The sequence below is a fragment of the Populus trichocarpa genome, chromosome 1, assembly GCF_000002775.5.
Source record: "Populus trichocarpa isolate Nisqually-1 chromosome 1, P.trichocarpa_v4.1, whole genome shotgun sequence".
NCBI lineage: Eukaryota > Viridiplantae > Streptophyta > Magnoliopsida > Malpighiales > Salicaceae > Populus > Populus trichocarpa.
In genome coordinates, this window is record NC_037285.2 from 11478848 (window position 1) to 11603501 (window position 124654).

Sequence of the window (124654 nt, forward strand, 5' to 3'; positions counted from 1 at the left end):
GATATTGACTTGCAATTTGAAGTAAGGAAAAGCAAATCCCATCTTCCTTGGTTGAGTTGGTTTATCTTTTCAAGTTGAAAATCACCAAGGAAAACTCTCATTGGCCAAGGAACTGTCCGCCATTCTTGTCTCTATCCTCGACTCGGAAACAGGAGAATATAAAAAAGATGGGTTGATGAAGATGAAATAAAAGGATGGCCAGATGTGATAGCATAGTCTTAAAAGTTTTTTTATTTAAAAGTATTTTTTAAATATTTTGAAATCGGTGTTGATAAAAATGAAATAAAAGGATGGCAAGATGTGATAGCATAGTCTTTAAAGCTTTTTTAAAAAAATTAATTTTTTTATTTTAAATTATTTTTTAGATATTTTTAAATTATTTTAATACACTGATATAAAAAAATATTATTTTAATATATTTTTAAATAAAATCCTTCCATTTTTCTATATATTTTCCTTCGATTTTAAACGAATTCAGTCTACTCCATAGATGGTTGACATAGTGGATCTTTTGTGCGAGCTTGAAGCAATACATGAAGAGTGCTAAATAATTTATATAAAAAACCAAGATTGAAACTACGGATGGGATTAGAATTAGAGCTTCTTTCTTGTGAAAAAATAAATTAAAAAAAAAAAAAAAAAAAAGATAATGCTCGGGCATCCTATTCGGGACGCTAAAAAAGAATGCACCAAATAAATTATATTTGCTTCAGTTCTCATGCTTGGTTTAAGCCGTGAATCTCAAATCCTCAAGTTTACAAGTTGAGTTCATGAAAGCTATAAAATCCACCATTGATATTTGATAGTACTGGCATCAACACCTTGCTATCAAGCGAGACCTTAGGAATAGCTGCACCCGTGCTGACTCATTTCAATTTAGAAAAGAGGAGACCTCGCTTTATGTTAGTCTCCGTCTACCCTCTTCTTATCGACTTCTGTATTTACCATTCACAAATGTGTGAGTTTCACGTGCAATAAGAAGAAAATAGTGTGAGCTTATATCATTGTGTTTTGTTCCAGCTTGCATCTCCAGCAAAAGATGCGAGGGGTAAAAGGTTTCATCAAGCTGATGAATGAATGAGCTTAACTTAGGCGCATACTGTTTTTATTTCTTTTCAGGGAAATGCTAATCTATGATCTATGTTGGCAACTACACGAATTAGACGTGACACAAACAACACATTATACTATTTCTCATAGAGAAAGCGGTACATTGACATATTAACAGTTCAATGCGACGGATTCCTGTAATGAGAAAATTGAAAACATTTGCTGGCTAATTAATTAACAAGCTCATAGCACACTCAGCAAGAAAAAACATACACGAGCCTTCCCTGTAGATTCATTTAAAATGGAAATAACATTACTTGTAATAATCCGACTCGTATGAAAAGATTCAGGGAGCGACAAAACACAAATGTGACCATCCAGGGGATGGAGCGATGCTCTTTATTCTAGACACTGCCTGCTCATGGCCTTAGGGTATCAATACAACTGACCCGGTTGTTTTTCGACTCTCAATGTCTGCATGTGCCTGTGCTGCCTGAGATAAAGGGTACGTGTGATTTACACGGACCCTTAGGACACCCGATGCCAGGGCAGAAAATAACTCTCCAGCAGCTCCTAGCAGCTCATCGCGTGTTTGATTGTAATGCATCATTGAAGGTCTCGTCAAGAACAGTGATTTTGGTGCAAGTGCAGACAGAGGAACTGGATCTGGCGTACCTGATGACTGCCCAAAACTCACCATGTAACCACGAGTCTTTAAGCATGCCAATGATCCCTGAATATGACCACTTTCTCATAAGAAACTTTTAAAAATACCAATAGCCAAATTGCAGGTTGTCTATTCATGAATTAAGCTTGCAGACCAGACTTTTTGAAACATTGCTGAATCAAAAACCCAGTTCTGGGAGGTCAAAACTAGAAATGGAAAATACTCATTCGAACTTCGATGAAATTCCTAAATCAAAAAAGAAGTGTAGTCCTTCAGGTCGATATTTGTACTCTTTAACTTTTTATTTTTCCAGCACTAGTAGAATTTTTAACAAAGTGAGGGTTTGAATCTAACACAAGATTCCTCCTGCTAAAGGAGTGCTCCCATCAACTCTTGCAAGGGCTTCTGCTGACACTCAAAACCCGGTATTAGCACAAACTCATAAAAATTGAACCTCGCTAACTATGTCCAATTGATGCTTGAAAGTAGAGAGTTAAAATCAAATTACTGCCTTCACATAAAACCCTACCAGAGTAGTCATTACCTGAAAGGTATCTTTTCCCACAGAATCGTAGACAACATCAACCCCGTTGCATGATGTTATCTCATTGACACGTGCAACAAAATCCTCTTCTTGATAAAGTATAACGTGTTGACAACCATCTTCCTTGGCTTGTGCAGCCTTCTCCTTGGTCGAGACAGTTCCAATAACAGTGGCACCAAGGGCATTTGCCCATTGACATAATAGAGACCCAACACCACCAGCCGCTGCATGAACAAGGATTGTGTGCCCAGGTTCAACCTGTATCACAGATAGCACTGAATCTTATGCATCTCTGAATGCTTAGACGAAATGAACTGATCCACAAAATTCAGAACAGAATACATCTTCACAAAGTGGCAAGTTGAAATAGTTCTATGCAACCAAAAACTAAAAGTAGTTTGGAAAAAAAAAAGGGCACAAGGGAGAGATTTATGGAATAAGTTCATTAAACATATATTGGTATTGTTCATGCGTCAAAAGAATTAAAAGATTGTTAAGTACATAGGCCGGCAAGGCATATAACTCGTGTTGAAGCAACAGCATAGTAGAAAATGAGTGGTCATGCCCTTGAGCATGACGGATGCTGCAATAAAAAGACTAACGGATGGGCGAACAGAGAGATTTATGAATTAATTGTTTAAGTATGCATTCACACAGTTCACTCATTTAGAGGAGAACAAGGTGGATAGAAGTGTAATTTAGGAGATTGTTGAAATCCAAATGCCACCAGGTATATGACTCACCTTGAAGCAACGGCGTAGTAGAAACTGAGTGGTCATGCCCTTAAGCATGACAGATGCTGCAATAACAGGACTAATGGATTCAGGAACAGACACAACTTTGTTCGCAGGAAGGATCTGTTCTTCTGCATATGAACCCATAGGATCGCCAGCATAAGCTACAACATCTCCAACTTTCCTACCAGTAAGTCCAGGGCCCACAGCAATCACCTCTCCAACAGCCTCCCTACCTGGAATAAAGAATAAATTTGAACACTCTCATGAGCAAGGATCTTTCAATGGTCTAACATTCCAACACTGACAGGTAAACAGAAAAAAACAGATAAGGGTGCTTCTACACTAACAGATAAAGATATTTGTACATCTTAATGAGAAAAGGGGCACAATTCTACCAGAAACTCATAAAAAGTAGTGAACTAATATAATATATATTCTATTCTTCTAAATTTTGAATGTTGCTGTCTCACCTAATTCTGATGGATGCATTCTTCTCTTCTTAAAAACCCACTAAAGTTATCCTACCTTTTCATCTCATGTGTGAATTGAACATTAAGAGATAGAGCAAGAGGGAGAGTATTCTCAAGATTTGTAGTTCAAAAGTCAGTAACCACCTAAAAAGACAAAAGTTCCAGTTATTAATCTTTCAGACAAGTTGGTTTTCATTTTTCCACGATAGCAACCAAAGATGATTCATATGATGCTTTATTTCCAACTAATATCAGGTTCCACAATCATGTGAAGGGAAGAACAGGCTGGTTCAGAATGTGTTCCCATCACAGTTTCAAATCCCGAGCAGTTTAACATCAGTTTCAGAGTGATTTTCCATGGTCTAAAAAATCACATGACTTCAGGTTGGTCACCTATCTCACTAGCAGATCTAAAACTATGCCTAGGATGACAACGCTTCACTTCTCTGTGCATAGCTGATGGCTTTGATGGTTAATTCTACAAAAGGAAAAAATGTTGGAGTTGGACTTTTGCCTTTCTAAGGTAATTATTTGCCATGAAACAAAATTAGACCATAAAAACCTTCATTAGAGGAGAACAGGTTCATCTTATTATGTAATAGAGGATGAAAGAGGACATTTTGGCAAAAGATAGCCAACGGTACCCACACACGCATGCCTTGACTTACATTTTAAAGTAAACTTAACTCAAGAAATACATGAATAACAACATATCAGAATGGGCAAACAACTCAGTAATTGCACATGGTTTGCGTGTAGAATCCATTCTTGCAAGAAACATAATCAGTATTATAGTTGGACCAAGTGAGATAAGGCGAAAGTTGAAACATAACCTGGGATGAAGGGCATCGTTGAAGCCGTATAAACTCCTTTCCGGTAGTACACATCGATAAAGTTAAGCCCAATTGCCTTGTTTTTAACACGTATCTCACCCTCACCTGGCTCTCCTATCTCAACATCCTCCCATTTCAGGACCTATCATAATTAATACGCAAGCATTTAGTAAGCCTCAAATGAATAAAATAAACAGAGACAGAACAGCGAAGTTTCTCAAAACCAAGATTCCAAAATAAAAAGTATTTATATTTACAAGAACACTCTAATCATAACTCGGTGAAATCGAAAGCAAAATGACTTACAAAACTTACATTAAGGCAAACTTCAAAAAGAAAAATCTCTCTTTTAGTCAAAAACACACTGAACCAATTACCAACAAATGAGACAAATAAATTATTTTATTGATCCAAGACCAAGAAGATATATAGATGATCCAGATCATTAGAGCAAGAGCAAAAACTCAACAACAACCCTAATTCAATAACTGCAAGTGGGTTATCACAGTCTGATTAATAAAAAAAAACTAATCAATGATTAAGAAGGCAATATTGTAATCATTATCTCAAATAAAAATGAGAAAAGGAAAGACATATATACCTCTGGTCCACCTAGCTCATGAACCCTAATAGCCTTCACCATTTTTGTTGCAGTTGCAGTAGTTGCTGCAGCAGTTGCTCTCACGGGTGGATTTCTTGGGCTTGTGAGTGCAGGAAATGGATATAAGAAGTGGCGGGTTCGATAACTTCTCTTGTTAGTCCTCCAATTCTGATTCTGAAAGAATGCTAACCTTGGACTTGGATGATGACAACACTGTGGAAATAACTGTGTCTTTAAACTGTTAGCAACAACAAAAGTAAGCGCTGTCTCTGTTCTTGCTGGAAAATCGAGGGTTAATCATCTTTTCTCATCTCTCATCTCTCCTGTGTTTGTATTATAAAAAAGCACGTCTGAACTTTACCGAAATTCACAATCGAGGGCATCATCTTTAAACTCTTAACAATTTGCTTTCCAATTCTTTAAAGTTACACAACCAAGTGCAGAAATGGAGGTTTATTGGAAAAATAGACTTTGATGCATCATCTCATATGAGTCTCGAAGTTTTTATTTTATCAATTTTACCCTCTGAATATGATCATTTTAGACAATACTAGATAATTGTCGAATCAAAATTTTTTAATATAAAATAAGAATGCCCAGGCGCCGCTGAACCATTCTTGCAAGAAACATAATCAGTATTATAGTTGGACCAAGTGAGATAAGGCGAAAGTTGAAACATAACCTGGGATGAAGGGCATCGTTGAAGCCGTATAAACTCCTTTCCGGTAGTACAATCGATAAAGTTAAGCCAATTGCCTTGTTTTTAACACGTATCTCACCCTCACCTGGCTCTCCTATCTCAACATCCTCCCATTTCAGGACCTATCATAATTAATACGCAAGCATTTAGTAAGCCTCAAATGAATAAAATAAACAGAGACAGAACAGCGAAGTTTCTCAAAACCAAGATTCCAAAATAAAAAAGTATTTATATTACAAGAACACTCTAATCATAACTCGGTGAAATCGCAAGCAAAATGACTTACAAAACTTACATTAAGGCAAACTTCAAAAAGAAAAATCTCTCTTTTAGTCAAAAACACACTGAACCAATTACCAACAAATGAGACAAATAAATTATTTTATTGATCCAAGACCAAGAAGATATATAGATGATCCAGATCATTAGAGCAAGAGCAAAAACTCAACAACAACCCTAATTCAATAACTGCAAGTGGGTATCACAGTCTGATTAATAAAAAAAAAAGAAGGCAATATGTAATCATTATCTCAAATAAAATGAGAAAAGGAACATATATACCTCTGGTCCACCAGCTCATGAACCCTAATAGCCTTCACCATTTTTGTTGCAGTTGCAGTTGCTGCAGCAGTTGCTCTCACGGGGGATTTCTTGGGCTTGTGAGGAAATGGATAAGAAGTGGCGGGTTCGATAACTTCTCTTGTTAGTCCTCCAATTCTGATTCTGAAAGAATGCTAACCTTGGACTTGGATGATGACAACACTGTGGAAATAACTGGTCTTTAAACTGTTAGCAACAACAAAAGTAAGCGCTGTCTCTGTTCTTGCTGGAAAATCGAGGGTTAATATCATCTCTTTTTCTCATCTCTCATCTCTCCTGTGTTTGTATTATAAAAAGACAGCACGTCTGAACTTTACCGAAATTCACAATCGAGGGCATCATCTTTAAACTCTTAACAATTTGCTTTCCAATTCTTTAAAGTTACACAACCAAGTGCAGAAATGGAGGTTTATTGGAAAATATAGACTTTGATGCATCATCTCATATTGAGTCTCGAAGTTTTTTATTTTATCAATTTTACCCTCTGAATATGATCAATTTTAGACAATACTAGATAATTGTCGAATCAAAATTTTTTAATATAAAATAAGAATGCCCAGGCGCCGCTGAAGTGTTTTCCAACGAAAAAATCTTAATAATTAACTTAAAATTTGATACATATATACGTTAATAAAATAAATTAAGAATTATATAACTCAATAAATATTAAAAAGAGATATTGATATCAATTAAAAACTAAGATGTGAAGTTGAGAAACATGTATACATAAAAATATGTGATCATATGCTGTATGAAATCTTTTAATTTTTTTAACTTAATTATATGACACTAATATCTTTATAAGAAGAGTTATAATTTAAATTCTATCGAAAATAAATAATTGACTAGTAAAACTCTTTCTTTTATTATTAATATCTTCAATTTAAACAAAACAAATTTAATATTTTTTCTATGGCATTTGTTTAATAAAAACTAAAAATATTCAGAACACAAAAAAATCAAGATGATTTAAAATAAGAATTAAAAAATATTTTATAAACAAAACCCTTTTGTCTCGTTAACATGCTCATTTTTTATAAAAACAAAAATCACCATAATATTTGTTTCTTATACAACCTACTATCATCATTCCAAAAGCAAATTCTAATTCTAAACAAATAAAACCCTATTAATTTTAATGCGAGTATATTAAAAAACATAAAAATAATACAACACTTATGCATTATCGATATTAATTTTTTGGAAGTGTCATTAAACTCGGCTCAACTGGTCAATCTTGAAACCTTCTGATCTAAATACTTATTTAGCTTGAGTTTTAAATTAAATCACGCAGGGATTGACATGATATGACTCGATCGGCTTAGTGAGTTTAAAGATAATATGAAATATCGATAAAAACATAGTTTGACTGAAAAAATATATTTCAAGATGATATTATTTTTAATATTGAGGTGGTGACATAATAGACCGACTCTAATCAACCCGCTAGTGGAGTCGACTGTATTTTATAAATTTGTTTATTTAAAAATATTTTTTATTTAATGATATAATAAAAAAAATAGAAAATTTCAGTAAATTAATAAAATTATTTTTAAAAATTGATTATAATGGGATATACAAAAAGAACTCTTGCTAATATTATAAAAAAGATTTTTATAATTTTATTCAAGAACAAAGTAAAAATTAAATGGAATTTAATAAAATAATATATGGAATACATTATTAATTAATATATATATATATATATATATATATAAGAAATTAAATATAAATTGTTGAAAAAAAGGCCATACATGCCAAGCTAGAAAGGCCAACACGCCTATCAATTAAAAATAAGCCCAAGTGTGTTGGTTTACCAATCCAAACTCATGTTCTTGGGCATTTTTAATTTCTTCTTTAAAATGGATGAAAGATGCGTAGTCCAGCTAGCTTTTTTTAAAAAAAAACAGAAGCAGGTGGTGTGTCTTTTGCATTCTAGTAGTCGGTCATTGGAGGGTAGCTGAAAAATCAGGCTAAAAAGTTTTGACCCTAAAACCTAAAATTTAATATATTTTCACATAGAAATACTTACAAAAACACTCTTATAGTCTCAAACAACTAATTCCACAATTAAAAAAAAAAACCCTTTAAATTGATTAAAAGCACAAAATCAAACCAGAAAAAAACCTCTATTCTGATTTTTTTTTTCCAATATAAAAGCTCAAAAACATCACAATAGCATTTCTCTCATTAATAGAAACACTTTGACAATTTCTTTAAATTAAATCCAACTAACCAATCTTTTTCTCTTTTATTTGTTGTTTTTATGTAATTCTCTTTTCCTTTAAACTTAGAAACTGAAATATCAACAAAATAACATTTTAAACTAAAATATTTCATTGTAAAACTAAATTGTTGAAAAAAAAAATTGAAAAGGATATAAAGACAAAATTCTCCCAAAACACTGACACCACAATGCTTAAAAAAAAAAAAAAAAAGAGTTGTCGTGTTTTCTTTTGTTCAATTTTGATTTTCTCATTTCTAATATTTTACAAACAATAAAATTAATTTTTTTTTTTAAAGTTGAGCACCAATCTAATATAGTAATTTGTTTTTTGAGATTGTGATAATGATATAAAAAATAAATTAAAATAAATTATTTATTCAAAATCTTAATTAATATAATATTAAATAATGAAATTGAAAGAAAAAATTGATGATCGAAACAAAAAGAAACAAAAAAACCCATTAAAATCCAGTCTCGCGGTGGGGAGGAATAATGTTTTGCTTATCCCTTTTAGTTGTTTAATTTTAATTTTAATTTAATTAATAATTAATATCTCCATTTATCTATTCATAAATAGTATCAAATAAAAGATTTCATCCATTTTGAAAATGATTTATATCTGCCTTCCATCCTCAGCACTAAATTTGTCCTAAAAATTGATTATGATTTATCAGACAAGTTGGTTTTCATTTTCAAAATTTGTCAAATCAAATTAAATTTCGCTCAACCGTAAGCCTGTGTAGAAGGGAAAGTGAAAATAAATTTATTATGATTCCGTATTATAAGTGTCCATTTAAGTAAATTGGCTCAATTTCATACATTAAATACAAATACTTAATTGGCTGGAGAGGCTATGCAATCTGGTTCTTGAGAATTGAATGGTAGTTTTGGCAGCAATCAAACTACAAGAGGGGTTTTAATTGGATGGTTTTTATGGCCATTCTTTGATTTTTGAGCGGTGGCGATAGGATGTTGATCATCGGTAATGGTTGAGGAACAGGCTGTAATGGTGGAATTTGGCTTTTCACGTTTCCTTTAATGTATTTTTTTCATGTGTTGTTAACTATCTTTGTCTGGTACAGCTCCCCTCGATAACGTACATGGTTAATAAGTATATTTAAAGTTAAATTAAAAATAAAATTCATTTATTTTTTGAATTAAAATTTTATAAAAATTTAATTTTCAATATAAATTTTTTAACGTAGAATATTAGTATGATTTAAACAAATTATAAATGAATGAAAAATTGATCTTAAATAATTCTTAGTTGATATATATTTTGATAAAACTCAAAAACTTTCTAAAAGAATTATATTTCACATATAAAAGAAGTAAAACTTTCTTGGTGTTTATAAAATAAAAAGTTGAAAAGTTAAATTGAGCCCAAATAACACCTAAGCTTTTATAAAGGAAATGTCATAAGCAAAGTAAGCTTTGGGTTTAAACCCACATGCACTCGGGCCCAGCCTAGCTCGGGTTTGAGCTTTAAGTTTATTATAAAATAGTATTTTGGACAACAAAAGATTATTTTTGCCAACTGAAATTTAAACTCGGACATGGTCCATGAATAATTATTTCTTGTAGCTCATTGTTTTGTTCGGTCCAACCCATGAATGTTAATAGTCTTTTCTATAAGCATTTTTTGCTAATCTGAATAGTTTTTAAGCTCAAAAATTTAAATTTATGGTCACTATGTTCAGATTTAAATTTATTTTGGCTAATCAAAAATTGATAATGAAAGGAATTAGTTCTGATTATTACCAGAATTAAATTCTTTAACCTTTTAGCTTCTGAAATTCAATATAAAAAAATGATGTGAAGGAAGAGTTTAAAACAAGTTTTTTCCAGATTTGTAAACACTTTTCCACACCTTATTTTTAGTGATTTCTTTTTATGCTTTGATTTTCCTTTCAAATATAGAGTTTAGGTTCATCTTATTGAGAAATATTTGAGTAACATATTTTTTGGTTTAAATACCTTGTTTAAATATATATATAAATTAAGGTGGTGTTGTTGGAATTTTGAGAGACTTATTGCAAATATTATTTGCATCAAAAGAATAACAATAAAGTCTTAAGGACAAATAATTCATCATTGACAACAACAAAGCGTTATTAAATTTAAAGTGCTTCAACAAATAAGCACTCTTCTTTTATTTTGTTTATTTTTTTTTTGTGCCTATAGTTTCATCGTGAGTGAGTGAACTTTAGGCTTTTCTTAGAACATTCTTATGTTTAGCATGCTGTTTCTTGGTTAAACTAAATAATATTGCTTAACTTTTTGAATTAAAATCTTAAAACTCCATCTTTAACATTTTTTTTTGTTTAGTTTGTTTTTGTGCCTTTGCTATTATACAAGATTATTTTTTTCATTCTTGTTATTTGTTTTAACTAGTCTTGAAAAAACTTATCATATGCTTCAATACTTGTTAAAGTTCTTTTAGAACAAATATTTTAAAAATATTATATGTTTAAAAGATTTTTAACAATTTTAATTTTTAATTGTTTTAGTTTATTTTTTATCAAGTTGGCTATATTCAAGCAATTTAATTGAACCTCTTTGATTTGTTGCATGATTTATATTATGAACTAGGCTTTTATAAAACTTGTTCATATCTTTGTTTAGTTTATACAAGTTCTTGTAATCTTGTTGGTATGATCATGCAATTTGTCTATCTTGGTTTAACATATTGTTTGATATAATGCATGTTTAATTTGATATCTTTTTTTAACTAAAAAAATAAAAAATGTTTAATTTTTATCTTGCATAGTTTTTTTATTAAGTTACTTTATTACAAGTTTTATTTTATATTACTTGCTTATTGTGGAGATGAAATATTTATTTATAAATATTATTGACTATTGTTTTACATAATTTTTCTCATGACTTTAAATATAGAATTGGTTATTCCAACGACTATTGTTTCAGCAACTACTATTTTGATAACGAGGATTTCACCATCATTTTTTGTTGTGCATGGTAAGAAAACTAAAATGTTTAATGGATTGGACTTTAAGAAGTGGCAACATAAATTATTATTTTATATGACCACTTTGAATTTGGCTAAGTTCTTGTTGAAAAAAGTGTTAAAGTTATCAAATAATAAATTTGATTCCATTATTGTGGTAGCTTTAGATGTATGGAATCATGAATTAATTAACAATATTGAAGATTTAAGTAAATAAAATAGTACGTAAATTCAGATTTTTGGCATAAAATTATATACTATCCAATTTTATAATATCAAGCATAACTCTTGATCTGATCAGTGAATTAGGCTAAAATGTTACAAGAAGTATCTTAACTTATCTTTCTATCTTGAGTTAAAATTTTAGGTTAATCAGAGTTCAAGAAAACTTCACGAGAGTGTAAATGATAAGATAAAAATACAGAAAAGAACATTGAAGCAATTAATAATGACATTATCATAAATAAGTCAAAAACCCCTTCCATGGTTACTGTTGCAATACCATTGAAAAGGAAATGGAGCTTAAATTTTTTTTCATTTTTATTCCAAGTTAAGGGTTTTGAGAGTGATTTTTGCCAGGAGATACCATCTAAGAAAGCAGTTTTAGAGAGAAAAACGTGTTTGAAGAGTAAAGGAATTGAGAGAGAGTTTTGAAATGCAGTAAGGAAGAAAAGTTAGCGGAAACTTAATAGGAAGGCATTCAAAGTTCAAATAATCAACAGGTAAAGTGTTTTATATCCATCTATCCAAGCTTGAGTAAAATGTAGATGATTTTGATCAAAATCTCAAATCATTAAGTTAGGGTTCATTTTTGAAAATTAAGGGAACTACAAAATTGAGGTTGAAACAGTAAATTTATGAGAAATAGGTTATAATAAGTGTGAACTCTCAGAGAATTGAAGAATGAATCACAGTGGCAAATGATTCCTAAGGCCGACCAACTTGTGTAGTATTAGGGAATTTGGATAATTGGTCCAAATGCGTATTAATTGTATATGATTAATGTGTATTATTATAGAGATGATGCTTGGAAATGAATGGATTTATGCGTATTAATTGTATATGATTAATGTGTATTATTATAGAGATGATGCTTGGAAATGAATGGATTTATTTAATTTATTTTTATTTAAGATTTTAGAATACTTTGTGTTAGGAGTTCTTGAAATAATTGAAAGCAAGTGTATAATTATTTATGATATTGTTGGAACGCGTATAAGGAGATTGTTATAGCTTAAAATCATGGAAAGATTGAAGGAAAATCATGGAAGATTAAGGTCGGCCATATATATGGTTTTGGGGAAATTGGATAATTGATGATATATATATATATATATATATATATATATATATATATATATATATATAATTTGTGATTTAATCTTGTATGTATTAATAAGATGTTGATGGTTGGAAAAAGAATAAGTTGACTATATGCATTAAATTTGAATTTTATTATGTATATTTATTAGGAATTATATATGAAAGATTGACATATTGGAAATTAATATTGGAATTTATAAATGGGCATAAAACTTATATAAAACAAATGATGAAGGAAATAACTTGGAAATCTCATTGAAGTTAAGGTTTGATTTGAACTAAATATGAATATAAAAGAACATAGATAGTTAACTAGATAAATTTAAAATTATGTGTGAGAATGTATTTTGAATATTAGTGGCATTGGGTACGTGCATGGAATTAAGGAAATTACAAAATTAGTATTGAAATATGTTGAAGTAAAAGTGGTAAAATTCATTAATTAAGAAATTGTATAATTAATTTTAAATCGATACCATGAAATGTAAGTGAAAGAAATATTATCGGTGATATGAGAACTACCTCATAGGTATATGTTATGGAGATGTGGGTTCGATTAAGTAATCAAAGGGAATGGAAGAAAATTGTTGGTGTTGGATAAAATAAGTCAAATGGTACATTGATATGTGAGAAATATTTAGAAATGAATAAGAATTACTATATAATTTAATTAATAAGACATATTCTAATGTTAATGAAATGGATAAAAGAATAATAATGCATAGTACAAATAAGATAGTGTTGTTGGAATCTTAGAAAATTTATAACACAATGCTTCAAGAAATGAATAATAAAGTCTTAAGGATAAATAATTCATCATTAACAATAACAAATCTTCATCAATTTCAAAGTGTTTCAACAAGTAAAGTATTTTTATTTTATTTTGTTTAATCCTTTTTCTTTAGTATGCAAATTACATAAAATTTATGTATATTAGGTCAATACATAATTATTCATAAAAAATTTTCTAATATTAACAAAAAAAAGTTCTAATCTTCTTAAAAACTATTACAAATTGGATAATATTTTAAATATTATTTTAATAAATTTATTTAAAGAGAATCTTATTCTAAATTATTTAAAATATAAAGTACAGAAGGAAAAAATGTTAAAGGCTATTTAACAAAAAGACCAAGCAAGCTTGGGAATTAAAAGATGGGCCTACGTGCTTGGTCAAAGAGAAAAAGAGGCTACACTCGTGTGTTTGACTTAAAACACAAATTTAAATTTATTTTAAGCTAAGATCACCTCAAAAATGTCCTAGAAATCTATATAAAGTCATTTTCAAACTTAAAACACCGTTCAATGAAGTTACAAATTATAAATCAAACTAAATCAAAACAAAATTCATGGGTTTTATCAACTTTGTTTTGGCATGTTTGAAAAATAAAACCATTTTCATTGAACTTCTCTTTGTAAAATGAATTAATTGACACTAAGATTAGATTTTTAGGTGGCGAAATTGCGGTCGATTGAACACTTTCTATCTCATCTCTCTCTTTTAATGAATTTCTCTCTCCTCTCTAATGCAAGAGCTTTTTAAGAAAATAAATATTTTTTTAATTATTTTTTATTTTTATTTTAAAATTTTTATTCTTTATATTTTTATTTTCCTATTAATTATTATTAGGCTTATCTAATTCTCCTATTTGAAGGGAATATTTTTTCCTGTTTTTTTTATATTCAATATTAATAAGATATTTTAGTTTTTCCCACGTAAATAGTTGTAATAGCTTTTTGATAAGTAAGACTTGGATGAATATAAATTAAATATTTTGGGTGTCTTTCTATTGTTATGATATTTTTGATTTTTGATAATTTTGACTTGTAATAAATCTTGTGTGTATTTGAGAGTGGTTTTGATTTATAACAAACCTTGTTACTATGTCTCTCTATTGTTATGATATTTTTGTTGTGTATTGTGAAATTATTATGGTTAAGAGGTCATAAAATATGTGCATTAAAGCTTAATGATTTTTTATGGTTGGTTTAAATGTATTATTATTGGAAATCTTAATAAGATGATCGCAAATGTGTTAGATTAATGAGAACCAAAATTTACGAGAAGTGCCCTTGTCTTTTTATTAGACGATCATGGGCTTGGAGGCTAGAGTGCTGGAATGATATCATGAGATCAGCCTGTGCCTCAACTTACTGCTCCTTCTAGCTAGAATACTTCCAAATCGGCAGAAGGCAAAAGATGCCCTGCTCTGCTTTGCTCTCACATTCGTTGACCATCTTTCACGCAATCCTGTCTTAAAAATTAAAATAAATTGGTTTCATTAAATTGTCCAAACCGTCAAGTTGGGTTTCAAAAAAGCAGACTCTTATGGTCTTCTTTCTTCTTGTGACGGGTAGCTCTGCCTACGCACCTCTTGTGATTATTAGGGCGTGGAACCAGCCACACACGTTGCTCACCAAACTCCATTCGCTAAGTGTCACCCTCTCAAAAATATCGAGATTTGCTCTCTCTAATATACTAACAACCACCTGCCAACCATCTACTATAGCCATGCTCCTTGAATGCTAGTCACCCTTCTTCATATATATAAATATACCTACGTACCAGTCCAACTCCCTCTGCCCCAAGAGTTCAGACGATCAAAGAGAATCACCATTTCCAAACTCGGCTCCCTACAGCACAAAACACAGTACAAATCTCCAAAATTAATCAAAAAGGGTCACCTTTCTCTCTTCCATCTCAAATGGCACCAGCTTCTTTCAATCCTGTTTCAAACACAGTTTGTGTAATGGATGCTTCAGGCAACCTTGGCTTGAGCTTGGTTCAAAGGCTCCTCCAAAGAGGCTACATGGTTCATGCTGCAGTTCAAAACCATAATTGTAATGCTTACTTTCTTCTCGTTTTATCTTTTTTCTTACCTTTTAATTACTTGCCCCTGCGTCTTTGTTTCCTTCCTTCCTTCCTTTCATTTTTCCTTTTCCTTCTTGCATGCATGGACTAAATTCATAATTGTTTTGGATATTTTCAATAAGGTGAGTTGCAACTCAACGGTCTATCTTGTGAAAACAAGAAGCTGAAGATTTTCTATGCAGACCCTTTTGACTATAAGAGCATACTCGATGCATTAAGAAGTTGTTCTGGTTTGTTTTACACCTTTGAGCCTCCAGAAGACCAGCCCACTTATGATGTGAGTTCTTTTTTTTACTTTTCATGTGTTGAAGTAAATTTAATTGCACTTTAGCTTATACGCCATCTCCAGCCGCCAAGAAATATTGCACCTTAATTGGCATATATAGATCAACATGGCAGCTTGAACTAATAATAAACTAGAAAAAACAGCACAAGGCACTGCACGCTGCCCTGTGAAAAAAAGTACCGTGAGCTACACTTTTGGCATAGAATTCACATTTTTTTCAAGATATTATTGTTTTCGTATTAAAAAAATATACTTTACTTCGAGAATTAATGGCCAACAACCTATAATATTACGCTATTTTTTAACTAGTTAGGTAATATTCTATCAAATTAACTAAAAATAATTTGCAAATAAATAAACCATACAAAAAAATTTAATCCAAACAATTAACAACCCATGGTCATATGAATTTCATAAACGCTAAATTAATGAATATTACTCTAGTAACTAAAAAAATAATTAAAATGAAATAAATTTCCATATTAACTTGCACAATTTTTGTACCTTTTAAATTTATAATTATTGATTAATGTATCTGAAAGTCTGAAGATGAGAGATAAAACTTAATTTGTCTTGGTTTATCTCATATACGAAAATAACTTTAATATTTTAGAAGTATTTATCACTGTATTTTTTTATATGAAAGTTGATATATATGTTTTATATGATTTAGAGAAATAAAAAATAATATATAAAAATAGAAATAATAAGTGATTATAAATCATTATACACATAGCATCGCTATAGAATACAAAATGATGGATATTATTAGAATACTAAAGATATTATCCGTATATATGGATTGTCCTATACTCTCTTAAAAGAGAATTATTCGATCTATCCCGGGTTAATTATATTTATCTTTTTTTACAAACAAAAAATACCATTCATAAATAATTTTCACAATCATAAAATCTTATGTTTGTCTAGAAAGGAATACAATTTTGAATATTTTCAATAATTTCTCTTTTCCCACATGGCACAAGAAACTTTGCTACAAGTAATTTGACGACGAGAGAGAAGTGTTAGCAAGGTGCGAAGCACTCTTTTACAGTCGCAAATTATTAAGCTCTAAAATCATGGACTTTGAATGAAAACTGATGCTACTACACGCCTACAGTACCCTTCGTTTACGCAGAGTAATTAATAAAGCAGCTGCATAATTGCATGTAAATTTTCAACTTTAATTTCCTATCACACACTGGCTAGCTCATAAAATAGACGTCTAGATATTTATAATTGGAAGTTGAATAATAATCAGGCCACCGTTTTGTGATCTATTTACCTCTAGTAGTTTTGTCACAGGTAGCTTGAAAAAAATCGTATACAGCTTTCAGTACTAGTGTAGCAATAAAGTTGTAACATCGATCCCGGCCTCCCCAGCTTCTTTGAGAGTGACTAGCGACCTACTTTTAAATTTAAATAATTTAATGGGTATTGTTTAGTGGTAAAAGTTTATAATGATGATTGGGGGTTTATATAGTTGTTAATTTCAAAGCCCATAAGATTAGTTAAGGTGCACGCAAGCTGACCCGAACATCCACGTTAATAAATAAAAAATAAAAAATTTGTTTTAATATATATATTCAAAGTTTCCCTTGACTCGAGTCTAACAATTAATTTAAAAAATTAAAAAAATATCTTAATTTATTGAATATGATTTGAATTGTTTTTTTTTTTTTTTAAAGAAGAAAAGGAGGTGAGCGACGCAATATTTGAAGGATAGATTATCATAATAAAATATGCTATACTCACTTGAAATGAATTGTTCATACTTTTTAAAATACTTACGTCCCATCCCGATTTAAAAAGAAGAGCTTGACTCCTATACACTCATGGGGATTGATTACGTAATGGTCTTTCTTTTCTTTTATTTATTTTAGTTCAATAAAGAGTTGTCGAGTGGATTTAATTTCTTGTGAGTAAACATCTGGGCCTCCAATTAATGGCAATTACGCCCATTACGGTGGAGGGTCCCGTCTCATTATTAATTAGCAAAGGAAAAGTCTTTGGTTATTACAATTGAGTTGTGAGTTGTGAGTAGTGAGTAGTGATAATAAGACGCCATATCTGCTCTATGGTTTAAACCTTTGAGACAGGCCAGTTTCGACCAATTAAAGTATTCGGATACTTTCTTATCTCTCTCTCTCTCTCTTATAAAAAAATAAAAATTCATCGAAGTTGCTTTTCACAGTTTACGTCGAACTGTAGAAGCATAAACTTGTGCAAGAAGAAATTTTAGAGGAGTAAAGAAGTGGTTGTTTTTAAAATGTTTTTTTTATGTTTGAAATTGTTTTAAGATAATATTTTTATTTATTTTTAAAAATTTATTTTTAATATCAACGTATGAAAATAATCCTAAAAAATCTTAAAAAATTAATTTTAAATAAAAAAATAAAAAATATTTTTTTCAAAAACACTTTTAAAACAAATAATTAGTTGGGTTTGAAGGTATTTTAGAATTACAATATAAATAACATTTCTAAAAATTTTGATTTTTTTTTAAAAAAAAATTATACTTTTTATCGTTTTAATATATTAATATTAAAAATAATTTTTAAAAATTAAATTTTTTTAATATATTTCTAAATAAAAAATACTTTAAAATACAGCATCATTAAATTCTTAAAAATTCTTTAAAAATAATTACAGTGTTCTTTTCTGGCTATCAGTCTCTCTCTCTCTCTGTTTTTTTTTTCCTTCCAATTTTGGGGTTATCGGGAGAAAAGTAAGCGTTCAAATTTTGTCCCATTTGACAAAGTTGGGCCATTGGATGGGTGCAGGAATCCATGACAGAAGTGGAGGTGAGAGCAGCACACAATGTTCTAGAAGCATGTGCACACACTGAAACAATGGACAAGGTTGTGTTCACATCCTCGGCAACTGCTGTTATTTGGAGAGATGATCGCAAATCCGAGATAGCAGACTTTGATGAGAGACACTGGAGTGATATCAATTTCTGTCGTAAATTTAAGGTACAACCTTTTTTTTTTCCTGAATAAATATGCTTGATCAATTCCAGTGCTAATTAATTACGTGCAATTTTTTATATATATTATTATTAGGTAATAATACGTATTAAATTCGTTAAGACCTCCTCAATGAATTAACATAATGACTGGAATGAATTCTCGGACAGTTATGGCATGCCCTATCAAAAACACTAGCAGAGAAGACAACATGGGCGTTGGCAATGGACAGAGGAGTGAATATGGTATCTGTTAATGCAGGCTTGCTGGTGAGTCCTGATCTTTCCATCAAAAACCCATATTTGACAGGAGCAGCAGAATTGTATGAAGATGGGGTTTTTGTGACTGTTGACCTAAATTTCCTGGTGGATGCCCACATATGCATCTATGAAGATGTGTCATCGTATGGACGCTATCTATGCTTCAATCATGTTGTTAATCGGCACGAGGATGCTATCGAGCTTGCTTCCATGTTAACTCCTGCCGCACCTTCACTCCCTCAGAGGTTAGCTAGTGCCTAACACGTAGATTAATAAATCAAATGACTAATGTTCAACATCGTTGATTATTCAATACAACAATCTTAACCATACTATATAATAATTTAAAGTTTCCTCCTTAATTGCTTCGTTACAGCTTTGACCAGGACGTGAAGATCATTCAACAAAGGATAAGCAACAAGAAATTGAACGAATTGATGGTTGGTTTTGAGAGCGGTCCCCAGCTTGTGGATTGATGGGAACCTGGTCTGAAATTGCTGATCGGTGATGGAGGCACGCTAGCTCATCACACTTGCAAGTGTATTAAAACGTTGTTGTATTGACGTCGATTGGCTTCATGGGTCATGCAAATGTATATATATATAGTTCTTAATTTCACATCTTAATAAGCGGGAGAAATTAATATGATTACGTATTAAGAGTGTTTGTTTATGTGGTTATTTCTGCGTTACAGATAAATCACAATAAATATTTATTTGATATCAATAAAATCAAGTTTTGAAATGGTGAGATCCATGTACTTTTTATGTTTACATCACAGGTTGATAAGAAGCATCATCAACATGCTTTTCTAGACCATGCAGATCCAAAATGCTCCCCAATTCCAGTCCAAGCCTTGGACAGAAGCTTTACACACACACCATTTAACAAATCTTAGAACTATTTAGCTAAAGTTTCAAATTAACATTTTAAAATTTAAAGAACCGTAATACAACACATTCTATCTTACATTGCAAAATATATCTCAACCTTTGTAAATCAATCATATCCTATCTTTAATTTATGTTATGACAATGTATAGTTAAATACAATAAAAAATAAGTTTCATTCTTTTTAATTTATCTTATGTAAATGTACGTTTAAATACAATGCAAATTAATAAATAAATTATTTGTTTTTTTATGATAATTTAACATGCATCATCAACTTCAATTAAAGCTTTAAACAAACACTTATAATTTATTATTTTTTAAAAAATATTTTCAATCACAGTTTTAATCAAATATCTATTTAAATCAAACACACCACGATAAAAAGTAATTTTTAAAAATCAATTTGTTTTTTAAATTTTAACCATAAAAACAAACCTACTCTAAAAATGTTGAAGCCAGCCATCGTGATCGCTTGATCATATATAGCCAGGAGGAGGGGATAATATGGGATTGATTAAAATCAAATGTGATAAGATGTACATCATGCATCGAACTGTTATTGAAAGGCAATGATATTTGATTTCTGCAATCCATCTCACTGTGCTTTGCTCTGGAGTTCTTGATGCATCTCACGAGGGAAATTATCCTTTCTCCCCGGCATGTTTATTGTATTTAAAAGAAATTAAATAAAGCAAGGACTAAGGAGGAGAGCACTCGCACATTCACATTAATTATATTTATCCTCTTCTAAAGCAGTTCTAAACCCAAGAGGTGTCCAGTACTAGAATTAAACAAATAAATATAAACTCTTAAGAGAATTTTAATTTCCAAAGCTTATATCGTCTAGTTTGTCCTTTTTTTTTTATTTAATTACTAATTTTATCCCGAAGTAGTAGCCATATCTCCATCTCTCATTAATCCATACGAGAGAGAGAAAAAAGTAAAAATATGTTTATTTAAAAAAAATAATAGATGACCAATAAATTTTATGATATTTTTGTTAGACTAATAAGTTCACTTACTAAGTTTTTATTCCAAATAACTTTATAATTTATTATATTTTCCTATAAAATACTTGCAATTCAATTGAAAAATTATTATTTATTTCTTATTAAAATTAAGCAAATCAAATTAAAAACTTTATCGAGCTCTGATTTATTTTTTTTGGTATCATTAGAGTTAGAAATCATTTTCATTGAGTTTTTTTATGAAATAAAAATTCATAGATATAAAAATTATTGTTTTTGGTGGCTATAATTTTACCACCTAAAAGCTTTCTCTATCTTTTCATATTCTAACAACTTTTTCTCTATCTTTTCATATTCTAACAACTTTCTCTCTTTTATCTTAGCTTTTATAGACTAAAATATGAAAAAAAAATTATGATTGACACATAAAATTCAAAAACAAGAAGGACAAATTGGTAAGTGAAATGAAATTCAAGGATCATACTAAATTTTTTCATGTCAAATTGAAAAAGGCTTTGTTGTTTACTCAAGTACTTATTCTTTCAATTTTAAGCTTTGATTACATTTCAAAAAATTATTTTTTTTAATTCAGTTTTAGAAATTCCTAAAACTCTTGAAGACGCTATTGAATGTAAACAAAAGCAATTCCATTCATTTAAAATGATATTAATATAACATATAAGGATGAAATTGCATTAAAATAAAGTTTGATGATCAAAATAAAATATAAAAAACAATATTGCTCTTTTAACAGTGCCATCCACTTGAATTCACTCTAGCACGTGAATTTCAATTTTTTTTGGGTATTATTTTGGTAATAGATAGTACAAGATTGATTACTATGCTACATCATGGGTTGGGTCATATTTTTACTAACATAAAAAAGAATGTTCAGGAGATACGAATATTTTTAAAGAAATAAGAAATATTGGAGACATGAGTCATTAAATTAACCAAATCCAATAAAAAAATGTTAATTTAATAACATGGTAAAAAAAAAAGGCATGACAATAAATAAAGCGAATTTTTTTTGGCAATAATAACTATAAAAAAGGAGCTAGTAATATCATACTCAGAAGGAGAAGAAAAAAAAAATTGTTGGAGACTCTCAATCATTTCATCGTGGACATCGCCTCACCACCAGAAAATGCTCACCAAGATGGTTCTAATGCTATAATGAAAGGTTGCATGACAATATAAAAAAAGATGCAACGACCTAAAAACCATAAAATATCATAAAGTAAATATCTCATTCGTTTATCTAATCAATTAATTTAATTTAACTAAAAAACAAAAAAAAATTAAAAATGCTAAATCTAACAAATAACAACGGTAAAAAAGACCCAGGATAACCCGTGTCATTTTTAAAATTAGTAAAAAATAATCTTTTAAACTCACAACCCATGAAATCTTAATTCTGGATTCAATCAAGAAGTTCATTTTCCAACTAATTTAATTTTAAATGATGAAATAAAAAAAATAAATCTAAAAATATTTGCCAAAGTAATTCAAATGGCAATCAAAAGAATAAGAATGAAATTTGATGTAAAATTAAAATTAAACTACATTTAGAGGGATGAAATTAAAAAAATAAATTTAATTAAGAAAGGGAAGCAAAACAAAACAAATAGTAATCAAAAGAATGCAGATCAAATCTGACAGATGAAAAAATATATATAAAAAATCAATTTTATAAATCATCTCAAATAAAAATAAATATATAAAACATGGTCTAAATTTAAAGGAAAAGAAATTTGAAGGGCTGCTTTGAAAATATGAAGGTTCAGGTGGGAAAAAAAAAGAAAAAGAGAGAAACAATGATAAAAAAAAAAGGGTTGTTGATGCTAAAATAAAGGTTCGCACACAACATGCGCTATCTTGGAAGGGAAAGGTTGTCAAGACAATTCAAACGCCACTTTGAAAGCCATCATTTGATCATTGCGCCACTTTGCACGTGCTAGGTCGAACGGTGTAGCTTTAATCCATGCGTGTAATGTTGGCATTAATTTTTCTTTTAATAATATTTGTATTTATTCTTTATTTCAGCTTTTATAGCACTACACCAACCCACACTAGCTAGAAAACCAATAAAAAAATTTCTTTTATAATCTCTAATCAATCTCTCAGGTTTAATCTTCTAAACTCGCAATCCATGAAATTCTAAACTCGGGTTCAACTAAGAAACTCATTTTTTAACTAATTTAATGTAAAATGATGAAATAGAAAAATATTTAAATCTAAAAAAAATTCCGAAGTAATTCAAATAACAATCAAAAGAATAAAGATCAAATTTGATGTAAAATTAAAATTAAACTAAATGTCGAAGGGTAAAATTAAAAAGTAAATTTAATTACGAAAAGGAAGCAAAACAAAACAAATAATAAAAAAAAAACAAGAATCAAATCTGATAGATAATTTTTTTAAAAAAATCAATTTTATAAATCATCTTAAATTAAATTAAATTAATAATAATAATAATAATAAAAAAAAAAACATGATTTTAATTTGAAGGATTGCTTTGAAAATATGGAGGTTGAAAATAAAGGAGAAGAGAGAAAAGAATAATAAAAAGGTCGTTGATGCTAAAATAAAGGTTCGCACGCAACATGCACCGTCTTGGAAGGGCAAGGCTATCAAGATGATTTAAACGCTGCTCTGAAAACCACCATTTGAATATCATGTCACCTTGCATGTGCCAGGTCGAACGGTGTGGCTTCAATCCATGCGTGCAATGCTAGCATCAATTTGTTTTTAATAATATTTGTATTTATTCTTTGTTTCAGCTTTTATAGCACCACACCAACCCACACTAGTTGGAAAACCAATAAAAAAAAATTCTCTTATAATCTCTAATCAATTTCCAAAGTTTAATCTTCTAAACTCGTAACCCTTGAAATTCTAAACTTGGGTTCAATCAAGAAACTTATTTTTCAACTAATTTAATATTAAATAATAAAATAGAAAAATATTATAAATAATCTCAAATAAAATAAATAATAATAGTAATAATAATAAAAATAAAAACATGATCTAAATTTGAAAAAAGAAACAATTTAAAAGGCTGTTTTGAAAATAAAAAAGATTATGGTAAGAAAATCAAGGAGAAGAGTGGAAAGAATGATAAAAAAATTTTATTAATACTAAAATAAAGTTTGTAAATAACACATATCACCTTGAAGAGAAAAGCTACCAAGACGATCCAAACATCGCCTACCCAATTGAAAAGCCCAAATGGCCTGGGGATACAATTAATATAAATATTTTTGGAAACAAAATTGATTATATCCCAATAATTTGGGGGTATATTTGAGGTTTTTCCTTTGGGTTTTAACAAGGGTGGAAAAAGGAAAAAAAGAGTAATGTTAGTATAAATGTTTTTTAATTTTAATCAATCAAGTATGTGAATTTTAATTTTTATTACGATAAAAAGTGAGAAGCTGGTGTACTAAATAAAATTCTTTATCTGATATCATATCCAAACATTCTTGAGATCTTCTCAATGAAGATTGGAGCAGATCATTTATAAACGAAATGACACAAGAACAAAAGGAAGGAAGGAAGGAAGGAAGAAATTTGGACATGGAGTACATTTCAGATTTCTCTTCTCGATAACTTCATTGATTTCTTTTTTTATTATTATTGGAACAGAGTTTTTGTGTATTTTTGGAAAATCGAAATCTAATCTATCTATTTCCTGTCGCTCTCCTACAACCAAAATCCATCTCTATATTTCGAAGCTTTATCACCACCCTTCAAAAAGTCTACATGCTTTGTTTCCACTTTAGACACTCAAATTTTCTATTTTCACTCCCATTTTTCTCTTAATAGTTTCTAAATTCTCCTCCATATCCCAAGCCCCTGGATCCAAAACCCATTTATCCATGAATTTTCAGGTTTTACCTGCTGCTGCTGTACTTGTATTTCAATATTTATCTCATTTTCACTGCAAGTTTTATTGAAAACCCTTTTGAATCTTGTCTTAGAAGTGTTAACTAAAAACCCATTTCAAGAATTCAGGTAATTGAATGTCAAGTTTCCTCCTTTGATCAGGTAATTGAAAACCCTTTAATTTCAGTTCTTTCTGCATCGGATGTTGTTTTAGGTCAAGCTCTGTGTTACTCGGTCCTTGGTGTGTTAATTAAATTATCCGTTTCTCAAATTTTGCTAATTTCACATCCTTGCTTCATTTCTATCAATTTTAGTTCATGGGTTTCGTGTTTTATGTACTGTTTTTTTCATCTTCATCACCAGTTAGGGTTTCATCTTCAAAGTTTTCAACTTTAATATCATCTGGTTAGTTGGTTTTAAGTTATAAAATGGATTACAATAGGGATTTTTCTGGTGTAAATGTAATTCCAATTACTGGTCCAGATAGCTGGATTTCAAATTCCTCTGATTCCAATTCTGTTTGGGCCACAGAAGATGATTACCGTTTTTGGAATAATTCTGATGGCCTTAATGACAACACTCCTTCCAATTCTAATTACCAATCCTCAGAAACACTTTCTGGTAGCGAACCACCAAATAAGAAATCGAAAAACAATTCCCAGGAATTGAATTCAAAGAAATCGATTGGGAAAATGTTTTTCAAGACCAAACTTTGCTGTAAGTTCCGGGCAGGCACATGCCCTTACATCACAAATTGCAACTTTGCACACAGCATGGAGGAGCTTCGGCGTCCACCTCCAAACTGGCAGGAGATAGTGGCTGCGCATGAAGAAGAGAGAGGGAACACAGTGGATGCCAGAGAGGAATTTCAAATCCCATCAATAGTGGGATTTGGAGCGGAGACACAGCGGTCTTATAAAGGGAGGCATTGTAAGAAGTTTTATACAGAGGAAGGGTGTCCGTATGGAGATAATTGCACGTTTTTGCACGATGAGCAGTCAAAGAATCGGGAGAGTGTGGCAATAAGTTTGGGGCCTGGAGGGTATGGAGGTGGTGGTGGTGGAGGTGGAGGTGGAGGAGGTGGAGGTGGAGGTGGAGGTGGAGGAGGAGGAGGTGGAGGTGGAGGTGGAGGTGGAGGAGGAGGAGGAGGAGGAGGAAATGCAGGTAGCAATGCAGTTAATGTGAAGCCATCAAATTGGAAGACAAGAATTTGTAACAAGTGGGAACTTACTGGATATTGCCCATTTGGGAATAAGTGTCACTTTGCTCATGGAGTAGGAGGTATGCCTCATGAATTGTGAATTTTGTACCATTGATGATTTCAGTTTTCGGTAAGGACTAGGATTTATGAGCAGGAGAAATTTTCTATTGATTATTTGGTACTGAATAAATGTAAAAGGTCGTGACTTCTATAATTTTGAAAGAGTTGTTTGGTTGCATATGTTATTTAAGGGTGCCCCAGTATTAGAAAGTGGAACATGTTTGATTGATTTCGATGCCAGACAAATAGAAGACTTATGTTTTTCTTTTTTTCTTTTTTTGGTATGTCGTGTGTCATGGCTGTGCATATCTTTTATGGAAGTATTAGCTGGCATGTACTACCAGTTGAAGGACGTATATTTCTTAGTTTAATGGTTTAAGATGTTCACACATCTCAATTTCTGAATAAAATAGATATTTGTTTATGTTCCTGACCTGAAAACGCTTCGGTTTGGGGGCATTTTGATTCTTGTACTGCTAAGTAACTAGCTGCAATGCCTTCATAACAGAAGGTGAATGACAATTTTCCAGCTAACCTGGGACTTCATTTGAGTTTTGTTACATTAGTTGGTGCCATAAACTGCTGACATTTTATGAATGCTTAACATGAGCTATCTTGCTGTTGTTTACACCACATGACTATCCAAAGATCGCTTTGTTTTATTTCCCCTCTTATTTCCCAATTAAATTAAAGGAAAATTTAAATGTCTTTCCATAGTATTAGATAATTTGCAGTGAGATTTCATTTCCTTTACTTCTGGTCTGATATGCTGTTGCTTGATGCGTGTTTCTTTAACAATTTATAAGTTTGTTGTTTAATGCAAACTGTTGAAAGGTTCCACATATCAAATGAGAATTGAAATGCCATTCTTATCTTATTCAAAAGTACAAATGCCTAACATGTGGCATGTTTTCTGTCATTAGATTTCCTTGGTCATGTTTATGAACATCTGATAATTGCTGGTTTTATCCTTTTTCCCCTTTGCATGGATAAGAACATGAAACACAGTTTTTTTTTTCAAAGAGGAATACTAGTTGTTGTTCTCTATGTGTTGGATTAATGTCGGTTCAGAGTACTAGCATGATGATGGAGCTGCTCTTTTGTTTTCCCCTTTCTTTCTTTGGTTCTATTTTTTTCCCCTTTGATGTGATTGAAGCATGCTAGATGTTAACTTTGGAGTTGAATTGTCTGACTGCAGAGTTACACCGTTACGGTGGAGGGCTTGTGGAGATGGATGCAAAAGATTCTGCTTTTGTCCCTGTTGAGTCAAAGCAGGGAGGAGTGCCTTCAAAAACTCCACCAGAAACTGTGGTCGCATCAGTTACTTCTGTGCCTAATTCAGATGTTTATCACCTTGGAGTTCCGTCACAGAAATCATCTATTCTTATTCAGAGGCCTGGACAAAGAACTCATCAGAAATGGAAGGGTCCAGACAAAATCAGTAGGATATATGGTGACTGGATTGATGACATTGAATAGGGTCAGGTTTTTTTTTCCTGTGTAGCATTCTGATAGAATTTAAAATGTTCAAGGACACGTGCAAGAAGGTTTAAATGGCCAAGTGCAGAGTTTGTTTTCTTGAGACTTGAAGAGATTGGGAAGCTTCAGCCCTTAGATTGAAGAGGTCTATGTTTACTGGCTTGAAGTTTCAGGATGATCCCTTGCTCATTGGAATGTCAAACCCGTAGTGTTTATGCATGAATTTGAGTTTCCAGTGTGGAAATTTGAAGCTTGTACTGCATTTATAGTGTTGATCTTTGTAGTGAAGTATGATAACTGGATGTCTCGTATCCAAGGAGATCTGTTGTCTTTGTAGTTGTACCACTTTGGATTAATTTCCCAATTTAATATTTAGCTCCCACGGTCTCCCCCTCTCATTAATTGCAGTTTTAGCTGGGATGTGCAGGTCAGCAGGTGTCAAACAACTTTTGTCATGAAATTTGCACGTTCTGAGCTATAAGATGGACGACAAGGGAGACTGGTTATGTGAGGCCGTATCTGCTTAGGTAAACAGAAAGTCGAAATTGAGCTGGGCAAATTTTGAGATTATTTTTTGGATGAAAAAACCATGAATCCTACCTTTGTTCTAATATCATTATGAACCCTTGTTGTGCAAAATTTATGCACAGTTTGCCTTTTGGATATGATTGTCTTGCCATTTTTTTTCTTGTCTTTTTGAGAAGATCTGTTTGCCATTAGCATTTGTAAGAAGGGAATATGAAAATAGAAAATAAAAGGAGAGAGAAAAACCTATGAGGAGGTGTTGGAAAAGACCGGGGTAAATCACTGTGCTTTAGGATCTGGTATAATGATGTCCCGGCAGCATCTTATAACCTACTCAACGGTCGCTAGTTTATCAACCCTGCGTTATATTTTTATTCAAGGAGGGTTTTGATCAAATTTGATGCAGGTATATGTGGGCGACGACATTGTTTTTAGTCTCTCCACATAAAGACCTGTGGAATTTATCCAGAACTAGTGATACCGTGTGGTTGGAAAGGGGAAGCTTTTTTGCTGCCGCCTGTAGTGGTTGAATTGGAAAGCCTAAAAGATTCCTTATTTGCAGGACATTAATTTTGTTTTTCTCGATTCCCTTGATATACAGATTTTTGTCCCTGTAGCTGAGATGTGAAACCAAGACAGAAACTGATCTACTAGAAGCTATTCTAATTCCAAGGGTTCAAATGCTAGCAGAGTATATCGAGGAAACAATGAAACCAAAAAGTGCGCAATCAGTTATTACCATGTTAAGCTTTCCGCCATTATTACTGCCAAAGCTTGAAACATTGCATTTTAAGGTTACAAAAAGTAGTTGCACTAATTATGTACTGAGAGGTACCATGGCTTGAACCCTCGTCTAGTGGTTGGTTGGTAGGTTGGCTGGCTGGCATCATAACCCCGGACGGCCAAGGCAAGACCATATTAATCTCAGGTGTGACAGTAACATCACTCCAGATTCAATCTTGATTGTGATTTCGTGTGATTGGTACAAATGATCTGAATCTGGTTGGGTTGAGTGGGACATTTTGAGTTTGGTGATTATGTGAAAAGAGGACCAATGACCTAAAAAAGAAAAGTGTTACTATTTGTTTTGGCACAATAGGATGAGAGAAATTAGCTGAGCCAAAATTGCTGCTGTTCAGACAAAGCTCCTCACCCTTCTCACAAGGACTCGTTCAATGGCCATTATCTCTGTCAAGGGCAAGAAACCAATCATTCCACAGCCAAGGACAAGAAACTGATGTCTCTACATCACCGTTCCAAATTAAGCCACCTTCTTATATGATCCCAACCACATTGAAGTGCCTCTTTCTCTCTTCCTTATTAGGCCTCAAATTCAACCAACACAACAGAAATAGATTCATTTTCTCTTGGTTGAATTTCCCTTCATCCATGCAAAAACCTAAGGCCGGCGAAACTCCAAGCTCCGGCCAGCCGACTAGGCTACATCTCTGATCCTCGATGTCGTCTAATTCTTCATCATACCCAACAACTCTATCAATTGGCTCACCGGCAATAGCCCTACTTGTAACCGTAATTCTTCTTGTGCTCTTCTTTATAGGTTTCTTCTCTATATGCTTTTATAGATTTTTTATGGAAGGCATCGTCCACGGTTGGCATCTCAGGCAGAGTTCACTTGGCCTTGTAAATCCGGCTAGTTCAAAAGAGAATCCCGGACTTGATTCTTCACAAATACAACTTTTTCCAACATTTACATATTCAAGCGTCAAAGATTTTCGACGCGAACAACACGGACTTGAATGTGCAATTTGCTTGGCAGAGTTTTCCGATGAAGATCTAGTACGCCTTTTAACGGTTTGCTACCATGTTTTCCACCAAGAATGCATTGATCTTTGGCTTGAATCCCACAAAACATGTCCAGTTTGTCGTAGAGATCTTGACTTGCCTAAGGAAGCATTGGAAAAGGCTCGGATAGGAGATCACCGAGCGGACATTAATGTGCATGATACTAATGAAACAAATGTATTGCTAGAGCATGCCATTAGCATTCATGTTAGCGAAGATAGTGGCGAGGAAGGTAGAGAAGGACATGGTAGAGGAAGCTCGACTCAGGATGTGGACAGACAAAACGAAGGGCATGAAAAGATATTGGGAATGTCAAGGTCACACTCGACAGGGCACTCAATTCTAGCAACTAGAGAAGAAGAGGATAGATATACTTTGAGATTGATGGAACGTGTGAAGGTAAAAATTACAAGGGGGCATTGTGCAACAGGAAGTTGTATTACGTTTGGGGACTACTCAGGCCCTATGAATGATGGCCATGGAGGCTTCTCAGGGTGGTCGCATGGAGGCATCAAAAGAGAATAACGCTTCTATTATGCTCTCCTTTCTTCCTTTTCTAGCACAACATTTTGATTACATTATTTTGTACTTTTTGATCAGTCTAAAAAATTATACAGAATTTATTCAAAGTTGGCTTGCCGTCATTCTGCTGTTTGTAGGCCTCAGAAAAATGCTTAGATACGAGCTTATTGATTCCCTGTCAAAACCGGATTAAGGTATTTAGCTTGCTCTCTTGTTGCCGTTGCCTTATATATAGTCAAATCTTTCCTCTTATGAACAGGACATGGTTGCAACTTTTAAATGGATGACTGTAAGCTTTATAACTGAGATTTTATGAATGCTTTCTCCTGTATAAACACTTTCTTTGTTGCTGAAAGACTTTACAACAAAGTTTTAAATCCTTAGAACTGTCAAGAATATTACTGGACACAAATTTAAGTACCTGCAAAAACAAGCACTTGTGTGTAAATATTTAATTTTATCAAAATATATGAATAGGTCAAGTATTTATTTAAATTATTCATACAAAAAAATAAAATAATAATTTGATTATTTTCTTGAATTTGATTTGTAGTGACTTTATTTATTTATGAGATCAAGTTAAGATTTGTGCTTTACAAGAACATGAATATAGATGTGCACCGCAGAACAAGATTTGATGATTTGATATTTTATAAAATATCTTTGATTTGTCTTCAAAGTGTTGCTGAAGAAAGCTTGAGAGCTTTTGTAAGAGTTTCCTTACTTAAAAAGCTTATCTTGAAGAAAATTTTGTATTTTCTTTGAAAAAAAATGTTCTTTATATCTAGAGTGAGACCCTTTATATAGAGATTTGTAGAGGTATTCAAGTTTTTTGTCAATACCGCATGATATAATTTATTTATTGATTTTTATTTGTGGGATCTTGTATTAATGATAAATATCTTAAATATCTCCTCCCATGTGTCAGCTTTTCATTGACAAAAAAATAAAAAAATAAAGGCTCATTTATTTTCCATGTCATTTATCTCAAATTTATTTTATTTTTATGTAACAATGAAATAAAAATAACACAACAAATTTTGATTGGTTGAAAAATTTTATTTTTATAGATTCCTCCTCAAGATAAGCTCACTTGAACTTAAAAATAAATGGACATGTCTAAAAAAATAAATATAGTTAAGAGTGTTTTATATGTTGAATATATTTTTAGCTAAATTAGTACATTGTTGCTTGGAATTTCACACAAATTAGTACCATTTAACTAAAATTTATTTAATCATATTAAATTCTCACAATAAATTATTATAGATATTTTTTTATTGTGAAAATAAAACATAATTATCAAAATTGGAAGTTTATGTGTCAATTTTGATTAAAATTTATCAAATAAATGATAGAATCAAAGTTTAATGCTAGATTTGAAGCAATTATAGATTTTAGAAACTAAATTGAAAATTATAAAACCCACTCTAAGCATGTACTATAGCAATGAATGGTAACCAACAACTTTGACCGGCTCATGAGAATTCTTTCTTTGTCGAAAGTGGTTACTATAAAATCTTGTTTTTGTTGACCTTTAGGTCATACATTTATGTTTTTATATATTTTGATGATAACAATAATATAAAAATTAAATTAATTATATGCTTGGTTAAAAATAAACTTTAAATAGGTTTTATACGAAAAACACATCTACAAGCATGATGAAAGTAAAATGAAGACTTAGTTTAAGTAAATATTTTTGGTGTTAAATGTAAATTTTTATATCCTACTTGATAGTACAAATTAAAATGAATGTTCACATTTCATTTTGCATGCATTTTAAAATGATTGATAAAACAGTTCTAAGAATTTACCTAGGATTAAAACTAACAAATTTAGATTTTGCATGACCAAATGAACTAATCGACCGTTTGTTCATTTGTGATGAGCACATGAGAATTCTACAACAACCGATCGACCATTTCATTTGTTATTGGGACTGCAACGGCTATAAACAATTAGTTTATATATATATATATGGAATCAAAATATATATGTTATACAAGCTAATCATAAAAGCAAAAGAACTTCAAAATCATTGATCCTTAATCAATATTCATATTTGTGCAATCAAATCTTCATAGTCGTGCACAAGAACATACATTCTCATTCTCATAACACTTAAATACTTTTAAATCCCTTGAGTGCTATTTAATGAGATATAAAAATGATTAGATTTTTAGTTGTAAAATCTACTCTATTAAGAGAATAATTCTGTAACAACAAAATCACATTTATAAAACTAACAAATTTGGATTTTGCATGAACCGGTCAACTATTTGGGTATACCAAATGAACTAATCGACCGTTTGTTCATTCGTGATGAGCACATGAGAATTCTACAACAACCGATCGACCATTTCATCTGTTATTGGGACTGCAACGGCTATAAACAATTAGTTTATATATATATATATATATAAGGAATCAAAATATATATATTATACAAGCTAATCATAAAAGCAAAAGAACTTCAAAATCATTGATCCTTAATCAATACTCATATTTGTGCAATCAAATCTTCATAGTCGTGCACAAGAACATACATTCTCATTCTCATAACACTTAAATACTTTTAAATCCCTTGAGTGCTATTTAATGAGATATAAAAATGCTTAGATTTTCAGTTGTAAAATCTACTCTATTAAGAGAATAATTCTGTAACAACAAAATCACATTTATAAACCTTGTTGTATTTAGTAACCCAATCAAAGAACTCTTATATATCCATATTTCTATGAAAGTTAGAGAAATATATTGTTAGTCATAATTCATTCTCCTCAAGATAAATTTATCTCTTAGGTTATGACTTGTCATTACCTATAAAACCCTTATAACCTTTTACAACTTCAACCACCAAACTCCTCCATATAAACAAGTTTTGGTTATTCATATAGGATTGCAGAAATATGTACGGGGTTTGGTTCACCTTGAGGTGAGTTCTCATATAAGTCCATTTTCTCATCAAGATTCTTGTTTATGCCTTTTCTTGGCGACAATTAATCTAGTTATTTAGTTATGTCTGCTAATGAATGCTTTATTGGATTAAAGTTCTATAACATGGTTCTCTAAGCTACCTTTTAATTCTTTTGTGATGCCTCTTAAGCCCTCACTACATCCTCCTAGATGGCTTTCACTCTTATATTATAGAGTGGGATGATGTTGTCAACATCTTTTTACATCAAAAAGATCAACCTGCTATAATACCAATTGACGCAATATATAATGAAAAATTGATAATTAGGATTTTTCAAGCCCTATGTTATAACCTGAAACTATAGAGAAAATATTTGTTCAATAAATTCCAAATAATATGAAATCAATTCTAAAATAACTTATAAATCTTTTTAAATAGGATTTAGTCTGAATTAGTTTAAAAAGGGGGGGAAAATCCCAAAACTACTAGGAAATTAAAGAATCTCAAAACTACTAGTCATATATCTGATGATGAAATATATGTTATAATACTTAACCTTTCTTTCATGACCCAAACATAATAAATTCAAACTATCATTAACATTCCCTTCCAATTGATAAACCTGATACATAATTGCAATCATTAACAGTTAAAGAGAAATGTTTAATGAAATTAAGTATTATAAGACACAAGAATTAGTAAGTAGTGATTACATATGTTCTGAATCATGTTGCAAATTGCTCATCTTGTAATTGAAAATTTTGAGATTTAATAAGATGTGAATTTTGAGATAGTAAAAATTGATGATGTTGCCTACAATGAATTTTTCAATTTATCAGTTTATGAGAGCATAGAAGAAAAATTATTTAAAAATAACAACATATTAATATTGTACTTGCTAAATAAAAGGTCTCAATTCATCGCAGTTAAATAGCACATAATTATGTGCATGTTTGAATTTGATTTCTGTTAAGTATCTTTCTTTTATTATATTTTTTGGTATTGGTCTCCATAATGAGAAAATATTGATAAATTCTTACTTGAAGACAATTATTCATCATCATTGCATTTTAGAACGCAGTTTATTCTTGCTCTCAAGTAAAACTCAAAATGGTACGAGATAAACATTAAGATCTTTTTTATAATATAAACCTCGTATATCGAAGCTTTAATATACACTATGTTCTTAATATATTTTTTTTAGAAGTATCTAAATAAAATTAAATGAATTTCTTAAATTTAATTTAAAAAAAAAACAATATAAATTTAAAAAGGAGCGATCGCTCATCAACGATCAGCAGTTTTTGATGGCTGTCATAGAATAGGAGCAAGGGTTCTAGGCTCCTAGCAATTTACAGCTAGCAGCTCCTAATTGTCCGTCCTTTTGTTGACAAGCTCAACTCAACTTCCAAGATGTCGATATAACAAGTTCTTAAAGATATATATACTGAAAGGCCAATGGAAGAAATATTTAGAGAAAATAAAATGATAAAAATCAGCCGTCACTTAAGTAGTGGTTCAACTCGCAAGGGCAATAGTTTTAAACTATAGGGGTAGAGGTGGATGCTGATGAACCTGCAAGGGTAAAAATGAAGCTCACCCTTCGGTTAACCTTTAATTATAGGCATAGCCTCACGTTGAATGTCCTGCTGAAATATAGAATTTCAGGAGTACATTCAAGTAACAGCACAGCTTCATCCTCTTGTTCACGTGATTTAATATGGAATTTCATCCTCTTGTCATGTCATGCCGCGTTATCACTGTTATTACAAGCACGCAGTCGGATTAATATATTTATTTTCATGCAGGTTCATACAGGGGAACAAGGAGTGCACTGGGATTTCATTTTCACACTAGCGGCTGGCATCCATAATTAACATCCATATGGAATTTCATCCTCTTGTCATGTCATGCCGCGTTATCACTGTTATTACAAGCACGCAGTCGGATTAATATATTTATTTTCATGCAGGTTCATACAGGGGAACAAGGAGTGCACTGGGATTTCATTTTCACACTAGCGGCTGGCATCCATAATTAACATCCCGCCACAATATTCAGGAATTCTAGGTGTAGCAATTCTTATTGGTATAATTGCTTTTCCTGGAGATGTGTTATAATTGCTTTCACTGAAGATTGATGAGTCATGGATTAAATGAGTACCTCCTTTCTAACAAAAAGGGAACAGATATCTTGAGAAAAAATAAGGAGGGAATATATAGTGTACTTGGTAAGGATAATTTCATCTGAACTGATCATTTAACGCTTATGTTATTGAAATGCAACACTTGTAGCATAGAAATATTCTCTTAATTTGTATTTTTGCCTTCCATTTCTTCTCCTCTAATGCATGATTCCTCCAAGGACCTTTATGAAGTAGTGCGATATCTGTTCATTTTAGGAACGATAAGCTGCATTTACAACTCTGGTTATGCTACTTATTTGATCCATGATCTTTGATCTGCAAGTATCCAGATTTTGCCTTGTAATCACTCAAATCTTTTTTAATTTAAAACCATTAGAAAAGCCCCCTGTTTTTTTTTTTTTCTTTTGCCTATGTAGTTGCATCAAAAAGTCAATTCACGCCCCATATAATGATTTTGATCGATTGCATCCAAAACTGCCTATATTTGGATCAGTTCGCCCCCCCTAACTGATCAAATGCCTTGAATTCAACAATAAATCCACTGATAAAAGATGTTGAAAAGAGAGGAAAAGAGGTATTGTTAAATTGAATTCATATGTCTTGCATGTGATCTTAAATTTGGCAGCGCAATCTGGCTTATGTTACCCTGGTGTTGGCTGAAATCTTTCAGGTGATTCCCATGTTATTCTTTTTTAAAAAAAAACTATATTTAAAATTCAATTCCGCATTTATTTTATATAATTGTTAGTTTAGGTTTCATGATGCAATTTCAAGCATTGTTTGCAGAAAGGATGATGTGTTCTCTGGTTAAAGAATTACTCATTCATGTGCGTGTTTGTTGCTAATATTTGATGCGGCTCCTGTTTCCATACAAGACTTGAGTTGGCACTACAGTGGGTGCTGTTCGATTATGCTATCGCATACCAGTGGGCTCATTTCTTCTGGTAAACGAAAGATTCTGTACTGAATTTGATGTTCTGAAAAGCTTTCCTTTTAATCTTCCCACCCACCCACTCACTCCCAGGTGAGCTTGCATGAATGATTTGCTGAGTTTTCTTGTTCTTACATTGCCAGCAAACTTGCTTACTGGCTGGTGAACTTGTATGTGGATACTCTGTTTACCCCATCACTCTCAGCCCTACTTTCTTGCTTATGCTTATTGTGTATCTAATCATAACTGGTATTGCTGATTTTTATGGTGTTAAATTGAAAATTTTGGTAGAGCGGCTTTGGTTTCTGTATAGAAACGACATTTTGGTTTAAGGCCTTGGGTTGCGGCAAAGTATTTCGCAGCTAGAGCAAATTCTCATCTGTACACCAAAATTGCAATTCATACCATCTAATTTCCTTATTATTCCTCCTCTGTTATTACTCGTGTTTTTTATATGCAAAGGATGTTGATAGTTTATGCCATTGCCGACATCACATATTTGATCAAGGTAATAGAACTAATTGTCATGGTGGCAAATAAGAATAGGCACCGGCATTGACAAGCACTCACAATAGTTTGCTACATATTAATCATTTCCCTATTGCCATATGCTATTTATGATAGACAAAGCATACAACTTTTACTGTTGATGGCATGATCTTTTTACATTTCTTTTCTTTATGGAAATATAGATCCTTTCCTTGAATTGTGTAAATCTTGAACAGTATGAGACGAGAGGAAAAACTTCAAAAACAGTATAGCTAATAAGAATTAGGGGAAAAAAGGTAGATGAAAACGGAGCTGAAAGTTAAGTTTGGACGATTGCTAGGATATTGCACTTTGGAAGTTGATGGTCACATGGATTCCCTGCAGAGCCTGACATTTTGGACCATGGTCCAAGGTCAGACCATCCTAACATTGGTCCTCATCACAAGATAAGGCTACAGTTCCCACTGATCGTAATCTCTGGATCGCTTTCAGATATGCATTATCCCCTGTACGTATATTTCTACATGGATCGATATTTGAACATCTGTAAAAGAGACCAAACAAATTATGTGTTGGATGTAAAGATGCAAATAGATGGACTTGTCCAGTGGTCTTCGAAGTCTTGAATCTCCAGAAAGTAGCTCCTACACTTTACTAATAAAGCTAGTTATGAGTAGAGATTTTTTTTTTCTTTCCCTTTGATGGATAGGAAAGGTTGATTTGCAATGGATGCATTTGTGTCTATGCGATACAGGCATGTCGAGACTTGCGGCAGAATATAGATGACTGCTTAATATGCAAATCCAAGTTGTGGCTGTGGGACATGCTGACTGCAATCGTGGTTCCTAGAGAGGCAGTATAATAAGTAAACCTGGTTAGGGTAAAATAACTAGATTGGTGGGTTTGGATTTAGAAGACGAGGGATGTCTACTACCGCAGGGCTCAAAGCACAGGTAGCCTTGTTGAACTAACAATATTTGACTGAAAAAAGTGCATCTGTTAGTTGTGAATTGTGATTCCCATGGCCATTGAAGTGTTTATTATGGACAGTTCAGTGAGTTTCGCCAAAATGTGTTTGTATTTTCTAGTCTTGATCTCAATTATTGATGGGGGCAATCTTGGGTTGGAATAATTATTTGAGTTGCTGCGGTAGTACAGGTAGATATCAATTGTGTTATGGAAAGACTGCGATCCCTGCAATCTTTTCTGCTGGATATCTAAGGTTGCTGGGAGGGAGTAGACTGAATTTGAATGCGAAGAACCACCACCTAATGACCCTACGCAAGCTAGCACATGCTTTAACTCGTACATGAAGCTTTAACTCGAGATAAGGCCATAAAACGTACCAATGGAGATTTCTTAAGAAAAGAGGGAGAAATTACTGGCAATTGAGCCAATGATATTGGGATATAATATAAAAAAAGAGATCCTCTAAATTCAAATGTTGCATAACTGTACTCTTAAAGCTTTAGCAAGCAAATCCTTTACACGAGATGAGGGAACGAGCTAAAGGCTTTGGAGAATTTGAATGACAAGCTGTACATAGTGACCGAGTTTGCTCCAAGTATTGACCATTAACAAGCTGTTAATGACCCCTTGTCTGTGACTGCAGATCATGGTGCTTAGTGTTCTATCATCATCAAGGCACGTTATTTTCACATATAAATATGATAGTAGTCACTATCACATATACAGCCACCGGCCACTGGATTTGGCAAGCTGCATGATGAACGGCCCAGATAACAGATATTATCATTTTGCACACTAGAGACAAACCTTGAGTGGCATGTATGGTAAGCCATGGGTTGTGAAGCACACAGGTTATAAAATCCTTGTAATTCATGTATCTAAATAATCTCTCCATTTTCGTGAGAGAATCTACGGTACGCGAGCCAGTCATTTTCCGCAAAATCCAACACAGATTTGAATGTGAGGGGTAGCTTTTACACAGCTGCTTATGTTGTTTGTATGCATATTTCTACATAGATTTGGGTCCCCCCCCTCCCCCTCCCACCCCTTTCCTCTCTTCTCTCACCTGTGCAGAAACATTGCCAGCAGTGTTGATAGCACCTATGACTATCCGGAAGGTTACTGAAACACAAATGAAAGAGAGAGCTCCTCACTTTTTGCAAGCAGAAAGGCAAAACAACTTTTTTCTGCCCCTCTCACGGGCACCATATCTTTCTCTTTCTCTAGATTACCCTCCCAGCATAAATTTACCTCTTCACCAATTTACCCCTTCCCCAGTGTACAGAACACATGCTTCTGTATATAAAAGTTTGAAGAGTAAGGGGTGGTTGTCATTATAATGCAACATTGAGTTATTTAAGTTCCATTTAGAGAGGTGAAGATAGTTAAATTTAGCTGACAGTTCGAAGGGAAATGGCACTAGAAGCACTATCTTCTAGTGAGTTCCTGAACTTCATAATCTATGACACTATCCCTGCAACTCCATATAACTGCCATGACTCCCTAGAGACAGCAGGTTTCTTGTTAGAGAATTTGAAACCTCAAGACCATGGTGTTTCTGTAAATAGCTCTTCACTAATGACTCAACAAAGATGTTCTATGGGACGAGAAGCCACCAATAGGAGGCAGAATTTATTAGCTGTGCAAGGAAAAAAGAAAAGAAGAAGAAAGCCAAGAGTTTGTAAGAACAGAGAAGAAGCCGAGACACAAAGGATGACACACATTGCTGTTGAGAGGAATCGGAGGAAACTGATGAACGGGTATCTTGCCGTTTTGAGATCTCTCATGCCTGAATCTTATGTTCAAAGGGTTTGTTTCCACTTGTTTCTTATAACTAATATCTGTTCTCTTGCATGCTCTTTTCCTATAATCCCAGCTACATTTAAGTAATTGGGGATCATTAATCATGGAGAAGTTCTACTGATTGTTGTTTTTGCCAACTTTTTGTAGTAGAATTCGGTAAGTCTCCTAGTGGACAGTTGGCAAATGAACATTCAGACATTAAAAGAACTTATTGTGAAATAGGAGTAAGCAAATTAGTTCGTCATCTAAAGAGGCCTAGTTGAAAAGTTTTTGCAGCTTAGAGTCTCTACATATCTCATACTCAAGCATGTATACATTTCATAACCCAGTCACGTGAAGCTGAAAATCTTGGTTCCACCACTCTAATTTGCTCATTCTTTTGCATAATTCCTCTATTTTCACGTGAGAATAAGCAATATTAGAGTCTAGAGCAAGCGTTCAAGTGTGGTGCTGCTGGTGATTAATCTCAATTAATGTGATATTCAAGGTTAAACTTTGCGATTATCTCAGTCATCATGCGTGTTAATTATATATGACTTCCTACCTACCTGCATGTGCTAATTACGTTCGTTAAACCTTTCTTAAAGTGCAGGGTGACCAGGCTTCTATAGTGGGTGGTGCCATAGAGTTCGTGAAGGAGTTAGAGCACCTTCTGCAATCCCTTGAAGCCAGAAAGCTCAAACTACATCAAGGACTAACAGGACCTGATTATGACATTGAAGATGCTACTGAAACCTCAGAGTTTCCACCACCACCCTTCGCACAGTTTTTTGTGTATCCTCAATACACTTGGTCTCAAATCCCTAACAAGTTTACGTCAAAAACCAAAGCATCCATAGCCGATATTGAGGTCAATTTGATTGAAACCCATGCAAATCTGCGGATTCTCTCAAGAAGAAGCCCCAGACAACTTTCAAAGCTAGTTGCTGGATTTCAAACACTTTACCTCACTGTCCTTCACATCAATGTGACCACCATGGACCCCTTGGTTCTATACTCAATCAGTGCCAAGGTATGTACAATGAATATATGTTGTGCTATTGTTTGCATAAGGTTGCACACTTGTGTTTTTCTTCATTTTACTTTAATTTGGACCCCGACACAAAAGAAAAGTAAATTCCGAACCCTACTCTTACATTGTTTATGTAACTTTGGGTGCCATCTCTATCAATAATATTTTTATTGCAAGGATGTTTTCTCATATTTTAGAAAAATGCAGTCACTTTATTGATTAAATACTACGGGACATGTTACATGGGTCATGTATTTCGTTCAGAAAGCATGAATAGCACTATAATTATGCAACTAGTATATGCTCCTAACAAATGACCCCACAATAATGAGATCGATGGCGAGGAAATCTGTCGCCATTTTATAAGCAATGGCCTTCAATTATAGCCATACGGGCCAGGGGGGAATGGGCAGGGTGAGTAAAGACGACACTTTCTAGTATTTTTGGTGTTTTCTAAGTTCAGAAACTCATGTCCATTTGCCTAGAATTGCAGAAAAAGAAGCAGTTTTGGACTAAAATCTGAACATGCTTGATGCAGCTTGAAGAAGGATGCCAACTCACCTCGGTAGATGACATAGCAGGAGCAGTCCACCACATGCTTCGAATAATTGAGGAAGCAACTGCCCTGTGTTGATCAGTCAAGTCATTTATCTATCCAAAATGCCCATTGGTGGACGACAAAATCACCATAATGCCACCCACTTTTGTCTCTTGTGATGAAGTTCCACGTCTTCCTTCTTGGGCTTTTCAGTGCATCTTCAGTGTAGTTGGACACTTGTGCTTCGTAAGTTGTAATGTTTTTTTTTGTTTTTTTAACAGTTCATGAGGGCTAAAACTTTAAAAGTGTATTTTCAAACAGAAGGAAAATGGAAGGAGAGAGATAATGGGATTTGAGAGTCTAGCCATGTTTGCAACAATCTGGCATGTGAAGGTATCTGTTTCAAGGACTGAAAATGTGAAGCATATGACTCTTTTCTTTCTTTCTTTAACCACGATTTTAGGTTATTTTGTAAATTATTTTAATTAATTTTTTATTTTTGGTTCAAATAAACGTTGTTTTATTGGAAATGACTTTTGACTTAAGTTAAAATTTATATTTTTTAATTTGTGGATTGTAATTTATACTAAATTTCTTGTTAAAATTATTTATGAAAATTAAATTTTGAATTATGATTTTAAATAAAAAAAAATCATTATTTAAAAGTCATGTCAAGTAAACTCTTGTTTTGTAAATAAATGACTAGACCATCAAAGCAAATTTTTTTTTGTTTGTTTCTTGGATATTAGTTTTCCTTTTTCCTCATTAATCATGGAATTGAAATATATTTTAATAAAAATAATAAAATTGATTGTTATTCCAATTAATTCTAAGCCCCATTGTTCACACTCTAAATTGAAATTGCTACAATGCAAGTTAATCTAACGATTGAGTGCTCGTAGTTTTTGTTATTTATTATTATTATTGGAGCATATTCTAATTAGGGGTGATAATTTTCGATTTGGTTCGGTTTTTATCAAAAAAAAATAACCAAAACTAGTTTTTTTAAAAAAAATAAAACCGAAACCGGTTCAAACCGATTGATTTCGGTTCGATTCGGTTATTTTGGAAAAAAATCGGTTCAAACTGATTTGGCTCGATTTTTCCGGTTTGGGTTCGATTCGGTTTTTTTGGTTTTATGCTTATAAAACCGAAACCGAACCAGTTGGTTTTTTTAAAATTTTAATCAATTTAATTGAGTTTTTTTTACGGTTCAGTTTTTTCAGTTATTTTTTTTCATGTTTAATCGGTTTTTCGGTTGTTTTGCTCATCCCTAATTCTAGTATAGAAACTCTAATTTCATTTGTAATGTGTAGAAAAGCAAAAGGATTGCCTTATTAACTTATAGTTATAAAACCCTACTTGGTAATTGATCCGGTAAAATGATATGGTTATAGGTTTGGTGAGTCAACTCGAGTCAATTCGAATCAACCCGGATTTAATTGTGTTTCTAAATCACTAATACTTTGATTTTGATTTCTATCGTTGACAGCCTTTTAATACATAAGAGATCTTAAAACTAGTACTTTGCTTCATTCATGAATATTATTAATACATTATTAATGTTAATGATGAAATGCTTAACCTTTTTTTTGGTTGATTAATTGGTTCATCCGGGTCAATGGTTGACCCACCAGGTTGACCGGGTTTAATCATTTTTTTGTTCTTGTTGGTATTTAATCTTATCCAAATCGGTTCAGTCATCGGGTTAACTTTTCAGATCATATCAAGTTTAATAACTATGTATTACCCAGCATAAATTCTCCTATAAAAAAAGGGACAAGAAAATTGTGTGTGTGTGTGTTCTCTCCACGGCCACCTCGACTTAGAGAAGATAAAGGCATTGTATATATGCTCTAACTACTAATATAAGGCCCATTCCAGGCCCCATCTTTTCCAATGTTTCTTTTCAGTTACAGAAAGGGAAACCCATCGGCAGTGAAGCTATAGAGGCCGAGCTACATTACAGACCATACATAGGACCGAATGGAAAGCCCACTAGATCCAACGAAGGAAATCTTATCAAGAAGCTCCTTCCATGCCCCCTCCCCCGTCCCATCCGATTATAAGTACGGCACTTTAATTTGAAATTGATGGAAATTAATTTGATGCGACTTGGAAAGATAAGTGTTTTTTGTATTTTATGGACAATAGATAAATTGTAGATAATATTAAATTTAACTTGAAATTGATTGAGTCTAACCTAAAATATATATTTATATTATATAAATATTTTTGTAGAGTATTTAGATTATTTTTAATACAATATAATATATATATACCTTAATATTAATATAAAATAAATAAATATAAATAATATTAATTATTTTATTATTTATTATATACATACATACTTTTTATATATTAATTATTTTATTTATTATTAATTAATAAATAATAATAGATAATGACCAATACCTTTTGTCAGCCCTAGATTTACAGCAACCATACAAACCTCATCAGAACCCTAGCTCAGGCACTAAAAATATCGGCAAGGTTTCTGTTTTTTTTTTTTTTTTTAATGTTTTTCTTTCTCTTGTAATCTCACCCGAATTTTAAATTGATTTTAAGAGAATGTTTGAAAATGCATGTTAATTCATGTTTTAAAAAAAAATTAAAATATATTTATTTTTAAATTAATTTTTTAATGTTTTGAATCGTTTTGATGCGCTAATTTTAAAAATAAAAAAAATATTATTTTGATACATTTTAAAATAAAAAGTACTTTAACAAATAACAACAACCACAATTCTAAACTGGAAGTATTAAAAAAAACAGCAATAATTTTTTGTTTTGAAAATAAACATGAGCTATTAAATATTAAAATGATGACTCAATGGCTGATGATTTTTTAAGCCATTTTCAAGTTGTTTTATTCCAAAAAAAAAATGGGGAATCTCGCTTGTATTAGGTGCATGGAACCAAAAGCAGAGGGAAAAGAAAGTTAGCTTCAGACCAGAGAGTGGCTTTGCTACAGAGGACATCTTATTGTTACATACACCTTTGTCAAAATATTCCATTTTTCTCCCAAGCCAATACTATTTTATTAAATAAATCTTACATATATTGGCGATGCTGAGAGAATTTGGGAGGAGAAGAAAATTTTCTTGCAGCCCCTGCTACACGTGGCAGCCTTTCAAGCTGCCATGTATTGAGTTGCATTAAATATTATTAAAAAAATTAAGAGTCACAGTTCTGCTTGATGCAGAAGATTGCAAAAGGCAAGCAGGGGGGAATGGGAACTCTGTGTTACCAAATAGATGAAAACATCTGTATATCCCTCATGCAGAACAAACAAAATGCTGACAGAACAAAATTTGCAAGAAACATTGATATCCCTCATCAATTTTATATATAGAGGAACACAATTCTCACACTTACATAACTTTATCGTAACATTGATTAATGGAAAATATGACCGTCGATAATTCTTGTATTTCTTCATCATTCTACTAACAATTTCCTCTCTAAAAAAAATAATAATCGGAGTTTCTCCGTTTAAACAGGACTAGTGGCGTCACGTACTCTTCCATGGCCGGTGGGAAAGAATCTTCCGCTTGAAAATGATCTCTTCATGGTAACGGGATTAAGCACACAATGCAAGACTCTTCTTCTGTTGCTAGACGTGAATTTGCTGTCTTCTGCTGAATGTTTTGATGATCCAACATCTCCTGAACAGTCTTCTACTCGAACAACTCCATCCTGATTCATGCGTAAAATATCAGCGACAGAAGCGTGGCTTTGACATGGATGATCCATTGAAACTGATCTCCTAATGCGTTGATACCCATCAATATCTCGCATCTCAATTATGGTATCTCTCTCTTCCAAGTTTCCCAAATCACTAAATACGCGCCACGGAGTCTTTGGATCCCCAGCAGGATTCTGCATCACTTGCTCATCTCTAGCAACCCTTTCCGTGCCTTGTGTAGCAGCCACATTGTCGTTGGATCGTTGGCTATTTTGCCAAGATTCATTGCCTCGAGGAGTTTCAGCCACTGGAGGAGGCAATTGAGGCGGGGAAGCACTAAAGAAAACAATGTTGGCACGACACAGTGGGCAATTCGAGTGAGAGCGGAGCCATGTATCAATGCAAGGAACATGGAAAGCATGGCTGCACTTAGGCAAAAGCCTTATGCTCTCATCTTCTTGAAACTCGCTGAGACAAACTGAGCAATCTGTCCCGTCAATCAAACCATCTCCCTTTTTGTACTTGCATACTGTGATGGACCTTATAAGAGCCTCATCTAAGCCAGTTGTTGCAGCATGCCAAGGTTCATGGAGAGAGGGGTTGTGATCTCCCTCAAATTCCTCATTTTGGCCATGGTTTTGATCCCTTCTCCTTGCTGGATCATTGTTTCCACAGTATTTAGATATTATGGTGTAGTAAATTACTAAAAGGAAAGCACTGAGCAGTATGCCTATAATGGCAATGACAAGGGGAGAGATTTTTGGACTTGAATTGTCATCAAGGAATTCAAGGGGAGGTGGAGGAGGGAAAATGATGTAGCACCATTGTGGACAGTATAAGCTACAAAATCCTTGAGAACAGTCTTTATTGTTCACGTATGGAATCCAAGTTTTTGGGGTGCCGAGTGATGCCATCACAAGCCTTACAAACTTTAGGATTTTAAGCTATTAGCTGTTCTGACATGATGCACACATTCTAAAGTGAGAAGCAAATCATTTGGACCATTTGTACTAGTCCAAACAAAAAAACCTGAAAAACTCTTTTCACGACTGGGTGGAAGAAACAGTGAAACAATAAAATTATGGTAAGAATTGATTTGAAAATAATTTCATAAAACCAACGATATTGAGATGCTCTGAGAAAGAAAAGGAAAAGAAAAATTATACAGAGATTACCTTAGAAGTGTATTTGGACAGGATGGCTGGAGAGTTTCTTATTAGTAAATGATGAGATGCATATGAGCAAAATATCATGAACTGATGTTGCATTATCTATCTAGGTGAGGAGAAGACAGAACAACAAGAACAGAGAGAGTTCGAGTAATACGATTTTAAGAGACCACAGAGGAGAAGCCTGGAATTTGGAAGGGGAAGGGCTTACATGGAAAGCAAAGTAAAGAGTGTTGATTAGAATTCTTTCTTTTCTTTCTCTTCTTTTCCTTGTTCATCGCCTTTTCTTTTCTTTGCCATCTCTTTTTTTGTGGGGGAGATAATGGTTTGTTGACTAAGGAGGTGATGCTGGTTGGGGAATTCATTAAAGTAATCAATGCTTTTATTATTGTTCAAGACAGGTGCAGCAGGGATGAGCATGTAGCATGGAAACTCCTGTGTGAAATCTCATTTGCAATATTTAGTTTAAGTCAAAAATAAATTTAAATAAAATTTTAAGATATAATTTATATTATTTTAAATATTTATTTTAAATAAAAACATTTTAAACTTAAATCTTATATAATTACACTATTTTATGTTTAACTTTTATTAAATAAATAGGCTGTCATATCAGGGACACACGTCCAGTACCGCTTGTGAATTTTGCCAGTAAAGTTGAGTCCCATCGTTTCTCTTTCCCTCCTTGCAGTTGGCACACAACAAGGCCACAGAGAATTTCTCACAATGCAAGCTGATAGGATATTGCGATCACTATAATCCTTTTTCCGTTTCCTTTTTTTCCCCTTTCTTGTCCTATGGATTTAGAAAATTGAGTTTACTTGGAGAGGTGAAACGATTTGTAGTGTACTAGTGTGGGCAGGCTTTCCCTTGGCGAGATATGAAAGAGGGAAAGGGGCATAATTCAAGAGAATAGAATCTTTGTGGGGAGACCGAGACATGATTTTTCAATACACTGTAATGCTCCATTGTCTACTCTCAGAGCATCAAAGTGCTGCTTTGTGGACCCAAGCAAATGGTCTTTGAATTCCACTTGAGATGAGCATATATTCTCCCACCTGACTCGAGACCAACGTCTTTTTTCTTTTACAGTTCAACCGAGGTGACAAAGGCTTTCAGCAATAGCCAGGTCTAAGAAATCACAAGACAAGATTCAGCAACTAGTGCCTGTTGAGACTTGAGACACGGATTCATCGGCCATTTCTTCAAAAAGTACCAAGAGATCACTGTAAACTAACATGAAATTCAGTCCGTTCCTTGAGATAAAATCTCAGGGTAAAGATGCAGCAAATACTACTAGATATGCCATTGCATTAGCTCAGTTTCAAGTCAGTCGAACAAACTTTAATGAGTCATGTGTGAGAACCAAGAGCTCTCTTTCTCTCTAACCAAGCAACCACCCCATAACCTAGGTGGACCTTTTCTCTTCTTTTCAGTACTTTCACTTTCTCAGCGGTCTACGCAGTACCCTTCTCCAAAGTCACACCCTTAATGACCTATAATTTACCCTATATACTTGCATGCTAATATTAGATTCTTAATCATCACACCTAATTTTCAGTTTGATGTAAAGCTACACACATATATCTAACTTCTCATCATGATATCTATAAATATTGAAGAATAATATAAATTATATCATAAAATTTTATTTAATAATTTAATATTTTAGATTGAATTGATTTTTTAACATGATATTAGAATCTTAATGACCAAGCGGTCACGAGTTCGAATCTCACTATCCCTTTTATTTGATAAAAATTAAGTATAAGATAATATGAATCTGTGCAAAAAGCTAACAGCTTAAACTCTTAGGTTAAATTAGTTCTTTGACAATTAGCAAAAAAACAAGTAAGGTATCTCAACAAATGTGGCTTCAGTGTCCTGTTTTCACTTTTGTAATAACAAAATGCTATGGAAAATGAATCCATCTCCTCTTTCTCTCCTCAACGTGTTCTGGATCATCAAGTGATCAACACAAAAATAAATCATGATGCTGACTAGGATCAAGATGGCATTGAACATCTCTAACCGGTAACCAACGCAAACAAGGGATGATATTATTTAAATTGAAATTATTGAGCTTAGAAAAGATCATCATTGAAGTTGACTGAAAAGGTTTTTAAAGAGTCGTCTGTGAACCAAGCACTCTCCCTGACCTACCAGCAGCCAACCACCCTGAACTTAATGGACGGCTTTTCTCTTCTTTATCACATTCTTAATCTCTCCCTCTCCACAGCCGCTCCATCTCTTCAACTTTAGTGGCCCATAATAGTCTTTAATTAATGCTTCAGACTACTCAAATTAAGACTGGATTATCTTGATCAATGTAGTCGGACATGAAGTTCGTAACGGGCCTCAAGTAAATATCCCATGATGCCCACAAGCTAACAACTAGAAGATATATACCTCCACAGATGTTGATTTTATCTCTCAACCATTTATTATTATCATTTTTTTTTCTTTGATGTGCCCTGATCTTCAAGTAAACAACGAAAATTAGCTACCAACTGCATCAAGATAAGCTTGAACCTGTACTGCGTGAAGTCCATCTTGAGATGGAGCACAAGATTCCAAATCAACTTGACGAAAAAGAAAATGATTTTAAAATATTAATAATATTGAAATCATAGTGTAAATAGAATCAGAAGGATGTAAATGATCATAACAGATATGAAACCATAACAAGAACGATTCTTGCATATTATCATACCAAGAAAAGGTTCGATGGTCTTTTTGTTATATCATATAGCTTATAAAAATCAGATGAATAAAGCATAATCATGAAAGTCCGATGACTTTGCAGCCTGGAACCGAATAACAGAGAAGGCTGTGAAGCAATCAACTCCCATAGGAACACTGATTCAAATGCAAACAAATAATGACAGTAATCTCAAGCTCCGGTGCAGTCAGAATCCAATCACAGCAAGTTAGCAGCAAAGGACGACATGGTTAAAAGCAAATGCTTGACAACAGCAGGAAACCCATAACAACACTCCTAGTAGCCAGGAGTTATATGAATGCCCTACGGGCATACTTTATCAAGTATGAATTGTTGAAACAGCTTTTACCAGCCCATCATCAAATCTTTCTCCTTTTCCTTTTTCTTGTTAAAATTCTAAACTACGACCTAAGCTAATCACACCCGGCCTACCTCTTAAAACTATATATATATATATATAGGTTTTCTCTGTCGTGTTCTTTTTATTAATTAAGAGTATTATAAATAATAGTGTGTATATAAGAACCAAAAAATATATATTTGGAAGTAGGTTAAAGTTGTGGATTAAGACTTATAGTCATTGAAATAGATCACTTAATTTCTAGATTTACAAAAACAAAAAAAATATTAAGCCCACTCTTGATTAATTGAAGAGTACAATTCACCCCTAATATTTTATGATTTTAAATTTTATTGTTTTTATTTAATATGTTACCAAAGAGTTTAGTGTATTTTTTTTTTAATAATTCTTAAGAATTTTTACAAATTTATGAAAAATAGTTTTTAATTACTAAAATTTAGTAGTTAATAACTGAAATTTATTTTGGAGAGCGAAAAATTTGTATAGTTTGGTTCTAAATGTTTCAATACACTAATATTAATTGATTTTTATATAGAATTTGAATATGTATAAGGTGTTTCATAAAGAACTTGATTTCTATATGAAATTGACTAATTTACTTATCTACAAGTAGGTGCAGTTAATAATTTTTGACAACTTCATTGTAATTATGCTTAGAATAATACTTTACTCGAAATTTAAAAAAAAACAATTATTAGCCTTTTCATATTAAATTTCATAAAGTTATTATTTTAGACCATAATTATCATATGATGTACATAATTATTTTTGGTATTTAATTATTAAAAATAGATATTTTGTAAGAAAAACAGCAGGCTGAAATAACACGTTTATGGTGTTAGGTTATTCTCGAAGGGTGTTTTAAGGTCATTTAAGCCAGTGATATACTTAAGTTTTGATTACACTATAAATTAAAAACAAACTTATGTATTACATTGAGTATTAGTGAATATATAATTAATGGTGATTGTTATTGCTAGGTTGTCTCTAAGTTAATCTTGGATTTGTGCATCAAATAAGGAATTTGTTATTTATATGGTTAGTTATTTTGAGTTGGAAAATATATATTATGTGCTAAATGAGTTTTTTTATTAAAATATTTATTTTTTCATGAATTAAATAGACCATGCATGATAAATGATTTGTAAATAATGTAAGTGTTTTGCAAAAGTATGTATATGATTTTAAAAGTGTTTTAAATATGTTTTGTTTTTGCGAACCTATTTGTGGATTGAATATGAATTTGATTGACTATGCTTTCAACTCGATCTTTGAGGTTAAAACATTAGCACTTATAATTTATAAACATATTTATTTAGAATTTGATGCCTAGTCGTAAGATGGTTAGAGTAAATATAGTCCTTTGACTTTAAATATAAATATACAATCCATGTTTGGGTTTAAAATGATTGGTTTGAATTATTTAAGTTTATAAATGATTTTATAAGTTTGCTTTTGGTCTTTTAAAACCTTAGAAGTACTTAGGTTTTGGTATATTAAATGAATTGATTGTAAGCTATATGTATTAGTAAGTTTTGGCATGCTTGATCCTGCTAAAAAGATGAATTATTATTTATTAAGTGTGTGACCCTCACCTTTACTTCCTATTCATCTTCTCAATTTTTTTTCCAGATGGTTTGGAGAAAATTTAGAATATCAAGTTGATTGTTCAAAAGTTTATAGTTGATTTATAGACTTGAATATTTCAATAATATATCAATTTAGAATATCAAGTGGATTGTTCAAAAGTTTATAGTTGATTTATAGACTTGAATATTTCAATAATATATCAATTTATGATCTTAAACTTGTAGTATATTTGATTTTATTTGACTTTAAAGTTAGGTTATTTGATGTGAGAAGATATATATTGGGTTTAATTAATTAATTAATTAATCAAGATATTTTTTTTTTAATATGGTGTTATTTTTAGTATAATTTCTTAATTAGAGTTAAGATATACATAAATGCATGAAGAAGAGATCATTTGCGTGTTAGAGCCCATTTATTTTTGTGTTTCAAATGCACTTTAGAGAAAATTAAATTGTTTTAATTTTTTTCTTTGCTTCAATTTTTTTTTTTTTGTGTTTTCAAATGGTTTTGATATACTGATATCAATAATAAATTTTAAATATATATATTATTTAGATATATTATTAACTAAAAAATATTTTAAAAAACAATCGCTATCATAATACTAAATAGAGTTTTAATAATAATATGCTTCAAGACCTCAAAACAAAGCTCCAGCTTGCAAAGACAAGCATTCTTCCTCATTTACTCAACCATGGGTAGTTTTAACAGGCATTTTATCTCTAACATATAAGCATGTTTGATCAACTAATATAGATGTCACAAAATGAAAGAAATTAAAAAGGGAAAGTAGAAAAAAAGATGATAGATGTAGAGGTCATGTTCCACCCAAAACAAAAAATAGAGAAGTAGCCAGTGGTAAGAGCTTGGGACTAAAGGATTTGTTCCCTTGTGATTTCAAGTTCGAACCATATGGTTACTAATATGATGGCCACTGGAGGCTTACATGGTCGTTAACTTCATGACCCGTGTGATTAGTCGAGGCACGCGTAAACTGGATCGGACACCCACGTTAGTAAAAAAAAAAAATATAGAAGCAATACATATAAAAAAAGTGGTGGAAAAGAACTTTAAATTACTTTTTATTTAAAAAAACATTGAAATAATAATCTTTATTTGAATACTGGATTTGATTTAGCAATATAAAAAGTGGAAGGGACAATGTGTGATTCTTAGCGCTTAGATTTATTTGGTCTTCGGAGTTCGGATTTGCAATACACTAACCTGGGCCACAGGCCAGAGTTAAGGCGTCTGTGTGATTGAGAGATGGAAAACGACTCCCATGGTGGGCGGGCCCAGAGGACGTAAGCCAAAATATTCCCTGAGCCCACACGGTGAATCTATACATGTATCAGGCGTAGATATTTTTATTGTTTTTATAAACAAAACTTGAATATACAAGTTTTTTTAATGTATTTATGTAATTTAAAAATAAATAAATTTATATATATATAATAAAATAAATCAAAACTATGTGTAAATAAATAAATAAATAATCATTGACTATATCTAAAATTAAAACTTAAAAAATCAAGAGATATAAGTAAATTAAAATATTTAATCTAAAAAAAACATTTATCCTGTTATGTTTATTAAACTTATTAATTAAATTTTTTATTTAAGTAAACGATAATATAAATAGAGATACAAATTAAATTGATCAAATAAAATAAAAAGAAAAAAATATTATGTAAGACTAAACATATTAGAAATATTATGTAAAAATATTTTTTTATTTTCAAAAATAAAATTTATTCATATAAAAGATAAAAATAAATTATAAAAGAATCATAAAAACTTTTCATATTTAAATGAATAACTAGAAAAATAATTGTCAATTTAAAAAAAAAAACTTTCTAAACAAAATGAAAAAAAATAGATACTAATTTAAATATATAAAAAATTAGAGAAAAAACTATAAAAAAATTATTAATTAAAAATTAAAAATAAATATCCAAAGATCAAGCGTTGATGGGCTTAATCCCCCTAGTAACTCCTTAAAATAAATTTTGTTTACAAACAAATTTTTTAAAAGCAAAAATTAAACGATGCGTCATTTGATTTGTCCAGATTTAGTCACCGAAAAATCAAGGCTTAAATGTTTGAACCCAAAAACTCTTTTTTCAACCAATTTTTTACCCAAAACACCATAGAAACCATGATAAATTTATTCATGACCTCAAAAAACAACTCCAAAAACCAAAATCAAACCGAATTCAAAAATCAACTCGAGCTCAGATTTATTTATTCACGAACTTTAAAGGTTAAAAAAAAATCTAATATGAACTCCTTTTATCAAATAAAACCATTTCACACAAATATCATCTGTTTTTTATTGCCTGAATCGATGTCAATAATATTTTTCTCTTTCTATCACCGGAATCGAGCAACCTCTCTCTCCTCTCTCAACCAGGAACTAAAAAATAACAAAAATAAACTTTTTTACCAAAATTAAATAGGAAAAATATCGAGTTAATGAAATTGTATAATTTGCTTGATTTTTAAAATTCAAAGATCAAAATACATCTATTGCGAAACTTATGGCATGTCACCCATGTTTGATGTCTTTTTCATTTTTATGCTTTTTCTTTCAATCCCATCTTTTTATAAAAAATCAAAATCAATTGGTCTTTAATTATGACTAAATCATAAAAAAAAATATTAAATTTTGCATAGTCTATCCACGATAATATGTGAGTAGATAAACAGTCTAGCCTTGCACAGTGAAAAACCTATTCGCCTTTTAGATGAATACTTAACAAGTATAAAAAATAATGTCAGTCTTTTTAACAAGTTATAGAACGTTAAAGAATAAGAGAAGAAAACGCAAAACATTCAGCAGACTGAGAAGACCTTCATCACTTACATTCATGGACATGATTACGAGTCCTCTTCCTGCTATACTTGTACGTTAATCAGCAATCCAAATAACATCAGGATCTATTTCTCTTCAAGCTGTACCTCGGAAGTTTCTTCCTCTTTCTTTTCAGTTCCAGATTCATCAGCCTTGTCTTCACTGAACTTTAGACGAATGGGCCGACCCATTAGTTCCTACAAGACAAATATCGAAAAGATCATATATCTGTCCCTGATGATTAATCAGCCTTCTGATATGTAGCCAAAAAAGAAGAAGAAGAAGAAGAAAGCAAACATTTTGATGCACAAGCAAAAAATGCAAATGTAAATCTCAATAAGATACAAATTATGCTTAGATGGAAATAAAAACTTCACTTTCTACAACTTGGTAAATCGACCATGAGTAACACCAGACCAAGGAAAGTTCAGGACAATTTTTTTCTTTCTGTCCTAAGGTTAGAAATGTTAATTGATAAACTTACATTATTTTCATTGCCTTCATACTTGATTAAAAAAAAAAAGGAAAACTCCCAGAAGATGCACAGAAACACATGAATATGCTGGAACCAGTAATCTAAGAAGTCGAGAAAAGTAATAAAACCTGACAAATCTTTGCAAATAAATAAGAACAAGGAAACACGAGCAGAAAAAATTATGAATGAGTAGTACCCCCTCCCAGATTTCAAAGAATCCAAACCATATAAGATCTATAAACATCATACATGAAAGAAAGAACCATTCTTCAAAGCAACAACAGAAACAAGTACTACAGTAGCTCAAGCAAGTGATTGGCATCTAAAGTAGTCAAGCTAAAACTACATTAACTTAACACATCCAGCCAATTGATATGACTAACTAGTATTTTGACCCAAGAAAAAAGTTAAATGTAAAATGCTAACAGCATATTTACGTCCTACCTTTCCACTGAAAGCAGAAATAGCAGCCACTGCTTCCTCCCTTGTGGCAAATGACACAAACCCATACCCAGAAGATCTTCCTGCAGGGCCATCAAACACGACCCTACTTGAAACTGGGTTACAATTAGTGGAGAAAAATTCTCTCAAATGACTACCTCTCACTTTCCATGCAAGATTAGAAATATAAAGCTTATGGCGTGTCTCTCCTGCAGGGATATCTGCAGGAGTGCCTGGAAGGCGTGGAGAAGGAGGTCTCCTGAGTCGCTTTGCAAATTCCACCCTGATAATCCTCCCCGACACTTCCTGCAACAGAAAAAATCCTAAAAATAAAAAGCATGCATGTCTCTGGAAATATCCAATATAATATGGAAAATGGTAACTAAGTTGTACACTATTTATAATAATCTACGATGAGCAGTGTTGAATATTTTCCAAAGTCATCAAACTAGCATTTCAAGGATTGGGAAAGGCAAAAACAATGTACAATAGAGAGATGGTGAAAGAGAAGGAAATCGACACAAAAGCTACTCAAGAAACAAGACATTCATAGATAACCATAACTCCCCAAAGCTTCAGGACTTTAAGCTTTAAAACATTTTGACTATCAGCGAGAAAACAACTCTCTCCTAACCATGCAGGTGGGGGAGTTTGGCATTACTCCAAAGGATTAGTCAAGCCAAATGATCTGGATCCCTACTTCATTTTTTTCAAAAAAAAAAAAAAAACTCTCCGAATCCAATAAAGCTACTGGAACCTCAAAAATAAGCAGAGGACACTGGCCATAAAGAATTTAAGTAGCTCCATTAAACAATGAAGATAGAAGTTTCTCTTAAATTAGAGCACACCAACCGCAGTCCGATAGATTCTCATACTTTAGCATTCCTCCCAGCATCAAAATAACTCACCAGAAAACTTAATTGATAGAAATGAACAAGGAAAAAGTATCATCCTATTCCCTTAAAAGGGAAACTCATTTGAACCTGTCAACTAGAAAAAAAGTTATGTAATTTTGATTAAGAAACCGACTACCGGAAAAGTACACCAAAAATGCAACGCATACTATGATAACACTAAACAAAAGACAGTCTCTCAAGCTCCATCTGAAGTTAGGAAATCAAATCGCAAACAGAAAACAAATAGTAACAACTGAAAAAAAGAAAAGCAAATAAAAGAAAGACACACACAAAAGGAAAGCAAAGAAAAGGGGCATACAAGAGAATTGAACTTATCAATAGCAGCCTGAGCTTCCTCCCCAGTAGTCATTGTCACAAAAGCAAATCCCCTACTTCTCCCATTCTTTTGCTTTATAATCTGCATTTCAACACATAAAAACAAAAACCACATTGGAAAATCACTTAAATCAACAGTTAAAGACAGAAACTTTGGAAGGAAATTAAAGAACCTCAACATCTGATACAGTCCCACATTGGCCAAAAAGGTCCTTGATATCAACAACAGAGAAAGACCAGGGCAAATTAACCACAAAAAGCTTTCTTTTTAGGTTTGCTTCCTGTATTTCCTCTTCCTCTGGTGTGATCTCCACCGTTACTTCTTGTACAGTGGAGCATAGTTGAAAGCAGAGGCTTTTACTTCTTGGGTGGTTTTGGGTGAGGGAAGGCTGAGGGAAATTGTGGGAAATGAGAGGGGTAGGATTGGAAATGTGGAGGTTTAAAGAGAGTGGTGGTGATTTGGGAGATAGGAAGAATCTGGAGTAAGAAGGATGATGGGTTGAGAAGAAGGAGAGTGTTGCTGCTTCTAATATTGATGCCGCCATTGCGAAGGTTAAGATGATGATAATAAAAAAAATAAAAACATTTTAGATGGGCGAGGGAGAAGATAAGAGAAAAGGAAAATATTATTTGTTTTTTCTTTGTGGATAATGTGACGACGGTGACGTCTACTCTACTCTGTTTCTCGCTCGGGGTACTATTGCGTTCTTCCTTTGATCTGGACACGAATGTTCCAATATCAGTTCAACCTAAAGTATTGTTTATGGATCAAGTTTCAATACGTTTGGGAATTCCAAATTTTTTAAAAAAAAAATTTAGTTAAAATTTAATAAGTTTTGTATGTTTTAAATCGTTTTGATGTGCTGATATTAAAAATAATTTTTAAAAAATAAAAAAAACATCATTGACATGCATTTCGGTATGAAAAGTTATTTGAAAAGCAACCGCAACTATACTGGCTAGAGAGTAAATTATTGCTACAACTAGGGTGTGTTTAATTTGTTCTATCTTTTGTTATTAGATTTTCTTGTTTGTTTTTGTATTTAGAAGTGTTTTTTTTTTAAATAATTTTTTTTATTTTTTATTTACTTCAAATTAATATTTTTTTGGTGTTTTTAGATATTTTGATGTGTTTATATCAAAAATGATTTTTAAAAACTAAAAAAATATTATTTTTATATATTTATAAGTAAAAAATACTTTCAAAAGCAACCGCAACCACACTCCTAAACAAACTCGAAATGAATATCAATAATGGTGGTTGCAATTTTGGAATGAAAGACTGATTTTTTCATAATTGTGTTTTTGTGTTTTAATTTTTTTTTAAAATTTTGAAATTTATAATTTTTTATTTCAAATTAATTTTTTATGTATTTTCAAATCGTTTTAATGTGTTGATTTGAAAAATAATTTTTTTAAAAAAAATATTATATCAATTTATTTTTAAATAAAAAATATTTTAAAAAATAATTATTACTACATTATCAAAGAATCTCTATAAATTATAAGTTAAATTTCATTTTATAATGGTCTAGGTGGAGTATTCTAAAGGAAACAAGAAGAAGAATTTAAAAACATAATGATCCGATCGATAGACTTGAAAGCTTAAGAAAAAACAATCAAAGGGAGTGCTAATTTTTAGTTTTGTTTCCAAGTTTGTCTTTGAGCCAATTATACTTTTTATTATTATTATTATTAATGTAGGTGTTTGGATTAATTTGTGTATATCTCGACTAATTTTACGAATCTTGAAATTAACGATCATGTAAACTTTCAATAACGATCATATTAGTAATTATATGACTCGAACTTGAGACATTAAAACCCCTAAGTGTACTTTGATATACTTGAAGAGGCATTGATTATACTTGAGGCTCTCTGTATTACAAAAGATGGATGGGTAGGAAAATGAATAAGTGAATAAGGAAAAAAATAATAATAGTAATTTATCCATCTAGTTACTTACTTAGTTAACAAGTTGATAAGGATCTTTCTAATTCTCCTTTTAGATCGTTAAATGTTTTTATTTTAAAAATATATTAAAATATTTTTTTATTTTTGATATCAACACGTTAAAATTATTTAAAATTATTAAAAAAATAATTTAATTTTTTTAAAAAAATAACACACTTTAGGTAATATTTGACATTATGATTATAAAATATTTTTTATTTAAAAATACATTAAAATATTTTTTTATTTTTTAAAATTAATATATAATTTTTTTAAAAAAAACAATATAGCCATATAAATAAACAAAATATTAAAAAATTCTAAGAACCCGTTTGAGAGTGTAGTTGCAGTTGCTTTTCAAAGTGTTTTTCACTTGAAAATATATTAAAATGATATTTTTTATTTTTAAAAATTATTTTTAATATCAGCGCATCAAAATGATTTGAAAACACTAAAAAAATATTAATTTAAAATAAAAAAAATTAAATTAAATTGTTTTTAAAATTAATACTCGGTGACAGTTGACAAACAGCTGCAGTTCAACCCTCTGTCCATCTTTTTAGGCTTTGATAGTTAGATCTGGTGAAAAGCTTTTGATTGGATCGATCTTTGAGGCCCAGGTACGAAGACTGTCCATTCTCCTCGAGTGAGACCCATATAAAATCATTAACGATAACTTTTCTAATTACTTAAAATTCTAAATTGATTTGATTTTTTTAGTATTGTAGTATAGGGTTGATAACAGAAAAATTACGAGTTTAAATTTTATTATTTTTATTTATTTTAGTTAAAATTATAATTTTAATATAAGATATTATAGATACATGCAAATCTCAAATTTGAAAAACTTATATTCGAGGCATGTATTATAAAATTAATATTTCCTTTAAAGGGTATTTAAAATATTAATATAAAATTATTAATGAACTCTCAAGCCTCACCCCAGCTGTTTAAATTTTGAAATTAAAATGCTTCTTTTAATAGTTTTACATGTGTACTAAATAACTTGATAAAAATTGAGCGATATATAATATTTATATTACTTTATCCGATCAAATTCATCTATAATACTTGTATTAGTCAATTAATTGAGTTGATGTGATAAATATAAATTATGTTTTATATTTTATAATATGTTTTGAGCTAATTTAATGAGCCTAATCTTAGTTTAAAGTAAGTTCTACCCATAAAAAAATATAAGTATAATTTATAAATATTTATAAAAAAATTAACTAAGCATAATATATCCATAATTTATAAAATAAAAAAAACGCGGTTGGATATAATAATAGCCAATTATATTGAGAATACGTTGGTTCGTTTATAGTTGCATCCAACTAATTTAATTCTGTTTGCCTTTCTTCCCTCCCTATCTTACACACGGCATCCCTTTTCAAAAAGTTTTGCAAAGCTCAAAAAAATGTACATTTTGAAAATTAGCGGAGCTTGCTTTGTCGTCATGGATCCAAGGCAAGGAATCAGAGAAAGGTGGGCCACATGACTTAAAGCAGGCTCTGTAGTAGCTTATTTTCAACATCTATCGATTGTACTGCACTATTTCTTTTGTCCTGATCATTATTTGAAACCCAAGAAGAAACAAAATCACTACTGAGAATCCTCCCACCCTAAAATGGCACTGAGCAGTAATGTTATTGGTGCTATAAACTTTGTTGCCATGCTTCTCTCCATTCCGATTATCGGTGCTGGGATCTGGCTAGCAATGGAACCAGACAACTCTTGTGTCAAGATTCTACAATGGCCTGTCATTATTTTGGGAATACTAATCTTAATAGTAGCTCTTGCAGGCTTCGTGGGAGGTTTTTGGAGAATCCCATGGCTCCTTATTTCTTATCTCATTGCCATGCTCATCCTTATAATATTGCTTGCATGTCTAGTGGTTTTCATCTACATGGTCACTGTTAGGGGTTCGGGTCACCTTGAACCCAGCAGAGCCTACTTGGAGTATCGTCTTGATGACTTTTCAGGTTGGCTTCGCCGGAGGGTTCAGAGTTCATATAAGTGGGATCGGATAAGAGGCTGCCTTAGCTCAACCAATATGTGTGCTGAGTTGAACCAGAGTTATCGCATGGCTCAAGATTTCTTCAACGCTCATATTAGCCCCTTACAGGTTACTGGAGTTTTTTCTTGCTTTCATTCTTCGTCCCCCCCCCCCCCCCCCCCCCTTTTACTATATACCTTTGCAATTGATTTAGAAGAAAGATGCCTTTCAATGGCATTGTTCTTTCTATGTGGTGGATGCGAATTTCCGTTTTCTTAGAGAGATTAAAGCTGGAAAAACAAAATAAATTATTATAATTTAAGAAATGAAAACGATCCTCTTTTTTCCCCAAACTGTTTTTTTTTCTTTCTTTCTAGCATCTACCTAGAATTAATAGAATAATAGGCGATATCATCTTCTTCGAATAGATCCACAAAAATCAAAGCACGTCAAGCGTGAAGTAATGGAAATTTCTTTGGTCTTTTGTTCATCAATATAAAGAAACGGAGGGAATTGTTGAAGGGCTCGAGGACAGTTCCTGCTTCTTGTCCCCTCCCCAACACATATTTAATATCAATCATATAATTTTCTTTTTTTTTTCAAAATTGTAAATTTACTACTAAAATGTTAATATACTAAACTTAATTATGAAGTTCCTAAAGTTTATTTCGAAATAAACAGCGTTTGTTTCAGTGACTCTAAAGAAAGAATAACCTTTATCTACAGCTAGCGTGTGAAGCATAGAATAATAAAGTTGATTAGATCTCCTCTACCATGCGATATCTTCTTTATGCCTTATCTTTATTTTTATTTTTATTTTCTTTTGCTTTTTTATCGTTTACAGTCAGGATGCTGTAAGCCCCCAACCCAATGTGGGTATACATTTGTGAATCCAACGTATTGGATTAGTCCCATTAACAACGCTGCAGATATGGACTGCCTGCAATGGAACAATGACCAAAATCAACTTTGCTACAATTGCGATTCATGCAAGGCCGGGTTGCTGGCTAATTTGAAAGAGGAATGGAGAAGGGCAGATATCATATTGCTCATTACTCTTGTTGCCTTAATATGCGTATACTTGGTAGGCTGTTGTGCCTTTAGGAATGCCAAGACAGAAGATTTGTTCCGCAGATACAAGCAAGGTTATACATAGAACCTAAGTAATTGGAGACTGATGTTGTAATGTTTGCTGGTTCGTACGTTGTTTTTGCTAATTCTACGAGTTTCGTGTAAGAAGACTATATAATTTCCTGATTAAAGTGTGTGCTGTTTTGGGGTTTCGATGTGCTTCGGTCTTAGTGAAGAAATCCGAGTAAAGATGTTGATAGCAGTGCGCGATTAGCGGTGGGCACCGAAAGTTGATTGCTTTGTGCTCTGCCAACTACAATACAATAATGGGATTGAATTCCAGTAAGGTGACTTTTGAGGGAAGGTTTCAGGGTTTCAGCCCCTGCAGCCATGTCCCATTGTCAGCTGGAGTTTGACAAAAAATCACCATATGTTTCCTTTTTATCGACGAAGTTTGAAATGGGTCATAACTCATAACCCATTTGCATTGGTTCATGCCTCAGACCTCTCTGTGGCATCATGCTTCCGTCTTACGGTCGAAGATTACAAACTGATTTATTTTGGTTTCTGTTTCTTCTTCCCTCTTTCATTTCCAACGGCTTTATCATTGAATATCAGCAAACCGTTCTCTCTTGATTATAGCAAATGTTTTTGTGCTTATTGAAAATCACAGCACAAATGTTCATAAAATATCGTGTTTTGATTGTTTCTGATCTGTTTTAATACTATCATCCCTTCATCTATAGTCGAAAACTCAATGGCCTTTTAGATGCTGCTGATTGTTTCAGCAAAGAATTAGTCAAAATGAAGTCAAGACCCCGGTCAAGTAAAGCTAAATTTGGCCAATAGCCAACCCAACTTTTTTCGTTATATCCTTGAACGACTTCCATTACATAAGCACACCCACATTGGATTACTGTTATGGCAATCAAATTCTCAAATATAATTAATCTACTTACATGTAACCAGCAGGAACACAGTAAATCATACAAAACTAACAAACTGGAAGGCACATAAAACGAAGTGATCAGTTCAGTTTGGGAACAAATGACAGATTCATACATCCTAGTATCTTTGTTTCCGAATCAATATCAATTTTTTAAAAAGATATAAAGAAATAATAAGAGTATAAAGAAACGGGTTGTGTTTAGCAGTTATACCAGACCAAACGACTGAGATCTGACATCCAGATAATTTGGGTGTTACTTGTTTATCAGATCCAAGTAAATATGAATCCAGTGTAATTTTTTGAATTTAAAAATAATAAAACCAATGTCAGACTCAAGAGTCTGGGCATGGTTACCAGACCCAAATCACTTAGATCTGGCTTGGTTGCCAGACCCGGGCATTGAGTTAAAAAAATATATAGTTACTATAAAGAAAAAAAAGAGAGAGAAGATAGAATTTTTATTGAAGGAATAACAAATTTATAAACATAAAAAATAAACTATTTCAATGAAAAGATATGATTTGAATTTTTAGATCTAACATTAAATTAGATTTTTGTGAAGATTTATTGTTTATAAATAATTTCTGAACTTTGATTTTTGTTTAAGATACTTCAATGATAGTTTAAATATTTTTTTATAATAAATAAAAAAATTACAAGTCTCAACATTTTAATTATTACCTTCTCAGACCCAAGTCGCTTGGCTCTGCCATGATTGTCAGGCCTAGTCACTTGGGTCATGCCAAATCTGGGCAAGGAGTTAAAAAAAAAAAGAGAAGATATAATTTTTATTGAAGGAATATCAAGTTCACAAACATAAAAAATTAACTATTTCAATAGGAAGATATAATTCGAATTTGTAGATTCAAAACATTAAATTAGATTTTTTTTATGATTTGTTGTTTATAAATAATTTCTAAACTTGGGTTTTTGTTTATGATACTTAAAGGATAGTTTAAATATTTTTTTAAATAAAGAAATTATAAGTCTCAACATTTTAACTATCACATTCTCATATCAAAGTCGTTTGGGCTGGCATGGCCGTTAGACCCAAGTCATTTGGGTCTGACATTGCCACCAAACCTAAGTTTGCTTGAGTCTGGCATGACCGTTAGACCTAAGCATGCGGGTGTGGTAGACCTAGGAGTGGGTCTGGCAGACCTCGCCATGGGTCTAACATGAGTGTCAGACTTAGGCATGCTGGTTTGGCATGGACCCAAGCGTTGTGGGTCTGGCAGTCATGCCTCACCCAAGGTGCGTTGGTCTAGCCTTGGGTTTGACAGCCACGCTAGACGCAAGACGCTTGGATCTGACAGCCACGCCAGACTTAATATGCTTAGGTCTGACAGCCATGCCAGATCCCAAGGTGTTTGGGTATGACAAACATGACTAATTTGACAAACAACAAATAAAAATGACAATTGTGCATTTTAGTTGTTAGGAGAGAGAAAAAACACAAACAATTGATCATCAACGGCAATCCAACTATTATCTGTCTACATGCGCCACACCATATAAAAGGGGGCATGGCTGCGTATCCAGTGAGACAACGAATGGCTAGATTTGGTCACTAGGAATCGTCACACGTGCCTCTTTAATAGCGCGGACGCCACCCACTTACTGAGAAAGAAAAAGAAAGTCAAAGAAATGTCTCATGAAAAAATAAAAATTAAAAGTGAAACTGCTATTACAATTTACAGTAAAATATCTCTTGATCTAGAGTGATTCCTCACACCATTTAGCTTTTGTTATAATATATTCTAAGAAAAAGGTGTACAAAAAGGCTGCAAATGACAAGATACAGATAAACAAACATGACAGAGTAACGAGCATAAACAGCTTAGATCAGAACTATCTTTGATCCATTTTTCTCCTCCACATCTATGGAAAAATTTTGTTCTCCAAATTCAATATTCAAGATCTTTGAGGCCGGCTCAGTCTTATTTATGCCTTTGAACTCTACTTGTTATATCGGCTGGCATGCAAATAGGTTTTGTGTTTTGGTTGGTTTATCATGCCTACTTTTCCTTTATCTCTCTCTCTCTCTCTATCAACATTTCACCAAAATTAAACATAAAAAATCAAATATAACCTATAATATTCAGATCTTAAAATTTCATAAATTTTATATACAAATAATTGTCAAAGAAAATTCTTGTTATCCTCGTACTAACCCAATAATGTATACTAAATAGAAAATAAAAAATATCATAAACATCTACATAAATGAGTTTATAATATCAAATACATAATCAATATAAAAATCATGATATAATATCAATAATGATGTCCAATAATACCCATTCTTTCAACATAATCATTAAATATTTTGGATGATAATCATTCCATTAATAGATCAACAATAATAAAATTGATGCTAATATATTAAATTAAAACTCTTTGTTTCTAAACTTCTTCTTTAATGATAAAGTATTTCAATTTCATATATTTTGCATCTTTTTTATACTTGTTTTTTTAATAGAATAAAATAGCTATGAAATTATCGCGGTAAATTGTTTTAGTGGTTTGGCAATACAATTGTTCAATTTTATTTTTTTTGACATTGTATATGTGAAAACCCGCTAAATTATAATCTGAGTAAAATAAATAAAGTACCGAATAGATTAAATAAAAGGATTCCAAGTATTGTAATTGGATAAAATAAAATAAAATATAAGATGTTAAGGTGAGAATTAAGTAAAAAGAAGAGTTGAGTGGCAAAAATAGAAATGAGAAGAAATGAGGGCCAATGTATAAATAAGTAAAAGTTAGACTATAAATGCTCCATTTTTTTTCTCTTTTAGCCGTGAGCTTCAAACAAAGAGAGGGGGAAGAATTGTGTGATTTTTCTACTTAAATGCTCATTGATTTCACTAATTAAAGTGAGTAATTAGAGTGAGTAACTTAATTAAACATAAAGAGGGGGTTGATTTTAAGGTGGTGAATGCATTGAAGGAAGGATTTCAAGCTAGGGTTTGAAGAGGGAGAAGAAGAAAACTTGATTTTTCTTGCATTCTTTCCTTAAATCCTTATCAAAGTGAGGTAAATAACATGCTCCAAATGATTAATTCCTTTAATTTTATGTTTGATGAAGGATTATGCAAAATTATGATTATGTGAAATTGTGGATTTATGTTATAATTTATAGGAATGATGCAAATTATGTTTGAACCATGTTAGAAATCATGAATTATGATTGGGTAAGTGTTTAATTTTAAGTAAAAGAAACAAAAATTATTTTTCCTCATTTTAATTGAATATTTGGCCAAAAGAGAAATAATTTGGGGGAATTGAGGTTAAATACAATTGTTTGGAAAATATGGGAAGATGAAGGTTTATAAGTGTTGTTATATGAATGAAGTAAGAATTTTTCAAAGAGAAAAGAAAAATCTTCATTTCCTTCCCTAGGTTATTTTTGGCTAAATAGAGAAGAAAAATTAGAGAATGAAGTTTAAATGATATTATTGAGGAGATTTTGGCTAAATGAAGAAGAAAAATTAGAGAATGGAGTTTAAATAATATTATTGAGGAATCTTACCAAATTGAAGACAATTGATGTTGATAGATTAAATTGTATAGGGACTTTTGTGGAAAAAAAAATAAGTAAATGTTTCATAAAGGAGGGTTTTGTCCTCCTTGAATTAAAAGTCAATTAAACTTAATTAAGGGTGTTGGATTTAATCAAAGAATATGTAATAGGTATTAGAATTTTTACCGGTTCGAATGAATGAACAATGACAAAGAAATTTTTGTTGGTACAGAGGAGGCCGCAGGACCTAATCAGCAACAAGGAACATCTTCACGCGCAAAAACACCAGGTAGGTGTTCGACACCTTGGAGTAATTAATTAGTTTATATTTTATTATTATTATTATTGTAGAATGAATTTTTATAGATTGAAAAATTATTTCATGATTACTGGAAATAATACCCTGGTGAATGGGCAAGCCTTGAAAAATTATTTCCTGGTTACTGGAAATAATGTTCTGTTGAATGGACAAGCCTTGAAGATCATTTCCTGATTACTGGAATTTATGTCTGATTGCATGGCCATGTTAAGAAAATTAATTTACAAATTAATGGGATAGTCACTTGATGTAAAATAGATTAATTGTAAAACTTTGAAGTTAAATATGCTGGTTTGTGGGAGACACTCTTGATATTTTTATTTTAGTAGTTGTATCCCTATGTCTAGAAGAGAATTTATGAAATTAGAAACTTCTAAAGAAAATAAGACAATTTATTCTATGATATGAAAGTCACTTTAATGTATATGAATAATTTGTCCTTAATCAATTACTTATTGAAATGTGTAATTGTTTTAATCATGTTTTATGCGATAATGTTTTTAGGTACATCGCACCCTCGATCTGGAAAGTAGATGCTTGGATAAATAATTTTGTTCTGTGATTAATGTAATGTGAAGAACTAATATTTTGTTGTAATATACTTCCATATCTAAAAATATAATGTTTAACTTATTATCTTATGTATGATGTAATTTATAATGTTATTATTATTATTAAGTTGAATTATGGTTGGTTGTGTATATATTTGAGCACAAATACAAAAAAAAAAAAAAAGACGATACATGTTAAGAATTTATTAGTTTTATTATAGTGTTCTATAGAAAAATAGAATTGAGATATTGAAATATGCTTGAGTTTTTTTGAAGTCCAAATAATGGGACGAATATTGCGATTGATGTTACAGGTTGAGAAATGATTGAGTCGATAACTTGGTATCTAAAGAATACAAAGGAAACTCTGCCGAAATTTCAGGAAAATTATATATATATAAAAAAAAAATTGTAGCTACGAATATATATCATATATTTTGAGTTTACAATTTAAGATTGTTACAGTCTATGTATCTCTTTTCTGAATTGAAACAACATTTATTAAGCATTATTCAATTATAAATCTCTCTATAACTTTGTTGAATATATCTTCTATGACAGCCCTAGTAATCCTTGTTGTCCTCTAATGAGCCCTACTTCATTAAATTGCGTGGATCTTCGAGGCCTTTAATTGGCTTAGAAGGCCCATATGTTTTTGGGAGTACGTCTTACTTTCTTCTTTTTTTTTTGACAAGAGCCTCCAAACTCAGAACAAAGACCCCTACTCCCATAATAATATGGCCACAAGTATTTTAACAGCCCAGGAAGTGGGTTTGATAAGTCCAGTACCCCATAGCCCACTAGAGTGTAAACGGACCATTTACCTAAATAAATATTGAAAACACTAGCTATTATTGTAAAAAAATATATATTTTTTAAGAGGGTTTATTAATTAAAAATATATTAAAATATATTTTTTAATTTTTAACACTAGTACATCAAAACCATCAAAATATTAATTTTAAAAATATTAATTTAATATTTTTTTCAAATAAAAAACAATTTAAAAAGTCTTTTGAAAAACAAGTTTAATTCAAAAACAAATACTCAGAATCTGTTTAGTATTGTGATAGTGGTTGCTTTTCAAAAAAAAAATTTATTTGAAAATGCATTAAAATCATGTTTTTTTAAAATTTATTTTTAATATCAGCATATCAAAACGATTAAAAAATACCAAAAATATCTTAATTTAAAGCAAATAAAAAAATAAAAAAATTTCAATATTTTCCAAAAACATTTTCAATATCTCTTAGCCTGCGGTAAATATTCTCTTGGCTCGCCGGTTTACACCCAACGTAAACCAGGTAATATAATAGAAATGCTTTAATAATAATATAGTTAGAAATTTGGATCAATTTGAGTAAATTTGTGAAAGACATACAAGAACAATATCCACCTTCGGATCCCGCATGTTGGTGGTCAGGACTCAGGAGCAAATCGACATAGACACGGCGGTTAATGCTGTGAATCTAAATTACAGAATAAATGAACGAACCAAGTCCTTCCTTAAGAACACACTGTCCCATTGGAAACCAATCTGTCGCTTCTTGACAGATACGGTCTAACTATAAAGATTATAAACTCAATGGAAGAGAAAAAGATGAGAGCAGAGAGATTGAGAATTATTGCTACACAACCGTGTCTTCTATTAAGTTGTATGCAGTATAAATATTAGTACATCGGTAGACTTTTCTATTTACAGAAACTTAGCAATGTAAGGTAAGTCCAATCAATTACATGTATTACAAAGGGAATGTCAATTAATCATTCTAACTAAGGAATGCAGTTGCTTGGGATTAGGAGACTTCCAAGGCTGATGTAGTGGAATCAGCAGATTGCATGGGACTAACAGATTTTATATTATTTGCTGATGTAATTGTCTCTGCAGGTGTAATATTCTCTTTACCCCCCCTCAAGCGTAACGGAGCAACGCGAAGATTGAGCTTGGACTTAAGAAAAGAGAATTGATCACGACTCAGGCCTTTGGTGAATATGTCAGCAAGCTGATGAGAGGAGGGAACATAGAAGGTATGGAGAGATTTTCGAGCAACTAATTCGCGAACAAAGTGATAGTCAATCTCAATATGCCGAGTGCGAGCATGAAAAATTGGATTGGCAGCCATGTGGATAGCAGAGAGATTATCGACATAGATGCAAGGAGCAGTCTGAAGAGGGATACCAAGTTCGCGAAATAAGAATCCAAACCAGCAGATTTCAGCGGCTGTGTGGGCAAGGGCACGATATTCAGCTTCAGTGCTAGAACGAGAAACAGTAGATTGTTTCTTGGCAGTCCATGTGAGAAGATTAGGGCCGAAAAATATACAAGCACCAGTGGTAGATCGTCGATCATCAACAGAGCCAGCCCAATCAGCATCAGAGAAGCTGCGTAAAGTGAAGTCATCGGACTGGTGAAACACAAGGCCTTGCTCAACTGTACCCTTAATATACCGAAGAATGCGTTTGACAACCTGAAGATGGGAAGAACGAGGGTTGTGCATGAACTGACACACTTGATTGACAGCAAAGGAAATATCAGGTCGCGAGAGAGTGAGATATTGGAGGCCACCCACCATGCTGCGATAGGTAGAGGGATCAGGCAAGGGATCGCCATCCAAACAAGATAGTCGCGTGTCAGACGGTAACGGTGTAGGACATGGTTTACAATCAGTCATATTAAACCGTTTCAATAAATCAACTGCATATCTAGTTTGAGAGAGGAATAAATGATCAGTGAACCGTGTAATTTCCATGCCAAGGAAAAAGTTGAGCTCACCCAATCGGCGACTGTCAAAGGTGGAGCACAATTGATCAAGAAACCTGTGGATATGTTGGAGGTCAGACCCGGTGACAATGATATCATCCACATAAACAAGAACATAGATTGTGCTGGAAGAGGAACGATGAATGAAGAGCGATGCATCAGATTGACTATGGGCAAATCCCTGAGCAAGGAGAAATGCACTGAGACGTTGGAACCAAGCTCTAGGAGCCTGCTTAAGGCCATAAAGAGCCTTATGGAGCTGACATACATCCTGAGGACGTGAGGAATCATGAAAGCCAGGGGGCTGTTTCATGTAAACTGTTTCTTCCAAGTAGCCATTCAAGAACGCATTCCGAACATCAAGTTGTTGAAGAGACCAGTTACAGGACACAGCTAGAGACAAGATAGTGCGAATGGTGGCCGGTTTAACTACCGGGCTGAAGGTCTCTGCATAATCAAATCCTTCCTGTTGATTGAAGCCTTTGGCAACAAGGCGAGCCTTGTAGCGATCAACGGAGCCATCAGCTTTCCGTTTTACTTTGAATACCCATTTGCAGCCAACAATGTTCATGTGAGAGGAGGCAGGAACCAGAGACCATGTGTGATTCTGCATAAGGGCATCATATTCATCCTGCATGGCAGCTTGCCAGTGACTGTATTTGGAGGCCTGGGTGAAACTTGTGGGTTCAAGGGACATGGGATCAGAGCAAGCGGCAGAGAGAGCCTGGGGTAAAGGGTGCGGAGTGGTGTGAGAGTAGAGGGGTTTTGGTTCAGGACCAAATGGGATGATGGTCTTGAGACTCTTAAATTTTTGAGGAGGGTTTGGTGTAGCAGGAGAGTTAGGGAGGAGAGATGGGTCAATAGGGGAAGGAGGAGGCGTTGACATGGGTGAGGGGGTTGTGGTGTGGGTGACAGACGTGGGGTTTGTAGAGCTGGTTTGTAGAGGATGGCTGGATTGGGAGACAGGGGAAGGAACGACTACTATTGGACTAGGGGAGAGAGGTGGTGTGGGGGAAGGTTGTGGGCTGGCAGAAGTAGTGACCAATGGGGAGTCAAGGATAATGGGGGCAGAGTGGGTTGGATTTGTAGAATTGTTAGTTTCTTGAGAGTACAAATCGGGCCCAATATCAAGGTGAACCGTGGGTGTGGATTGGGCAACTGATGTAAATTAAAGTTGTGGGTAGGGGAAGCTTGCCTCATCAAAAATCACATGCCGAGATATATAAATCCGACTTGAAATAGGATCAAGACAGCGATAGCCTTTGTAATGATCATCATAGCCAATAAATACACATGGAACAGATTTGAAGGATAATTTATGCCTGTTGTATGGGACCATATGAGGAAAGCAAGCACATCCAAAACTTTTGAGAAATGCATAATCCGGTGTCCGTTGAAGTAATTTCTCATAAGGAGATATGTGATCAAGCTTAGGAGTTGGTAGGCGATTAATCAGAAAAACCGCAGTAGAGAAGGCTTCAACCCAAAAGCTGTGGGGCAAGCGGGACTGGGCCAATAAACAGAGTCCCATTGCAACAATATGTCGATGTTTCCTTTCCACCACTCCATTTTGTTGAGGAGTGTACGGACATGAGATCTGATGAGATATTCCATGATCACGTAAAAATGTCAGAAATAATTTGCTGGTAAATTCACCTCCACCATCAACCTGCAGTTGTTTAATGTGAGAGCTAAACCGATTTTCCACCAACTTTTTGAAGTGAACAAATGTAGTAAGAACATCTGATTTCTTAGCCAATGGATATAACCAAGTAAATCGAGTATTATCATCGACAATGGAAAAATAATAACGATAGCCAAAATTTGAGGAGATTGGTGCAGGACCCCATAAATCAAGATGTAAAAGTGCTAATGGAAATTGAGCATGAGATTGTCTGTCTTCAAAAGGTAAGCGACAAGATTTTCCCAACGGACAGATATGACAGTTTTTATTGGAGACAATTGCACCATCAAGTGGTAAGTTGTACTTATTCAACAATGTAGTAAAAACTGAATGAGATGGGTGTCCGAGTCTGGCATGCCATACATCTTGTGTTGTACGCTTTCCATAACAAGCAATTTGACGAGCAATAGAAGGGGATGTCTGGATGTGATAAAGGCCATCGAAACTACTGCCAGTAAGGAGTACCTTCTCCGTTTTGTTGTCCTTCACAGAAAACCCATTAGCATCCATCTTAAAGTAACAATCATTATCACAGCAAAAACGACGGATAGAGATCAAGTTTTTGCGAATAGCAGGCACATACAAAACTTCATTAAGATTTAATGATTTATGCAACCCGGTCAATTGTGTATTGCCAATATGAGTTATTGCTAATTGGTTGCCGTTTCCAACAACAATTGTATCTGTACCTGTATAAGGATGAACATCGGGGAGAGAGGTTGCGTTGGCTGTCATATGGTGAGTAGCACCTGAATCAAGACACCAATTGGTATTTGCCACATCAGCTGTAGGAGAAGAAGAGGTGGTAAAGTTTTCTGCCATGTATGCATGAGGCCGACGGTCAGGACAAAAACGAGCTATATGCCCCTGCTTATCACACCGAAAACAAATGACTTCACTGCGTTGGGTATTTGAGAATCTGCCTTGAGGTGTTGGAAGCAGAGGAGGGCGCCCATCAGAGAGAGTAGCAGGAGAAGAAGTGAGGACAGCAGATTGAGGGTCACGTGGCTGAGAGTTGCGGTCTGGAAACCAAGCCCCTTGAGCCGGCTCCCAATGCCCTGTTCGCCTTGGTCCACGCCCTTGATTCCAATTCCTGCCACGACCGCGTCCTCTTCCAAATCCATGATTATGACTGGGCATGTGTGAATTGAAGGGGCGTTCTTTGGGCATACGGTCAGCAGCCATAGCAACTCCTGAAGTCATGGTAAGAGACATGCGTTTCTGTAAATGCTCTTCTCTTAGAGCTAAATCATAGAATTGATCAAAGTCAATATCGGGATGCAGGTGAAGTGTTGTGGCTAGCTCTTTATATTCAAGACCAAGTCCATCCAAAACATAACTGATTAATTCATCATCGTCCATGGTTGCACCAGATTGTATGAGAGAATCAAAGAGTGATTTGGCATAGTTGAGATAATCAACCACTGTGGTGCTGCTGTCCTTCCGGAGAGTGCGAATTTGGTCTCGAAGGATCCGTACACGGGTGCTAGCAAGAGGTGAAAGACGCTTGGCCAGCATGGTCCAGGCTTGATGAGCAGTGGTGCATGGGATGAGAAGTGTTTTGATGGAAGAGGAGGAAGTTGCTTTGATCCAACTCAGGACCAATTTATCTTTTGCTAATTCTGGGTGCACAGAACCATCTTCTTGCACTTTGGGTGGTTCTGTGTTGTTTTTGATGACTGCTGTAAAGCCATGCATCTCCAGTATATCTTCAAATTGGGATTTCCAACTCAGGTAGTTGGTGCGATCCATGGGGACAGTGAACAAGGATGAAATATTGAAGGAGGTGGGCAAGGAATGGGATGAGAGTGGAGGAGAGGAAAGTTTTGACATTTCAGAAATCAGTTTTGACATATCAAGATTACTTGATTCTCCAGATTTGGGTGTGTTGGCCATTGGTTTGGGTAGGATCGATTTTTGAGGGTTAGCTCCAAAGAGCTCTGATACCATATAAAGATTATAAACTCAATGGAAGAGAAAAAGATGAGAGCAGAGAGATTGAGAATTATTGCTACACAACCGTGTCTTCTATTAAGTTGTATGCAGTATAAATATTAGTACATCGGTAGACTTTTCTATTTACAGAAACTTAGCAATGTAAGGTAAGTCCAATCAATTACATGTATTACAAAGGGAATGTCAATTAATCATTCTAACTAAGGAATGCAGTTGCTTGGGATTAGGAGACTTCCAAGGCTGATGTAGTGGAATCAGCAGATTGCATGGGACTAACAGATTTTATATTATTTGCTGATGTAATTGTCTCTGCAGGTGTAATATTCTCTTTACTAACACCATGCGCCAAGCAACGCACTAAACCTTTACTAGAACTGAAGTGTGAAGATAAAGAAGCAAAGCAGAGACAGATAAGGTCCAGCCCAGGTGAACATGATATGTCATAAGAACTGCAACATCACATTACTCTTGCTGATCCATCCATTTGAAGTGCGCGGCTAATCACAGAAAGAAACAGAGAAGGAAAAACCTGGGAAAAAAACCTTGACTGCCTTCCTGTAGCGAGTCAATTGATGCAGCTTTTTTAATCATGATGCAAAAGCTAGGAAATTCCCTTTGCAGCCTTCATGCATAAGCTTCTTTGAACTACTGGAAACTCTCACAGAGAGATTTTATTTGCCGAGCTTTCAATTAAGCTGGAAAATGATTGTTTTCTGCAAGTGTTGCCTCTCAGGGTCACTGGGCTGATAATGCTTAGAAATCAGACTTTTGTCAAGTTAAGCCCTAGTGAGTGGATTCTACACTTTCAATTTACCATTGACTGGGCACCGCCTCAATCACTGTGTGGGCATGTGGCGGCACTTGGTGGCCTTCTAAAGTCCATGAGTTGGGTGAAGGGGCAAATCAATCCCTTTAAAGAGTTAATCGGAGCCTCCTTGGTATTTACTTGGACCTCCATGAACTCAAAATGAGCCTTTAGTGAGCCTGGCCTATCTTAAGGAGGAGAATGTTCTTGGTTTATGGTTGTCCCTTCTTGTCAGCCTTGTTTGGTTAGTGAACTATTGCGTGTTTGTTTTTATGTAATAATTTGTTTTTAAAAAAATAATATTAAATTGATATTTTTTTTAGATATTTTTAAATGATATTGATATCACAAATACATAAATATATATAAAAAATTATTTTAATATATTAAATGAATATGATTTTTCAGGAATTCCAGAAGTTCCCGGATAAAAAAAAACAATAATATTCAGGATTGTTTCTTTTCAGAGAACAAGTTGACTTTTGGCAACAAAATATATGGCCATAAATGCGAACAGGTAACTTTCAGTTCAAGTCTTTAGATTGAGAAAATTCCACTTTTATATTTATAGATAGGCGTCACCTATTAAAAAAGTTTAATGTTTTTTTTATTTAAAATTATATATATTTTTAGTGTTTTAGATTGTTTTAATGTATTTATATTAAAATAAAAATATATTATTTTAATATATTTCAAATAAAAAATACTTTAAAAAATAATTTTTACCGTACTTCTAAATAAATTTATTTTTATTTTTATATGTGCATTTATCTATTTAACTTGTCATATCATAATCATCTTATTATAATTATATAATTGACTCACAATTTTTAAATCCAACTTGCCATGTTTTTATACATTTTTTTATTCTACGAATTCTTAAATTATTTTTTATTTTTTTAATAATTGAAAGTTTCAAAATATCCCACTTAAACAACAAATCTCCTAACTTAACACAACACAAGATTAAGTCGATATATATCAAATATAATTAGAACTCTTATGTGAAGCTTTACATTATCGTTCCCTTGATCACACACACACACACACACACAACATCCCAATATGTTGTTAAAAATCTCAATTATCTTGTTCATAAACTAACAGCTATTATTTTTATATTGACAGTAGCATAAGATCTCAATCATATATATGACTTATTGCATGTTTGTTTATCACTTCAAGAGTTTTTAATATTTTATGTGACATTACTATATCATGAAATTCAATTGTAAAGCAAGACGACTCTAAAAAAATAATTTGTCAGCCCATTTTGTGGGTGTTGCAAGCAACAGTGAGGGATGAGCTATGAGGTTGTTTTGGTGATTAAAAGATTTTGTTTTCTTTCTTGATTTCCTAGGTTTAAGATTTGGAAACAATATCAAGAAGAATTAATTAATTTTTTTTAAATGCATCAAATTGATTTTAAAGATGAGTTTTGAATATCCATATATAAGACTTTAATTTCAAATAACATACAAACTACATTGTTCGTGTTGAAAACAATTAGCAAGAATTATCTTTGAAATAATGTGTGTTTAATTGGTATTATAGCATAAGGTGATTTTTATAGCAAGAATTAAAACTAAAAAAACGCTAAAAAAATTATTTTAATGTTGACTTGAAAGTTTTTTTAAAAAAATACTGAACTTCTTGGAGTTGTGTTGTGCAATTCACATACAATTCCAAAGTAGTCCATTCTTGAGAAGGTCCCTCCAACTCGTGTTCCGTGATTGATTATTACCATCTTCCATACATTGTGGGGTTAGATTAGAATTAGATTACACGGAGGGTTTCCATCAAAATATTTTAACCAGTTTGGCAAAGTACTAAAGGGACTTGACAATATTGGCGTCGCTGCCAATCTTATCACTTCCAACTGCCTTCCTTGATTCTAGTTTTGTCTGACGGAATCACGGTGAGGTCTATGAAGATGGGCTCCAAGTTTCTCATATTTTATCCAGTAATTGCCTGCTAGTTGTAGCATATATTTTCGTATGAAAACATGGATAATGTTCAATGACGAGAGAGGTATTTCCCCCGATTAGGGCATCAGTGTGTCTATCTTCATAAATTATTCTACTCGCTAAGTGTTTGTATCTATCAACGTACGCGGTTAGGTGTTGAACATCACATGAAAGGCGAAACCCAGTCGATCCCACTTAGTATTGTTGTCTTATCTACTCCCATAACGAGCACTGTTACGAGATTGAAATTATGCGCCAAATTGAACTGCGATGGATTCATTCGGAACCATGTGTTGTCTACTTTTATTAGTAATTACGTCGGAAAAAGAGACAATCAATTCAGCGTTCATGATTCAACCAGGATTTTGAGATTGAACCACGAATGACCCATCACAGAAGTGGGGTCGTTTTATCCCCGTCCTCTATTTGATTTAGATTCCAATCTTTTCATAGATATATAACAGAACTGGGATTATTATACTTTTTATTTTATTTATTTGTTTAGGGAGCGATCTGAGTAGATAAGTAGTAGACCCCATGCCTCAAGAAAAAAGTATTTGTAAATCATTAATCGAGAATATATGTGGCAGTGAAGAAAACAGGCCGGGTTTTGCTGCTGCTGCTGCCGCTGCTATTATTTTTTTCGTAGATAGATAAAGGAGGAGGGTTGGTCTCTCTTTCTTATTAGTATCGATAAAATTCAGTGAGTAGTATGATTAGTGCAATTTATTTTCAGTGAATAAGAAACTGTAGAGGAGTCAATCGAGTAGATAATATAATTTACGAGTGAGATTTCCAGAACTACCACCGGAGATTATGATGTTTGCCGTATTTTTGAAAGTGACCATCTGATAAATATTATTTAAAATAAGAAGCCACAAACAGTGTCCATGGAAAACCCCATAAAAATGTAGAAGAGCAAATGTGGCTCTCCTATTTCATGCACAAAAATTAGGTAATGTGGATGAACAAACAGGGTGCCAAGGGGCCCACGGTGGCGATCCTCACCAAGGTGGGGGCATGGGGGGTGCTTCTTTGCTTTATCTAATCAATTAGCATCAGAATAGATAAGAGTTAGTAAACCAGTGACATCATGCCTTGGGCAATTTGATTAGGGCATAAGGCCCCACATTTATTAAATTAAATTAATCCATCTATACAACATAAAAAGAGAGAGAGAGTCAGCACGTTCATCACTTGTCGGGAGAACTATTCATTATTCAGGCTTACATTTTCTGATACTTTGTTTGTTGATTAAGAATAGCGAGCGGCAATGGTTATAAGATAGATTTTAAATTTATTTTTTAAAAATTATCGGTTCCAATTCTAAAAATTTTAGAATTATTAGAGACTTACAAGTGTATTAACTCTAGATTTCGTAAATTTAATCAAGATGCTTGCAAACTGATTCGAACATTCATATTAATAATAAAAAAATAAACATAAATAAAAAAAATAAATATCAAATCAGTAAGATAGTGAACATATTATTTCAATATAGTAAATGAAGTTGGATAGTTGAGTGGGAAAACAAGGGTTGATGAGCATTGCATGGAGAGAGAGGAGCGAGCTAGTCAACACCAAGCAAAGTAGGAGGTAGAGGGAGATACCACATCCACTAATGATATGAGATGATGTGATCCTACATGGCTGCCACCATACCCACCATGGAAGTTCCATCTATATGATGTGAGTCGTTTTACTTTATGAACTTTACAAATCTTTCACATAAAATTAATATACGGATGCATGCTGAGAAAGCATATTAGTTTTATTTTATGTTTTTTCGTTTCGTCTTTTGAAGCTAAGTTCATTGTTTATCCTGTTGCTCTCGTTATAAAAAAAGTTACTTTATTTGTTTTTGTACTCCGGTGAGCCATATTGTAATGGGTTCTTTTTGAATTTCTAAATTCTCATTCACGAAAAATTGTTAATGACCAAGGATTTACGAGCATAATTTTTTTTTATTAACGTAGGTGTTCGGGACAGCTTGCACATATCTCGACTAATTTCATTGGTCCTAAAGTTAACGACTATATAAACTTCTAGTGATCATCATATTAGCAACCACATGACTCGAACCTGAGACTTTAGGAGGAGCAAACATCTTAGTCCCAAACTCTTACCACTTGATCATTTTCTAGATGAATTTTCGTTATTGCTTTTATGGTTGGTAGCTTTTGGATTCTGATAAAATTGATATTTATGTTTTTGTAATAATTCTCTCTCTCTCTCTCTCTCTCTCTCTCTCTCTATATATATATATATATATATATATATATATATATATATGAGAGAGAGAGCTTGGTCATGCTTATCAATATATAGGATGTGGAAAGTTTCATAATTAATGAAAATATTAAAACTTGCCATTAATTATAGTATTTTGCAATTGAGAGGTTGGTGAAGGATAGTGATATTTTCACTAGAAATAATTAATGTTAATAACATGTAGGTTTAATTTTATTGGAGAATAATTTTCGATATAATTTTAACTCTAAAAGCAAATAGATCTCATTCTTAATTTTCTTCAGATATGTGAATTAACCATGTTTTTAAGATATATTTTCTCTACATCCTTTCCCAGCCTGACCTTTTAATTTTAAAGTTTTTTTACTTGTTTTTCTTTGATCAAGACACGGTCATTTACTGTCCACTTTTTTACAAATTTAATGACCATTGAATTGTAAGCTTAATTATATTAGAAATTACTAGTTATTTTATTCACAGCAGGTTTTGGATAAGTTTTTTTCTTTAAAAAGAAAAGTTTGTAAGTTTTTGTAACATTTTTTTTACTAAAAAAAATCTAATCATAAATTAGAAAAAAACTTATGCATACATATAATTAAATAAATTTATAACCATCTATGCTAATAAATACAAAAGAAAACATTTAAAAACATCTATTTAACTCGCCTCATTATGAGTCAAATATTTTTTTCCAACACAAAAAAATGAAGGTGCAAGTAGTATTGTTAATGTGTTTTTTGACATCAAGTACAAAATACAACTATAAATAAAAATATCAAAACTTACATATAATAAAATAAAGCTAAGGTCATACAAGTTAAAAAAAAACATGTAAAATATTAAGTTAATTTTTAATATGGTAAAAAAATAAAACAAAGTTTTGAGTGTGTTTCACTACATCATAATTCTTTTAATCAATAAATATAAAGATGTTATTTACACAAAACAAAAATAAATATTAAAATGTATGAACCGATAAATTAATAAAGAGATGTTAATGGCAATGAAATTCTAAAATAAAATACAATCATTTTCATAAAAATAAAAAATAGATAGTATGATATTGAACCCAACTTTTCCCTTTGTTGTACATTATTTTTTTTTAATCTTAAAAGTCACTATTTCTTACCGGAAATAAATAATTTTTATTTTTAAGAATAAATTTTATTTATATAAAGTATAAAATAAATATAGATGAATTAGAATAAACTATTTGAAACATTAAATACATATAAAATAATTAAAAAAATAATATTTATTTAAAAAAAGGCTAAACAAATAATCTAAAACATCAAAGAGAAGATATATTAATTTAAATATAAATTAAAAAATTATCTTAAAAAATATCAATCAAGAAAAAAAAGATTATAAAAAAGACATGCACTACTAGGCCTAGCAAACCAGGTTTGTATGCCTAATCCATTTTAAAAATGGATAGATGACATGTTGTTTGTCTTATTAATAAAAAATAAAAAATAAAAGCCCAGCATGCATGCCTGCAAGCTAAGTATCAAGAATAAAAAATAATATTTTTTTTTCAAAAATAGAAAAAATTACAAACAAATAAATTACATAAAAATGAAAGATAAGAAAAAAAAAGGTGATAAATAGATTAAATATAAAGTGATAAATGTATTAAGTATAAGGAGGAAAACTAAAATAAAAGATTTTTTAGAAACAAAATAAAATAATTATAGTTTTCCACCACTATAGAACATTTTATCTTATTGTCAGTTAGCTTCTACGAGTGACTAATATTAATTGTCGTAGCTTGTTAAATAGCTGTTTTTTTTTAATAATTATTTTCTAAACACCATATAGTTTATATTTATCACTAAGATACTAAACCTTGCTGCTCATAAAACAACATTAAATTAATAAAAACCTCTCTCATAGTTTCAAAATAAAATAAAATAAAATAAAATAAAAGGAGTAATTGGCTATCTTTTATCAATTAATTTAATTTAGGAAGGTGGCAATAACCTGATGAAATGAGTTGAATGGATTTTTATTTATTTTACAATCACACTCGAGCACACGAGTTTTTTTATTATTAGCATAGCAGTAAAAAATATTTAACAAAATAGTAGAGTTAAAAATTTACTTATGAAAAATAATATTATAGTTTGCCGTGATACAAGTGTCATAAAAAAGCTGAGGAGCCCATAGCTTTCGCTTCTGCAAGAAAATTCCATCCAAACACGGTGCAAAAGCAATTGGTGATGCGCTTGAACGGTCCAAACGAAATCTCCTCCTGCTTTTATGACACGTTGCACATTTTGAACCGCTCATAATCAATGTGAAAAGGCAAGACTTTGATTTGGGCCGGCACTTTTTTAAGTCTTACGTGTCTTTTGTCTGCTTCAGTTTTCAGTTTTAAATTTGACACGTGAAGCTTTAATTATTTTAAATTAATAAAATTTTATTTGATTTTATCATTAACCAAGAGCTAAAATGTTTTTTTAATATTGCAAGATTCTTAAGCAATCAAAATAAATCATTAAGTTAAATCCTAAATAAATTCAATATAAAATAATTAATTTAAAAAATAAAAAAAAAAGAAGTTAAACTTTTTTATCTGTATGAGTTCCTGATGCTAGCAAAAAATAAAGGCTAAATATTTGTTTGAGTTTTAAATTTGATTTTTAAAGTCTTAATTTTTTTAAATTAATAAAATAAAATTTTATTTTATCAAATCGAATATTAATCAAGCAATAAAATATCTTCTCATCACCACAAGATTCCCATATGTAAGTATATTTGAATCATTTTTTCATATACCATATTTATTAAGGCTATCCAAGTCAGAATATTTAGTTGATGAATCATGGGATTAAATTATTGTGAGTATTTAAAATGTCTTTCTTTACTCTATAAGAAATTATTTTTGAATCCGCATAAAAAATTTCTAGATGCTTAAGACATTCTAGCTTTAGCTTGAATGGCCTCACCCACACGTATTTATCACCTTGTGCTGTCCAATACTCTGTCCAACACACTCAATTTACTCTTCGAGTTTCCTAGAAGTCATAGTGATATTGTGCATGCATTTGTACATCTCTACGCACACAAATTCTTTGTGCAGGGCATGGCACCAATCTCGCAATCGGTGACATAACGAGCACCATAAATCAATAACGTGCATCAACCTTTCTATATTCATTTTTTACCATTCACCACAAAGTCATTTACCATCATTAATTTACTCACCATATCACACCTACAACTCCATGAACACTAAGGGTCTTTGCTTCCTAAAAAATTATTGACATGATCAAGATTTAGAGATACATCTGGTCACAAGGTAAAGCATTTAAGTCTTGCAAGGCAATTCAGGTCATTTAAGCTCATTGAAGAGCTTCACACCAATTCATCCAACAAAAACATAATTATTATGTTTTTCTCTATGCATCATTTTTTTCTTCTAAATTAACAAACTTACGTATCAGATGGTCGTATGTTCTGAAAAGAGACCTGTTTTGTCGGGAATAATAAAGTTCAGAGACATGACATATATTCTAGCCTAAACGCTACATGTCGAAACGTATTTATAGTAAGTCCAATCTAATCATGAAATTTTCACGACTTCATCACTTTAAATGGTTTATCTAAAAAGAAATAAAAAAAGTCAAAACTTTAATAACTTATATGATGGAGGTAATTTTTATAGGGTAAATGCAAGATGCTGATGATGGTGATAAATGGGGCAGGTCACGTTTGGCTAGCACAAAACTTTACCAAGTAAAACATGTGAACGCGCAAAAAGATGTGCGAAGGTTTGGCCTACCATACAATGGACAAAGTTGGACGGTAAAGAAAGATATAAAACAACTGACATAGCAATAGCATGCTTTGACATGCCAAAATAACCACGTGGAGGTTTGGAAAGTTCGGGAAAAAAAATAAACGGACGACCTTATTTCCACCTTCTATATAGACACCACACTTTTCTAAAATATTTAATATTGTAATAGTTTTTATGGTTATCATTAAATTTTTTATATATATATTTAGTTGAAATTACTATAATATATATATATATATAATAAATAAAAAACATGCTTTTATAAATTAAAAGATAGATTATCGTAGTTTCTATAAATTTCACGCTTGAAATATAATTATGTATAGAGCGTTACAAAAAAAAACTTAATTTATTTAATTAATTAAATAAATTTTTTATGTGATTAAACACCAAACAGTTCTAATAAAATTTGCTTTTGTATTCCAAATAATTGTATCAAATGTCTGGTTTAAGAAGGCATTTTGATGCAAAATCAAAGCCTGAAATCATTTTCAAATAAAACACAATTCTATTCTAGATGCATGACCCAAGATATGGGATTTTTTACTTTATATATATATATATACACACCGAACAATTTCTGCATAATTATAATATACTGTACTGCCATAAATACCCTTGCTCAATTGAAAATCCCGAGTGCGGTTGGGTTCTAACTAATATGTCACGACATTATTTTCTTTTATAAAAAGTTTGAGGGCAAACATCTTATTGATTTTGAAGCACGTTTTTGTTTTCTTTCCATGTTGAATGTTGAATTCCAAAGAAATTACTGTTTTGCAATAGGTCGCCTGTTCGCGATATCTTGTAGAGGGTGGAGGGACCAAAACTTTTTAAAAATATTCAGTTTTTAGAAAAATATTTTGCTCAAATATTTTTTTTTCCATGTTGAATAGTTGCATTATCAAATATTCATAACTATAAATAAAAATATTAATGACTTAAAACTTATGATTAACTATTATATCTTTAATACTACTAAATAAATTATTTTGACAATCAAGATTCTAAAAAAACCTTGAGAAATAAGCCAATGAGGAGAACAAATTATTAAAATTCAAACATAATAAAATATATAAAAAGGCATCAAATCAAATTATTTTGAAAAATACTATTAATGAGATAAATAAAGATGGGTATTAGATTCAAATATTGGTAGGCTGTAGATGACGTTAGAGTATAGGAATAAAATAAAATAATAAAAAAAACGCACCACTAAATTAAGAAAAAAAAAGAAGGTTAAGATAATAAAAAATATCAGAAATGCAATTCAGATATTTATCAACGGCGACATGGAACTAAACCCTAAAAATTAACATAAGACCGAACGCATCTCCACCAATTAGAACATTTTGAGGGCCTCACACTAAATACAAATTATCAACAACCCGAAGAATCATTCAGCCACCTAAGCCCTCGTCAAAGGCAATCGTATGGTCAAGAATGAAGCACAAAATTGGGTCCACATAGACCGAGTTGAACAGCCCACTTGCCTAAGAAACCAAACTACCTTTTCTCACCCATAATAATAATAATAATAATAATAATAATAATAATAAAATCCTAGCCAAGGGGCGGCTCACCTGCCTCCTGATACTGAGAATCTAGACACTTAGGTTTCCCCACCACCAATAGAGTGCTGACACGCACGAGCCACCAGTATTTTCGGATCCCGACGATTACGTTTCAAAAATATTTTTTACTAATAACAGTACATATTAAAAAATAAAAATAAATAAAATGACAATTTAATAGAGAAACTAAAAAAGCCGCCGCTAACCATTCGTATTTACATTCAAAGATAAATTTTTCTTATTTTTATTTTCCATATATATATTATATATATATATATAAACACCATCCTGCAACTTAGTAGTAGTAGAAGTACGATTTTGAAGACAAGGAGTAAACTGTCTTTTCACTACCCACTTCCCTAGGGAACCCACCCACCAAAACCCTATTTACATTTTGTTTTCCTTGAAGCCCAAAACTTATGTATAATCACTCTAGCAAGCACCTCTATTCTTTCTTTCTTAATAAAATAAAAAAAGGCTTGCTTTCTTTTATTCTTGCCATCCAGTCCTTTCACATTGGTGTTATTTTCTTCTTTCCCGTATTCTATTTGCTGCTGCTGCTGCTGCTGCTGCTTCATATATACAATACATCACCATAGATATAGAGCTGAAACCTCCATTACTGGTCCCTTTCTGTCAAGAGCTCTAAGCACGGGGTTGGAGAAGAGGGGCAATGAGATAACAAACATGTATACATGAGGGTGATCTAATAATTTTTGCTAAAGCATCAGTGTTCTAATATTCTATTATCAGTCCTCCCATTGGGGCTCGGTGGGGGATTCCCTTTCTTCGCTTTGCCGTCCGGTAACTAGCTGGTGTTGGAGGTGGTGTGGAAGGAGAGAAGCTCTGCACTTTGTTCTCATTGTTGATGTTGTTCTTCTTCATGTACCTCGCGTGGCTGCTGCTACTACTATAAGAGTCCTCAGAATCCGACGCCATTGACATTTGTTGCTTCTTTCTCTTCTGGAAGTTCTTTGATGTCCCAACAATCTGCCATTGATGCACAAAAAATATTAATACATTGTACATTTGTACCATTTTTACATCGTTTACCTGAGAAGAAAGTGCGCATGTTAATGTGGATAGAAAATATCGAGCACTAGGGGCAATTCATTTTCGTCACATTTTGTGGTCAGCTGGTTGATGAGAAAATTGTGGGGAAAAAAATAAAATAATATTCGATACCAACATTGCCTTCTCATTAGTCCCTCCGAAAAATGAGAAAAGTCAACTTACTGTAACCACCAAGCACCAGCATAGAATTCAATTAAGTGGAATTTTCTAAATGCTTGCTGACCTAGAAAAAATAACATTGGTGGGTCTCAATCTCATTTCCCTCTTTCCCAAAACTTTCTCAGCAACCAAACAAGGAAAGACTGGAAATAAAATATTTTAGGACAATGTAATTATACCTTGCACCCAAGAGAGCAGAAGCGGAAGGAATCGAGGAGGCTGCGCTCGCAGACCTCACAGGTGTTGGTAACACCTTTTCCAGGCCTAGGCTGAGGCCTCTCATTCAAAAACACAACTCTTGCACTGTTGATAACATAAGTTTGAACACCAGAGATGTCCAGCACCTTCTGTATTTCAGATACCCTTATCACATCATGATATGAAGACCTCCGTATCTGTACATTCACAAAGAAACAATAAGAGACAGTGTCAGACCACGCGGAACTCATGATTTCTTTTCGAAACTGTCTATAATGGAATCATGAGAAAATAAAACGCAAACCCAAGTGAGTTTTGCAGGATGTAGAAAACCCATAAAAGAATTGAAGAGAGTATTTCACCATTGGTCAAATTCATTGGCCAAATTTGTCTGTTTGGGTGTTGAGAAAATGTAGGAGAAGGAGAGTTTATATTTGAAAAGTAGAATCTGCATTCAATTAAGACTAGATTGAGTTGAGATTTTTTAAAAACAGAATTTAAAAAAAAATTCACTCAGCCACTATAAATGGAAATTTGAAAAAAAGAAGAAGAAAGATTGGATTTACAGTGTCCAACAAAAGTAAAAGAAAACAGAGGGATTCTCTCAGTCCCAGAAAAGGAAAGCGAAAAAAGAAAAAAGAAAAAAATCAAAACTTTGACAAGAATGAGCAAAAACGCAAATACAACATTTGGTAAGCAATTGAATTTACCTGAATAGCATGGTGGTCCTTGTGGTAGGCAAGACAGAGAGAGCAAAGCGCACCATTCATACAATCCATACAATACATATTGCACTCACTCTTGTGTGAATCAGCGTGCTGCTTGCATTGAACAAAGAACCTCTCTCTCAACAAAGGTTTAAGCCATGGCGGCCACCTGTTGTCCTCATCATCAGGTCCTCCAGCTCCCTATACAATTCAACACAAACAGATTGTTAGTATTGAAAAGCAATGAAAAACAAACGAAGAAAATCAAGAATCTTTCTATCAAACAACAAAGAAGAACGGCTACCATTGTAACTAGAACACAAACACAAGAAAGTACATAGAAATCAAAAGAAAAAACCCCACCAAGTAAAATGATAAGCATTTTCCACAAAGTGACATTTTAAAAAGCAAATGAAAACAACAAGCCAGTGTTTCAAATCCAAAAACAAAAGAGAAGGAAAATGAAGAGCTCATAAGAAAGCAAAAGCATTACCATTATTCTCCTGTTCTTGGGCTTCATAGTGGTTTCTTGATTTTCGATCGCCAGCTTGAATGAGTGTATAGAGAAACAGAGCACTCTTAGTTTTAGAGAAATTGAAGAAAATGAGCGAATTCGTCCTGGTTTGTCCAAAGTAGGGGGGCAGAGGGTTATGATGTTGTGTTGTGTGCTAAGAAAAGAAGGGAGAAAGGCTTTTAGTTTAAGAGAAGCGGAGGCGGCTGAGAGAGGAGGGGGGTTAAATTGGGGGCAGGGGGGTGGGGGGGAGTCGTTCTTATCTTCACACAAAGAAAGTCTACAAACCACCAAGCCTAACTCCGAACCCAAACCTGTATTAAAATAAGCCATCAAGATGCGTTGTGTGCAAGGAACCCACCTCATGTTTTCCCTTTCATTTTCATCTTCTCTTGTTCTTATCGTATTTTCTTCACTTACTGTTCTTTTCTTTATTTATTTTAAAACATTTTTTGTCCCTCATTATTGGTTTTCTTCTTCTTTTTTCTTTTTTTTTATTTATAAAAAAACATTGTGTGTTATTTATTTCTAATACTGGTTTGTTGGGTCATGTCTGCTAAGCCATGCTCTACATGATGGATAGACTACCTGTTTTATATTACAGTGGATTGGATAGACATCTCATGTCTTATCTTCTGTTTTTTTGCAAATTTTGAGGGAGGGATCAATATTCTTTGTCTGAAGCCTACCGAATTCATGATTTTGGTGGTTTATTTATTATTATTTATTTTAGTTGATGTGTCTTTAATTTGTCAAACTATGTAAAATATCTACGTACAAAATTTTCTATGCTTGTCGTATAAAATAAGCTCATAATATATAACTCGTTGGAGTTCTATTTTCTCTTTAAGGATATGTTTTTGGTATGGTTTGAGAAGTTCATAAACCGGTGGATCAGAAATGGGACAAATTAAACTGGACAATTGGACAAACCTAATTCATTTGGTATGAAAGCTAGGAGAAGTAGTGGGTTTCTCATACCGGTTTATATCAAGGTTACTGTCCGCTGTAATTTATGAAAGATAAATTAATTTAATTTTAAAAAATATAATTTAATTGGTCAGGTTCTAAATTTGATCCTTAAAGATCATTAGTTCGAGTCTCAAAAATCTTAAAGTCACTGGAAGTTTACATGGTCGTTAACTTCAAGACCCGAAGGATTAATCGAGGTATGCATAAACTGACCGGACACTAACGTTAATAAAAAAACAATTTGACTTTTATCTTGGCATTTTTAAAGGATTGGAATCTAAATGAAGGTTGATTAAATTTAATTTTTTTTTTAAATTTTTTTTTTAGATTATTTTGTTATTCTGATATAAAAATAAATTTTAAAAACTAAAAAAAAAAATTATTTTAATATATTTATAAAAACAATACTTTTAAAAAAAATTCGCTCCCCTGCTTTTAAACATCTTTAAAATTCTATTTGAATACTTCCGTACATTGCCAGAACAATTTAGTTGGTCCATTTGGTGATACGACTATTTCGAGAGTGGCCAGTGTTGGAGTTCTGAAAGCTTGTAGATTGCTCGTAATTCCCATAAATAAATAAATAAATAAGTCATTTGTTGTTCTGGGGACCCCCAAAAGTTAGAACAGGAAATTTCTACGCGCAGTCTCTTTTAAAACACTAGAAGGACGGGTCCGAGGACTTGGAAATTATGAGAGAGCTGCTTCTATTCTATTATATAACTCGAAAATTGAAGGCTATCGACTTCCATAAAGTATAAATGCAAGAAGTTAGGAAGATAAACATTTAATCTTGCCGAACCATTTAGCATATGTAGGTTCAACTAGACGTTTCGTGGCATTATCGGGGGAAAAAGCCAAGAAGAAGGAGGTGGAGGAGAATTCCTACCTACCCTTCAGACCATCAAGATATTTTTTTTCTACGAATGAATCTAAAATTAGAATAAAAAATATTTGTTGCTTAGTCAAATTAATGCTTTCATCTAGATATTAGCCTATTAATTGGTTGGATGAATCAACTTATAATTTTGATCTGAGCATATTAATTTGGAATATTGCTCCCGACACACCACTCTCTCATTCATTCAAAAATAGAATCTGTAATAACAACTATTGATACTTCATAGGGCACATTTTCATATAAGCGAAGTGAAGTATACTGAAAGCACTTAATCATCTCTTTGTGATAAAATTAAACTGAATGGTTTTATATATATAAGACTTTTTTTTTAAAATCCTGGCATCTAAAAACCCACTGGATCTCGATTAATTCAATTAAGTTATTATTTAAACCAATTTCGTAGCTTATTTTTAGAATAGATTTGATATTATTAATATTCAAGATTTATTAGAGTTCTTTCTAACAGGTTAAAATTGAGCTTGAACCTAGCTATCTGTCATCTATATACTATGTCATTTATTAATAAAGTTTTAAACAAATTGTATATTTATGAGAAATTTATTTTTGACAATTTTTATTTTTTTTAAAAAACATACGTTTATGTTCTTAGAAAGTTAAAGAAATATGTATGCGTGACTACCCTTTCTTGTTTTAGGAAGAAAAGAAAACCAAAAGATGATTTCTCCCATAGCAATATTAATTATGCGTCATATATACTATTGCCCAATATTTTAAGAATTGTAAGCCCCTAAAAAACAATAATAATAATAAAAAAAGCTTGATTAAGTTTTTGAATCGATATTCGTTTTCTCTAGGGATGAACTAATTATTTGACTTAATAAGATGGATTGCCTTTTTTTCTTATTGAAAAGCAAAGAACTACGCTAAAAGAAAAAAGAGGGCAAGTAGCCAGAAAATGCGAGCTCCATAATAGAGATGGAAATCTCAGTATCACCAGCAATCGGCATAAATGACAAAACCTTCTTATCAGTCATTATTACCTATAGTATCAAGTATTCTTCAAGTTGAGCAAGGACTCGATTAATGAAGACAGCGCGCCGAGCACAATAACTCATTAGGGTTCCCGACCTTGGTAAATCGCCAATTTGGCAGGTCTTACTTCCTTTTCTGTACAGAATTATAATAACTGGAGATTGATTCAGTGAATCGAGGATGTATATACGTGCAGTCATCGGTCAAAGTATTCAAGACATCAACACGGGCATTAATGCTTTCGATCGTCAAAACTCAAGAAAAAGAGTGAAAACCTACTTATGCCGGTATGAGCACCTAAGGAAGGAACTGTGGTTTGTACATAACCTACCCCACCAATTCATTGCAGATTTGGATCACAAAATACATGCCAGTTACAATGTTCTTGATTAATTAATTTCTGGCAAATGTGATTAGCGTACGTGTATCAAACTGTACTATTCAATTTCCTTGTTAAATATCATCTCACAAACACACATAGTAATTAGTAAAAATTAAGAAAAGAAAGAACTCATAAATAGGTTTCCATGGTGGATTGATCTTGCCATAAAAAGAACGACATACGATAATTTTAGGTAAGGTGGGCCGGGCCTTGTGGGAGGTCAGAGGACAAATTAGCTAGCCATTAGCACCTTCATATTTCCACTTCAGTAAAATTTAACCTAAATAAAAGAGAGAGAATCATATTTGACGATAAAAAAAGGAAGAAAGAATGAAAGAGAATCATAATTTGACAAAAGAAACAAACATATCTATATATATATATGGTCACCAACCCACACACATCAGGGAATTGATCGTAAATTTAGTATTCCCTTACAGTAAAGTAAAAATTAATATTATATAAACACAAACAGTTCATTTGTTAAATCAAGCGTGCAAAACATGTTCACCATCTTGAATTTTTATAAAAATACTAATCACCTAGCATTAACTACTTCTACTTCTAATTATTGTTGTTTTATGATATAAATGACTTGTTTGTTTTTGTATTTTAAAATATTCTTGAAAAAAATTAAAATTTTTTATTTTAAATTAATTTTTTTTATGTTTCTCAACTGTTTTGAAATCAAAAATAAATTTTAAAAATAAAAAAATATTATTATAATATATTTTTAAAATAAAAATTATTTTAAAAAACAATCATTACGATATCAAACTTCACCAATTCCTGGCATATATTGTACAGTTACATCTGTGCATATCAGAATGTAGCCTAAAAAAGATTATCACTGCAGTGTAAACCCGTGCATGATAATCAAAATCACATCAAAATCATATGCGTGAATCTTTGCCTAGTACATACAAGCCATTCAATAAAATATCATTTTAATCTAAGCACGCCATGTTTTCTTTTACTTACTAATGTTTTTTTTTTTTTTTACGGGCTATAATCACACCAATCTAACTATATAGATGCTCTAGAACTGTATTAGTGGTGTATATTATGGTTGTATTTTCTTATTTACCATGCATGCTTGTCACCAAGGGATAAAAATACCAATGGTTTAATTCAGAAATCTTGAGTCTCTTTTATTTTCTTTTCAAATTCTAAATGTGCAAAAGGAGGTTTAAAGAATGGCGGACTGAATACCCACCACAGAGCAGGTACCACTGAGCTTTCAACGAGAAATGACATCTACAAATAACAGTAACAGTTAGATTCTCCACGATTGAACAATTCTTTGACAATCAATGAGCAAATTCAGTTAGGGTTTTAAATGCTAGCTAGTAGCATAAAGAAAAGAAAAGAAAAGAAAATGATTTTAGACTTCATAGATTACGTCACAGCAAAGTACAAAGGGAAAAAAAATCCCATTTTTATTACATATTAAAATATTGTGATGAACAACAAGGAAATGTTCAAGCGCTCAGTGGAATCCCTTGATTTTATGACAATTATATCTGGGAGTTGAAGTAATCGATAACCAAAAGATTCCTCCATTTCATATTTTTGTTTTTAATGAGAAAACACATATCTTTCTGTGATTTCTTGGTAAAAGACAAGTCAGCCTTGAAAGTTTCTAAAAGTTATGCTTCTCCTGACTTGTCCATAGCCTGCATGCAAGCACAAATTCACAAGCTTGGTAATTGCTCCAGGGTTTCGTGTCTAGATCGTGCCGAGCTGTGAACATCATTGGCAAAAAGAAGGGGCGATTATTATGTTGACAAGTAAAGTTCAGCTAAGACTGAACTCCTTAAAGAGAGATTGAAACGTGTTCTATATCTTCAATATTTCTAACGTGGATCGAGGACTACAGGCAAGAAATTAACTCTTTCAGCCATTAATTTGTGCGCGCATTCTAGATGAAACAAACACTAGTCCAAGTCCCCCCCTACAGTCTTCCATGTTTTGTAGCTTGTTCGTCTAATCTAAGACAGCTTTGAAATTCTATTGCTAGCTGATCTCAGGTTTTGCTAAGATTTAAGTCCAGTTTTGCCTCAACGCGTTTCTTTATCTTCACTTGACTAAAAAAGAAACTTAATCAAGTCTCTAGAGAATGAAGTGTGGGACCTTGATTAAGGTGAAAATACGTTAGAATATGTATATATATATATATATATTATCATTGTATATACAATGATAATAATATTAGTAAATTCATGATATATACAATGATAATAAGTCAGAAGAAAAAAATAATATTATGCGCGTATGATGGTTGAATTTGACTGGGGATGGCTGGCTAGTGGCTAGTAGTAGAGTCAAAGTAAACTTTGAACCCACGGTCACGGCACACCAGGCATGACCGCCCCAAGAAATCGCTGCTGCCCTCTTTCTTTTGCTTTCGCTTGGCTTTATGGCGTGTTTAATGTTTCACACTGACTGAACCGTGTTGTTGTTTTTTACACAAAAAGTCTTGTTGACTTTCAAATGCTACGGCGTTTCAGTGCTCTTCTGGGCTCCACTTTTTTCTCATTCGGGTCCCACTTCTATTATCTGCTCTTATGGTGGGGCCCTTTCTCTCTCAGCAGCTTCGCGGGGTTCGTTTTCTGGGTCGCTTCCCTACTGCTTTAGTGGCCGGCCAAGTGGCCTAAGCATACACGTCACTAGCATTCTGCCATGTAGTATGGATGCCAATTTTTTAAGATTTACCCCCTTTTTTTTTTAATAAAAATAAAAATAAAAATAAAGAAGAAAAGGGCAAAGACGATTTAAGTTCCTAGAGTTTTCTCAATAGACGTGTGCATGTGCTCTTCCACAAATTAGAGTTTTTTTTTCTAAATTATTATCTAGATGCTTTAAGAGTGTTTAAAAAAAAAACAAAAATTATAACTCAAGTTATAGTCATCATCAAATCAAATATATTGATTTTATTTTAATTAGATGATAAAAAAATAAACAAAAATAGTAAATAACACAAAAAAACAAATCTAGATAACTTGAGAAAAAACATTTAGAAGTACAAAATAGAGGAAAAAAAGAAAAACAATTGGCTCGAGTCAAACTGAGTTAGTATTATAAACATGTAACCTAGGTAATAAACGATGAGCCAACCTAGGTTAACAAGCTAAACCCGTTACTCAGGTCATGAGATCGAGATAACCCAATAGAAAAAAAATTAAAAAAACCAACTAAGGCAAATTTTTTTTATTACAAAGACAATAAAGTACTTTTATTATGGAAATATACCTCATTACCCTCGACATCCAATCCAACTTTTTATGTTGAGATGAGTACATTCATCTTTTTATTGCTTCAATCCACGATTTCACTCAATCTAGAGCTACGATATTTGACATTGTGGATTTCAGCCTTTTATTTTGTTTATTTTTTATTCAATCTATTAATCTTACATTTATGATATTTTGTTGATAGCTAGAGGTCATAAATATGATTCTGAGCGATGTTTATCACCAATTTGACCAAAACCAATATGCAAAACTAGAATCATGCATTGGCCTTTAGTTTTCTTGAAAGAAAACAAAAGTCCCCTCCCTTTTTTTTCTCTCCATTCATTGAAGAATTTTTTTAATATATTGAGAATCATATTTTTTTCTCTTATGATTATGAGATTTGTAAATAATTTTCATGGTGGATTTTATATTTTTATAAGATGGAGGAGTATAACGCTTAGCATATCTAATAATTTTTCCTATCCATTAATGGTTGTGTTTTATTATGCTATTGTATTTTCTTATATAGATGACATTAGGAAGATCAAAATCCACTTTATCTGTACCCACCTTGTATAATGGAGATTTTGAAATCCACAAAAAGAGAGAAATTTAGATAGATAAAGAGAGAGGCATAAATTGGTTTTTTCGCTTTGAATCTAGATCTAGATTTGGAATCTAATTCTTTTAAAGTGAAACAAAAAGAGTGATGTGATATGGCTCTGGACGCATAAAACAACGCGATGCTTGATTTTGGTTTAGAAAGATAGAGAAAATAGTATGAGAGAGAGAGAGAGAGAGAGAGAGAGAGAGCTGTTTCTCAAAGAGAAAAAATATTAAATTGTCATTTGATCAAATTTTCAATTCAGTATACATGAGGATAATTTAGTTATTTTTTCATATTTAAAGATATGTATTGTCCCATAATGTAAACTGTAATTTTTTAAAGTATAGCGGCTAAATGAAAACATGACTTAATTACAAGATGCTAAATGTAGTTTTTTTAAAAAAAACTAAAAAGAAAAAAAAATTGAAAATGGAAAAGGAAAATAATTTTTTTATTAATGAACATGTTCTTAATTTCTAAAAAACTCCAAATCCTACTAACTACATTTCTTAGTTAGCAGCATCATTTTGTTTCTTTGTCGATACTATAATAAAACAAAATTTAAGATTCAATGTAATCTTATTCTATCTCATTTTTTTTCTTTCAAAACTTCCATCATTCATATCCCTCTTATTTTATTCCCTCACAATAATATCTCGTTTTTTCTTTAATATTGTCATCAAATAACACATTTGGTATGATTAATGAAGTTTGCACTTTACAAATAATCATATTCTAGATGATGTTGAACTTGTTCTATCCTCCAGCTATCATGCCAACCATATACAGTTTCAATTTATTTTTTCTAGAATTCTTGTTCAAGAGATTGTTTCAGATTTTGATGGAGAATATTTGGATATAACATGTAGATATGATATGCTATTGAGTGAGTATATGAGATACAACAATAATGTGATTGGTGTTAATTTTTTTTTCATATATTTTTTCAACTGGATCTCATTCTTATATTGTTAAAGGATTGGTAGATAATGTTGATGAAAACAAAATCTTTTTATTTTCTATATCTATTTAAGTGACAACATGTCTTTCTGTAAAGATTTTTTTTAATTTCAATTTATTCTTTTTTATATTTTGAGTTATATAGAGATATTTCTTAAATTTGAAGAATGAAATTGAAATTTATACATCATTTTTGTTACTATTTCTTATATAAATAGATGGGAATTAAACACAGAACAAATATTAGAGATATGAGGGGTTGATTGATGTCACATCTCTATGGACGTCGGCTGAGACTCCTTGTGTTCAAGGGGGAAATGTATATAATGAAAAATTAGGAGTTGCCATATAGTAATTAAAAGAAACTAGAGATCCTTAAATGTGCACTAGTTCTAGAGATTCAGGTAAGAGGTTAATTATGCTCCAGGAAAAACGACGTCATCCTTACAACATCATTTCTTATGAAACGTTACATTTATTATGAGTTTTATCCTAAATTTATATTTTTAATTGCTCTTAATTATCCTAATTATTTTAGCATTTCTTAATTTTTTATTTCTAGTTATTTTGTAGAAGATTTGATGGCAATCTCTAAAAATAGAAGACTTGTTGATTTTGTTAATAGTAAAAATCAAATCTTAACATCAATCTCTTTTTAAAGAGTTTTAGAATTAATGTAATTTTGAATTATTTTTGGGACTTGATTCCTGGAGATTTGGCTTGAAATTCGGGCTATGATTGAGGGATTTTGAGATTGGGTTTGCTTAGGTTTTGAGATTCAAATTCTAGATTTTTAACTGTAGCTTAATCAACTGAAATATTTGAAATCTAGAATTAATTGTCTAATTTAATTGGAGTAATTTATTAGGGACTAAATTAAATTAAATTAACTTAGTTGGACTTAATTGGAACTAATCTGATTGAATAAATGAATCAATTGGACTAAATTGAATTAAATGGATTGGATTGGACTAAAATAAAATTTTTAAACAAACATTTTCTTATTTCCTTTACAATAGTTGGATTTATGAAATTTTCCAATTTCATTCAATTTGCCCCAAGTTACATTTTTCTTTCAATTTTATCCCTAAATGAATCAATTTAGACCTCTAGATTTTACCACTTATTGTAAATTTATCTTTGGTTCCTAAAATTATGCAATTTTAACTCTTAATTTTGATTTTTCTTTTCAAATAAGTCCTTAATTGACATTTTAATTTGGCTATTCATTTCAAAATCATCCTCGAACTTCAAATTTCTCTTAATCTTAGCCAAATTAAATCCAATTAACCCCATTTCTCAATTTTCTCTTCAATTTTACCCTTAATTGTAACGCAAAAATTCTCAACCTTTATATTTTTCCATGATGCTTAATTATTGGCTCAATTTCAACTCTAGCTATATTTTTTTTATTTTTTTTTGTATTTTTTATGATTTTCAAGATTTATGATTTTTCTTGACACACAAAGATTAAATAAAAAAAGATGAAAATAATGAAATAATTAAAATTAGCTAAATTTATTGAAAAAACATATATTTTTTGTATTTTTAAATTTTTTTTAAAATATAAAAAAGGGTAAAAATTTAGTTATAACAATTGAAACAAATTAAAAGAGTTTTAAATGAAATGAAAACAATAAATAAACTCCAGGGAGAGCAAATTAAAATTTACATAATATAGCTTTTGCTTCTAGTTTTTTTTTTTTTTTTCGTTTGTGTGGTCTAGGTGAGTTGCTAACACTTAATTAATTAGCCCAAAACTCTATCGAATTGATATATTTTCCCAGTGCGTGTTTGAAAAATTCAAGGGCATGCAATCAGGACACTGACTTGACAGGAGATAAATTTCAAGAAAAAAGGATTATGATGTTAAGGCCTGTAGATGATGATGAGTTATAAATTAAATAATAAAGATGGAGGTTGATGATAGGAGAGAAAGAAATTGACAAGAAGTAGAAGTGGCAATAACTTGTATGTATTGCCCCGAGGGTCAAGCAACTTGTTTCAATGGTGGCGGCGTCAATATCTCTTTCCTTGTCAAAACTACGTGTTACTTACTTCAATTTGGCAAGAATCATTTGTCTCACCCCTTGAACTATGACGGGCCTAATAAGAGAAGATTTTCTTTAAACTAATCCCTTTAGTCTCGAATACCTCTCGCATAAGTGAAGAAGATATAGAATTGAGCCTCCAAAAAATGGATTTGATCAAAACATGATCGAAGTGAAATTGCTAGTCAACAAATTAAATTGATGATGCGATGAATTGAGTCTGCAATTTCGCATAATCATCTCAATTTATCAGTCGAAATCCAGATACAGTCATGGTCACCATTTTTTTCTTGGTAAAAGGTGACTTGAATCAGGTGCTTAACTGGTCTTATTGAATCTGTAAAAGGTTTCATTTTCTTCTTCTTCTTCTTCTTCTTAATCAATGTGAAACGTGATCAGCAGTGATCAGCAGGTCCTTTTCACTTTATTTACTTTTCATATACTATTCCTTTTCTTTCTTCTCTTCTTTGTTTTTTTTAATAAACTTTTCATGTGCTGTCTGTTCTATTTAAGCACCTGATTGCTGTTTTTGTCAAATACATCATATCATGTTTTAACTTAGAATGATATCCAACTTATATGGCACACAATTATTTCTTGACTGGAAAAAAAAAATCATAGAAAAGGAAAAAAAATTGACAGAATTTAACTGATCAGGTCAGATATACATGAATATTCCTATTGAAAAATCAATCCCTTATCCATTAATTTGCTAAACAGGCCGGTACCAACACTTTCTTACGCAGTTTTTTCTTCCTTGGTTCATTGTGTTCATCACGCAGTTAATTTCAGCGCACAGGAGACATAATAAGAAACAATTTGTTCTTGAAATATATGATCTTGTTTCAATTTTCAGCTTTAAATTGAAGAAACAATATTTAGTATATATTTCCATCTACCAAAAGCTTCTGGCAAAAAAGGAGGGGTGGGGGGGGGGGGGGGGGGGGGGGGGGGGGGGTGGGGGTTAGTAACATATGATCTGATCAAAGTATATAAGCAACTTATCATTCTTTTTCAATTGTAAATAGTATTTTTATCAGAAAATTAATAAATATAAATAGAAACATCAATAGAATTTTTTCGTTAGTATATTATGATGATTTTATCAATAAAATTTTTAAAATTTATATTCATCAATAAATACAAATAAAAAAAATTTCTGTAGTATATATTGAGATCGAAGATTACAGTGTGAAAATAAAGTAAAAGGCATTAATAGATTTTGTGAGATATATACAAAACTTCTGTATAAGCATGCGATCAACTACCTTCTTTTCTGTCTGATCCTCCACTAATTTGCTGTATGACAGCCACACAACAAGGCCACGCATGTAGTGTTTCAATTATTTTATGGAGCCTTTCCGTCAACAAATTAATTACCTATTAACACTGTCCCATTGGTTTTGCTTCAAGATCATGGTTTTGCATGCACAACAAAATATACATTTATTATGTCAGAAGTTTAGTTATGATAGGTTCGTTCCCATTTGGAGGCAAACCAAGGCTAAAGAGATATATAGTAGCTTCTTTATCATCATCAGGAGAAGAATATATGACCCAACAAATCAAAGAGAGTATGCAAGGAGAACACATCATTCTAGATTATCAATGGGATGGAAGCTAGCGGACCCTAATCCACACAGGTAATCTTATGAGAACGGATATGATCTTCCCATTGACCCGTGTGAAAGAAACTAGCCATTTTATAGATGCAAGCTTGGCCATTATCGTTTTTTATTATGAACAATGAAGCTTGGACTATGCTTTTAGTCTTTACTTTTCTCTTGGTGCTTTGCATTGAGTGCCCTTTTCTCTTAGTGCAAATCCCTTTTAACTTCATTTAGGTTGCCGAAATTCTCAACAGAACCTGAAAAGGACAGTAAAGTGAGTCAATTATGTAAAGCAAAGCCTTGTGCAATGCTAGTGCATGGTTACTCATTATTTGCTATCTTTTAAAAGCTCATACAACATCGCTATCCAAATGGTGGGTACAAGGGCAGCAGCAACCGATCCTGATTATGTTAGTGCTGTGACTATTTACCTTAATCATGTGGAATCAATAATATTCCATCTTCCTGAACAATACCTCATTATACACGCTGAGTAATTAATTATATTGTGTCATGATCATTTGGAAAAAACACGCATTAATCCCATTAATTTAACTTTAAGGTTTTTATATATAATTTGTTAGTTTGAAGTTCATAATATATAATCATTAATTTGTAAATATTATATGTCATAATAGTCTACATGCAAATATGGTTACATAATCATGTCGTTTTTTTTTTTTTTTTAAATTCAACCATATCATAATATCTCATGGCTAGAAAAGTATAAATAGAATTGCAGGTTAATTATATGATCAGATTTAATTAGGAAAGTCTATACATAAAAAAATATTTATGAGATCATAAAATAAAATTTTATTTACACAATATTCTAAAATATCATTAATGTTTATTAATTATAACCTTAAATTTAAAGATTTACCTGATATTATAATTAAATAAAAACACTGAGCATGGCTAGTTGGTTACTTGCTAATAGTATGAAGTGAGATTAATTAATAATCGAAGGAATGAAAATAACACCACATCAATATGAAAGCATTTTATTTCCTTATATGTAGATTTCTATCAACTCCATTTTGGATAAAATTAAATCAGCATTTACATTGTGCTCAAAGAACTGTAAAAAATAACTGAACACAGCAAAGAAGAAGAGGCGGTGACCGGGTGTTCTAAGTCCTGATCTTAGTTATGATGAGAGTGCGCACGAGAGTTCCACCTTTTCATGGGAGAACAAGTCAATTAGAAAGCGTTAACAGAGTAAGGAACCCAGCCTTTTCATCATACTAGTAAAATCGGTAATTTGCACTTGTCTCAATCAAGATGAGCTGCAAGACTTGCTCAAATTCCTCTGCCTAATTTTTTTTTGCTAGTCAGCATGCACCAAGCCCATATCTGCCTTTCGCCTCGTACGAGTTACGACTATTTACTATTTCATTGATTGATTGGACAACGAGGCCTGTTAAGGTTATGAAAACGGGGAGTGAGGAGGTTGTCCCATGTTTCAATCCAAATGATAAACCAGTCTGATGACTGAAAAGTCACATTACGGATCAGCGCAACACGATTTCTTTTAGTTTGTTGTATCAAATAATAGGGTTGTGGGGGGAAAGAAGAAGAAGAAATTCCTTTATAAAGACTGGGCCATCATTTGGACTTGTAGCTCGTTATGGACCGAGATGAAGAATTTGGCATATAGTCTAAAAAGAATTGCCCAGGCCTTATTTCTCCTTTGGGGGTTGAGTTTGGATTTGGGACTGATATCATAAAGCAAAATAGGCTGGAATTCCTTCTTTCTTTTGAGATTATAATGTTCTTATGTCAAATTACAACTGGGCTGGAAAATCTCTGCTGTCACGTCTCTGCGAAAGCAAGCTTCAGCTGATGTTAACCAATTGATATGTAGGAGATGGGGATACAGTTGAGTCATTTAGGTGTTTTTGCAGCTTCATCTTTTTCTCTGTAACCTTGTATTGCTGGTTTCAATAGTGAGATTTGCTTTCATTCTTAAAAAGAAAAATAAAGAGAAAAAATTGCTACAGTGTCGGGCAGAATTTCTTATGCCTCAATTGACATTTGAAAATGAACACCTCCTTTACTTTGCTTTTGACAACAAAGTCTCCCAGTTACTGGCAGTGATATTCCACAACAGGATACTCCTTGAATGCTCTCAATGATCCATCGATATTCCTCTTGCAATGGGCTTTGATTTCTGCCTCTGGACTCCTTAAGGGGCTCGCTCTATCTCAACTCTATTTCATCTTTCAATGCCCACCTCTCACAATCTCTAATGCTCAATTGCTGAATCCTACTGGGAACATTTTCTGGGTCCATTAAACCCACTTACACGCTTCCCTTTCTATGATATGACAAGTCCTGTTTCTTATCCGAGTCTCCACTTCTTTGATTCTAGGCCTACACAACCTAATCCAAGCCCAGCCTTCAAGAGAGCTGGACAGTGGAGAGCTTATCCTAACCCATCGAACGTCCAAGCCTCCCTAATGCTTGCTCCGTTTTTACTCTTTCTATATAGTACAACGGATATTGATTAAGAAAAAACACATTACAACGGATAAATAAGCCTCCCCCCCTTCTTTTTTTTAGTTCGGTGTTGGAGGCTAAGGGCTTTGTCAAAGTTGATGACTTGAAAAGTTGGAACTTGATAGAGATGTAATGTATTCTTGAGATAATGGATTATCAGTTTAGCCCTTGCAAACGTGCAGTCAACGTAGTATTTCAGTATTCACATTATTCAAAACCCTTTACGAATAAAAATAATTCTTCTCCATATGTGGACGGTTTGCTTAGGATGTGTAGACATACTGACATGGAAATTTTCATAGGAAAGCGAAGCAGATTGACTGCTACTTGAGAAAGTTTCCTCCTAAACTTTTTGACATATTCCACCAAATTAATAAATTAAGATATATAATCAGAGATCAACATCAAACATCACTTTCTGTATTGTATAATAAAGTGCTGACAAACCGTAATATAATGCTCAAAGAAAGATAAAAAGAACGTAAGGCAGCTTGCAAAGTCAATACATTGAAAAGCTTCTATATATGTTGTTAGAGATCCGATAAAACTAATAGAAAACAAAATTCCGAATTCATTTTCAAGATCATTGGGAAAATTTTAATTTACACCTGAATAAAATTCTCCTAATCATCGAATAAAAAAGGTTAGTGTTATATAATCCAAAGAGAATCTTAGAGTCTCTTGGTGCTACATATATATTGACGGGTCAGGAAGCTATTCCTAAGTTACTGTATATATATATTTTGTCAAAAAATCATCTCAACCTAAAAACTTAAATTGTTAAGTGGAGTCTTAGAATATGATTTATATATATTATTCTCTAACACACCATTTCAAGTGAAAGCTCTTTGGGCTTGAAACTTGCACAGGCTTACATTACCTTGTGTTTAATTTTTATCAAATAAATAGAGATGGTGAGATTCGAACTCGTGACCGCTTGGTCATCAAGACTCTGATACCATGTCAAAGAACCATCTCAACTTAAAAGTTTAAGCTGTTAGGTTAGATCTTAGAATATGATTTATATTATTTTCTAATATATTCTTAATATATAAAGCAACGTTAATGAATTAAAAATAGGTTGATTCATGTAATAATTGAAATCTCAAGTTTCAGTTTTATATATTATTGGTTCTTAATTAGGTGTATATATGAGAAGGGGGTCCTTCTTCAAATATATATACGAGTGTAAAAGATATAATATTATTTTGTTGAGTATGTAAATATTAGTTTATTCATATATTTATTTCTTATCTAAAAAGAATTATTGAAAAACTCTTGTTAAAATCACTTTCTAAAAGTCTTAATTACATATTCACTAATGTTATTCACTCATTCAATAAATAAGATTTTTGGACTGTAAAAAGAATATTGGATAAGATTCTAATAAGTTGCTCCTACCCTTGTGAACGAGGCTTATGTTTAACCCTCTCATATTAATTTGCTCCTTGCCTCCAGGCTGATCTTGGGATCAATGTCTCTCTGTTATTATTATTTTATTTACAATTTAAATCGAATATTTCTTTAATTTTCACATGGATATTAATTAGATTTATATCTGTTATTTTACGTGATAATATTTGAATATGGCGTTTCACGGCCTCAGCGTGTCGTCAGGCATATATCAAGGGGCAAGGGTTCTATTTCTACATAAATAGACAGCCAGATTTGAGGTTCCACCTTCCACCATCGCAATTAAGCTTTCGGAGTTGGACTTTAAGGTTCTTGTCAGCTGTAAAGTAAAAAAAAGGATGATCAAAGACAGCGAACATGAAAATATTCTTGTTGAAATATCATGCTAATTAGATAGTTATTTTTATATGTATTATTATCATAATTGTATTAGAGCATGAAAAATAACAAATTCAATACCGTGAAAGATTCTTATTGACCCATATATACATATTACATTTATTTTATCCAAATACGCCTAAATTGACTGAAATGAATTAAGAAAAAAAATCCAATTATTATAATAGGAAGGGAAACAAAATCGATATGTGTATATCATATAATCTACATTCTTCATTTATATTCAATTTAAAGTAAGATAAAAAATTTAGATTACATGATTTTATAATTTAATTAATAAAGACTTTAATAGAAAAAAATAAAGGTATAAATTAATGATATATAATTCAAATATTATAAAATCATAAATTTTTATAAGGGGCTTTGATAAGGATTGATGTAGCAAATTTCCTTTCCTTTTTTATACTCTTACTTCCTAACAAAAATATTGAATACATCTCTTAAATTGAAGTTTACAATACGAATTTTTAATTGGTTCAAGTGAAAATAATAAAAGCCAAATTTATTGTAAGAAACTTTGATCTGAAGTTCTTTGATTTAAGAAATTCATCTTATTTTCTCTCTTCTAAAAGCTATGAAATTTATTATTATTATTTTTATATAAGCAGATGGCATAATTGACCCATCTTATGTTATGGCATAGTATAACACTATAACTAGCCAATAATTGGATCCCCTATTTACATGGGCATGTACACAGGTCAAAAATTACTCTCTCGTCATAGAACTATATAATTGTGAACTGCTATTGTCAGGGACGGAGCCAAAAGATACAATTAAAAGGGGCAAGATTTTAATTGTAATATTATTTTAGCTAAAATTATATAAATTATCAAGGGAAAGCTGGAAAAACAATTTTCTTGCAGGGGCTGGGGCCCCTGCTTGCCATCCCCTGTCTCCGCCCCTGGCTATTGTTATACATTTATATACGAAGGCTAGAAATATAAGTTCACATGTCATACAAACGAAAATACAATAAAAATATCTAAAATCTAATTATTAAATATATATTTTTCAAAAGAAAAAAAGAAAAAGAAAAGCAAAGCCCGTCGTCATGTGACATACGGGTCATAGTATCCATTGATTGCTAGTTAAATGGTTAATTAATTTTTGAGATACACTTATGGACATGTTTCATGTGATGTCACCCTCAAACCTCAGAAAATTTTCTACAATTTAGGTTAATATCATCTTAGTATGGAGTACATTTTCAGTAACAAATAGCCCGTCGTCACAGGAGAGCCATGCCATCGAAATGAGGACATTCCCCGTATGCCTAACATTCATTTAATAAACTGACAATCAATACATTCATTATATATATATATGAATGTCTCGTAGGACAGTACTCTAGTTCAATTGATAAGTACTGCGGTGACATCATCATATCCATGTAACAATGATACATTATTATTAAAGATATTTATCTTCGCAAAAGCAATCCAAAGCAAATTAATGAATGGATCAAATTGCCTTTCTCCCTGTATATGTAACTTGCAAAAAGGACCGGGGTTTGAGGGCTTCTTTTTCATTATCTTTGTCGCACCATGATAAATTAATACATACATAATTCTCTAAAATAAAATTAAAGGAAATATCAAAACAATAGAGTTGTTACTTGGTAATTAAAAGAAATTAGAAATCTTAAAATAGATATTGATCTCAATAATTATGCATGAAAGAAGATCAACATTATCCTTATCGTATCCTTTCAAATGAAATATTACATTTACTATATATTTTTCTAAATTTATTCTATGACCGCTATTAATTATCTAATTTATTTCTAAGGTTATTCATGATTTATTTTAAAAAAATTGACACTAGTCACTAAGAATAGGAGACTTGTTGATAAAAGAGATGTTAATATCTAAAACTAGATGATTTTGTCGATTTAGAAATCTTTTATGTTAATTCCTACAAATAAGAGATGGTTTGTAGCGTTTCCTTTTATGATTTTGACTTTAGGTGTTTGAAAAGCATGTTATATATCCCTACTGAAATAAAGGGTGGAAGTTTTTAGGGTATTTGGCTTCTAGTAGAGAAAATAACATATTATAGGAATGAAGAAAAAATATAAGTAATAGTTTGCGATGGATTCTAAAGCATGATTGCAGGAGCTTTTGATGATCATGAGCACTTGAAGCAACAAATAAACAAGCCATGATTAATTAGATAGACATCTAAAATTCTTTTCAATGAGGATGTGTAGAGCGATAAAATGAAGAAATCATTAGAGATGTTTTGGCTAATGTTAGAGAACAAGAGGAAGGCATGACCATATTAACTTTATAAAATTGACTTTTCAAAGTGAATGGTTTGTTCTAACAAACCAATTACTTGAGTCATTTTATCTTTCAAAAAGTTGATTTGATTCTTCCGAGTTTGAGTTCTCTTTTTATCTTTCATCTATTTTATTATTTTAAAATCTCTTATGGTGTTGTAGATTTTGAGAGAAAATTGGATTCTAGCTGGGTGATCTATATTTCTTCCGGCAATAAAAGTGTGGGATTGTATAAGAAATGAATAAAATGCACAAAGGATGAATGTTTATTGTCTTGGGACTTTGAGGACGGACTAGGTGGGACTTTATTGGAAAGTTCTCATTAAGCTCCCTAAACCCATAAGAACATTGGTCGATTTGGAAAAATGTTTTGATGCCTCATGTTATTGGTCTCTCTCTAATCCAATCCTCATGTAATCGATGATAACATGTCTAACTATCCCACATTTTCTATAAGGATCGATGGAGATATAATGAGAACACATAATAAAAGGATATGCATGACAATGCCATGTTATTTATTATTGTCCTAAAAAGAGTTAATCATAAGAGATAGGATCTAGCTTCTAGACGTAGGCGCCCCTTGTCTATTTAAAAAGATTTTTCAGGTCCTTAGATATCCAAATTACCAGTAGAGTAACCTAACCTTTTAACATTATACAACATGGGTTAGAAAAAGACTCCACAATCCTAGGTGCATAGGGCGAGTTTCGATCTAAGCGAGAGTCCAGGTGAGTATCAATGACACTAAGTCATACTCGCCATTTGAATCTCCCTATGTAATCCCAGAAGAGACGTGTCCGGGTCTAGAGCTTTTATAGATTTATAGAGAAGTGTGTGAAAACTCGGAAAAATAACATGCATGTAAATGAAATTAAATTGCACAAATGAACATAAACAATGCGAATAATAAAATGCTCCAAAAAATAAATAGCAATTAAAAGGAATAAATTAAAAGAAAAACACAAGCAATTAGGGTTAACTCTAACCTCAAGTGGAGTCATCATGTTGTCACATCATGACGAATATGAGACTCTAAAATTAAAGGGGGAAATAACAATAATGGAGTTGCCACCTAGTAATTAAAGAAAAGTAAAAACCCTAAAATAGATACATGTCTCATAGATTGATGTATTGTGTTAATTATACCTATGTAGAGATTGACATCTTGTTTAATGCATCATCTCAAATGAAAAGTTATATTTTCTATAGGTGTTTCTAAATTTATTTTATGTCAACTATTAATCATCTAAATTTATTTTTAAACTTGTTCGTGACTTAATTTTTTAAAAAAAATTGACGTCGATCTCTAAAAATATGACACTCGTGAATAAAGGAAATTTTGATGTTAAACTCTAAAATAGATTATTTTGTCAATTTAGGAAAAATTCTGATATTAATAAAAAAAAAAGTCGTTGATTTTGAAAAAATTTTAGAAAAGAGGATCCTCACCCAATTAAGAGGACTTGCTTTGCAGGTTTTCTAGCTACCTGCTCCCATCTTCAATCAAATATCATTCGGATGCGTAAAGTGCCCACATCATCTCTAAGAAATTATCCATCCCCATCACCTGTAACCTAGGCATAATTACCAAGATGTAATTAAGAGAGTTGATGTAGAACTTGGATTGGGAAGCACAGCGAAATGGAAAATGGTGGAAGCCATTAGTAATTATACTTTACGATGCATTATTCAAGACAGATTTTTAGACTTTGATTTCCCCAAAACAAGAAAGTAAGGAACCTTGGAGTCTGAAAATCCATAACCTCGGTGGTTCACCACGAGAAGAAATCATGGCCTTTTTTCGTTGCAAGAAATATTAGCTCTTTCTTTTAGAAAAGAAGAGAAGAAAATGTTGGCTATGGTGAATGTAAAGCGCTTAAACCTCAGTGATGGATAGTTTGTCGATTATTACAGTCTACAGAATCATTAACTAGCTGATGGGATTTGAGATTAAAAGAACACAGGTAGATGCGATCTCACCACCTCATAGGCATCACTCACTTCGTTAGATGGGTGTGTTTTGACTATTTTATCTTCGGTCTTATTGGTCAACGATTCCTGTAAAATATATACTAATTAATTACCAGCGAAGCGAAAGGCACTGCCTGGAAATAAAAAAAAATAAAAAAAAATAAAAAAATCTCAAATCAATCAGGGTCAACATAATAATATTAATATCCCGACAATCGCTTTCTAACCTCAGCTTCACATTACAAGCAAGTAAAGTAAAATAAAAATAAATCATTCAATCCATCAGGCCCCACACCTTGTTGTTCATCCATGACTAGTCCCATTCCATACACGATACTGCTACATGTTCCCCTTCACGACAAGACACCACAAACATGCTTTCTTTTTCACGTGTGAACACCGTCCCTGTAATGGCATCCCCGTAATATAACCCAAATATACTGCTAATTTCATCGTCTAGCAACCCCCGCGCTCGCGACTAGCCAGGCCGTAAATTACTCTCTTATTTAGTCATGCACATTTTAATTTATCCTCTCCAAAACACGCCGCCTGCCATTCTCTCACGCTGCTTTAAATTTATTTTTACGTTGTTTTTTAAGAATTTAATTGTTTTTTATTTAGATTAAATTTTTTAATGCTAGTATTAAAAATAAATTTTAAAATATAAAAAAATATTATTTTCATGTATTATTTTTTAAAAAAAAATACTTAACTGAATGGCTATATCATAATACTAGACTAGACAGGCTCTGAGTAATTAATTAAACCGTATTTAAATATTCACTCAAGATGCTTAACCATGGTTAACATGTGTAGTCATATTATAAAACCTGAGAGCCAAATAGAGAAGTCAGAACAGGATAGCATTTTTCCAGAGAGAGAGAGAGGAAAAGGCAAAAAGGAAAGAAGAAATTCTTTGTTAGAGGGAGGGGGATCTACACAGGAAACTTACAACAAAATGGCTCTTTATGTTGATGAAGAAGAGATATGGAAATGTTTAAAGCACCCTTCCAAGCGTCGCCGAACAGGAATCTGCCACGTGTGCCTCCGCGAACGTCTCTCCTCTCTTTGCCCTGACTGCGCTAGCGCGCGCCCCTGCACTTGCTACGCCACCACCGCGTCCTCCTCTTCTGGCACCACTTCATCCTCCTCCTCCCACTGCTTCTCCTCCGCTTCCGGAATCGGAAGCGTCGGTCGAGTCTCCAATTTAATCGAGAGCGAACCCGCTTTTCGTCGCTCTCGATCCCTAGCTGTTCCGTTTCTCCGGTCAAAGCCATCGGCTGACCATAGTTATAACAACCACAAAGCGTCCTCGTCGTTCTGGTCATTGTTCAAGGGAGGGCATGGTAACAGGAGCATGAGAGAGGAGGTCGAAAGACGACACGTGGTGATTTTGAAGGAGGAGGAGCTGGAGGAATCATCGAGGAAGGTAAATGAAGATGAGGAGAGGAGGAGGATGATGAGGAAGTCAAGATCGGTGGCGGTGACTTCAGAGTCAAGAGGAAGTGACGTGAGGAGATCGTCAAAGGGAGGGAAGGGATGGTATTTCCCTAGTCCGATCAAGGTTTTCAAGCAATCGATCTCGAGAGGGGTTTTGGCGCATGAAAGGTCGCCTTTGTATAGAGGTTGATTTTCTTTTACTACCTAGTCTTTAACTGCCAAACAGCAATACATATTCTTATCACCCTTTTTATTATTGTTTTGAAGTACTGGTTTTATTTATGTTCTTTGTCAAGGAAAAATTAGTTACTCCAGTTTTCTTTGATAGACACCGTGACACTGTTTTATCATCTAGATCGATCGTGTAATTTTTTTTTCCTTGCAATTTATATATGGAAAGAGTGATGATCAATATGCGATTAGTGAAATTCCTTAATTTAACCCTTTTTTCTTGCAATTTTTAGTTTTGCTGTTTTGTCTTGGGCGTGTAATTAAATTATTTTAAAAAAGATATTATTTTAATTTTTTTCTAAAGAATTAGTTTGAAAAATAATTACAACTGCACTGCCAGTAGTTATAGCGGAGCAGTGGTGGGTGGTTGCATGATTGGGGTGCAATTAGACTAGAAGAGAATCTTTGAGTGTTAAGTAACGACCTTATAATGGATTGTAATTTGGGCCCACTTGACATGTGGTTTCAAGTGAAGTAAGGGATCGATCTGGGAGTTACTTGTAAAAGTTGTAACAATTTAGAATATGCAAGAATTCAAGTGCCGAAAGAGAAATTAGAGTGGGTCTACTCTGAATTAGAATTTAGGCAAGAACAGAAGGTAACTAGCTAGGCTAGGCTAGGTTGTCGGGCAAGAATGACATTAAATATCAGTCTTTGAGTTTGTCTCTGTGTTAGCAGAATGTACAGACACTTCTCCAGCTCTGTGCTCCTAAGCCGCACGGCCACAGATGTTTCTTGTAGAGTATTTCTGTCGTTGAAAGAAAGAAAAATCAATTGAAATGGTAAAAATCATGAAAACATTATTTTCATGGTAAAGGATGCAGCTAGTTTAATTCATAGATGTTGAGATCGTAATGGAAGATGTTCTCCTCCTTCTTAGCATGTGGAGTAGTTATTTATTGACTAATGCCTTTTTTAAACAATAAAAAATAATGAGGATAGATTACAATAAAAATCTTAGCTCCTTCAATTGATGGAATCAAGAACAAATAAACCTCTTTTAATCTCTGACAAACACATCCTTGAAGGAATTTTGACTAATAGCCGTTGAAAAAAATTAGATTTTTTTATTTTTTATTTTAAATTAATTTCTTATATATTTTTTTATTATTTTGATGTGTTTATATTAAAAATAAGTAAATATTATTTTAATATATTTTCTAATAAAAAAAATTTTAAAAAATATCTTGACAAATATTCTCTAACCATAATGAGAAAAAAAATACTTTGAAGCAAAGTACCCTCAAAACAGTGAGATTTACCAGCAACCCTGTTCAAGAAGACCAAGCTCTGACAAAAGGGTTAGCACTTAGCAGTTGATTTTTCCATCATGATTGCAGTGCTGAGAAAATAACATATGATTTGTAAGCTTCACAAAGAACAAAAACAAGTATAGTTTCGCCATGGGTAGGGTAGGGCAGCAATTATTGTTTTCATGAACCTATTGGATTGCATGGGAATTTTTTTTTTTTTTAAAGGATCGGTTTTGTTTTCGGCACTGTTGTCAACATCATGATATTATATAAGATTTTACAGTTTTGCTTATATATTTTACTGTTGTCAGCAATTTTTTATTGATATTTGTATTAGCAGTTCATCAATATATATATTACTGATATGCTTATAAACAAAAATAATTTATTAAAAAAAAAATTGTCAATAATTTATGGACTGTCAGTGGATTTATCAATAATAAATATATTGGTGAATTTATAAACAGACAAAGCACACCAAAAAAATTTATCTGCTTTATTTCGTCGGTATATTCATCAATAAATATAACATATCACTGACAGAATATCATCTATAATTCTATCGGTGCATTAACAGTAGCAATAATATTTGTAATAATTCTTTTCCAACTCCCTGAAATATACTAACGAAGTTGTGCTTTCGGTAACCCCGTCGGTAACACACACACACACACATATATATATAGAAATAGAAAAATAATTAAAATATTCATTATAAATTTAAACATTTATACGTTCAAATATAATAAATCTAAAAAAAAGGCGGCGTTAGAAGAGGAGGAGGAAGTTGGTCGTTGCTGGGATCGTGGGGGCCATTTAGGGGGTATACACACATAAACTTCACATATATGATCTTATCTCCATTACCAATCAACGGAATTCTTCATAGTCAACAGTAAGTCGTTTATATTTATCATTAAAATAGATCGTCTGATCCTGTACTTGTTGGTCTAACATCGCCGCAAACTCCAGAGTTTGAATGCTCGAAATCGATTGTGAACATCCAATTTTCAAAGCACAACGAGTCATCCACAAGTTCTCAGCTGTTGTGTTACAGAGTTCGTACACCTGATTTCTATTGGGTCCATCGAACAATCCTGCCTCTAATCATAAATCTGGATCGATATCTGGATGGTTCAAAGGATTGTCCCCGTATCTCTCCTTCAACCGACTGTTATATATATCCTTGAAAGAACAAAATAAAATCATCAAATTCAAGGAAATAATACCTTAAGAAGAAAAATGATTGAAAACTAATATACCACAAAGTGCCAAGCTCGGCTATCAACGAACCGTTGCACTTTTAAATATGATATTATTTATTTCATCACAAAATATCTTAGTAAAAAATTTGACATAAGTTTCATCAATTTACAAACAAATATAATTTTATAAAATCTAAAACAAACCCTAACATGTACAAATCATAAATCTATACAACAAAGTTGTATGAGAAAAAATTATAAAACAAGTAAACACCCGAACAAAACACATATACTATAAAAAATATATATAAAAAAAATCAACATTTTAAAATTGAGTTTAATAAAAAAAAAAGGTATATTTGTTTACTTAAAGTAGAGAATCCTCAATAAAATTTGAATCAGAACACAGATGCTGACAAACTAAGTATCGTGGTGGCTAGATTTGTTGTGAGAGGTTGAATTATGTTGAGATTGGGGAGGGAGAGAGAGGTGGTTGGTTGTTGCAAAAAAAAATGCATAAAGTAAAATGAGAAATGGGGGAGGGGGAGAGCAGAGTCGATTTTCATGTCATAATTTAAATATCACTGACAATATTACCGATAGAATTATTCCATCAGTAACTCCGTCGGTCATTCTATCGATGAAAATATCATGTCATCATACGATTTGCCTTTTTAATCCCACTATATTATCTCCCGTCATTTTCTCGGTATATACCGAGAAAATTTTTCTGTCGGTGTTTTCTGATGGATACAAAGATGAAAAATTCTATCGATAAATGTCATCGTAATATATTGATGGAATTTTTGCGTTGGTGTGTTCATTTGTATTTGCTAATTTTCTGGCAGTAAGAAAAATACTAGGTATAATTATAAGCTTAATTAGTACAACTTTTTAGTTTTAAGACCTTAATTTCCCCTTCCTCTCATTTCCTATTTGAGGTTAAAAAACGGCATCTCGCTATACCTAGTGCTGTAATTGAGTTTTTAACAAATTTGCAGAGCCATCAGTTTATAGTAATGGTTTAGGACAGCACATCACTGCTTCCCTGTGGCCTGCAAATGATCAAATTAATAAAAGGTGGGGGTCCAGTCCAGCAAAGAAAACAAATGATTTTACGTTCTACTATACAATGATTAAAGACTTAAGAAATTAAGGGAGTGATGAGCCCTTGTCTATATGATCAGGAATCTAAATCCCCAAAATCCTGGTCGAGTTTCTAAAGTATCATTAGTTTCTTGAACTATATACATTAAAAATGATTTCTTTTTATTTTCTTTCTATCAAATCTTGGTTTCCATAACTTCACCAGATCAGTCAGCCTAAGCAAAGACGTCAACTCCTTGTTATTCTTCTATTATATATTTATTAAAAAAGAATCTTTAGTTGTTTTCGGTTTCTTGAATATTATCACACTGTTTTTGGCAAAAATAATTCTCTTTTAAGAAGATTCTAACTGCCGTTTCTGTTAATCCTAAGAGCATGTTTGGAAGTGTGGTTGCGGGTGCTTTTCAAATAACTTTTCGTGCCAAAATGCATGCCAATAATGTTTTTTTATTTTTTAAAAATCATTTTTGACATCAGCACATCAAAACGATCCAAACCATACAAACCATATTAAATTTTAATAAAAAAGAAATTCAAATTTTTTGGGAACACAGCCGCAGCCTCGTTCCCAAACATGTTCTAAGCTTAATTTCATGAGTATACTTTTGGCTGGTTTGAGAATATATCTTGCAAGTGGATTCGAGGATTTCTTACAATGACGCGGAATCTGAGCACATGCATGCATTACTTTAACAAGGAATAAAGCAGTACACAAAATTCTCTGTTAAAAAAGAAATAGCACGACATATTTTCAAAGCCACAGTAAAGACATGCTTCAATCAAAGAGTATAAGGCAGATCAAGTTTTAGCTTTGAAGTGACATTACAGCTGCTAAACGATAGAGCAAGTTATCGATCCCTTTGGCTTATGCTTTGTGTGGATTGGGATTTTACTTTGTTAAATGTGTATAATGATAAGAAGGATCTTAAAACAGGGAGAGCAGCCATTACATTAGTCTTCTAAAGTGCCTTTTTATTTGCTTAATGCGTACTTTTAAGTGAAAGTACATCATCGGTCCTACTTCATTCATTCATTTGGATCATAAAGAAAGCTACTCCTCCTTCTTTGTTGAGGAGCAAATTGGCTGGTGAGTGGAGCTGCTGTTGCTTTTGCTTTTCACCTACAAGCCCCAACTCTCGTACGTAGCAAGTGTCGAAGGAAAAATAGGAAGAAAAGGTCGAAGAAAAAATCAATCTCTCTCTCTCTCTCTCAAGAGGGAGCAAAAACCGATCCTCGAATGCAAGTTCACAAAATACTGTTTCCTCTTTAACCTACATAATCATAAAACCAACCCTAACTTCTGCAAAAGGAATTGCCACCGCGAGTTTCTCTTCGTAGCCAGAAACAAATTAAAAATAGGAAATACTACTCGAACGCTTTGCCAGCAATTATATCCTCGAATGATCTCGTGATTATTATTCTCCAAATGATACAAAGAATTGATTCCGAAAACGCTGGCGTGATTTCAACATTAATCAAGCTAATAGCCCCTTAATCATTTCATTAATCTCTATTGTACTTTAAACCCGTTGTCTTCTTATCTCGAGGTTCTGTAACGTGCATAAATGACGCCAATATGCAATGGCGCCCGCCTGGTCAACTCACATAACATGGGCCATTCATCTCCCAGCTCAATTATTTTATTTCATATTGTAGGTCATAAAATTACAATACAGCACTTTACAAAATATACATATAAAAGAGGAAGCGAAAACCTGTCTTTTTTACTGTGATGTCAGACTCAAAAAATATTCGTTTAGATCGCTTAATATTTTTATTTTTTAATTTCACACTCCCGTTTTATATTCACTTGGTTTTAAGCTAATTATTTGCTTCAGTTTTCGTTTCTCATCGTATTCAAGATATCAAAAAAAAAAAAAAAAAAAGTCTACACTTTTAAATTGATGTTAAATTTTGTAAAATAAGATTTTATTTTATCAACTTAGAAAATTTAAAACAAGAAAGAGCAGATTTAACAACAAAAAAAAAAATAGAACCCTTTTTTCTTTAATTTCTTTAATGCTGATGCGCTCAAGGTCTTTATAATTTTTTTTTTCTTTTTGGTTTTTTTTTAAAAAAAATATTTCATGTTTTAATTCTAAACTTCTTTAGATTTACATTTTTTTTTTTGTTCCTGAAATTTAAAAGGAAAGAGAGTTATTGTAAAATGAGAGAGGAAAAAGACAATAGTGGTTGGCCACATTCCAACCACTAAAAATATTAATTTTGGTGTCAATGTATTCCTCTTGACAAGAAGATTTTCATTAAGATATTTGTTTTACCATTCATATCACTAGAAAAAAAAAGGGTCATGTTTTGAAAATCTTATTTGGTTTAATTTAATTTTGAGTTTTTGAATATATTTAATTATGTTTTAAGATTTACAATGAGTTAATTGAGGTCCTTAGGGTCTTGGTTTTTTATGTTTTCAAGTGAAAAAATATATTAAAAATGGATTTTTTGGATTCAAAACCTATAACCTCGACTTTCTGACCACCAAAGGCCAAGCTCAAGCCCAAGCAGCCCAGGCGTGGTTTAGGAAGTTCAAGGTTAACATGAACAATTTTTTTTAACCTAGAACTATGATTGATGCGTGATTGACGAAGTTCAAGGTTAGTATATCCATAAATAATTTTTAAAATTTTTTAATTCGGTTAGTTTTTTTAATTTTAATAAACTAATTATTTTATGAAATTAACGTGTAAAGAAAAATTCTACTAGGAGAAGGCTGACAACGCTATTGCTAGGAGAGTGTGAGAGAATCCCAACACCATTAAATAAGACTGAATTCAATTTGTGGTTTTTTTAAAATGTTACAAATTTTATTTTTCATAATCTTAACAAATAATTTTCTTCTACGAACCAAGTTGCGTGATAAATGGTACGAGGCCTAGAAAAGCTCAAAGAAATATGCAAATGATTAATCTGGGAAGACATGGCCGTGTGGAGGGATTTCAGACCTTTACACATTTCGGAGGGTGTCTGGGATGCTTATATCCAGCACGTGACATTTAAGTGTTTCTTGTGGCAGTCATAGTCTGGTGCAGAGAATTGAACCAAGGAGATTCATGGTTTCATTACCACACACACCGGCAGATCTATTATGTTCGTTTTGAATGCAAAATGGATGGTGATATCGATTATGTTTTACAAGATATTTTTTTAAAAAATAGCTTTCTTTTACATGTTGCGATGCATGGATGTGATCCAAGACCGATGAAGCTTTTTATTGAAATCCATGTGCGAAATGATGACTATCGGAAAGGGGTGCAGTAACTCGTGGATAACCGAGATTAAAAATTCGTGGTAGGTTGGATTTCAACAAAAAAATTTGAAAGTTATTTTTTTAATTTGCTTGTTTTTTTTCCCAAGAAACATATAACACTGAATGCATGAGAGATACATGGATAATCTTTCGATCCATCCAGAACTCGATTTGAATTTGTGCTTTGAGGCTGCTTCTATTGGTGGACCCGATAAAAATTAAGTTTACGGTATCTTCAATACTACAACTAAGGATATGTGGATGAGTCGTAGTGTATCAACCGCTAGTTCCTCGCAATCAGGATCAAACCAACAATCTTTAGCCGTCCAAGTGATTATACGAGAACAACTTCAAGTTTAGACGACACAACTTAGGTTTGAGAAGGACGCCTGAGGGATATAGTGAATGTCCTCGAGTAACTCTTGGCAACCCTTACTGGTCAATATGGTCACCCCCGTCATCCTCTTGGTTCTAGCGAAGATCCACCTCCTCATCTATCTTTTATCCACTAAATAAATTGTATTCAATAATATTTTTTAAATTAATAATAAGAATTTGGTTTTTAATTTTATTTTAAATTTTTTGTATTGTTTATTTATTTTTATTTTTTGAAAAAAAATATTAAATACAATACTGACGGAATGACCGATGGATTAAGTCATTCAAAAAGTTCTAGAGAGTTGAAAAAAATTACAAGACTTACCACTATTAGATGTAATTCTTAGACGGTTTAATTACGTCGGTAATATGCATATGATCACCGATGGATTTATTAACAGTTTATTTTGTCGATAATAAGCCATAACCACCAATGAATTTAATAACGGAATTAATGTTGGAAAATTTATTTTGTTTGGTGCACTATTTATGTCTATAAATACTTCTATTATTATTTTTTTTATCGATATAATATAAATCACCGAAAATATATTTTCTATATTTTTTTCATCCACAATTCTGTTGGCAAATTTTCTAGAGTGGAAAGATACTCTTTTTTGTTACATTGAAAAAACCACAGCAAAACACTTTGTTTTTTTTTTTTAAAAAAAGGCTCTATTAATTAAGGAGCTCGACTAGGAACAAGCTTTTTACTCTGAATTAGTCAATCCGTAGAAAACATGTACCTTCAACTCCCTCCATGCTTGCCACCTCAGTACTTTTCAATACTGATATTGGCCATGCAATATATATATATATATATATATATATATATATATATATATATATATATATATATATATATATATATATATATTGAATGTTTCAAATTAAAACCGTCGTTTAATCACATAAAAAATTGAAAGAATCCGAAGAACAAATTAACAAGAGAATATAAGTAGTAGTCAACATTGATTTAGAAGTACATAAACGGTACTCTAAATTTTATAAATTGGTTGGCCATTGAAATCATCAATTCATACACTTTTTCTTGGACGGACAGCTTTTCAATCCATGCACATTAATTAATGATTAATGGGTTTAGACTAGCGTCATGACCATGCATTATAAAATTTATTTCTATTTGGACTTATAAAATTTATTCTTCAAAAACATCAGTTTCCAAAAGTTTGAAAAACATTACAGATCAGAAATTATTTTACATACTTTATTTCTCTCACTTTTTACGTATTTTAATAATATATATATAATTATATATTATCATTTCCCTATCTTTTTATTTAAAGCTGATTATTCAATTTTAAATAAATATAAAATATTAAAAAATAATATAAATTATATATTAAAATATCACTTAATATTATATTAGAAACTTAATTATTAATCAATTATAAATTAAAATCTCATCATTTCCTTTTTTATTAAAGTAAAAACTTTATACGGAAAATAATTTTGGAGTTTTTATTAAAGCATTTCATGAAATAAAACCTCAAAATTATTTAGTAAAGAAACTTTTTTCTTTTGTTGTTTCTTTGTAAAAATCACACAAGCAGTTTGTTTAGTAACAAATTATATCATTAATATGTTACGAGTCATATCATTATTATTTTTATGTAAAACAAATATTTAAGTGTTGTTAATAATCTTTAACATAATTATAATTATATGAGAATTGATATGATATAATCTAGTTAACTTGACAAGTTCAGAGACAGCTCGAATGACCAATAAAATATAGTTCGACTCAAAAAAATCAAAACAATACTTTCTTAAGAATTTGAAACAACAACATATTATATAGATTATGATCAGCTTGTGTTAGCCCATTAAATCTGTCATTCAAGTAATAAAATCATGATAATCCTATAAAAAAATAATTTAGGATTCAAAATTTTAAATTATTATCCAAATAAGTTCTATTAATAAAGTTCTCTTAAGGTTTTAGTATTTTCAAAGATTTGCAAATGTTATATATATATATGATGCACGCAATTAAAACTTTGAATAAATAATATTTATATATAACAAGTAATTTTCAAGTATTTTTTTATTTTTTATGCACTTTTGTTTATATAAAAAAAACATTTTTACTTAATTAAATTTTAAATGTTTTAAAGATGTTAAGAGTTTGTTTATTGCTTTTCAAAAAAATAATTTTTATATTTTTAATTTTTTTAATATATTGATATAAAAAATAAAATTTTAAAAATAAAAAATATTATTTTAATATACTATCAAATAAAAAATATTTTTTAAAAAAACAATTACACTGTAATAAACGCTTCCTGAATTTCTCTTCCCGCGGCTGTCAAGTTTGGACCCACGTAAGAGGAACAACTCATGTGGTGTAATAGCCCACCGTACACGTGAAGGTGTCGTTTTCCAATTTGATCGCACGTAAAAAGAAGAAAAGAAAAGGTGGAATATTGAATATTGATGCTATCTTAAGCTTTTTTCTTTTTTTTTATTGCTTTTTAAAATCTTTTCATTGGACGTCTCGAAAACTTTCTCCTCTCAAAACGCTTTTTTGGGACTTGCGAATTAGTACTACGACCCCACAGACAAACGCACACGGATGCAACATCTTTTTAGTACTTAAAAAAGGTAAAACCTCAAATTTACCCCGCATGGCTATGTTATATGTCAAGTCTCACAATTATTTTATTATATCAATTTTATTCTTATGTGTCTTTTTTTAATTTACAAAAATACCTTCAAGTGCATTCCTTTTTGTGATATTTTTTTTTGAAAAATAAATGTTTGGTAAAATTCTTTAGAGGATGACATAGTTTAAAGAAATATTGGAAAAATAACATAATTTAAAAAACAGCCGCATTTCTGAATATTATTTTTGTACAAAACCGTTATTCCCAATATTTCTTGTTTAGTCAAAATTAAAAACCATTTTTCATGCAAAATAATTAATCTCAATAAAAATCAATCTAAAATCTTATGAAAATTCAATAATCAAAAGATGAGATTTAAGATCTAATGTTTAAGAAAGAGAGATGAGATAACTAATGTGACTGAAAAGAAAAATTAAAGAAGAAAAAAAGGAAAAGAAAGAATAGGTTACCTGGTTAATTACTTTTCATGAAAAATAATTAACCTCAATAAAATAAATCATATATCAAATAAAATATTTGTATCATCACAAAGTTAAAAAATAAGACAGTTAAAAATATAAAATAATAATTTTATTATAAATACATATTTTTTTATTATCATTTAATCCCCACCTCTTCATCATTAAATTCGATTTGTTTGAGGAAATTAGTACTTTTTATTTTTATATTATGTATTCCTTAATTATTATATTAATTTTTTAATAATGATATTTATTCTCTTTTATAATGTTAAAATACTCACTCATTCAGTAACACCTTTTTTTTAATATATATAGAGGATCCATTATTATTTTTGTATATTATCTTTAAGTCATTTAGAGAAAAAGATTTATACCTTTTGATAAACTTTATTAGTGTGTGTGTTTGTCTATATATATATATAAGAACTCTTTAGTTAAATATAAAACAAAACTTTTACTCATGTCTATATTTAAAAAAAAGGACTCAATGAATAATTTGTTTTACAAAAAAATCTAATTAGAAAAGTCAATAATCTAAAAACTGAAAGAAAAAAAAAACGATATTAAAAGGGAGCTGTACCAACCTACATTAGAAGGACGTTTAATTTTAGTTAATGAGTTCATAAAATAATCATTAATTATCAAGAAAATGATAAATAATAGAAAAAGAAAAGATTAAAAAGTATGTGTGTGTGTGTGTAATGGATGATCTTTTTGGAGAGGGAAGGGCTTTCTTGTTTTTCTATACTTGAACGAATCGCAGCATCGACAAGATGAAGCCCACCTACTCCAACGTTTCTACCGACTACGTGTACAGAACCTTATTGAGCCCAGCCCATTTTACGAAATTTCCTGAGACAGTTACACAATCACCACATTTTAATTTCTCCTTTCTCAATCAAGTGTCTGTCAAGAACGAGCAGACGACTACAGGAAATATTTTTATCTAACTTCTGTTAGTCTCTCCGTTCTCTGATGAACCCCATGCGCTAACACTGTCATTCCTTGTCCCAGGAATTTTCGATCAACCTTAGCCGCTCTAAAAAGTTATTTTTTAACCTTAAATGAATATATGTTATTTTTAAAAAAATGATTTTTGATGTATTATTGATTCATCATGAATGATTGTGATGAATATTAAAAGTATGGGTCTCTACTGTTACGGGGCAACTTCGAGGGAATTTATTTTTTAATATGAATAAAATCGAAATCAATATCTCCGTATAAAATTGGGAGGATAGGTTACAACATGTTTATCCAAGGCATAATAATTTGGTCTCGTTGTAAAATTTAATATGAGTTGATGTTGTTTTTGAATTGTTATATTTTATGTGGATGTTGTTTTTTTATTTATGATATTGTGTGGTGATGTTATTTTTTATTTTTTATGTTGATGTTGTTTTTTTATTAATTTTTATGTTTTGTGGATGCTATTTTTTTATTTGTTATGTTGTGTGGTGATGATTTTTTTTTATTTGTTTTGTTGATGTTTTTTTATTTGTTATGTTATTTAGTGATGTTTTTTATTTGTCATGTTGTGTATTCATGGTTTTAACATACAATTTCATTATGCATTAGTTGCTTTATTATCCATGAGTTCACTTAAGATAAATGAACTGTTACTAGACATTGTCCAAGGCTATTGATGAATGGGTAATAAATTGAATAATAAATGATATTATTGTGTTTAAATACATTTTCTAAGACATGTTTTCTTGTGATTTCATTATGTATTAGTTGATTTATTATTCACAAATCCATATAGGATTAATGAATCTTCATTAGGCATTGTCTTATATTAATGATAAATGAGTAATGAATTGATTAATACATGACTTTATTGTGTTCTAAAATGTTTTTTTTTTAGATTTTTTTCTTGCAATTTTATTATGTATTAGTTTTTTATTATTAATAAATCCACATAAGATCAATGAACCGTCATTGAGTATTTTCCTAGATTAATGATGAGTGGATAGTAAAATGCTTAATAAATAATTTTATTGTGTTCAAGATATTTTCAAGATATCATTTTTTTTCTTGTAATTTTATTTTAAAAAGATATAGCAATAATAGTAGTAATAATAATTTATTTTTTCTTTTGTGAATATGGATTTGTGGGTTCAAGGGTGTCCATGACAATACCCTTCAAAACTATTGTTCAAACTACACAATCACTTGCCTTCAAGAAGCAAAGTCACTTATAGTGACAATAATGTTTTTAAATTTATAAATGTAAATATTTGTAAAACCTTAACATTAAAATTTAATTATAAATAACTTATATATTCATGTTGATATGTATGAATTTATTTTCATGTTCTTGTTTTTTAGGATACCTTTCTTTGATGATGCGAGTAAATTTAAGTTTGATCATTGTAATCCCACGTAGACCCATTAAGTGTGAGTGTTGGTCTTTAAACCTATTTCAATCAGCATAATCTTATAAGATTTATATTATCAATTGCTTAACATATAAATGGGTCCAATGCTTGCGTTTCAAAAGTGAGGATTAGGGCTTATTACTAAGATCATGTCCCAAATCACTATCCTTATCCATAATTGTATCTTACCTTTAATAACAAATACAAATATACTTGTTTAGGCAAACTCTTAGCGTGTAAGCACATTAGGCTTTTTTATAATTAAAAACAAATATGAAGCAAGTTATCTTAGATAGGATGTATAAGGTGATTGTTATTGTCACAACCTATTTTTTATCCCTTTTTTCAACCATAAAAAATTCAAAAAATAAGGAGTAGAATGACAAGCAAGTAAAAGAAACAAAGACTCAAATAAATAACCATAGTTTGAGTCACTCTCTAAAACAATTATGAGATAAAATATAGAAGGATGAGGAGATAAGGGATAAAAAGTGATAAAAAGTTTATAAGGAATGACATATAAATAAACCATCTTGGATACATAAGAAGGGAGAAATCACACAAAGAAGATAAAGAAAAATTAAGAGAAAATCGAGAGAGATACCAATAAGAGTAAAGAAAATACAAAAGAAACAAGAAAAACACAACACATAGGAAAAATTCATGAGACATGGAAAGAAAACAAAAGACAAAAAAAAAAAACAAAACCCTTTCTGCCAAAAAAACAAAAGAACACCTTAGCCTACATTCTCTTTATCTCTCACACTATACACGTGCCTCAATAGCGCCAATGTGTGAACTCTCACACCAATAGCAATGACAACGTGTGAATCCCACACGCCGATAATGTTAGTATAGTCTAACAATATTTTTTAGCCAACTCCATTAATTTTTGTTGGTCGATTTCCAACCTTAATGCATTGATTTATCTATTTTGATGAATTTGTAATATATTGTTAATTTTATTACGATTTTGTGTTCATTAATTATTGTTGGATTTGTATCATAATGCTGTGATTATATGGGTTTTCGGTTTCTATGTGTGATGTTTATTGATCAAAGAATTGAGTTGAGTATGATATAATCCTTAAAAGGGTTATGTCCCCGAGAAGTTGGGTCTTCGTTGTTGTTTTTTAAATGTGTAATGTTGTTTTCAAAAAATTTAAATAAAAAGGTTTTATTTATCAATAGAATTAACATGTGGATGATATAATCCTTAAAATGGTTTTGTTCCCGAGAAGTTAAAACTTTGGGGTTTTAAAAAACAAAATTTATTTTTTACTAAAAAATTAACCTGATGATAGTAAAATTCTCAAAAGGGTTATGTCCTTATGAAGTTAAAACTTAGTTATTTTTTGTAAAATACAAACTCACATACATACAAATCATGTAAATACTTTCTTGGAAGTTTTATTTTGTTATTTTTTTTGTGAATATTTGAGTCTTACAATATATTCCTCCTTACTGTTATGAGTGGTCTTAAGATGAGTCAACATGACCCCACCAACACCCATTAAGCGTGACTGGAGACTTTTGGACTCATTTTGAACATTATTAAAGAAACAAGTACGAAGACCAATTTATCATTCATGTCCTTTAGGGTCCAACACTTTTATTTTGAAAGTAGGAATTGGGCTTCAATGCAGCCTAGGTTGCAAATCATTTTTTTAGGTTTAGTGATTCATTATCTTTAGTAAAAATGCATGTACTAGATTACGAAAATTCTTCCAAGAGCATGGAAGGTATTTTTGTCATTTAAAAATAAACACAATGCAGCTTACCTTGTAGGATGCTTTAGAGTGACTTTTTTTTTAGCATAATCAGTCTCTTACCTAGAATTTTAAAGATTAGTTAAGGTTTCTAATTACCATAGAATAAGGTAGCAACTTCTTTTTTCAATTTTACCCTTAGTTCACCAAGATGTCCCCTGCAAGAATTATCTTTCTTATTACATAACTAGCTCCTTACCTAAAATCTTTAAAAGATCAATTAGGATTTTTTAGTTACCATAAAACAAGATAGCAACTTCATTTTTACCTTTTTTATGTGTAGTTCATCTCGATATTTCTATGACAATGAAATTTAATAAATATTTATGATTGAAATAACTTGAAAGAGACGTCTAAAACTCAATAAATCTTAAATATTAGAGACTAATACTATATATTGATTTGAAAAATTTGCAATGTGATCTCCTACTATAATTACTATTAGTATTATAATATTATAGACTCTTTTATTTAAATAATTCCTCTTTATAATAAAATCTATTGTTATCCCATCAATAAAAATCAATATGAGAGGTAATTAAAAGTTTTATTCGGATGCTATTAACTTTTAATATGAAAAATATTAATATCAATATAATATTATTCAAGAATATTTTGATTTTAAAATATTTTATTTAAATTATATGTAACTCTCGATTTTATAGATCATTTTGTTTATAACATATATTTTTTTAATATTAGTAAAGTTTGTTGAAAAGAATAATAAGAATTGCATGAATCCTTTTATTAAAAAAGTTAAAGGTTATCAATACAATAATCATGGATTCTCTGTTTGTTTTTAAATAAGAACCTCATTTAATAATTTAATAAATTTCAATGTAATTTTATAATTTTCTTAATTTTTATTTACTTGTTTTAAAATATTTTTAGAGTTTCTGTATGTATACACACGCACCTATAATCTGTTGTGGACGTCACCAATGATGTATTGGGTGGGAAGCATAGGCGTGGAGAAAAGAAGGATCCCACTTGGTAAGCAAAATGGGTTGGAACGGTCCCACTCGTTGAAGACAAGAGTAGAGGCATGGCGCTTGCATGTGATTTCCCACTATACTCTTGCATGCTTATGTTATAAAGGTAGAAGCAGTTGTATTGTTCCTGGGGATAATAGGTAAGCAGCAACCTTGATATACATATAATCAAAAGAAAAGGGTTGGACATTGCACCTGAAAGTGTAAAACATCTACTGCATCCGCTTCATGCTTTCTGTATTTCAGTTTAATTAGCTAGGTACGTAGGATCTGCCGTGGACAGTATCTTGATAAATCCGTGTAATGAAGAAATAACTAGAGATGGGGAGGAAGGCCATGATAGCTATATGTAGACAGCAATATCATGAAGCTAGCTAGCAGCTAAGTAATGCATGGATATCGAATGTTTGCATAATTCACCATACTGCATAGCTAAACAAAAAGATAAATAAAGCTTACGGTCTCCCTACAATAACAACTCGTCATTGCATAATGCATGCCAATGCATCAAATATCGCCATAGCAAAGTAACTACTAACGGAAAAGGGAAGTGAAAGATAGATGCACGTAATCCTTCCCAGAGCTTCAAAGTTTTATTAGGGAGATCTTGTGGAAATATTTTTGTACAGTAGCGAATTACAGGTTCTGTAAGCAGCTAGATTTGTTTTCGTTCTCTGGGCTTTAATTAGGGCCCCGTTTGTAACTGAAAAAAAAATACAATAATAATTAAGATACAGGCATTCCATTCTCTTAATTAAAATATATATGAACGGCCATTGTTATTAGTGGCGAGAAAGTGCGTGATTGGGCAATGCCGTGTTGGCCCCATAAGCATTAAGCAGTAATGGCAGGGTTCTTCTGTTATTGAGGGATTTTAGGGAGAAAAACAGAAGGACCTGCGTAAACATGATGGAAAAAAAAATTGTTCAATAGTTTAGAGATTACACGTATAGCTATAAACAAAAGTAATAGCTACAGCCCACATGGGAATTTTGGTTGGACTGCACTAATTTAAAAACTCTAATCATGACGATATCACAAGGAAATGAAAGGCTGAGAAAACAAAGAGGAACATGCAAATGTACCGACTTTGACGATATGCAATGATATTAATAAGAAAGTGAGGGACTTTTGACTGTATAATATTCGTGATAATGAAAATGAGTGAGTGGCTTTAGATTGAGACTAGGAAATCTGGTGACAGAATTTATAGCCCATTTGAGAAGGTGGTCCTTGTCAGATGGCTTACAGTTCATTTAGTATTAGATTCTAGAAACGAATTAATAAAGAAAATGGGTGAAAAACTTTGGTTTTTTTTTGTTTTTTTTTAATTATTAATCATGTGTGAAAAACTATAATGATCATCAGCAAGACCTCGAATGGTAGCCATGGATTCTTTGTTGATCAGTACTATCGAGCCAGAACAATATTGTTAAGGATTGCAAGAACTTGCCATGCTAAATTTTGCATGCTAATAAATTCTAACAAATTATTAGACAATAATGACAAACTAAACAGTTAATATTAAAAGTTATTATAGAAGAAACAATAAAAAGAAAAACAAAAACAAAAACAAAGATCTCTATTTCCTTAATTATCTTGACTTAATATTATTAGACCATGCAC

The 124654-nt window shown here is 31.9% G+C and overlaps 10 protein-coding genes across 12 annotated transcripts; 6 read left to right on the forward strand and 4 right to left on the reverse strand.

Annotated features, from left to right (window-relative positions):
• Window positions 1-1166: 1166 nt before the first annotated feature.
• Window positions 1167-5722, reverse strand: LOC18094151 (uncharacterized). Of its 2 annotated transcripts, XM_006368323.3 has the most exons (5): window positions 4903-5321; window positions 4302-4443; window positions 3005-3231; window positions 2262-2519; window positions 1167-1783 (listed from the first exon to the last, which is right to left on the reverse strand). In XM_006368323.3, exons 1-5 carry the CDS (start codon window positions 4942-4944, stop codon window positions 1478-1480), a joined length of 975 nt encoding a protein of 324 aa, XP_006368385.2. In that variant the 5' UTR covers window positions 4945-5321; the 3' UTR covers window positions 1167-1477. The 2 variants fall into 2 exon arrangements, with proteins under 2 accessions (XP_006368385.2, XP_052304609.1); XM_052448649.1 differs by lacking the exons at window positions 4302-4443; window positions 4903-5321 and adding an exon at window positions 5585-5722.
• Window positions 5723-15239: 9517 nt separating this feature from the next.
• On the forward strand, window positions 15240-19851 carry LOC18094152 (cinnamoyl-CoA reductase-like SNL6). Its single transcript, XM_006368324.3, has 5 exons — window positions 15240-15561; window positions 15715-15869; window positions 18662-18853; window positions 19018-19352; window positions 19484-19851. The coding sequence occupies exons 1-5, from the start codon at window positions 15426-15428 to the stop codon at window positions 19581-19583; spliced, it is 918 nt and encodes a 305-aa protein (XP_006368386.1). The 5' UTR covers window positions 15240-15425; the 3' UTR covers window positions 19584-19851.
• A 4607-nt stretch (window positions 19852-24458) lies between these two features.
• Window positions 24459-27976, forward strand: LOC18094153 (zinc finger CCCH domain-containing protein 12). Its single transcript, XM_006368325.3, has 2 exons — window positions 24459-26137; window positions 27316-27976. The coding sequence occupies exons 1-2, from the start codon at window positions 25285-25287 to the stop codon at window positions 27594-27596; spliced, it is 1134 nt and encodes a 377-aa protein (XP_006368387.1). The 5' UTR covers window positions 24459-25284; the 3' UTR covers window positions 27597-27976.
• A 1007-nt stretch (window positions 27977-28983) lies between these two features.
• Window positions 28984-30702, forward strand: LOC18094154 (RING-H2 finger protein ATL29). The gene has a single exon (XM_006368326.3). The coding sequence runs from the start codon at window positions 29580-29582 to the stop codon at window positions 30447-30449; it is 870 nt and encodes a 289-aa protein (XP_006368388.2). The 5' UTR covers window positions 28984-29579; the 3' UTR covers window positions 30450-30702.
• Window positions 30703-38960: 8258 nt separating this feature from the next.
• LOC18094155 (transcription factor bHLH71) lies at window positions 38961-41705 on the forward strand. Of its 2 annotated transcripts, XR_002983789.2 has the most exons (4): window positions 38961-39710; window positions 40297-40716; window positions 41255-41500; window positions 41576-41705. XR_002983789.2 is itself a non-coding variant. In XM_006368327.3 (3 exons), exons 1-3 carry the CDS (start codon window positions 39315-39317, stop codon window positions 41348-41350), a joined length of 912 nt encoding a protein of 303 aa, XP_006368389.1. In that variant the 5' UTR covers window positions 38961-39314; the 3' UTR covers window positions 41351-41705. The 2 variants fall into 2 exon arrangements, 1 of the variants encoding a protein (XP_006368389.1); XM_006368327.3 differs by having other exon boundaries at window positions 41255-41705.
• Window positions 41706-44570: 2865 nt separating this feature from the next.
• On the reverse strand, window positions 44571-46526 carry LOC18094156 (E3 ubiquitin-protein ligase Os04g0590900). Its single transcript, XM_024600648.2, has 2 exons — window positions 46121-46526; window positions 44571-45994 (listed from the first exon to the last, which is right to left on the reverse strand). The coding sequence occupies exon 2, from the start codon at window positions 45857-45859 to the stop codon at window positions 44753-44755; it is 1107 nt and encodes a 368-aa protein (XP_024456416.1). The 5' UTR covers window positions 45860-45994; window positions 46121-46526; the 3' UTR covers window positions 44571-44752.
• Window positions 46527-53506: 6980 nt separating this feature from the next.
• On the reverse strand, window positions 53507-56509 carry LOC18094157 (28 kDa ribonucleoprotein, chloroplastic). Its single transcript, XM_006368329.3, has 4 exons — window positions 55966-56509; window positions 55776-55874; window positions 54564-54866; window positions 53507-53841 (listed from the first exon to the last, which is right to left on the reverse strand). The coding sequence occupies exons 1-4, from the start codon at window positions 56335-56337 to the stop codon at window positions 53731-53733; spliced, it is 885 nt and encodes a 294-aa protein (XP_006368391.1). The 5' UTR covers window positions 56338-56509; the 3' UTR covers window positions 53507-53730.
• Window positions 56510-59139: 2630 nt separating this feature from the next.
• LOC18094158 (protein TORNADO 2) lies at window positions 59140-61028 on the forward strand. Its single transcript, XM_006368330.3, has 2 exons — window positions 59140-59873; window positions 60589-61028. The coding sequence occupies exons 1-2, from the start codon at window positions 59376-59378 to the stop codon at window positions 60898-60900; spliced, it is 810 nt and encodes a 269-aa protein (XP_006368392.1). The 5' UTR covers window positions 59140-59375; the 3' UTR covers window positions 60901-61028.
• Window positions 61029-83179: 22151 nt separating this feature from the next.
• Window positions 83180-85891, reverse strand: LOC18094159 (protein RGF1 INDUCIBLE TRANSCRIPTION FACTOR 1). Its single transcript, XM_006368331.3, has 4 exons — window positions 85597-85891; window positions 85107-85304; window positions 84378-84593; window positions 83180-83955 (listed from the first exon to the last, which is right to left on the reverse strand). The coding sequence occupies exons 1-4, from the start codon at window positions 85621-85623 to the stop codon at window positions 83701-83703; spliced, it is 696 nt and encodes a 231-aa protein (XP_006368393.3). The 5' UTR covers window positions 85624-85891; the 3' UTR covers window positions 83180-83700.
• Window positions 85892-106727: 20836 nt separating this feature from the next.
• Window positions 106728-107766, forward strand: LOC18094160 (uncharacterized). Its single transcript, XM_006368332.3, has one exon. The coding sequence runs from the start codon at window positions 106857-106859 to the stop codon at window positions 107526-107528; it is 672 nt and encodes a 223-aa protein (XP_006368394.2). The 5' UTR covers window positions 106728-106856; the 3' UTR covers window positions 107529-107766.
• Window positions 107767-124654: the final 16888 nt, after the last annotated feature.

Coding starts and splice junctions, on each gene's coding strand:
- LOC18094151 (XM_006368323.3), bottom strand. CDS start 4,944: ATGGTGAAGGCTATTAGGGTTCATGAGCTAGGTGGACCAGAG. Junction 4,444..4,902: donor ATGAGCTAGGTGGACCAGAG/GTATATATGTCT, acceptor TAATTATGATAG/GTCCTGAAATGGGAGGATGT. Junction 2,520..3,004: donor TACTACGCCGTTGCTTCAAG/GTGAGTCATATA, acceptor TCTGTGATACAG/GTTGAACCTGGGCACACAAT.
- LOC18094152 (XM_006368324.3), top strand. CDS start 15,426: ATGGCACCAGCTTCTTTCAATCCTGTTTCAAACACAGTTTGTGTAATG. Junction 15,562..15,714: donor TGCAGTTCAAAACCATAATT/GTAATGCTTACT, acceptor ATTTTCAATAAG/GTGAGTTGCAACTCAACGGT. Junction 19,353..19,483: donor GCACCTTCACTCCCTCAGAG/GTTAGCTAGTGC, acceptor GCTTCGTTACAG/CTTTGACCAGGACGTGAAGA.
- LOC18094153 (XM_006368325.3), top strand. CDS start 25,285: ATGGATTACAATAGGGATTTTTCTGGTGTAAATGTAATTCCAATTACT. Junction 26,138..27,315: donor CTTTGCTCATGGAGTAGGAG/GTATGCCTCATG, acceptor GTCTGACTGCAG/AGTTACACCGTTACGGTGGA.
- LOC18094154 (XM_006368326.3), top strand. CDS start 29,580: ATGTCGTCTAATTCTTCATCATACCCAACAACTCTATCAATTGGCTCA.
- LOC18094155 (XM_006368327.3), top strand. CDS start 39,315: ATGGCACTAGAAGCACTATCTTCTAGTGAGTTCCTGAACTTCATAATC. Junction 39,711..40,296: donor CTGAATCTTATGTTCAAAGG/GTTTGTTTCCAC, acceptor CTTAAAGTGCAG/GGTGACCAGGCTTCTATAGT. Junction 40,717..41,254: donor TATACTCAATCAGTGCCAAG/GTATGTACAATG, acceptor TGCTTGATGCAG/CTTGAAGAAGGATGCCAACT.
- LOC18094156 (XM_024600648.2), bottom strand. CDS start 45,859: ATGGCATCACTCGGCACCCCAAAAACTTGGATTCCATACGTGAACAAT.
- LOC18094157 (XM_006368329.3), bottom strand. CDS start 56,337: ATGGCGGCATCAATATTAGAAGCAGCAACACTCTCCTTCTTCTCAACC. Junction 54,867..55,775: donor TTGATAAGTTCAATTCTCTT/GTATGCCCCTTT, acceptor TTTCTGTTGCAG/GAAGTGTCGGGGAGGATTAT. Junction 53,842..54,563: donor TTTCTGCTTTCAGTGGAAAG/GTAGGACGTAAA, acceptor TTTGTCTTGTAG/GAACTAATGGGTCGGCCCAT.
- LOC18094158 (XM_006368330.3), top strand. CDS start 59,376: ATGGCACTGAGCAGTAATGTTATTGGTGCTATAAACTTTGTTGCCATG. Junction 59,874..60,588: donor CTCATATTAGCCCCTTACAG/GTTACTGGAGTT, acceptor TATCGTTTACAG/TCAGGATGCTGTAAGCCCCC.
- LOC18094159 (XM_006368331.3), bottom strand. CDS start 85,623: ATGAAGCCCAAGAACAGGAGAATAATG. Junction 85,305..85,596: donor CCAAGAACAGGAGAATAATG/GTAATGCTTTTG, acceptor TGAATTGTATAG/GGAGCTGGAGGACCTGATGA. Junction 84,594..85,106: donor AGGACCACCATGCTATTCAG/GTAAATTCAATT, acceptor GTGAATGTACAG/ATACGGAGGTCTTCATATCA.
- LOC18094160 (XM_006368332.3), top strand. CDS start 106,857: ATGGCTCTTTATGTTGATGAAGAAGAGATATGGAAATGTTTAAAGCAC.